The sequence below is a fragment of the Pavona decussata genome, unplaced genomic scaffold (genome assembly GCF_977016875.1).
Source record: "Pavona decussata unplaced genomic scaffold, jaPavDecu1.1 SCAFFOLD_138, whole genome shotgun sequence".
In the NCBI taxonomy this organism is placed as follows: Eukaryota; Metazoa; Cnidaria; class Anthozoa; order Scleractinia; family Agariciidae; genus Pavona; species Pavona decussata.
Window position 1 is genome coordinate 232,919 of NW_028145551.1, and position 124,582 is coordinate 357,500.

Genomic DNA, 124,582 nt, shown 5'->3' on the forward strand with positions numbered 1-124,582 from the left:
TTTTCTGGGTCGAAGCCGTGACCCTTTTGTGAGTTTCAAAAACAAACCGCAGCTGTTAAGATTTTCGTCAAATTCCGCTACAAATCGTTCTTGAAGTCTTTTCTATAATCAACAAGACGGTAAACGTTCAGTAAATTTGTTTTCAAACTCGTGGTACCGTAGCTTGTTCCTTCTGGGTTGTTCGCGTCATCAAAAACTCGTCACGACGGAAACCCTTTAAATTCAAGTGACCGTAAGTGCGTTTTTACAAATAAACAAGTTTGTGCCATATAATAAACTACTTACTAACCTAGCTTGCTCGAGCCGTAATGGGGAATATTGGCGCTCGGTCGTTTTTGTACGGACCTCGCTGCGCTCGGTCCGTACTGCCAATTATAAAATTGGCGCAAAAACATGACGCGCTCTTCAGTTAATTTATTTCCCGCGTAAATCGTATTTCGCATAATTATGCCATTCCGCACGCCATTCCACATACCATTCCACCAACTCTTTCCTCCTTTTACCCTCACCGAAATAGTTCGCGGGCAAAAATACAGGGAAATGTATAGAAAGTTCAAAACGCGACTGGACGCTTTCTGTCACAGCTACATCCGTCCAATATTTTTCTTAAAATCCTTTTCCTAGAGCCAAAAGTTTCCAATTCATGAATTTTTCAGAAGCGATGTTTTATGAAAATTATTTGACATCGGATTTCCATACAAACACTGTTATTTCAAGCCTGTTTGCCTACCCGTCAAAATGGCGTCGAAAACCGTGATAAGGCCTATTTAAGCTGATTGTTATTTACCGTGGCCGCTTTCACACTCAAGAAAATCTTTTAAGTAAATTTCTCTTCATCGAATTTTCGCTTACCTCCAAGAAAAACGCTGTATCCGCTGTATCATGGTACATGTTCACCACAAAAAAAAAATATTATAAGTGGTCCTTGAACAGTGTCAGAAGCTTTGTAAACTCAAATGAAAAGAAATAAACAACACCATCCAACGTCGCATGTTTATTCACAGAAGTAAAATTTTGATCTATGCTCGCCGAACCCATTTAGAGCCGTGCTGCCATGCTTACATGACAGTTTTTGAGCCAATCAGGAACCGTCATTTTGAGACGACAATATCGCAAAATAACGTCGTCTCAGCGCTATGGGAAGATCCCCCAGGATCGCGATAATGCTGTATGTTAAAACTGCTCAACTGTTTCATTAAGCTGAACTTCTTCTCTAACATGAAAATGTTCTTAGAGCACCGGGACGAAAACATGAAAATGATTTCTCCAAGGAAGAATTAAACTATAATCATTTGTTAGCAATTTTTCTAAAATACGCGGGAGGAACTTGAAAAAATTAGCCAATTCTTTCAAGTTGCAATCCATTTTCCATCTTAGCCATCCGCAGTCAGAGATGAATGATACTCAGAGTTTCTGTGCACTCATTCGTAGTAGGGTTATTAACAAAACTGAACATTTTTATGCATACATCCATACAAATAATTTTGACTACTCAAATGGGCACTAAAAATAGGTGGCACTGCCTCTTTTACTTGGTAACGTTGAGCTTGAGCACATGTGACGATGGGTTTTTCCTGCTCGAGCGCACAAGAGAGACAATTTAGACTTCAACGGCGACATGACAATGTATCGGGGGAATTAGCTTGAGAGCACTCGCTCGCTAGCAAAGACAGAGCTCGTCAAAACTCTTAGGTACAGGGATCTAGCCAACTGGAACTCGACGAACAGCAGAGAATAGACAATCTTCTTCACTCCAGCATAGGTTTATTCAGCAGTGCGTTATTAACCGATGTACAAAATAATGTACGCCTGTTGCTTATACAGCTAGAGAGTTCAAAGAGGTAAAGCACTTTCTTTTGTTTACGTGGCTTGCATGTTGTAATCGCACGAGGATACAACAGACAAAAGTTACTTTCACGTGCGTTTAATTTTTAAGGGTTCCATATTAAACAAACGATACTGAACTTTGACAAAGGCTGAGGACTCGCGTGATCGAGCAAAGTACATGAGCCACGTATATTTATGTATACCCTTACACGTGTACAGGCCAGATGTTGAACTAGAATAAATTAAAATAAAATCTCTTTTGTTTGAAAACCCTATGCTGGTTTGAAATGAAAGCGAATGATTATAAGTGAAAAGCACATTAGATAAACAGCTAAATATGCGTCATCAAAAGCGCAAACAAGTAAAATATCGAGCGGTAACTACTACATTTGGTGATGCGACTGAGGACATTCACTACTTGCCGGTCACGATACAAGTTGATTAAATATTCCTTTCAAACATAAGAGCTATTGTTTACACTAACTGATTAAATATTCAAAGCCAATGAAGCGTGCAAACCAAACATCTCGTATCAGAGACTCGTCTTATCAGATTTCGAATAAAAAGCTTATTCTGACTAAAATAAATGTGAAATGCGAAATCGCTCCTAACACACAGACCAAACGAATCACACAAGACGCTAACGTCCAACCACTGTGTAAAAAATGAAACCTGTCTATGGCAAACTTAAAATACAGAGATGTAATAAATTTGGAAGGAGAAAGAGTTAACCAATTTCCAAGGTTGTCACACCAAACCACTTATCAAAACAAGCTTTAGGAAGGAACCCTGCGGTTGTCATGTAGACACAATCAAAACTTCTCTTTCCTTGAAGCCTTGAAGCCAACTGTTTGCCCTTCTCTGTGAAGCTGTCAATGCACACAGCTGGAGCTGGTTCCTCTTCTTGAAGCTCTTCAAAAATTGCTTTCAATAACTTCTCTGCGATTGTCACCGAATCTGCGAACAGTGGACCTATCCTGAAGCCATCCTCTTTGACAAAAGTTGGTCTTGCAACAACATAACCCACCACTGAGCCTTCACCGTCAGTGGCCACACGTGCTTGACTGCGTGGCACACGAAGCCATTTGGACAAGAAAGCGTGACGTGGATATCCGAATGTGTGGCTATCATAGGCAAACAACGCCCCTTGATCCACTTGGTCAAGGCTCTGGATATTTACAGGTGATTTCTCCGATATTTCAGACAAACAGCTGATGGCAGTAGGGACATCAAAGTCGAAGCGTGCCCCATGACAATGACTCTGATAGCCTTTCTTCTGGTACATTTTTTCGCGGTGTAACAATGAATAACCAGCCAAGGTATGGGTCGGCTTTGCTCTTTCTATCGCGGCGTCAAAAATCGCCATTCCATATCCTTTGCCTCTGTACTCTTTCCTCACCATATACATTCCAACAAATCCAAAGTTATCACCATATTTCGTTATTACAACGCAGCATATAGGTTTACCGTTCAGTTCACCGACCAGCGTTCCAGATGGATCACACGCCAGAAAACATTCGGCGTCTTTCAAACCCGGCCGCCACTTCTCCTCTACCATCCATTTTACGACGATGGACTCAAACTCTGCTTCTGTCTCAATAAGGCGAATGCTGAAGCCTTCCATGAAGCTATAAAAAAGTTATATTTCAAGCGGAGAAGAGGTATATGTCATTATTAAATTTTCAACCTCGGATATTGTGTTTCTAGAGTTCTAATTGGCTCACTAAATCTCGGTTGTCAGCTCTTATAACCCACCCATCAATTTCGGCGCGATTTTATTGGCAACTTTACGTCACGTGGTGCAAATTAACAGTGCCCTCCTATTATTTCCATTAAAAAGAAACAAAGCCGGCGGAAAAAAGCCAGCTGAAGAGTTTCACCTTTTCATCTTTATTATTTTACATGGAAGAAAAACAGACTCGTTTTGTAGATGTCCAGTCATGTCTACAGCAAAAAAAAGAAAAAAACTGGTCGCAAATGCTGTTCCCGAAAGTACAAAAATGTCAACAAAACATGCTGTCAACGTTTTTGAAGGTGTAGAAAGTTACGAGTAGACTTTCAGATTTAGTCCTACGCAAACTGAGTCAGTTTGCCAAGTTTTGGTCCTTGTTTACGTCAATCGCGCGCATCCGCCATCAGATCAGCATTGGCTTTTTTACGAGCGGTTTTCGCGCGATGTAAAAATTAATGGAAGGGTTATAAAATAAATAAACCCCTTTCTGCCTTGCTGGTATGTCGGCTGATAATGTCCTTGGCTGAGAGATTGTCCTCAAAATTTCATATTTGCCCTCGAAGCTTCGCTTCTCGGCCAAATATTCATTTTTCGGACAATCTCCATGACGCCATTTTGGACGGTCAGCCTTGATTTACGCATGCTCAATACATTGACATAATGTATGTAAATGTTCGAATTCGATTCAACACGACAGAAATGCGACGTTTGAATCGGTGCCGCATTTCTGCCGGATAATGCGACAAGACCAGTCCAACGTACGGCAGAAATTCGGCAGCTGATTCAGACGTCGAATTTCTGTCGAATTTAATTAGTTTAATTGAATTCGACACGGCAGAAATTCGACGTATGAACCGGGCCTTAGCAAAATTTTATGGTAATTAGGATCACATTTCCAAACAACGGTTACGGTAGTGATTTTCTTTGTTTTCTCTTGATGAATTATTAATGAGTTTGAGAAGTAATATATCAAACACGAGAAGGTGTGTTTCATCAGATATCCAAACACTGAGAAGGAGGTTGTAAAAACGAGGCGCAGCCGAGTTTTTTTAAACGACTTCGAGCTGTTTGGATATCTGATGAAACACACTTTCGAGTGTTTGATATGGCTTCTCAAATGATCAATAATTCTTGGAGAAATACAAGGCTAAAGTTGGCAAAATTTTAAGGTAATTAAGATCACATATCCAAACCACGGTCACGGTAGTGATTTTCTTTGTTTTCTCTTGATGAATTATTAATGAGTTTGAGAATACTATTTCAAAGCGTATCCTTGTGAGGAAGGGCACAAAGATTAATGCTTGCTTGAAAAAATATGATAAAGCTGATTAATTAAGATAATGGTATATGCATGCAGGGAATTGGCCAGTTTTATGCAGTTAATAAATATAAAATTAAACACACAGAGTAAATGTCTCAAGACGATTTGATTGTTCCGTGACAAACGTAACAAAGATGTTATATCAGTCATCCATGAGTTAGTAGGAATTGTTAGAATCCATTTAGTCATTCAAGAATGTAATTGCTCGGACAGTTCTATTTTTTCTCCGCCTTTGCTTAGCTGACCTTCAAGCTCTGGGCAGATGTACCGCACGGTTGCCGCATAAACGACTGCCACCCTCCCCTTCTCTACAAAGTAGGAATGAAGACAAGCATCTGCTTGCTGTCTTGTCAAGAAATAACCTCTTCCTACTTCAGCTCTTGTTGGAAAGGACATGCCCCAGTCATCCTTAAGGCGTTTTTGGAGACGCTCTGAGCCATTTCCAGTTATTTTTAGAAGATAGTACATTTCCCCGGGATAGCTACAATTGTGTTCTTAATCAGAAGATCCTTTATTGAAAACAGATTCTCTGCTGCTTCGGACCTTGTCGCTCTGTTTCGTTGTTGGCTTTCAGTCTACAGTTGTACTGTCTTCCAAGCAGAAACATAATCGGCATTCACGTAGTCCTGGTACTGCTCACTAATGCAGTTTTCGCAATAGCACGACAATAGGCGCGTCTGTATAATGCACGAATTCTGTCCAGAAAGACGGAACACTGTATCGCGCGGTTTCCTCTGATTTCTTTGAAGTATCGTCCGCGACGATTTCTGTTGATTTTGTCTGGGAAGCAAAAAATTCGTCTTTTAAGTTGCACATTTTCGGACTGGTAGCGTGAAGGAGCGAGAGTTTTAAGGTTATTTTACGCAAAATTATAAAGATCTTCTGCCTTTTGGATGACCTCTTGCCTCTTGATAACTGCCATTTCTGCCTTATGTTTTAAATTGGCCCCTGCGCCATCTTGTAAATCTTTAGTTGTGACGTTTCAAAGTTATTGCGAATCGTTCTGTAGCCAAAGTCTGAGTTGGAAAACGAAACATCCCCATGCAGTGTCGACTCTTGTATTACGTAGAACAGCCATCAGTCCACTCGTGCATAAGGACATCCTTACAAGTGGTTGATAAGGAAAGAGATCTAGGAGAGGTTGTTTCAGCCTGTGATACCCTTTGTTGGGAGGAACATATACGAGGAATGATTGGAATAGCAAAACAAATGACATCATGGATCATTAGGAATGTAGCATCCAGGAAACCAGAAGTGTTAATACCATTTACAAAGCATATTTGAGACCCCATTTGGAATATGCAGTGCAGGTGTGATACAACCGCGAGACATGGAAATTAGGGTATCATAATGGAAATTGAGGACTGCCAAAGACAGTTTACTAGGATAATTGAAGGCATGAGCCTACTCCCTTATCGTCAAAGGTTACAGCGTCTCAGATTAACAACGTTACTGGAACGTCAAATGCGTGGTGACTTGATCGAGTCTTTCAAAATTAGGAACGGCTTTGTGAACTACGGTCACAATATGTTTGGGAAGAATACAGCTTATCAAACTCGTAATCTTAAAGTCACTTCGCATCACCCTTTAAGATCAGCGCATGACTTCTTTAATAATAGTTACTAAATATTGGAACCAGTTACCATTGTTTGTGCGATGCTCAACAAGTATCAACGCCTTTAAGGCCGGTCTTGATCATTTTAAGTTATCTAAGCCTGATTCACCTAATGGACTCTGAGAACTATCGGAACAAATTTGTAATAGAATAAGCGATAAAAGTGAACACGTAAATTACTTATTGGCTAATCGCGATGATGCCATGCGGCAAAATATTTTGTTTTCATGCTGTTGCTTTCTTGATTTTTTTTATATAGCTTGCTAGATCTTCTAAGCTTACTCTGAGATATTTTTATTTCTTACCATGCGATTGCGATAATTTTGTAAATAGTTTTTTTTAATAGATATCCTGAATGTGATGTAATAGTTATCTTATCTTATCTTATCTTATCTTATCTTATCTTATCTTATCTTATCTTATCTATTAATAACACATTATTTTTAAAGCACTCTATACAAGGAATATCTAACTATTAAAGTTACTAACTAGAAATTAGAAAATAATAACTGACAAAAAAGTGCAATGACAAGGTCAGAGGAAATCAAAAATAAGCAATACGAAGCGAACACGTTTTCAGTTCAGATTTAAATTGGTTTAGGTTACGGCAGATCTAATTTCATATAGAACAGAATTCCACAGTTTAGGCGCAGCAACGCTCAATACACGGTCACCAAACGAGACGTTGTTTGTACGTGGAACTTTTAGTAACAACTAATTAAGGCAGGTTTTCACTACGACATAAGCATAAGCATAAAGATAAGCAAGTGAGAACACTAGCTACATAAGCATATTAAAGGACAAACGCACGCGCGGAAAACCATTTCTTGACGGGATATCAGCTCCCCTCAATGTTAAGCAAGATGGCAGACGAAACGGTTGACTGTCTTCTGCTTGTGCTTGTGCTTACGTAGCACGTGTTCTCACTTGATAGAACGGGTTTATGGTTCTGCTTCTGCCCGAGTAAAAACCAGGCTTAAGAGGAGCGTAGAGATCGCATAGGGACATATCTGTCATAGACTGCAAAACAGTCGTATTTTTTGCGTTGGTTTGTCGTAGGAGTACGCGCGGTCTTCGATCGAAAGGTCTGGACCGAGTGTGAAAACGGAGAGTAAGACTGGGGAGAGACGCCTCACACGCCCTGCGGGCGTGTGAGGCTCGCGCTCGCGCTTCGCGCGCGCGAATCCACGCTTACGGCGCTTCGCGCCTTTGTAAGAGAAAAAATGACTGTTTTGCAGTCTATATCTGTCAAGAACATCGGTAGTCAGTTAGGGACCCACAAGAGACGTAACGCATTGGATCAATTGGAACTTAAAATAAATTCACATAGCCAGCTCCTAACATGGAAACTGACGCGCTCAAGAAGGTCGAGATTGTTTTTGTTTTTGTTGTTGTTGTTTTTATTCTTATTGGCTAAGATTGTTGCGGGAGTGCTTTGCTGACCAGTCACAGGGTTTCAAAACTTCATTAATAATTCATAAGCCCATTGACCCATCAAATGGTCGCTAAAACATCACGTGCAGTGGTTTTAAAACCCAATAAAACCTCCTTTTTATTAGTATCTAATTCCAACATTCACAAAAGCATCATCGTTATGAATTCTCTTGACACGCTTTTCCAGGAATGTTTTTGAAGCCGTTCAAAAAACTCGAAGCACATGTTTTATCGGGTCTGAAACCACTCGGCTGCGCCTCGTGGTTTTAAATCCCGATAAAACACTGCTACGCGTGTTGTAAACATTAGATAGTGAGGCAAATGTTTTTGCAGCAGGGTGATAAGGTAAATTAATTTATCAACCGCCAAAAATTTTCCCACGGTGGAGATGTTTGTCGAATTGTTTTAAGGAAACAAGGGCAGTTTTAGCAGGGCTGAAAGTTGATTTTTTATATTTCGAGCGTATAAATGGGATAATCAACACAGTTGATAATAAATAATAATAATAATAATAATAATAATAATAATAATAATAATAATAATAATAATAATAATAAATTTAAATTTATACCGCGCAGTTTCTATAAAAATATTCAACTGCGCCTCTTTTACAATAAATATTAAATTAAAAATAAAATAGAAGTTCAAAATTACAATTCTAAAATTCCATAAATAAATAAAATAATTCATCAATAATGCAAATTAATGCAGTAATCAAGTGAAGGGCAAGCGCAAGCGAATTTCATGTTTTCTTTTTATGCTAAAAAAGCCGGATCTTAAGTGATACCTCATTTTAAAATAGCAAACATTCAATTTTATCGTGAAATGATTTTTTAATAAAAATATATATACATTTATTTATTACATTTGTCTACAAAATAGGTTTTAAAAATGTCCATAACGAGCATATAAAATATAAAATTCTTTCTTTTAAAATGAAATACAAAACTATTTCACAGTTCAGTCTTCTAAGAGCTGAAATTGGCACCACGATTCTCACTCCGTCCACGAAAACAGGGATTTCTTCTCCCCCTACGATCAAAATTGAAACAAAAATAATTAAATGATACAACAAACTAAAGTGTGAAATTTTAAATGTGTACAAGATTGCATCAAGAGAAGAAAGATGACTCTTTCACGTCTGAAATTAGCATTTTCGTGCTTGATTTTATATCCCCTCGGGGTATCCGTCCGGTTAGTGCGGGGAGGGGGGGGGGTTGCAAAGTGGGAGTCCCGGGAGTACACAACACAAGGACAGGCCCTGTTGATGGAGGAATCAGTGACTTTCACCAGGCCGTGGGAATATGATTTCATCAACAGAATCTAAAGATTGAAGCACCCGGCAAATGATAATAAACGTTAAGATGAACAATGGAAAGTTAAAAGTATTTGCTGTGCGAGTAAAGAGGTTAAAAGGGAATTTAAGTAGTGATGATAGCAACGCCAAAGAAAAATCCATGTTGTTTGAACATCTAAACTGGCAGGAGCTTAAGTTAAGAAAAAGAATAAAACATTCACCGTCATTTGCGCACGTGCTCAACAAAACCTTGAATCTGGATATTTTACGTTGTTGTTTTCCAGAGGAAGGCAAAGAAATCTACCCAAGTATATAACGCACGCCCTAGGCGGTTTTTTTTTGTTGTTTTGTCTCATTGAACGTTTTTTTTGTGGCGTTGTCGTTGGCGTCGCCGTCGCCGTCGTCGTTGCTTAAGTTCCCTATGTAAGTCAATAGGCATATAACAGCAGGAGTATGTAATACCTCCGCCATATTAGCACCCGTCATCCGTGCTTTTCGTCTTTGGCGAATAACACATAGTACGGTTCCAATAACCACCAACACGCTCACAGTCGCGATCGCCACAAATGCTCCCATGCCAGCTGAGAGCGTGGCTGGCTTGGAACGGTCTAGCATGGCGTGGTGATCTATAAAAAAACAAAGAGAAGATTTAACCTTTCATTTGAGTAGGTGACAGTTAATGCTTCAAAATATTCATGGGATTTGCTGGAATTTTTATTCCATTTGTTGAAACAACCAAAAGACTAAAACGACAATATACAACATAGAAGAAAAAACAAAAACTAAAATCGAAAGCAAAGCAAAATAAATACGGGAAGTAAAGGAGAGGAAGAGTAGCTGCAGGGAGCAGGGATGGCACAGTGGTGAGAAGTAACAGTAAAGGAATACTAGCATATCTCGAACTGTCTTGGTTCCTCTATTTGTGTATTAAGGGTAATTTTCTAATCTTATTACATTACGATCTTTTCCTAGATACGCATTTGTACGAAAAAATGGCTGTCAAAATCTTGCCATGAAAACATCAAGTCACGTGACTTATCTATTATTGTATCAAATTGTTGCAAGATAAATTTTTGGAAAAGTCACAAAGTTGGTAGTGTTTGTATGTTTAAAAGGAGTTATGAGCAATTGGAAATCAACGCGGAAACTTGGGGTGGTGGGCTGATTGGGGATAACGGCACGGGAAGCGTGATGTGGTGGAGGAGGGGGGGGGGGGAGGACAGACTTAAGAACTGAATAAATTCGGTTCACCTACCAACACATGTTTTGTTGTCTCTTATCAGCAAGTAGCCTTTCAGACAGAAACAGTTGTAGCCTCCATTGGTGTTATTACACAGTTGCGAACAGCCATGGCCAATCTCTGTACACTCATCAATGTCTACATGACAAATCAATCAGTCAATCAATCAATCAATCAATCAATCAATCAATCAATCAATCAATCAATCAATCAGTCGATCAAGCGCGTTCCAATGCAGCATAGTCAACCAAACCAAAGTAATTACTCTGGTCAAGAACATAAGTGGCAAACAGCGCAATGAAACAATCAGAATTCGAAGCAAATACATGTAACCGGTGCCAAGCGCGGGAAAACACGTGCAAGCAAGTCATGAGTGGTTTTGGTTTTACTTCTGGTTGGTTTAGAAAGTGAAGCGAGTTTTGCTAACCAATCACAGAGAGTGAATTACTTTCAACACACAATTGAAAACCGTCATAATAACAACAGCCAAGTGCGATGACAAAAAACATATGTACAAGTAATTCTAATATGAAACGAAGCTAAATCGTGGAATATCACGTATTGTTAAATACTGGATCAGTGTATAAGTCCAGGGAATTGATTGGCTTAGCGGCCATGGTATACGAGTCATTACACCATGCCCGAGAAATAACGACCATTAAATTGTCTTCTTGTTGTTCTGCCAAGCGAAATCAGCAAGATCTAGCAATATTTCTTGATTGTTTTTAATAAAGCAATTAGTCCTCTCACGCTTGTTGGATATGAGATGATAAAAGCCGACTCCGCGCCACGCACCTCGTTGGCTATCTATCATCTCATATCCAACTTGCGTTTGTGGAATAATTGCTAATTATACACAATAACTGTCACGTGTGTCGCGCTCGTCAACAACAACAAGAACAATACCTTATCATGATTACGTACCTATACATGTCTTGAGGTCAGCCATTAGTCTATATCCTGATTTACAGCTACATGTAAAGCTGCCTGCAGTGTTATGACAAATATGGTCACACACATGGCTTCCCACAATGCACTCATCTACATCTAAAATTAAAAAATATTAATAATAAAAAATAAAGACAAAATTGAATTTAAACAGGTCATGGTAGACACGTGTACCAATCAATAGGCTGCGTGTAGAGGTAGACCTATTACAAGCCTCACAATCTTGCAACGTTTCTTGTTATTAGACTCTTTCGTTGTCCCTTTTAATATTGACATATCTTCCGAGAAAGATATGTCATAATTAAGGCACTTCACCTAACTAGAAGTACACGTGGAGTATCAAGTACTTGATTGAAAACATACTGATACAATGGAACCTCGATTTAAAGGGGCGGTATCATGGGCGGATATCATGATTTTGGGCAAAAATTCACTAAATTTATACTTTGAACACTGTGTTAATTAATTTCTAAATCGCTAATTTGAAGAAATATTAATAGTGATTCTACTGAGACGAAAGGTTGAACCAAAATATAGTACAACCGATTTTTAGTGCGTTACGACAGCAAAAATTGAAAACGTCGGCCCGACGTTTTGAAATTTGAACCCATTTTTATTTTGGTCATCTGCCGGCGAAAATATCCGTGGATAGTTTCTTTGCATTCTGATAGTCTTTTAATGGAATTTTGGTCATTATATCTTGGTTGCTATCAACTGAATAGCGTCTTTTCGATTTTCAATGTGTTACTAAAAATAGCGTGATACTGTCCCTTTAAGGAATCTCACTATAACGAACGATATTCTCGAGCCCGGCCCTTTAAAATGTATGGAACAGAACCTTGACATAACGAACACTCGCTAACACGAACGAATTGCCCTAGTCCCTTTGCACTTCGTTATATCGAGGTTCCACTGTAGTAACGTGAAAAAAAAAAGTGAAAGGAGAATCAAAAGCCTCTGAACTGATTCAGTAATTCACGAAAATGCTGTCAAAGTACCTTGGCAAGCCTTCCTGTCTTTTTCCAGCATGTACCCAGAATGACACTCGCACCTAAAGCTGCCTTGGGTGTTGACACAGACCTGCTGACAATCATCACTGCGGGCTCTGCACTCATCAAAATCTAACAGAGAAGTAATAAATAAATGCAGATTTTAAATATTTCAAAAGCGCTTTAAATCGATGGCAAAATCACAATCGCAGCCATCACTCTAACCGATCATGTTAGACGTAACAACTTAATTAACCAATCAGAACTCGAAGCAAGGTTTACGTAGCACTTTACCTTACACTACAGATTTAATTCTCTGAACCATCATTTCTGTCCTTAGTGCTAGCGGCACAACATTCATTTACAAAAAAAAAACGCGTCAAGTATTACGAGCGATGACAGGACGCTGTTTGCATTTGAATGAATATTAAGGCGAAGTCACCTCGACCTTCGTTCTCAGACAAACTACAGCAAACAAATTGCCTTTCAAGAAGGCTTGCTAACGGTCACATAGTTTTAGCTTTGGTTAACTACAACCGGTATCACTGAATCTTCTATTGACAACTTTTTTCAAGGACAGTTTTCACTTGTTAGTGTTTAAATGGTTGAGAAGTTTTCGTGAATTTGTTCGAAAGCTGGAGCGCCACTTTTTGAGCATGGAGGTTTGTCAAACAAGAAGAACTTGTTCGCGTTCGAGTAGCCTTCATGAGCTAGCTTTACTGAAGCAGGTCAATTTACTAACCCGGCATTTCGTCTTAATACAGATGCATTTTAATTTAGCACAGTTTATGATTAAACAGGAAAAGCAGATCTCAGCAATGGCTACTGAAATCCAAAAAGAAAATTGGGGGTAACATGTATTTTTTCAGAGATAATTAGTATGGCATTTTGCTTTATTATCCGTCTAAGAAATGTGTGGCTGTCCAGAATTTTATTTTTGGATTTCAATAGCCGTCCCTAAGAACCTCTTTCCCCGTCAAACGCGTGAAAATACCATTGACTTAAGCCTGGTTTTCACTACGACAAGCAGAAGCAGAAGCAGAAGCAGAAGCATAAACGCCGTTTTATCAAGTGAGAACACGTGCTACAGAAGCATAAGCACAAGAAGAACTTAAGCTTATGTTACCTTATGTTTCCGTTTTCACCAGTGAGAACAGGGACGACATAAGCGCAAGCGCAAGCACAAGGCGGTCAACCGTTTCGTCCGCCATCTTGCTTAACATTGAGGGGGGCTGGTATCGAGAATCCCGTCAAGAAATGGCTTTCTGCGCGTGTGTCTGTCCTTATGCATCTATGTAGCTAGTGTCCTCACTTGCTTATCTTTATGTTTATGCTTATGCTTATGTCCTAGTGAAAACCAGCCTTTGTTAAGGCAATGTCCTTAAGAGATCAGTGTTTCTCAGACCATCCAGAGATGCGCAGAAAAGTATGCGCAGTGGCAAAAGAAGGCACCGTTTTTAACAAGTCTAGCTACTGCTACTAACCTTTCACTGTAAGAGCTGCTGCAGCAGTGGCGCTGCCTGCGGGATTTGACGCCACACAGCGGTACAACCCCTGATCGGTGAAATTCACGTGACGTATCACCAAGGACCCACTTGGTAAGATCCTGAACCTGTCCTCAGAGGGGATGGGACGGTCCCCGTTTGGTCCTGACGCCCATGCGATGTGAGGGGGTGGGTGACCTCGAGCCTTGCAGTAAAATATTCCGGATTCTCCCTGAGTTGCGGTGAGATCCTTGGGTGCTTGTGTTATTGTTGTAGGAACTGGTCGATTAAAATAAAAATATATTAAAAATATAAATATATATCTTAATCCTCCAGCCTTGGTCGCCTCAGTCAAAATACGAGACACCGAGTAAAGACCTTGAGAACAAATTGTGTAAGCAGTGTTTCTAAAGGAGGTTTTAGTCAAGAGCCGTTAAAATCTCACGCGTAATTATCAGTAACTGCGGTTGTAGGAACGTTGTTCGTTTTTATTCTTGTCCCTTTTTTTTATTATAAAAATGTCAGTCAAAAGAAGCCGCGTATTAATAAGAGCAATGTTCCCTACATTTTCCACCCATTCCGGGTTTCACAATGCAATCCAAAATCTAGAAAATTAAAACTGCCATGAACATTTTCTGTGATACAATGTTAACATGAAGAGCCACAACATGCATCTCAATTTCATTAGTAACGTCACAAGTGTATCACAATAATTAACTAATATCCTTTATGTGATCCGTAAAAGATGTCACGTGTTCATCCTTACTTTCCAGTCCCGCCACGGGTGGGTGATCTTCGTCTTTTTTGGATCCCATCTCGGTGACATCTGAAAATCATAAAATCATACATTAAGTGATTAAACATTTTAAACTGAAGGAAAAAATCTGAAGACAACACCTGGACGGATTTCAGTGTTACTAGATGTACTGTAGTATGGATTCAAAAATAGACTTTGATCTGATTTCATTGCTGCTACATTTCTTTTTTTTTTTTTTGCGGGGGAGGGGGGGGGGGGTTGAAGGATTTAGGGAGGCTGGGTTATTCTAGAAATTGCCGATGAGGGGGCCCTTTTGGAGATTTTAGGGGGTCTTTTTTTTTTCACAAAAGGGGGCCCGAGATAGTTGACCATCTCATACAAACAAATTACCAATGTAGTCGCGTTGTAATAATTAACAACATTTGGAGATACAAAACGTTTTCTAAATTGCTCCAGTAATACCACGAATTCGAAGACAAAGTACAACATTTCGAGGCCTATAGTGACACCAACTGCGCGGAAAATCGATTTAACTGTTGAACCTCTTTGTAATAGGAAGGTAGGCCTCCCTAGGGAAATTTGTACACCATGATTGAAACAGCGATGCAACGTGTTATGTTATGTTTAAAAAACGAGCAGGAGTGTTTTATCGGGTTTAAAATCATGAGGCGGAGCCGAGTGGCTTTTGACCCCATGAAACACGTGCTGCGAGTTTTTTGAACGGCTTCGAAAACATTCCTGGAAAAGCGTGTGTCAATAGAGTACATAAGCAATTATGCTTTTGTGAACGTCGGAAATAAGTATACGAGATAAACACCGCATACTAATGAGGAGGAGGTTCATTGATATAAAGTCACTGCACGTGATGTTTTATCGACCATTTGATAGGTCAGTGGGCTTATGAATTATAAATAATGGTAATTCTACAATGGCGCAGTTCTAGAAATGAACCCTGTTTTAAAGAAGAAACAATACCGCTCTTAAAGTTACCAGTGATATTTTCGTGACAGCAACTACTAACCTATACAATGGCGTTTATCGGATGCGAGTTGATAGCCTTCATCGCACGAACATTTATAACTGCCAATAGTGTTATGGCAAGTATGGGAGCAGCTGTGTAGCCCAAATAAACACTCGTTCAGGTCTGAAATAAATTCGGAAAAATAAATATCTGAGCAATAATCGGCAACCTTTGAAATAAGCACAATTTTAGTCTACCTGGCCGAAAACGTTTTCACCTATAGCTACCAGTTGGATAAGTAAAGCAACATGTTTACTATGGGGTGAAATATTTTTCTTTTATATAATCATCGATCTCTCATCAGAAATAGCATGAAGCGGTGTTTATTTTTCTGAGGAGATTCGGAGTCCATCTAAGACACCAGCCAGGGTGTTTCATTTTCCTTCTTAAACAGACCGGTAAACAAAGAGAGAACGAAGAAATAAAATTGCCGAAATTAGTCAGTACTAACGAGGCTTTCAAATCTCGCCAGGTCTGATATTCTTTTTGTATATAGATTTGTGAGCAATAAACCATATTCCAAAACGGCTGCTATTTAAATTAGAATTCTTTTGTTCGCGTTCAAACTAGTCTTTAAGCTCAAAAATCAAAAGAATGCTTTACCTTGAAGGAGGCAAGAACGGCTAATTTGAATGCAAACAAAAGAATAGTAAAATGGACGCCATTTTGGAATAAGGTTTATGAATAAGTTAATTAGCAGCAAGCTATAAAGTCTAAAGTCGTAGTTACCGTCACAGTGTTTGCGGTCTTTGTTAAGCATAAATCCATTGTGGCAGGTGCACCGGAAGCTACCGTCATGATTAACACAGTAATGCTCACAGCCATGCGTGCTGTCACTGCATTCGTTACGGTCTGCATAGAAATGTGAATTAATTATAATTAATTACAATTAATCAAGAATGTGTTTATAGGCCATTTCCGAGCTGCTTTGAACCTCATTATAAAAGTGAGGCTAATCTATTTATAGTATGAAAGTTAGTTTTCATTCAAATCTAATTTTCATATGAAAAGCCTTGCACTTAGCCTCGCTTTCATAATGAGGTTCACAGCAACTTAGAAATGGCCTATTCCTTTACGCCAATGAATTTTAAATATTTAGTGGGTTTTTCATGTTGGCAGCGCACTTAGCTATCTCAAGCTAGTTTATAGGCACTCCAGTCAAAATATGGGAAACAAATAATCAGATGAAACATTACAGGAGCCAGACCAGCTGGCCAAGCTCTCGAATCTCTTTATGATGGCCAAATTACCTTATCACCTAAGTCGATAAAACGACATATTCAGTTGACGGATGAGTTAAGCCCCATCCACACCAACAAAACATGTTTAAGGACGGTGCCTACTAATAGCGAAGTATTTTCGCGCAGTTTATCACTATGTGGGAAAAGCAGATCTGAGTAGCGGCTATTGAAATCCAAAAAGAAAATTGGGGGTAACCACGCATTTTTTAGAGATAACTAAGCAACAAATATTCTAAAAAGCAGCAAAGTACAAAGCAATGTATGGCGCTTTTTTCCAAATTAAAGCTTTATTATCTCTGAAAAATGCAAGGTTACCCCCAATTTTCTTTTTGGATACCAAAATCACTTGCTAAGTTCTGCTTTCTCCGCATAGTTTTAAAGCGCACAAAAATATCCCTGTATTAGTATGCATCACCCATAGGAAACCCGAGTATCTCGAGATGCGCAGAACGTATGCGCAGTAACAATAGTAGGCACCGTCCTTAATTAACCCAGGTTTAACAAAATGAAAATTGGTAACAGAAAGCTCAACCATTGGCTTTGACATAGAATTCAAGTAAACTTTAACTTATGCTTTCATTTGTGCTAAATTTGTAGTCAACAAAAATCCAAAAGCAGCTTTTATGAAGGAAACAATTTTAAACTGTGTTTACCTAAACAGCTTTTAAACGTGCTTAAGCCTTGGTGTGAATGGGGCATTAGACAGAGCGGGACTCGACCACCGGAACTCCGGATTCTTGCGTCCCTAATGTTATCTGTTTGTTGGATTTTTGTAACAACCACAAATTAACGATCCAAAACAAACGTAAATTTTTTTTGCGGTGATTCCCTCGAAATAAAGATTGCCGTGAAATTTCTTGGCAAACTTTCTGCGCTGATGCGCAATGCTATTCAAAGGAATCACCTTAAGTGGTTTGGTTCATACCTTCACAACGTCTTCCATCTGACGCCAAAGTGTAACCATGGTGACACATACAGCGGTGTCCTCCATCTGGGAGATTCACACAGTAGTGGTGGCAGCCATATCTCCTTGCAGGGCACCTCTCTTTTCCTTGAAAAAAGTTGGGAATTGAAAAGGCCCTTTGAGCTATCATTTAATTGCCGTTTCCGAAGTTCATAGAGGGACTCGATCGTTCAAGTTCCCTCATATGAAGAAATGAACCCCATCGCCAGAAAGATCACATAAAAATTAGCAAGTTTGCCAAGTTTGGTTACGTTTTATTGCGTAGTAACTAGGCTGTGACCTGTCAAAGGTCTCCCAAATTCCATACAGATGACTCTAATTCTGAAATGGCGTCTCCCAAATCCATAGAGTCTCTAATTTTTTCCGATTTTTGAAAAGTCTTCTACGTGGTTGCAATCTAACGACAGAACCTCAAACTTGGAAAACTGACTAATTTTAATGTGGTCTATCTTGTGACGGACTTCAGTTTCTGATTGAATAAAAATTTAAATCTAGTCCACAGTCCCTTTATCAATTTTGCAACGGGCAATAAAGTTCCCAACCAGATAACAGTCTGGGGCCACCTTACATAAAGGCGATAATATAGTTCAGTAACTTTCTAAGCGTTTACAGACGCTTAAATTCCCTAACGTTTTTAGTTCTTCTTTTACCTTTTTGTTTACATACAGTAGTGCATACTCTATATGAAAAACGTTTCACAACAATCAAGACCAAGTATCGCACACTATCTTGCATCTGCTTAGAAGAGCAAGGACATTTTCGAGCAATTACGTATTAAAACACGTAAAATGACATAAACAAGACTTTATTCTAGCAAGTAAGCCTAGCAAACGTTTATGAGGAACAACAAATGAATAAAATACATATAAAATACATTCTTTGGAATCCCCTTTCATATGAGTAAAGAGCCACTCAACAAGAACACAAATATGTCTTTTTTAAACAAATAAATAAATAAATAAATAAATAAATAAATTAATTAATTAATTAATTAATCAATTCAAAACCTTACCTTTGTGATGCTGATTGTAGTGTTTGTGCAACGTTTGTTTAAGGTGATGATAATGCCGCACATTGTTTGATTCCGCGTTTTCATCCGAATGACTTCCATGATTTTTGTCGTCACTGGAAGGGCCTGAGGGAAACAAAATTGCATCGTTGGAACATTAACGCAATGCCTCAATTATCGGTTAAGATGAAATAAATGAAATAAAGAATTTAAAATACTGCTGAATCCACTGCTCTGAAATTAGTTGACGAAAATAAACTTTCCATTTGTGAAATTGTTTAAGCAATGTTTAAAAATGAGCAGGAGTGTTTTATCGGGTTTAAAACCACAAGGCGCAGACGAGTGGTTTTAGACCCGATAAAACACGTGCTGCAAGTTTTTTTGAACGGCTTCAAAAACATTCCTGGAAAAGCGTGTGTCAATAGAGTTTATAACAATTATGCTTTTGTGAATGTTGGAAATTAGCATATGAGAAAAACACCCCATAATAACGAGGAGTGTTTTATCAGCTGATAAAATACCGCATACTAATAAGGAGGAGGTTTATCGATATAAAGTCACTGCACGTGATGTATTATCGACCATTTGATAGGTCAATGGGCTTATGAATCATTAATGAGTTTTGAAAGTACTCAATTTCTACTCCTTATAACAGATAAGAATATAAAAGAATATATATATAGAATCATGGCCTAGTTTACTCACCGTGTGTAGACGTCGTTGTTGGAGTCACTGTAGTTGATATCACTGGTTTGGTGGTTTCCAGTCTCTTTGTGGTCGGCTCGGTTGGTCGCTGAGAAACTGTAATGACAACGCAAATGAGAATATTTCTCTCTCGAAATCTTAAAGTTATCAGAAATATTCTGACATTAAGTTGCTCCCTTAGTACGCTTTCCATTTATTCATCTTAACGACTGTTTGTGTCATTAATAAGATGTGAAATCTCGCAGAGCTGGCTTTGTCAATCCTTCAGCATGGTGCATAAGATTTTCAAAGTAGAGAAAGCAAATTCAAAATGTTAACTGATAAAGCGGGGGCAAATGGAGGCAGAATAGCGAGAAACTCTTCAAATGCAGTGAATTAAGATGTAACTTTAAAAAAGCTAAGTTCTGAATTTTGAGATAATGCGCCATCAACGCCACACTCTATAAGACATGCGTGGAAACTGCTTACCATGTATAACGTCCTTGTTCTTCAATCTGACAACATAAGCCATCGCAGTCGCAACAGAGAGGTGACTGGCCTCTATAAGCTGACACGTGTCCTTGTTGTAGCATCTCACTGTGTAACACCGCTGACCTTCACTATAAGCCAGGTCACATGACTGATCCTCGCAACATAATTCTACGCACCGACTTATGTCTGGCACCAGACCCTTCTCCGTGAACACCCCTGAGTCTTGTCCCCCCTTCAACTGCACGTTGTAAAACGTTTTGTCTTTCTCACAGATAGTGCTGTGTTTGTAGTTCACGCTTTCATCTGGAGTAACTTCAGGCATTGCTACTGGCTCAGCACTAACGTTTCCAAGCTTTTCCACGCTCGCTTCCGCGGCGCTACTAAACATAGCCAAACCACCTCTTTTGATGTAAGAAATCACCGCCTTTACCGCCGTGTTTTCAATTGGTCGCGTTCGACAGAGATCCCGACTGAAGCAGCTTACAGTATAACAGGTATCTTGTATGACATAAGCCACATGACATGTCGGAGATAAACAGCACTTCTCAATGCACAACTGAATATCGCCCACGTTTGGAAACTGAGCAACTTCGCCTGCTCCCATTCCTCCATTCAGTATGACCTTGTTGACTGTTAGTCCTTGGGAGCAGTCGGTTGGGGGCCTGGACGTAGCCATATGACTAGCATCCACGCGGGGGACCCCCAGCATATTACTAAGGGGTTGCGCAGTCGCAGGAGATTGTGTGGGTTTTACTTCACCAAGAAGGTCCTCCAGTGAAGGTTCTGTTGTTTTCGGAGCTTGCGTGGTCTTTGCTTGAGCTGTAAGGAGAAAACAAAAACATATTATTGAACGTTTGAATAATTCAACAATTGTTCTTAGGACACTTTGCTTCTATTAGACTCGAATGTTACTTCTCGTCGGTTACCTAATACTCAATCTTTCAGTAATTTTGGCTTAAATATTTTTGTTGAGTGCTTTCTTATTGTTATGCCACGTCTTCTTAACACAGCATTTCCGTTACAAAGATAATTTGAAAATTTAACGAGCAAGGTGTTTATGTTTGAGCAGAGACATATTGTACAGTTTTGATCAAAGCAACGTAAACCCATGTGACATTGCCCATTTAAACAAATAGATCGACAAATAATCATATTTTACAATTGTTAAAACCAGTAACATAAAAAAAATATTTCTGTTAAGCATACCTTTGAACACTTTCCTGTACATATATATCATCTTCAGAGAGAAATTCTTCAACCGGGCAGGCCTGACACTACAAAGCTCTGCAGCGGAGCATTCCAACGCAAAGCAAGTATCTCCCATAAGAATGGCCACATCGCATGTTCTCACATCACAGCATCTCCGCGCACAATCAGCCATATCTGTAAACTCTGCTAGCCGCGTAAAGTTTCCCGCACGAAGCCCGCCTACCAGAGTCACGTGATGATAAAGTTTGCTGTGGGTACAGGTTGATCTTGCAGGCTCTGACGTTGTGCTTGGAGGTGCTTTAGTAGTTAACAGCATGTTCATAAAGTTAAATGCCGTATCTTTGTCATCCTCCGTATAAAAAGCTTTAGCATCAGGGTCAATAAGGACTTGGCTTGCTGGGGCAGTCGATAAATTCTTGATTTCTTGGGCAAGATGAGGACGAGGTGTCGATTCTAAAAATGAAATACAAGTGGGGTGATCAGTGTTGCAGTTTTTTTTGTTTAGAACCTCAGTTTTACTATCGTACTGGCGACTATTTGTTTATTTACCGAATTGATCAAAAGCAAGAAGAACGTCAATTATGTTTTAAGTCGTAATACTCTGATGTTGTCATTCAAAGTTTATTTTCTTTTAGCCTTGAATGGGAAAACACTGTTTGAAGATATTTCGAACCAACAAGAGAAAAAACAACTTTCACACGTTCCTCGTAATCAATATAACCCTTTGTCTTCCTTAATACAAAAGACTACTTACCAGCTTGTTTGTGTCGATCAACAAAACCAATAACAGGACTGTTCTCGGACGGGTTCTTAATAAACGTCTTGCATTCCTCCTTGTCGTTGCAACTAATGGCGAAGCAGTTATCCTCCACCATATATGCCACAGAACAATCCTTAATCCCACAGCAAATCTCCATACACTCTTCAATAGCACCAACGGGTCCCTTATCAGTAAAATTTCCTGCGCCTAATCCACCTACGAGATCCCTGTTTCTGTACACGTTCCCCAGCTTACATATGGAGTTAACGTTTGAGTTGGTTGTCTTGGCTACTGTGGGAGGCATAGCGGTGGTTTTAGTTGCCACACTTGTTGGCCGTTTGTTGGGCTTCGCCGTCGATTGTGTAGTTGTTGCTGTTATTTCTGTGGCTTTAGTCGTTGTTGATGGTGTAGTTTGCGATTCCTTTGAGGTGTGCGGCAGAGGCCTAGCAGCACTGACCGCAGCCGTCGCTGTGCCAAGTCTAGCTTTCGTGGGTTCTCCTACCTGATCCATGAAATCTAAAGTGGTGTTGGGTGTCTTCAGAAGAGGCATGTTCGTTAAGTGAGTCTTAGCTTCCGAAAACCAAACGGAGTCGGTGTTTACTCCTGAAAATCTGTCCGAGGAAGGACCTTCCGTGTAACTCTTAGTGTAAACAGAATTTGAATCTGGTTGAAGATGAGTATTTCCACCCATGCTCTCCAGGTATCGATCGATCTCTCCCTCAGGCAGTGCGCGTCTGTACACGTAAATCTCATCAAGATTTCCAAGCAAAATCCTGCGTCCTGAGTGTGAACCAAAACCTGCCTTAGCCCCCCAGTCAAGGGATAGCAAACCACTTCCATGCCCCTCCCCTACTAAGTCACCGTTGACAAACACTCTCGCCACGTGATTTCTTGAATCGTACGTGCCAACCACGTGATACCACACGTTGGGCTGTAGTATTGGCGAAGTCCTAACATTGAAGACCTCCTTGGCGTATTCGTTTCTATGAAACCATCTTATACGCCCATTGTAGACTTCAAAGTGGTACTGTCCTTTCCTGTGGATTGAGTGACCGCCAATTGTGTCAAACAGGGAGTGCACTCCACCAGTCCTCCAGAGTTTTACCCACAATGCAATGGTAACTGCCTCCTGAGGTTTCTCTCTGAAGTGCTCACCGTCGAGAAGAACATCGCCACCATTGAGTTTAATAGCGGCACCTCGTTTGCCTGGTCTGGCTATTTCAGTACCTGGAACGAGACAATAAATATAAAGGTCAGCCGTAAGTTCTGTATGAAGGCCAGGACAAATCTTCCCTAAAGGAATTAGAAAAACAATTCGTTCCAAAGCGATCGGATTTACGAGCCTTTGTATCGTATCGTCGCACTCTATAATCTATGATTACTGCTAGTTTTAGAGATTATGTTTCTTATTTACCAGTATCCGAGTGCCACACGTTTGTCAATGACATTTGTCACTGGCACGTGTCAACCACAAGAAATAATGTCGCTATTCTATTCTATTCTATTCTATTCTATTCTATTCTATTCTATTCTATTATTATTATTATTATTATTATTATTATTATTATTATTATTACATATTTCTTGCAAATAACTAGGTAATCCAGCCACATGGCTGCGGTGTTGTAATAAATCAAATATTCTATTCTATTCTATCAAATTTAAATAGCATATTTTGCAGGATATCCCTAAAAAACTACCGATACTCCTTCACAAACTTAGGTGGACAGTCAAATGTGGAATTCAAGACAACAACAAGTAAACTGTAACCGGTTTTAACTTTGGGCTACTTTTTCATTTTGAAAACGTCTAATGGGGAGTTGAATTTGGATATTTACCAAAAATCAGTTTTAAGAAGGACCATTCAAGAAATTTTAATAAAAGGCAGTGGTACAGATTAGGTGAGACAGGCTATTGTCGTTTTCACGATCTAATACGTATCGGTCTAATCCATTTTTTTTGGGCTTTCTTGTGTATACTTGTTGATAAAAACCATTTCTTAATCTTAATTACCTCTCGTTAATCTTGCATCGTTGTTTAGTCCAGATCCATCCACGGCCACAGAACCAATCACGTGATCAAATCCAAGGTAGAGCGAGAGATAACGGATGTGGTCCCCTGTCACATCATCCATGCTTCCACCCAGAGGACTAAGAGGGAGTGGGGTGGGGGTCGGAGAAGGTACATCCTCGTCCTCTACCATATCTGTAGTAAAAAAAATAAAATTATTATGAATATACTATATTTAATCCCGTTAAGTGTTTACAACACAAGCTGTTCGTGGGCCGAGCATTGGAACATTTGAAACAGATATTTCAGATTGAGTACGAGTTATTGAAAATTTATACAACTTTACGGGAAAATCTGAACAGATCTTTACATCGCCCACATAACGGAAGCGTTGTTCATGTTATATCACTGTAAGGGGACGCATGCGATGCTGGATTCTCAGCTATCTGCTAAAATTTAAACCATTTCTCAGCTCTCAGTTAATTATGCCTGGTCTCAGTTAACGTTTACTTCTCACGTAATTATTACGTTTTTTATCAGTTATCAGTGAATCCCATGCAGACCTTCTACTCTACATGCATAGCAAATACGTTTTAGGAGACTGCGATAGTTTCCTTGTATCCTTGTGCAAATTCTCAAACTAAGGTTTTACACTGTAATGTGCAATCAGTGGAGAAAACAGTATTATAGAAGTTTTTATTCGAATTCTATTCTATTCAAAGCCACTATAGTTTTAATTGTTAAGTGAAGAGCAATGTATCTCACCTTGACGACTAACAAAGGATATCTGATACTCTCCACCTTCCTCAACTGTACACGTATCTCCACCTTTGCATCGTACCGTATAACATTTCTTTTTCTTTAGCATCACAAAATCACAAGCTGGTTCATCACAGCACAGATCAAGACACTCAGCCATATTATCCACGCCAGCCACTTGAAGCAGCATGCCTGCATTCCAGCCGTCACGAAGCTTAACGTCATAGAAGAACATTCCTTGAGCACAGAAGCGCTTTGTGCTTGGTGAACTGTATGTGGGTCGGAAGGAATCTTGCCTGTATGACAGGAACATGTCACTCGCTGTTAATCTGGTTGGTAGCAGTAGTGCAGTAGGTTTTTGGGTAGTTGGAGGGTTTGTTGGCCGCTCCTCCAAATCTTGCATCTCTGTGGAAATTATAGAATAGGAATGTATCATTTGTGTCATTAAAAAGGCACTCTTTGTCCAACGAAATAAATTTAGTGAGTTATATGAGATGACCATAAGTGCCGGCTCTTTAACCCGGATTCTGTAATATGAAACACGTAGAGGCGCTATTCATTCAAGAAAAATATTCGGTTGGAAATTCTGGAAACTTTCCGTGTCAAATTGAGAGGTTTTTTTCCAGCGTTTCAAACTTGCATTCTCGATGGCAGATGAGAAATTTGCGTAATGGCGCAATGATGGTGCGCGAAGACAACAAAGAGGAAATGGAAAAAGCCTGTACAAATAGAACGGTAATTTCCGTTCTGACTTGTTGGAGGTGTAACTGCACTAAAGTTTAGTCCTAACAGGTGTTGTTGTGGATGATATTTTCAAGTCACAGCAGATGGTGTGAAAACATTCTCAGATATATGTCGGAGAACATTATGAAATGCTATCACGAGTAAAACTCAAGAAAGTGGCTTTCGAGGATCAAGAAAAATAGACGGACCAGTGTAGATTGTTTAAGTTAATTAGGTTACCGTGTTTATCTTTGAAATATTTTCGAAGAAAGCGTGCGTACGACGTTGACTTCGTAACGTTTTGCGGCACAACTCTCGACATATATATTTACATCCTCGTCTTTTTCACAGCAAAACGCTCTTCCTTCATGAAATTTTCAAATAAAAATGACTCAAGTTTTGTAATAAGGGTATATCACTTCAAAAGGAGTGTCATCTCATTTATCCCAGATTTAGTTGGGGCAAAAGATCACGTGAAGCATTTTGACCAACCGGAAACAAAAGACAACATCTGATGGATGATAATTAATGACATTAGAACTGTGTCGTTTGAGGAACTACTTACTTCCGTCGAGGATAGACTTGCCGTTTCTTGTGACGTAGTAAACACTGGGCATGTCACCTCTGTACGGGACCGCTGCCACAGGCTCACATAGTTTATTGTTAAAGCAGTCCACAGCATAGCAGCTATCGCGAGTCATAAAAACAAGGTCACACGACTCGATTTCGCAACAAAGCTTCAAGCAACTTGTACTACCCTTTACTTGCCCCAGGTCTATGAAGAGTCCTGCGTTCATTCCACCTTTTAACTCACTGTTGAAGTAAAACATCCCTTGCTGGCAGTTTGGTTGTTCATGTAAGGTGATCGTGGGTGGAACACCAGCTACCCCAAGCTTTTTGCTAAGGGTTGCAATAGGTGGTATATCAAGTGTTGGCTTAAATGAACTTGATACCACGGTGGGGCGCGTAGTGGGTATAGTAGTTGGTGTTTTTGTTGTAGCAATTGTGGATGGTTTTTTCGTTGGAGTAGGACGCGTTGTAGCTTTTGTCAAAGATTTCGTGGTGGCAGTAGTTTGAGTTGTGGAAGGTGCAGTTGGCTTACGTCGATCCTTGGAAATTGTAGCGTTTGGATGCAGCAACAGCATGGAATCTTCGACCATTTGCTCAGGAATGAGGCCATCATAACTTCCTTCGTTCAAAGGGATAGTTCCACCTATAAACAAATGCAAGTATAATACATCACCGCAAGGAAGGAACAATTTAAGGGAACCTCCACTCTGACAATAAACTTTGACGTTACATTGTTGGAAACGTCTACATTCTAAATTTTAGTTTGAAAAGTAGAAATAGCATTCAAGTGTGCTAAAAACTAGGTAAAATGAGTAACATCTAAACCTGAAGAAGCCTGGTTTGGCCAGCCGAAATATTGTTTTAAAATTTATTACGTTGTGTCAGCTTTGCAGTAGTCTTTGGACTTCTCATCGTAAAATTATCGTCTATTTTCGCTTTTAAATTTCCCGCAATCCACCATTTTGTATTTTGTGATGTCATACGGTTGCCGCTGTTGTCAGTGAGCGGAAGATCTTTTGTGTGAAACAATTGAGCAACCGTATTACGTCATGAAATCCAACATGGCAGCGCCCGGGAAATTTAAAAGCGAAAATAAGAGATAATCAAATCCTGTTTTGTCTGATACAGAAATATTATTTCCATGTTTTCCAACAAAATGTAAAATAAGATTGTTGTTTCAACAATTTATCGTTAACTTATTTCAACAGTGGAGGTTTCCTTTAAAAAATTGATAACAATGCGGTTATAGCATTGACGAAAAACTAATGGTAATCAAACTCGTTGATAAAAACAAAAAACAGTTGGACCTGCATTCAAAGGTCAAAAGTCACTAGTGCTTTCGTGGGCATATCAATACAATAAAAAGTCCATTATCGATGTTTAAACAACTGCCATTCTAAATGAAGTAACATAATTTAAATGACTCCTTTTCATTATTGGTGCTACGAGAATAGCTAGATAGTAAAATGATACACTAAGTTTTATACCTGCCCCAGGATTGCATTCTTCCAACAAATCAGCAAGGTCTGAGGCCGCAAGCGCGTGGTTATACATGTACAACTCATCAATAAGCCCTCGGATGCCTTCGGGAATTCCGACACCAACTTCGCCATCCCAGTTCTGCGACAGCAACCCGTACCCGTCTTTTTCATCCAGAACAGCTCCATTCAGAACGATTTTGCTTTTGTTGATATGCGAGTCATAGGTTGCACCGACGTGCACCCAATCAAGCGAGTCCACCGTCTGCCTCGTTTCCATACTGAAAATCACGTGCCCAAGGTCGTCAACGTGCGACCAATAAATGACACCATCGGCGACTTGCAAATGATACTTGGCTCCAGACCCCATCGTTTTGAACAAAGTGGCAGTTCCGGAAACTGAGTCGAGCTTCAACCATAAAGCGATGGTGATGCCCTCACGTGGTCGGTTATTGAACCTGGTGAAAATGAGGTGTCCACCGCGCATGCTTAAAGCAGAGCCACATTTGAATTCAGTGACAGAGAGGCCTACTTCCGGACTGAGGACGGCGTTGTTGTTATGGCCGGAGGTGTCAAGGGCTGTGCGATTTTCAATGTTTTCAAAACCAATGTGAAGCACCAGATATGCAATGTTACCTTTAGTACACAAAATAGTGAAGTTTCAGTTAAGTAACTTGTAGCTAGCTAATCCTGGGGCTTTTCAGCATTCAATACCGAGATAATTCTAGAGGATAACGAAAACGGATGGATAAGATAAGAAACCTTTATTTCAATAGGGTAACTCCTTCAGTTTTTCTACAAGATAAAAACTGCTATCCGTAGAGGCCCTTTATAATAAACTAAATTGAGTGGAAATAATAATGATAATTAAGTACAAATAAATATAGCTATAAAATGTCATATAAAGTAAAAAACTAAAAATCTAAATGTAATTAAAAATTCTGATCGAAAATTACACAGCCATGATAAAAAAGGCTTTTTTCGTACATTCTAATTTTACTGGCGGGAGTCTAAGTTTATCACTGCTCCTTGTCCTTCTGAGAGAGTTGAAACAAGTTACTTTGACTGGTACTGTAACACGGTCACTGCTCTGATACAACCTCCAGCTCCTTTAATCAAAAGCATCGAAATAGCTTGGGTGTCCATTAATTCTTAAGAGTGAAGGGATTACAAAAGAGTTACTTAAATGAACTTCTAACATTCACCTGCTCTCAATTGTCCTCGCCAAAGTTGCGTCAAAGAAAGTAAGAACTACTGCAATAATTTTTGCTCAATGCTTATTTATCTATGTTACATTCAAGAGCTTTATACAAACGTGCCAAAAATTCGTCGTTACCTGATGTTTTTAATGTTAACCGATTGTTCATGCAGCTTTTCCGGGAAGCATAACAGTGCAAGAGGCCTTAAAGATCTCTTACAATGTTATGCTAACCGGTTAAACTGGTAATGCCACAATCATCCGGGAATTCCAGTTGGGAATATAGTTTCAGGAAAACCCTGCAATATTTCTAACTAAAAACCCTCCAAAAAGCTGTCTTTTCTAATATGAAGGAAACTCACTTAAAAAAATAAACTAAGAATTACTAAAAATATATTTGATGGTCTTCACAACAAAAACAGCTAAAAAAAAATAAGTGCGTTTTTTGGAAGAATTCAAAAACGGATTTGTGATCTCCGATCATTCGGATCATGGTGCATCAAAGGAACTGACGAATCTATGTCCAGAGTGGATTCGTCGGTTCCTCTGATGCACCGAATGATCTGAGATCACAAATCCATTTTTGGATTCTCCCAAAACAACGCACCTATAGTCTACAGTTACCTGTTATGGTGTAGATATACGAAAAGATAAGTAAAGGAAATAGCCCACACAAAAGCAAAGGTCATTGAACATATCTCATACAGGCCGATAGTCAACCTTCGTAATTAACTTCTACGATACAATTCAACACCTTTATTTAAAGGGGGAGGCGTAATAGCCTATTACAGTTTTCAAGCTTACAGCCCTCAGAATAAGAGTGCAGAAATAATACGAAATACAATATAAAATGCGACTCGGTTGTACTGTATACTCCAGTCATAAACAACACAACAGAAAAACGACACAGCTTGTGACAACTTTGCAGATATTTGCAACAGAAATTTTGAGAAAGATGTGGCATTTAGAATGAACAAATAAAACAAAAACTAGTCTCCTACAGAAATCGAACTTATAACCTTCCGTGCATTGGTAGGATACTCTAACTGCTGAGAGCTGAGGAGAGACTCGTGGGGAACTAAGTCACTAAGGCACGGTGCCTTTCAATACCGAGGTATTTTTGCGCGGTTTAAGACTAAGCGGGAAAGGCAGATCTTAGCAGGGGCTATTGTAATCCGAAAAGAAAACTGGGGCTATCCACGCATTTTTCAGAGGTAATTACCCAACACTAAACTGATGTTAAAAAGCTTCAAATTACATAACAATGTATAACATTTTTACCCAAATTAAAGCTTAATTATCTCTGAAAAATGGGTAGTTACGACAATTTTTTCTAGCTTTTAATAACCCTTATTAAGATGTGCTTTTCCCGCGTAGTTATAAACCGCGCAAAAATATCTTTATAGAAACCGTCCCGAAAAGCCCAGAACGTATTGCGCAATAGCATATGGGGCCACCAACTATTTTCGTATCTTTGTTGTTGTTGTTATTGACTCTTTGTAAGACAAAATACCATAACCCAGATTTGACCTTCTTTCTATATGTAGTGAAATTATCATTTGGCTGTGAGTTTGAAATTTCATTTCTTTACTATCTTTAATTATTCCACTGTTACGTCATATCACCAAGTTAGGCAAGAGAACGCGCAAAATATAAGACCGTAATACACTGTAGTGTCCCGGTTTAACCGGTTTACAACAGCGCGAATACGGACAGACACTTCACTGACTTTCTGTGTTGTTTACGTCATTCCCACGCGCTATAAACTGATGGACAGATAATGCCAGAAAAGAGAAGCCAAAAATAACAAACTTTTTTGTAGTGGAACAATAAATCTCTTATTAGATGGTTTTACATATAATATGGGTGGACATTTTGCTCATTGCTTTTATATTTCCTCGCCCCTTCGGGGCTCGAAAAAATACTACGCCACTCGCAAAATATACGCGCGTATTATATGTAAAACCATCGAATAAGATATATTTATTGAGCACTCCTACCTTCAGTTGTAGCTGGGATAGTAAGCTTTTTCTTCCCCTTTTCTGTAATTGGTCTCGTCGTCTTCAAATGGCTTTTGGGTCTTGACCGGCTCTTAGACCTAAACAGCTGTCGTATGTCCTCAAGTCCCGGTCGCTCGGGATTTGGCCCGCGGGATGGGTCATTCCCTTGTGAGATGTTCTGTGTCTGGAGTAGGGATTTCTGTCTTTGAGATGTAGATGGCTGTGTTGTATCTTCAGCCGTAGACACAGGCGGCAAATTCCCGGTTATGTCATCTAGACTGACCACTTCCGGGGGCAAATCGTCTCCATCTTCATTATTTAATTTATTTAACTTTCTTTCCAAGCCACCTGGTGTTTTTAAGCCAAGGTATGTGCTCTGGTTGTCGTTAAGAAGTGGCATGGAATCCTCTGATTTTTGAGTCTGCTTTGGAGCAGTGACACGTCTGCTGGGCTTACGCTTTTCTCCTCTAATCTCCGCGGTTACTTCCTTAACAGCGCTGTCCGCCACATTGTCAATAAGCTGCTGTAAAGCATTCCGCCATTTATGTTTCCTCCCTTTGGTAGAAACATTACCACTTACTGCGGATCCGTTGGTTTTCAATAGCGGCGCAATAACCGGGTGTTTAGCTTCAATTTCAGCAACAATCTTGTCAATGAACGACTGGTTGACGGTGGGATGTTTCGAAACTAAGTTATTCGCCAAAACAGCGTCATTTTTGTTGGAGTCGCTGAACACTTTATTAGGCTTTGACGTCTTTCTTTGTGCGTCTTCATGGTAATATGGATCTTTGTGATGGTTCCGAAGATTGTGACGCACATTATCTAAGACAGAAATTGAAACAAAAACAAATGTTAATTGATCTTCAGCTATTATATTCGCTGCCGAGGTTAATTTTATTTATATTGCGATACGATATACGACTAGATACAGTGCCGGTACTATAATATGAACTACCGTAAAATAAAATAAGAACATACTGGGGGAATGTGAAATAAATGTGATGCTATGTTATGTGGGGAAATGTTGTGGAACTGGCGACTGTTTTCCCAATTTTGTTTCACGAACAAAACAACAGACTACTTACAAAGAAGGGCATGAGCGGATATCTGAATTGAGTTTACAATAAACATGTCTTCGTCTTGACAAACAGCATGTTCATTCTATCTTACTGTACACCCTTAATTCACTTTTTTGAAAGACTCTGTAAAATTACCGTGACAGATGTTCAGCTGATCAAATCCCTTAAATTCGTCTCTTCTCAAACCTCGAATTTCACGTTCGATTTATCTCTTTCACCTTGCAAGCAATTAAAATTTTAGAGCTACAGAAAATAGATTTACCGTACACGTTCACCTGTTTCGGATACCTTGCTTTTCTTTGCCGTTAATTGTTTAACTATTATATCAGACAAAAGATGACGGGTACATACCAGTAATGTGGACTTGTGGCTTACGCTGTGCGTCCCCGATACTGCTATTCAGCGGACGTGTATTCCCAACAGAAGAACCCAGGCTTATCGGTTTCGATATTTTACTGGAACTTGTGGGGATGAACGACCTTTGACGCTGTCTTTCTGCCTCACGAGACGTCACTTCAGATTTCTTCTGAGAATTACTTTGCTGACGGTACATTTTCTTCATTTTCTTATAGATCTGCTTCATCTCCCTCAAGACCGATTCCTCCTCTTTTTTCTTTCTTCGCTGGTGCTTTTTCTCTATCCTTGATCGAGTTCTCTTTCGGTCAAACTTTCTTCCTTTCTTCCAATCTCCCGAAGCGAAAGTACGCTGACCTTTCTTTTTCCTGTAACTATTCTTTCCTTTAACCGATGCTTGCTTTGTCCCTCTCTTGTATAACTCCTGCACACGGCTGTAAATGGTTTTGATATAATCCATGAGGTTGCGACTTGCAGGTTCCCCAGATCCTTCAACTTTATCTGTTACGTATTGCTTCACAACTGTAATTGTCTTGTGACTAGGCTTCCCAAAAGAAATTGTAGGGCTAGGCTTCGAAATAGACATGGCAGGGGTAGACATTCGAGAAGACATAGGAGGCTTGGGTATACGTTCCTCATTCCGCCTTGAGTAATTAGTGACTGCGTTCTTCCCAGCAGTTGCATTACTTCTTTGAGAGTGTTGCTCGATTAGATCCTGCAAACGATTGTAAATTGTGTTGATTCTGTCAAATATTGCGTCTAAGTCAGGTTTTTTGTGGCGAGACTTTCTGTCCTCTCCACGGAGGGAAGTGATACTTTCATGGTGATAACCAGAGCTAGGATAGATGTCTTCGGATGTTTTCACAACAGCGATTTGTTCACTTTCCTTAATATCATTTGAACGAGTTGATTCTAGACTATGACCGCTTGGGACCAACTTGTGCCTATGTGTATAGTCATTTTTAATGGTGCTTTGCTCAGGGTGTGATTTCTCAAACTTTGTGTCCATTTGAGCAAATTCTGACAGCGTAGGTTCGGATTTAGACGTGGTAAAACGAGGTTCGGGCTCTTTAGTGTGTTTGATTGCAGTATTTTGGACTATATCTCCTTTACGGCCTGATAATTCATCGAAGGGGCGCTCATGTTGCTGTTCTTTTTGAAACTCATCTTCGTTTACATCTTTGCTCTCTCTTTGCTTATAAAATTCAAAATGCACCTTAGCTGTGGGAGCTATTTGCTCATGAAAATTCTTCATTTGATCTTTGTTCTCACTGCTCGAGCTAACCCATAGCTTTCCTTCTGGCAAGTCTGCGTCAGTTTGGTTTTCAAAGTTAATTTCATCTCCGTGTTTAAACTTCTTTTCCTTTCTCTCCTTCTGCGTTTCCAACAGGAAATCCGGCTTTGGGGTAGGAGACATCTGTTCGTGAAAATTTTTCATTTGATCTTTGTTCTCACTGCTCGAGCTAACCCATAGCTTTCCTTCTGGCAAGTCTGCGTCAATTTGGTTTTCAAAGTCAATTTCATCTGCGTGTTTCAACTTCTTTTTCTTCCTCTCCCTCCGCGTTTCCAACAGGATATCCGGCTTTGGTGTAGGAGACATCTGTTCGTGAAAATTTTTCATTTGATCTTTGTTCTCACTGCTCGAGCTAACCCATAGTTTTCCTTCTGGCAAGTCTCCGTCAATTTGGTTTTCAAAGTCAATTTCATCTCCGTGTTTAAACTTCTTTTTCTTCCTCTCCTTCCGAGTTTCCAACAGGAAATCCGGCTTTGGCGTAGGAGACATTTGCTCGTGAAAGCTTTTCATGTCGTCGACGTTTTTATTTCCCGAAACGCTTTGCTTGTCAAATTGAAATGTATCTTTCCTTTCACTTTCATGAGGGATTGCCATATCATCTTTGTTTTTGTTTCCAGAGTTAACCCAAACTGGTTCTTCTGGCTTCTTTCCTGTTTTGTTGGTTAGTTTCAGGTTCATAATTTCACCTAACTCCAGACTATCTTTGTCTGGTTCAGGCTGTCCATACTTATTTTCGAAACCTTCATCAACTCCAACTTTCTTGTGCTTTCCCGATTCCTTCGGATGCCCAGATGCACTACCCGCAGTATAAATAACACGTTCTTCTATAGCATGTTCGTCTGTTGGCCTCCAATGGTTCGAATGGTTCTTCTTTGAAAAGGTATGTTGCTCCCTCAGTCTTTTCTTTTTTGGTAGCGCCTTTCTCGTTGAGTTTACATGATGTGCCTTTTCATGTATTTTTCCATGGAATCTTTGAATGCTGTGTTCCTGTATGTTATGCTCATCTGTTGGAGGGTGCCAAGGGGGCCTGTCTGTATCTACAAGAACCACTCTCTTACTTGCGTTGGAATCTATAGCAGACCCTGCATCATTGTAACCTAATCTGCTCTTTCTTTCCTTTATTTTATTTGAAATCCTTTTTCTCTTTATTTTCCTCAATGGTGGCTTACGTTTGCTTTTCTGGACGTCCCCAGCTGCAGAACCCGAAGGCGATTTCTTCTTTGTGCGACCTGGCTTGTCCTTTGTAGCCTTAAGAGAGCGAATTTCTCCTTCAAGATATTTATTCTCTTCTGTGATGTTAAACAGTTTCTTTATCACGATGTCCATCTTTTCATCCGTTGGGTTAACAGTGTGTTTTTTTGTTGCATTGCCTTTAAGTATTAGTTTGTGTTGTTTGCTCTTCAAATGCGCATCTGTGGTGCGAAGAACAGTTTTATTAGATGAATAGTTACCGACGCTATGCTTCTGATCTTCCAAAGTGGCGTTTGCCGTCGATTTAATAACATTGCGAGCTGTAAGTTTGTTGTCTGGAATCACCACAAATTCTTCGTCTATTGTCTGAGTGATGTTCTTCAGTTCAGCGAAGTCTTTCTTGTAAGAATTCCGGTTTGTCTTGTTCGCTCGAACCTCTTTATAATGAACCACATTCACTGGTTGTTTATCGACAGAATAAAAACCAGAAAGAGTTGAATTGAAGTCAGACGGCTTTATCACTGGACTGGAATTGTTCTTAATAAAATAAACAACCTTGGGGTCAAACCTTGATTTCCTCGCTGGGACGATCTCACAAGCATAGCCGCTTGAGCACATCACTGTGTAGCAGTTATTAAGAAACATAAAAATTAAGTCACAACCAAGTTGTTGGCAGCAAAAGTCAACGCATTGCTTGGTAGAGTTTACTTTTCCACGCGACGTGAAATTTCCAGCGTGGTATCCCATTCTGAGGGTGACTTCCTTATACTCATCGGAGTGTGCACAAGTTTTATTTTTTGTCTTAGTGGATTTCATTTTAGTTTGTGTTTCATCTTCGATCGCCTCCAGCACCGCGTTAATTGGTGGCAATGTTGTTGCAGGCTTGGTGGTCGGTTTTGAATGATGGCGGTAAACATGAATGACTGTCGGGTTGAAATTTGGCAGCATCGAGGGCGTTGAACCACAGAGGTATTCGTCAAAACATTTAACAAGGAAACAGCGATTGAAAGCATAAAATGCTACATCGCAATCGTTGGCCTTGCAGCATAACTCGGTGCAGATAGACGATCCGTTAACCTTTCCAGCGTCAGTGAATTTTCCTGCGTGAAGACCTCCTCTGAGAGTCACGTTGTGTTCAGTTACAGAAGAAATACAGCCTGAATGGATTTTCTGTGGTGAAATGGGCGTTTCAGCCATTTGCAACAAACTGCTATCTCTATTTGGTGCGGGTCTTTTCATAGTTATTGTGTGACTTGGTATCGTAGACTCATGTGATGGACTAACAAATGACGAGAATAATAGGCTAGTTTTGTTATTAGCAACTTCTGGTGCTAACAGTTCCGGTTGCTGTGGTGACAGCTTGGGGGGAGGTGCCATGGGTTTCATAGTGGGGGAAGGTTTAATGTTCGGTTTCGCTGCAGTTTCTTTCACTTTATCTTCGCCCAAATTTCGTGTAACACGAGAAATCATCGGATTAAAGTTAGTGGCCAAAGCGGGTGTGCTATCGCACATGCGTGGATTAGAACTCGAGCACGTGACCAGGAAACAGTGGTGGAGTACCATAAAGGCTAGATCGCATATTGGACTTGAACAACAATGTTGAGAGCAACTCTTCATATCGTTCACTTTACCAACCTCATGGAACAGTCCTGAAGAGAGTCCTCCCCGCAAAGTTTGGTTGTACTCGACTTGGTCTGTTTTGCAGCTTGAATCTTCCTGAACAGGCGCTTGGGTTGGCAATAAAGGAACAGTGGATTTTGTGCTGAGGAGTTTATTGTGATGACGCAATGGGCTTTTTACGTGGTGCGGTTTGGGTTTTCTTGTGGCAAGTGGTCCCGAACTTGTTGCATGAGTCATCCTTTGTCTACGCGTTGGCTTTTCATTTCTTTTTAGACTCTCAGAATTTACAGATTCAGCATTATGTGACAAAGTTAATCTGCTTTTATCTCCATCATCATTAAAAAGACGCTCCACTTTAGAAGCAAAACTATTTTTACTGTTTGTGGTATTCTGCGACTTGTGAGTGCCTGTGTTTTTCTTTCTTGGCGCAGTTGGCTGATTCTGCTGATTTACTGCAGTTGTCGGTGTAGGCGTGGAGGATTTTCCGTCCAATTTAGGGGCTAATGTGTGTGCTTCAGTCGACGTATTCTTCATGCCAGTTGCTTCTGGCCTAACAAGGGCCTTCTTAGGCTTCATGAGGCGGAACAGCTGCTCTAAGTCGCTATGTGACAATTTCCTATTCCTTTTCTTATCCAATTTACTTTTGAAGCGTTGTATTTTAGCGGCTTTAGATGATGCAGTTCTCGTGTGCTTTAGGTCAGTTACTTTTATGTTGCCATGATGTTTCTTTATTGGCTTTCTTGCTTTCTTTTTCTTTAGCTCTGGTGCTACCGTCACGTGCTTGATCTTGTGGTGCGTTGCTTGGTTACCAGGCTTATTTTTACCTTTTTTGCTTTTCATTTTGTAATGTCTTTTGTTATTATGGTGTGATTGCGTCGCATTGTTCTTGCGATCTAACAATTTCTTGGTTTTTATACTATGTCTACTACTGTTATCAAAAGATTTTACTAGCGCGGGGAGGGTCGAAGACGGTGTAATATGATCAGCTTTAACTACGCTTTGAGGATGTTCAACTGTTTCTTGCTCGTCCATAAATGACATAAGTTGCGAAACGTTGGTCCGTCGCACATGCGCAACACGTGGCCTGAACATACTATTTCTCGCTTGAACTGTCTGACATCCTTTTTTGGTATAGCACGTGACAAGGTAGCACCGCTCCTTAAGCATGAAAGCCACATCACACCTGTCAGAGTCACAGCACTTGCGGATGCACTCGCCCATGTTTTCAACCCTCCCCTGGTCCCGGAAATAACCCGATCGGATACCGTTGCGTAGCGTAACATTGTAAGAGATCGGGCTGTCGAGACAAGAGAAGGGTTGATTGATTGAGTGTCGAGGGAGGTCTTCTAAAGTCCTTGTTAGCCCAGATGAAAATCCTGACAATACTCCCCCCTTTGTTGTTGATTTGTTATGTTCAGTATGAGCTGATGAGTTTGTGTTTAGACTGAACATTGGCGACGGCATTAAGCTCGATTTGTGGATGGATGATGCCAATATTGATGGTGTAGCATAGTGGTGGTGGTGTGAAAACGAGGCACCGACGGTTTGATTTCTAATTTGTTGAAGTTTAAGAATCTTGCTTTGATTTAGAGAAAGTACAGCAGAACTCCAGACTCCTAACTTCAAGATGCTACTGTTCAGCATCACTTGTCTATTTGCTGTCGCTGGAGAGGGACTTAACAAGTCCGCGAGCTGCTCCGAGTCAAATCTGCCAATTACATCAGCGACGGTAGATTTATTCTCTGTTTGCGAGGTGTTACTCTCATCTCCTTCTCCCATAGCTGGAAGCGCCGCATCGAGTAGGGAGATCGTCTTTGTTGATTTATGGGTAAACAAACGCGTGGAATTCACACTAGAAATCTTGTTAACATAAACAATTTTTGATCTGTATTTTGAGGTCTTAGCAGGTACACTCTCACAGAGCTGTTTGTTGTGACATCTGACAGTAAAACAGTTTTCCAACAGCATCAGCGCAAGGTCGCAATGATTTTCTCCACAACACAAGTCGATACACTGTTGTATATTCACGACTTTTCCATTGTCCTTGAAATGACCCGCGTTTAACCCACCACGGAGCGTCACGTTATGTTTTTGTTCGCTGCTCGTACAATTATGACGCGATTCTAATGGAAGTGTAAACACTTTGGAAAACAGCCACTGCGATGGCGAAGGTTTTATCTCCAATGAGTTTGGCAGGCTTACCGTCCTGGTAGTAACAATCGATGGTAAATAACTGTCCGTAGCTTGAAGAAAACTCAATTTTTTTCCTGTTATTGAAGTATTAAGGCGTGTCCTCTCCGCGCTTGACCCAGAAGGCGAAGGTTTCGCACTGTTTTCCAAAATATTAGTAAAATTATCTTGATCTCGTCGCACACGAGAAATGAAAGCAATTCTAGGTGTGAATGTCAAGTTTTTTGCTGGAACAGGATCGCACAAATGCTCGTTATAACACGCGATTGTATAACATCTTGTTAACAACATAAACGCCAAACTACAGAATTGCCAACGGCAACAGTGCTCAATACATTTTCGCATATTTTGCACGGTCCCTTGGTCTTTAAAAACCCCCGTGTTGATTCCTCCTCGCATGGTTGCATTGTAATAAACAACTGTACTTTGGCATATTTCATCTTCTGAAAAAGCTCCACTAGTTTCTAATTCTTTCCCAAGGAAGGTGACATTTCTGGTCCTTTTAGCCCATTCTAAGCTCGATAGGGGCGAATTTCCTATCAGTGAAGATGGCGTAATTGTCTTATCAAGTAGATGACGCGTGCTTTCTGGACGTGTTGACATACCTATTGTTTGAATCAATCCAACTAATTCCTGTTTGTTTTCTTTGACTGGCTCAATCGTAGATTTGATTAACGCCCCAGGAACAGGTACAGCGGGTGGTACAGTTGGTGACCTTAAATTCATGCGAGGACCAATGAAATGCCTAGTTAATGTCAAGTGTTTGTTATCTGTTATCGTCTCCTGTATAAAACTCAATTGGCTGAATAGAGCCAAAGTCCTACTTGAGAGGTGTCCAACAGTTGTCGCTAAACTCTCAAAATCGCTTTCAATTTTGAATTTTGGCGATGACGGTTGAACCAACCTGGCCAGAAGATCTCGTACGACAGCAGTCTCATCTCTAGAGACATGCACCAGCTCAGTGAAGTAGTCGGCGTTTCGCGCAGGAATACTTTCACAAAGGCGGGAACTAAAGCACGTGACTAGAAAGCATCTCTTCATTATCATAAAGGCCACGTCACATTTGATTACACTGCAACAATGATCAGCACACTGCTCAATGTTTGAGACTAAACCGGCATCCAGGAATGAGCCAGCGTTCACTCCTCCGCGTAAAGTTACCTCTTTTTCCAAGTTACCATGACGACAGTTGTCATGGAGACGAGCCATGCTGGTTTTGCTTTCCGTTATGAGTTCAGTTGATGCAGAAAATAAGGGAGTACTACCTTGAGTTTTCGCAATTGTGTCGATATGAGTGACAGATATAATAGGCGAACTTAAATTTCTTCCAACATAGGCCAGCTGTGGTTGAAAGATTAAACTACGTGCTGGAATACTCTTACATGAAGTTTTATTGTAACAAATCACTGAAAAACAGCGGTTCAAAAGCATAAAGGCGACACTGCAGTTGGCCCTGCCGCAACAAAGTTCAATGCATCTTTCCATACTTTTAACAGTTCCTTCATCTTTGAAATGTCCACTATTGATTCCCCCACGAAGAGTTACATTTTGCCGAGTAATGGAAGCCTTACAAAGGAACTTGTCTTTGACATTTTCAGGTTTTGGTGTCTTTTTAGTTGCACTGTTGTCTCCTGGATCTCTAGGAAAGAGGCCCATTGTAAACATCCCGGATCTTGTACTTGGAAACAATTTGTTCTGTTTGAAGCTGGAGTCGAAAGGCCTTGTTACTGTCTGGCTTTTTCCTTCGGTTGGGAGTGGCACCTTTTTCTGCATGTATATAACTCTGGGTCTGAATGTGAGAGTCTTGGCAGGAACGCTATCACAAAGTGTTCTGCTCTTACAAGTGACCAGAAAACATCGATTCAAAAGCAAAAATGCCGCATCACATGTTTTGGAGAGACAACATTGACTGATACATTCAGCATCATTACTCACTGTTCCAAAATCTCTTAAAACACCAGCGTGTACCCCGCCTCTCAATGTTGAATTAACGTGTACTGGAGAATGTTTGCATAAAGCCGCCTTGTGTATTCCAGTGATGTTTAAAGATAGTTCACGCAAGGGTTGCATCGCTAGTGACATGTCCAATCCTTTTGATGCAATCAATTTGGACGAAAATTTGGTTGCCGTTACAAATGCAGACGTTAGCGTTGTGACGGATGGCTTGACCGTTTCTCCAGGAATGATGGTTATTCGAAGAGGAGTGTTCAGAACACTTAGGAAAAGAGAACTTGACTCAAAGCTTCTTTCAGTAGCGGAACTAAGATTATGGAAAACAGATGATGGTGCTCTGACACCATCATCATGAGGATTTCTGTTCTTTTGAGTGAGGATGTCTTTGATGCTTTTAAGCAGCTGTGCAAAATATCCAAACATACCACTTTTCTCGCCGTTAGCAGCCATTTCTGCTGAGCTTGTTTGCAGTTCTTTTGCTGTATATTGGCGACTTAATTTAATGGTTTGACTACTATCTCTTGTAACTGGTGCACTTTCTTTCCACATCGAGTGCGAATCGAAATGTTTGACGGATGCCATCGATGGGACCCGGGTTCTGGACAACGGAGGTGTCGAAATCTTGCTGTGTATTGTACTCGAAAGCTTAACTACATCTGACGGGGTTGGGTTATTTACACGCATGGTTTCAGGACGTGGAAGAGGTGATGGATGTCCATCAAGGCCCGCATATGGTAACAAAGCTTGAAACTGTATGTTGTGAGACGTTCTGGATGGCGACGCTCGCAGACCATCGTTACGGATGGAGAGGCTTTGATGTCTTCGGGACCTGCCAAGTGTAGTTGTTGTTGTAGGGCTCAAGTATTTAGGTGTGAGCTGTGGCATGCGTTGATTGTCAGCGCTGGCCAACAACGTAAATGAATCTGTAGTCTGGAGGTTCCCTGTTGTTGCTGCTTTGCCAGATTTCACTTTATCATTCAAAACTGCCCTTCTTGCACCCACAGATACTTTGGCGAGCGAAGAATCAGTAGAGGCGCTTGAAATCCTTTTCGAATTGCCAATCGAGGGTAGGCGTGGTGACATCTCGTGAAGAGGTCTGATTTGCTCTAGTAACGCTCCTGATATCGGTGTTGAGTCTGAAATAGTATCATGTGATAAATACTGAGGCATACGTTTTAATGGCTGAAGTTCTTTGATTTCTTCTAAGAAACCACCAGCGAAAGGCTTAAATTCGGGTATTTCCACACGCTTGTGTTTCTCGCTAGCCATGGATAGATGACCCACTACAATTTCTTTACTAGTAAGGTCCTTTTTAGTGACTGACGGTGGATAAGCCGTTGACGCTGTAGTGTAATGCAGAGTGCTCTTCGGCGTCCTAAAGATGCTTGTTCCAGACGAACTTATTGCGTCAACATTCGTGGATGTTTCCTTGCGCAAAAGGATTCGTCTGATATCACTGAGAAGTTCGTTTACTTTCATGTAATTGGCTGTTGATCTCGATACATTCGATATAAGCTTTTGGATGGAATGATTAAGCGTCTGTATGAGAGGTATTTTAGGAAAGTTGTCACTCAGTTCTTTCATAATCCTGTTCACGTGAAGATTTTCCTCGGTATTAAGAGAATCATTTTGTTTGCGTGAAATGTTCTGTTTCCCTGAGTCTACGAGTTTTCTACTTGTTGCAATTTCTTGTGTCGTCATTTCCATATTTGACAGAGAGCCTTGAAGGGACTGAAGAAGATCCTCTGCTTTCCTTAAGGAAGACGATGTTTGGTTCTGTTTCCACTGAAGCAAGGAGAGTTCCTGTTCAATAGAGTTCAACTTACTATCTTTGTGAGTTCCATTTGAAGACACTGGAAACTGCAGCAATGACTCAAAATTCAGAATCGCATTGCTTTTCGTAAATGACACTGAGGATTCCGTCTTTCTCTGTGAACAAGGAGGTGACACTGGCGTTACCTGACTGCTCAAAAGTGAGGGACTCGCCATCAGCGAAGGCGTGCTTTTTTCATTTGATCTTGTGTAATATCGGGGAGGACTGTTCATAATTTTGCTAAATGTGAGCATCTCTAACATATACGAAACCGAATTCGTATTTTTCGATGACGGAAGCTGCTTTTGAATACTTTTTGTCTTCGTTGGTTGAGTAATAATTCGTGTTGGAGTAACTATAATGTTATTGGCATCATTAAAAGAGGATGGTGATGCACGCAAACTAAAAAGCGAATGAGCTGTTCTCGTTGGCAATGCATTGCTGGAGGATGTTAGGAAATGCGTTGGTAATGGTAATGGTTCACTTGGAAATCCAGCCAAAGGTGAAGTGGATGTAGTTTTCAATCCTTGAACTGTAGATACTGCTAGTAAGACTCTCGTGGTCCTCGACATGGTAAGTGTGTAGTGTGCCACCAGTACCTCGGGGGTGGCATTTCCAGAAAATGAAATTTTATGGACACTTTCGTCTAGGGTGGAAGTTATGATATTTATACTCTTCCCAGAAGTTATACTAAAGGTGGGAAAGAACATACGGTCCACTGAATCACTCTCGCTCATGCCTCCAGAGCTGTTTGCTAAAGGCCAAGTTGAGGGGGATCCATTGTATAAGACCTTGGCTACCGCTACATTCTTGCTACCTGGATTGTCTCTAACCTTGCTTAGTTGCACAGTTGTATTTTCGCCAGAAGAATAATGAAGAGATGTACTTAACAAGCTTCTAAGGGGAGGCGCAGAGCTTGGGTTTAGTGCTTTTCTTGTGAGAGAATTATAATTTTTTAAGTATGAACCAACTGTTATGTTTAGTGCAGTCCAGGTGGATTCGTCAAAAACTGATGATTTCAGTGGAATGTCTCCCCTTTTATTCTCCTTAAAGGGATCGCCTCCTTGTACTTTTATGTGAGTTGTTTTCTCCAGAGTTAACACAGACTCTGTTAATACAAGGTTCTTTGAAATTGCATGGCTGCTTTCTTTATTTGACAAATTCGCAGACGATAATTTCTTCATATCCTCAGTTTGAAGATAAGGCATTGCTGTTGGGCGTAGAAGAGGAGTTGACGTAATTTTTGATATGGCAGAGTGAGATACTGTCATATTTGATGCTTTTAAGCTCGACGAAGGTTTTACTTTGATAGGCGTATTAAGAGGTAATGGTACGTTTCCGTCCGAGTACTTATTGGCCAAATTATATGCTCTTGTCATAGAATTCAAACTGAGAGGCGAATGGGTTGAAGAAGCACCATCTGATTCTATTTGGATTGTGTTGGTGGTTTGATGCTCACGCCTTTCTTTTTCCACTACAGTACTGTAACCAGAAGTTGGAGGGCTGACTGAAATTCTCGGCGACGAACCATTTAATGACTCTGCAAAGCTAATCATAGACTTGACCAGTAATGAGTTCATTGGAGCTGTAGCTGCCGTCTCCGCTATGTCACTGAGCTGACGAGGGATGATTGATGAAGTTTTGGAATCAATCACTACCATTGCGAGGTTTGAGTGAGTTGTAGGTGTTTTGTTTTTGAGTCCGTCTTCTACGTTAGTGATCTCAGATGGATTCCAAGTCTTGAGAGTTCTATTGGATGTGTTTAAATGTGACGTTGCAAGTGAGGACGAAACATTTGATAAACCCTGTGTCTGGATGATGAATGTTGAACCATTTATATTGCTAAGCGATTTTGACTCCCTTTCCATAGTAGGGATTAGATATGATGGTTCCAAGGTTTTCTTAGGAGTTACACTTCCAAGTACTGGTGTAGGTTGCTTCAGAGGGGGGAAGACATTAGAGGATTCCAATACAGGGTTCGAGGTTGTTACAACATAACTAGTACCAGCGTTTGATGTCATTTCTTGACTAGTACGAAGGACACTTGATGATTTCAGTTTATGTGACGCTTCTTTATTATTCGTATTGCTTAATGACGGATTAAGCCCAGGCCGAACAGGGAAGATGTAAGATGATTCCGACAATGTATTTGTTTTATCTTTAACAATCACGCCGTGGACAGATGGTGAAATTTCATGCTGAATAGAGAAAGTGTTTGTTGATTCCAGCGTAGGAGTTGTGCTTGATGAAGCATTTACAATACCAGATGAAGTTAAATGGAGGTTCAGCGAGACTAAGTGAAGAGATTTCTGCGATACCTCAGTGTGGGTTCTAGTAATGTTTCCATTATTTCCTTTGCCCTTAGCGCGTTCCAACTGAGATCTGCGAATTGCTGCTCCATCCTCATCAGATGTAACATTGAGGTTATCATTATTTTGATACTTGTCGAGTAGCTCCTTTGGAATCATCTTCAGGAAATATTCGACTTCAACCTTGTTCCTCGCTAAATAAACTACAGTAGGTTTATAGAACTCTGACTTCGCTGCAACAGTTTGGCAATCAAGTTCATTAGAGCATGACACCAGATGACATCTGGATCCCAACATGAAGACTGCGTTACATACAGTCGTTTCGCAACATAACACAACGCATTCATCAATGCCGGTTACTATACCGACTGACTTGAAATCACCAGCGTGCTTTCCAAGCTTAAACCGGACGTCACGCAGTACGGGGCTGCGAATGCACGACCCTTGTTTGACGACTACATCTGTCATCGGCAAATGTTTCTCATCTTTGGGTTTGTTGTTCCCTGTTCTATTAGCGTTTATCTTTGATGTTTCAGTGTGACTGATGAGCTGTTTTATTAGTTCTGTTTCGTCCTTACTGCGCGCCACATAGGCAACCTTCATGCTTTCCCTCACTTCCCTACCTTTAGCAGGAATAGCCTCACAGCCTCTCTTGTTAAAACACGCTACAATATAACAGGTCTCATTTACCAAGAATGCCACGTTACATTCCGGTGTTTTGCAGCACATTTCCACGCACTCCTCCACGCCTTCAACTTTTCCCTCATTCTTTACATCTCCAGCCTCAAGCCCACCACGCAATGTCGAGTTGTTAAAAACGAAGGTGTGAGTGCAGGCATAAGATCGTTTTCTGTTCCGATTTTTCCTTTCCTTCAGTAAGCTGTAATCACTCATGAAGGAATAGTCCTCAGATGAGAAGATGGATGAGCTATTTTTATTTTTATCACCCCCGAAACTCGCCATCGAAAACATAGACGAGCCCACTTGATTTCTGAAAGTGTCCCAAGGCTTAACATAACTGAGAGATTGCCTCGTCACCTCACTTTTTCTGCTGGAAGAAAAAGGCTTGCTTGAGATACGTTTGCCAGGTAATAACTGCAACATTGGTGTCACAGAGATTGCGTGCCATACGTTTTTTCCCATATTTGCTGTATCCACTTGACTTCTTACAGTAGTAGAGGAAATTCGGCTAGCCCCGCTGCTTAAGCTACTAATCACATTTGACATGGATGACGCTTTAGAAGAAACTGTCCTAGACAGTGAGAAACTTGTAATAAGGCCTCCATGCTGCGATGACACGCGTGATGGTATATCGTGCTTCTTGACGTTCAAATTGTAGACGATATTTTTACTGTTTGTATTAAAATTCGTTCGTGTGGGGTGGATGTAATGAGACCCAGTATAGTCAAGTGCCATGACATGTGAGTTACTTTCGCTGGTACTGTTCTTCACATTCAAAATCGTGGATTGGTTTTGACCTTTGATAGCATTTCGGACATCTCTCATGAATGTTGAGTGACTGACATGCTCTTTGGATTCGGTGAGCAACCGTATTTGTGCCTTCTTAAAAGGCGAGAGGAGATGGCCCAGATTTTTACGGACGCCTACAAATTTGTTTATCATAAAAGCTTTCTTTGAACCCGTAAACTTGCAGCCTCTCGTCTTGAAACAAATTAGATTATAGCAGTACTGATCAATAAACATTGCAGCTCCGCACCCGTGATAATCACAGCAAGCCTCGGTGCATTTTTTCATGTCTTTGATGTCGGGCAATCGAAGGAATTTTCCACTCTTCCATCCTCCAGTTATATTCACGTTCGTCTGTTCATCGGTGATATCACAGTGCCCTCCTAAGATGCTCTTTGTAAACTGGGTCATTGAATCAGAGCCTATATCACCAGAAGTGGGGCTTATGCTTCTATTTTGAGCTCGAGCTACAAATGCGATAGCCGTCGTAAAGTCCACCTGCTTTGCTTTCATTGTTTTGCAATCTCTCTTATTGGCACATGCAACTGAGTAACAATTCTCGCCAATCATGAAAGCTGCATTGCAGGAGCTGCTGCAACATTCCTTTATACAAGCGCTCACGTTCTTTACTTCACTACGCAATGTGAAGTTCCCGGCTTTTAAACCTCTCTGAAATGTATATCCACGTTGGATACCACCTGATTGAATACAACTTATATGACCTGTAGCCGGGAAAGGGACGTTTTCAAAAAAGCTGTTGTTCTTTAACGCCATAAACGTTTTTAATTTCGTCGTTCTTGCATTTAATGGAAGACAGCCGCTCTTGTCTTCAGCGCACTTAACGGAATAACAATTGTTTTCAACCATGAAAGCAACATCACAGTTTTGTGAATTACAGCATTTATCGACACAAGACGAAAATTCATTTACAATTCCGTGGTCTGTAAAGTTGCCCGCATTTATTCCTCCCTTAAGGGTAACGCCTTTGAGAACACCACTCACAAGAGGGCATGTCTGTTGTGCTTTGATCTTAGCTATCCCCTTTGGTTCTGGCTGGGAATGTTTCTTGGAAAGAGTCTTGCGAAAGTATACTATCGATGTGTTAACTTTCTGTGACTTTGATGGGATTGCGTGACAGGCTTTGTCGCTGACACAATCAATTGTAAAACAGTTATTGAGTATCATAAACGCTGCATCGCAAACCTTTTTGGAGCAGCAAATGTTGGAGCAGGCTTGAATACTGTCCACCGTGCCGTAATCTGTGTAGTTGCCGGCGCTCATTCCAGCAAGAAATGTCATATTCTTTAGAACTGTTATGTTCTTTGCGCAGTTTTTAATCGTGAAGTTGCTGTCGTATACCAGTGAAGAAGCGGTTGGATGACTAGTGGTACTGTACGGCAACCGAAGCATTCTGTCTTTCAGGTACACCACACGGGTATTGATCACAGTTGTATCAACAGGCAGGACTTCACAGGTTTTCTGACTGTAACACTGTATGGAGTAACACGTGTTTCCAACCATAAACGCTACGTGACAAGAAAGAAGATCATAACATAGTTCCACACACGTTTCCATAGTTTCAACTTTGCCGCGTTCAGTAAAAACACCAGCTTCTAGTCCACCGCGAAACGTAACATAGGTGAATTCTTTACTACGCTCAGCATGACTGGAAAGTGTCTTGTTTCGCACGGGTTCATGATGGAAAGAATGCCTGGTCTCAACAACACTTAAATGACTATTCAGTTTACTGGCAGTGAAAAATGGAATCACTCTGGAATTAGCTGAAGGCAACACAGTCCGTAACGTACTGAGTTGGACAAACCCAGTTTCAATTTTCCGGGTGGTGGCTGCCGATAATCTTCCATGGCTTTGCAGTGTCATCATTTCTCTTGACAGATGAGATGAAGTGGGCGAGATTAAGTGTGGTCTTGTTGCCGTGGTTTTGCTTACTTCTAAGAAAGCCGAGACTTTTGTAGATGTTGCGCTAATGGCCTGAAAATGCGTGCTCACGTTTCCATTCCTTGAAACTATTGTCGTAAAAGAGTTCCCCTTTACGTAATTTCGTTTAGTTTGAATCATAGCCTCTAGTTTAGTAAATCTCTTTAGCAAAAGTTCTATGAGCTTGTTGTGTTTATTGTCAACCCTAGTTAACTTCTCTGGTCGCTCTATTTTAGACCTTTCAATGACAGTGCTGTTCGGGTCTCTCCTCTTTAACTGCAATGCTGCGAGAACTGATGATATTCTCTTCAGCTTTGACGAAATGCCTTCAAGTTTCAAATCGACGTGTTTGGATATTTCACTCGAGCCATCACCTCTGTCCATTGTTTCATTGAAAGGTAACGACAAGTTAGCTGAAGTCCTGAGATGATTATTTGTTTCACGCAACACAAGTCTCTGTAGATGACCTAACATGCTTTCAAGTCGAGCAACGGAATGCACCAACCCTGTTTCATTCTTCAAAAGCTCTCCAATGTGTCGAAGGGCAAGATGAAAGACAGGGCTGGAGACAATTCCACTTGCAAGAGCGCGAACGACCTTTTGTTTTTCCTTTACTTTACCCAGAGTTTCCTCAAGAGTCCTTTGAAGAGGTTTTGAAGTTATATCCACAGAATCAGTTATGAATGTACCAGCAGTCGAATGCTGGAATGCATCAAGACCACCACGGACGGAGGAAGCGCTTGTGATTTCTTTCTTGAAAGCTAGTGACTTTACCGGGGTTCCGTACGATGCATTTACGGACACATTAACTGCGTCAGAGGAATGCAATGAGTCTGAAGGATCCAAAGTTACTGCGCTAAGGCTAACAGCTATACTCTGTGTCTTTGCAATACTGAGTTGTCTCCCGGATGGAGCGCTTGTGTTTCCTGACCCAGTGGATGAAATTGGTATTAACTCTGTTTGCCAGATACGAGATACTGAAGTACCTTGCTTTGAGGATTCTGTTAAATTGTTCTTAACTTTCTGTGATGCTGCCATAGAATCTGGAACATTCGCTGACGGCGTTAAATCGACTCTGTGTTGTTGTGCAAGTTCGACTAGAGTAGCATTTCCTGCTAGTTTAATAATGAAGTCTTTGCTTTCTATACTATTAAGTGGTTTCGACGTTAAGATGACGCTGCTTACGGATAATTGTAGTTGTTTAGACACTGTCAATATTACAGGAGTCCTAGTACCATGGCCATGCGAGATATACAGAGATGAGGTTTTTCGAGGTTGGTATGACTTTGTAATCATTATGGTCTGGTTAACCAGTAGATTGGGCGTTGGTTCTGTTTTCCATTTTCGGGAAGATAACAGTGAATCAGCTGTTGTATGATGTGAAGTACTCGTTGAGGCAGGTTCTACTCTCGTGGCTTTTAAAGCTAAAGATAAATATTGATGAGTGGAAGTTGGTTCCAAACTCGAGCTGTTTCGATTTAAAGGTGTCAAAGAAAGTATTGTTGCCCTTTCTACCATGGAAGTTGCACTAACCTGGGGTGAGGATGACGTCGGAAAGGAACTTAAAACTGGCAGCCGTGGTGTATCAGTTGTGGGTGTTTTAAGTAATTCGTTCTGTTTAAACGTAGGCGCTTGCTTTGTAGCAGGCGAGGGCTCTTCTTTATCAATTGATCTTACGGTGTCTTTCACGTTCATCACAAGAAACGATCTTTTACTTTCATGAACTGAAATGTTTATCTTTGATGCCGTAAAAGGAAAGTCAAAGCTCTGGATTGGTATATTACTATGTGTTGGTGTTGGGTTGGGCAGAGATTTGGCACCAACCAGTTGGACATTATTGTACTCCTGCTCAGCGTCAGGTTTGTTTGTGTGGACAAATGGATTCGTTGAATGTGGCACGCTTGTAGAAACGCCTGATAAACTGACTAGCTCGACAATCCTTGATGTTACCATGGGAATTTCATCTCGCTCCTGTTGTATCTTGGAAGGCATATAGGAAGGTTTCAAGGTGGCATGCACTGAACCAGAGAGATCAACAGCGACAGTTGAAAAATGGGTTTGGGTGGGTGAGAAATTTATTAGACTAGCAAGCTTTTCTAGTCTAGGTGTCATGGTGGGGCTTTCCTGGAATCTCACTTGTTTGTCAGAAGGACTACTCAGCTGAGATTTCTGTTCGGAGAATGGATGCACCACATCAGAGTTTGTGACGTGAATAAGTCGTTGTACGCCTTTAAGAGAGACAAAGCTCAGGGTAGTAAGCCCGTCTAGATTTGTTGTCTTTACAACGCCCCCATCCAATTCCACTTGTGTTCTAAATGGATCACTTAACAGTGTATTCTGGCCAGAAGAAGTAGCGGCTGTTAAATGCATGAAAATTGGGCTTTCGGTATCATGGTAGAAAGTTGAAAAATGTATCTCTTTTAGGGAGATGTCCGAGACGCTATGAAGCCCTTGAGGTCTTGGTGTCAAGGAAGGGATCTGATCTCCTTCTATTTGAATGCTTGATGGGCTATTCGACTGTGCATTCTGTTTAGTAAACGGTATGATGGTCGAGTTGGTGTAATTCATCACAGGGGTGACGCTAGCATCCACAAAGGAAAGCGATGATTGTTTATCACTGGAGGTAATGTCAGACGAGCTTGCAATTTCGCCAACTGCTGATGTGATCGAATATAATTCTTCTCGTTCCTCCTGCATCTGCTCGTTCGCACTCAGTTCAGAGGAGGTTACGATGGTTGGATGTCCCACTCTTAGATACGCTGTAGTGGCAAACGCACTGGAAGAAGACATCACCTTTGATGAGACGTCCCTCGAACTAGCGAGTGTGTCTTGACTTGATGTGACAACTGAGACACTACTTTCCTCTTTTATCAAGGAAGGCCTGCCAGACTCTACATTCTCACTACGGTTATCAGTATGGCCAAAGGAGGCGGATGAATGTGTCTTTTTGGGAAGGGCATCTGACAAGCTAAAGAACCCCTCTAACTTTGGCGTGATGACAGGGATCTGATCTCGTTGCCATTGTCTTTTGCTCTGCTGTGCATTTTGTTCAGAGGAGGCAGAAACGGTTGCAGGCTTCATAGCAGTGCTGTATACAGCATCCAATGAAGTTGGAAAATCTGTCACGCTTCTAGCAATGTCTGATATTTTAGGAAGTCCGTCTAGTCTTGGTGTAACGGTGGGTATCTGACCAGGTTCCATAATCGGTTCAGGATTTATGTTGTCGGTATCTTTAGCGTTCAAATGCACCGTTGGTGACGATGCTTCTATGGTAACAGAAGACGTCCTCCACTGATAAGCATTCTTGGCTTGAGAAGGCACATCCTCGCTAGTTTCAAGTATCACGTTTGTGAGCCCACGGTCACTAAGCTTTTCGATCGTCGAGATGCCCATCGGAGGAGTTTCACTTAAAGTTTCGGTTGTTTGCATGTCAGTATACCTAACCAAGCCGCTGTTAGTCAAATCGCTTGTGGCTTTCACCGGTATGCCACTGTTCGGGGTATCTCTTGTTGACAACGACAGGCTTGAAGCAAAGTCCTCCAAAACAGATGCTGTGGCCTCTGATATTCGTTTCTCTTCGCTCTCCACTACTGCAAGCAACAGTAACAACAACAACGACTTTATACACTTAAACACACATTTACAGGACACACTTCAAATCCCGCAGGTGGCTTTTAAGCTATTCGAGGTGGGCTCAATTCAAGGAAGAAAACGATCTTGCAACAAAAGAATGAAAAACAAAAAAACAAAACAAAAAAAAACAGACAGATAATTCTAGAAGCTATCTAGCGTTTGATTGTCCTGATCTTGTTGTGTAGTGTAGACGATAACGGCGCGGTAAAAACCCGAACGAAAACAAATACCGTTACCTAAACTTAGACCTCAAAGCTCTTGATTCAATCTGGGAGACTCTACTGACTTCGAGAAGCAATTTGTGGTGTGGCTTATAGGCAGCATAGGCAAATAGCAAATAGTGAAAGGGTCTGCGTTTTTCTTTTCCTGCTTCTTCACGTGCACTCGTTGGTGTTTCCAAAGGGGATAACAGCGATAGAGCTGGACATTGGCGTAGACTAAGACAATGTACATGTTATTTGGAGTATAAGCTTACCTGACTTGGCATTTAAGCTTGAAGACATCTCTGTGAATGTCGCTGGTTCGGTTGACACTTTTTTGACTGAGCTTCCTGGCAACATATCTGTTCCATATGGACCGGGATCCGGTTTAAGTGTCTTTGAGGAAACAACAGAAGCAACGACGAATTCCAGACTGGAAGAGGCCATCACAGAACCCTCACTGACGGTTCGTGAAATTCTTTTCGAGCTATCGGTGCTTGTGACTCCAGGTACCAAGAGTGATGATATAATTTGAAGTTTTTCTGTCGTTAAATTTAAACTAGGGGTATGCCTTATGGCCTCAATTCTCGACTCAAGCAATATTATTTCTTTCAACTTTGGGGTTTCAAGAGATACACTAGAGCCTAATATGATCGGCAAAGACGAATCATGTGCAGCGACTGGGCCTGCTTCAATGGTATATGACTGTACTCGCATCGTGTTCGTTAAGGGAGTTGACAAAGTTATTTTCGAAGATCCCAAAGTTTGTGATTGTAATCTCAAGCTGCCAGGCAAGTCACCAGGCTCTTTTTCAGGTATCTTTGAGGCAGTGGAAGAGAGCAAGTTGTTTGATGTAACAGGGCTTGCTTGAACTCTTGCTGTCGACAGCTTCTCTAATTCCTGCAACTGCAACTGAAAGCTGGTAAGACTGCTACCTTCAGTTAAAATGCTGTCAGTTTGTGACGAAGGGGTACTGAAGCCTTCCAAATGTTTGGAACTTTCTTGCTGCATCTCAAAGCTTGATATCACACTTGTGTCAACTGCCAAGGTCTTGGTCTCTGAGATTAGTATCGCCATTTTCGTTTTATTCGAAACTCGTGACAGGAGCTCCGTTTTCTTAACAGTCGCGTTACTTCCCGGGTGAATAAGCGTTGTCGTTCTTCCAAGGCCAGATCCAGAATCATTCAAAGTCAACAATGGCTGCGACATCAAAACGTATTGGGGAGTTGTCTCGTTTGCAAAGATGTCTGTTTCCGTTTCGTTAGACACTAGTACAGTATCATTGGAAGTCATTTCCTCGTCAGCTTTACTGTTATTTGCTATGTCAACAAATCCACTGCCGTTTGAATGAATGTTTCGCACCTTGACTGAGCTCAATGGGAAGAAGCTACCCATAGTGAAAGTGACATTTTCTGTGTCGCTGTTAATGGAAGACCGGTGCTTTCTTGACACAAAGTCCGTTTTGCTCCTGTATGACTTGATCTCTGCTAAAACAAACAATTGAATGACACAAGGTATTAATGTGTTTTGACTTCAACGAAAGGCTTGGAAAATTACTTCTTCGTGGCGGTGTCTGTTTTTCAGCATTTTCAAAACAAAATGTGCGACTTTCTGGAAGTGGATATGATCTTCCTGAAGACTAGATGTATGGGTCTCCTGTAACCGTATTTTTCTTTAACCTTCCAAAAAGTACTTTTACATCGTATCTTCGGCAGCTTAAAACTCCGGTAAGATAAGAACATATCTGGTGAATGAGCCTCTTAACTTGGTTTGAGTACGCAACACGAAAAAGGAACATCTTGATCTTTATAATAAACTAAGTACTTATTTCATCTTCAATTAAATTACGACATTTAATAGGCTTCTAACTACAAACGTATGGGACATAATATGTTAATGTCTTTCTTTCTTCTGAACCGTTTCTATTTCGGAAAGTCTAAGAGTTAGTAGAATAAAGTAAACAAACGATTCATTTGGCGATTTAATCAAGGAATAATCATAAAAACGGCCTGCTCTTACTGGACTGAAATTGAAGACAGTTTTAAAATTAAGGCAGATTTGAATGTTACAGTTCCTTACCAATGTTCCTACGTTTTCCATGCTTTATCTTGTACGCTATCTGGGGATGGTATTCAGAGGAACGTGACGGTACTGCGTCACACAACATTTCATTGTTACAGGACACGAGAAAGCAATTGTCTTTCAACATCAGAGCCACATCACACACTTTATGCCTGCAGCATTCTTTTATACAAGTCTCCATGTCCTGGACTTCCATTAAATACTTGAACTTGCCAGAGTGCGATCCACCGCGCAAGACAACTTCATGAAGCACTTGACTGAAGTCACAAACTTCGGTAGCTATACGTTCTGAAGCATTCTCCGGTTCAATCAAATCTTTTAGCACGGCCAACGAGCGCGAATAGTTTGACAGATATTGATGGGGGCATTTTCGGTTGCCATGACAATTCAGGGAATAACAGGTGCCGTTTTCCTCCAAAGCAACTTCACACCCTTCAGTCTGACAGCAAAACTTTGCACAATCGCCCAAATCACGCGCTGCAGAGTGCACTGTGAAAGATCCATCCTGAACTTTGTACTTTGGCTCGCTGATATCATCCAACACACAACGGAGGCTGTTACTGAGGACGCCAGTATTTGGCAAGTGAACATTGAAGCCTTCCAGTGACTGTTCTTGAAAAGGACGAATGTAAGCCACGAGTGGATGGTACTTATACGCAAAATGCGCTTTAACGCTGGTGCATTTTTCTTTGCTGAAGCATTGGACGGCATAACAGATCTTAATAACCACGAAGGCTAAATTGCATTTAGACAAACTGCAGCATGCTGCGACACACTCATTTATACTTGTGGCGTTATCTTGTCTGGTAAATACACCGGCATAATAACCTCCCCTCAAGGTAACCCCATTTACTACTTCAGCATGGCTGCAAATTTCTTTTTCTTTTCGATTTTGTTCTTGGGAGTAATCTTTCTCTACGAGCTTCACTGAATTACCAGTATGGAAGCTGTTCGTTAAATTACTATACAAACTGCTTGCATCGGCGAATGTCCTTTTGAAGTTTGAATTATAAGCATGAATTTTGTCTTCGGTTTGCGGAGAAAATCCCTGAATGATAACTGAATTGTTACTGTCTTCCACTGTATTAAAGCTTGAATTTTCCAGCTGTTTGTGCTCTGGTTTGAAGTTGGTTTTCACTTCAACGTAATCCGACGGGCTGTCATCTAGAACATGTTCTGTCAGCTCGAGTTCAGTGTCACTATCAGAATTGATTTTGTCAAGGGATGTCTTCACATTTAAAATTGATGCTTTGGATGGATTTATGTTACGTGGGGACGCTTCTTCTCCCGTGGTGATTGTTGAATTACCATCGTTGCTGGCTTCAGGTGATCCTGCTTTAAAGTTGGAGTTAGTGGAATGTTTTTCTTCTGGATTGAAGTATTGCCACCAGAATTCTGAGCCGTTGGTTTTTACTTCTACGAAATCAGACGAATCCCCTTCTAATAAATTCCTTGGCGCCTCTGGTTCAGGATTTCTTTCCGTAGTAAAGTTCGCGGTGGATGTTTCTTCCTTTATAAATGGTACTCTGGTAGGGTTTATGTCTGGAGGGAAGGCATCATTCATTGAGGGCATTGGTGAACTTAACACAGCGCTTGAACTCATTCGTTCATTATAATTCGATGACTCAGTAACTGGGTAAGATGCTGTACTCGACTGGGTGCTCATGTTCCACTGAGGGATTGACAGACTCGCTAGACCATCTTGTGCCAAATATCCTGGTTTCTCTTCAAGTTGAACTCGATGTTTTTCCACAAAAACCATTCTCGGGTTGAACTTTGAACCATGGAATGGAAAAGTTCGACAGGTTTTGTTACTATGACAACGTACAAAAAAGCAATCCTGGGATATCATAAAAGCAACGTCGCAAAGTCCAGACTCGCAGCACCATTGAGCGCATTCCCGGATGCCATCGGAAAGTCCTTGATTGGTAAATACCCCAGCTTGTCGCCCGAGTCGAAAGGATACATTGTGAAATGTTTTGCTGAAAATACAAGCCGACTGGTCAAGGTGAGCCATGCCTGACTGATGTTCTGAGGGCCTGTGACCGTACACTGTTCCATTCTTGCTATCCCTAGCTTGTTCCCCGTTAGTCTGATTCATGTTCAAGTGAGAACTTTCAGGTGTATCTGTTTCCTTTGACAGGATAATTCTACTTCTATTAGATTTAGCTTGAAGTTCGTTTATGATCGTCAAATTTACATAGGTAATAATGGGCATGAAAGTATCTACATTTCTGGCAGGGACGGCATCACACAAATCATCGCTGCTACAGTCCACGAGAAAACATCTATCCAAAACCATGAATGTCACGTCACAGCCTTTGCTTGCGCAGCAGCGGGTCACGCAATCCTCCTCAGATGATACTATTCCGACGAAGGTGAAATTTCCTGCTTTGAAACCCCCTCGCAGAGTCACATTATAATATGTGTCACTAGTGGTACAGTTTTCTGGCTTAAAGCTTCCATTTTTCACTTTTGTTGAACTTTGGGTTGTAACGTTTTTGGCTGCCTCGTTAGATTCAGGATATGACAAAGCTAGCGCTTGACCTGTGTCATAGTCTATGCCACTCCCAAAAGTGGTAGAGCTAGCCATACCAGACTCACTGCTTCCACTCTGTTCATCTATCTGCCTGAATGTTTGAGAATTCTCCTCTGAACTTGGAGCCGAAGGAACTTGTTTGTAATAAACTGGTTCACCATGAGACAAACTGCTTCGGTCGCTTAAGTGCACTTTAATTTGAAGCGTAGTACTACCAAACATACCAGACTCGCTTCCAATGTTTTCTTCTTCCTCTTGCACTGATCCAGAATTCTCACCAGAAGGCGTACTCTCTTCTGATAACGGTTTGTAATAATCGGGTTCTCCATGAAGCTGACTATTCTTTCCGCTTAAATCAACCTTCATGTCTACTGATCCTGTCTTACCAAACGCCGTTCGTTTGCCACCTCCGCCTTCCTTTTCGTTCTCTAGGGAATGATTCTCGATTTCTTTGTAATCTAACGAAAGGCCATTGCGGAAAGCACTGGCTGGCGACACAGCCATTGACTTGGAAACCTTAACATGGATATCTAAGTGGTTTCTGGTCGTTGTCAGATTGGGCTTTTCATGAACAGAGGATGGCAGATGAGCTTTAAACATCTCCTTTTGAGGTTCTTCTTCACCTCTTGTCATTCCTCGTGTTAAGACATCTGATTCTTTCCCACTCTGTGTCGCATTGTGTCCAGCAGCCAGGTTAATCTTTATCTCCTCATTTGAAGATGGTGTATTTTTCAAGTTATGAGCGTTATTAAGAGAAACCTCTATTGTCTCATGCTTCATTTCTTCATTGCCACTTCCATTTATTTTGATTTCCAAGAAACCGGATTCTTTTGCTTTTGACGTTAACTTTTCCTCGTCATTAAAATCAATGTGAAGGTTTTGATGTTTCCATAGTTCTGAGCTGTTTTGTATTCCGGGACTACCTTTATAGTGGTCTACTTCCTCGGTATCGCTGCTTGAATTAGCAGACATTTCTTCGACTTTACTCTGCGTATCATGAATAGACATTGGTTGCTTGCTCGGATGTTTTGAGCCAAGATTACCATTACCATAGGTTACAGTTGCTATGGCTATGCTATTCTGTGACATGGCTTTTCTCGAGTAAACTGTACTTAGTGTAGTACTGCCGTTGATGCGACTGGAGGCTGTTATGGTAAGACTACTTTGCTGGATGGGTTTTTCTATAGATGCGTCTTTAACTGTGCCACTACTGTTATTCTGGAAGTTGTGGAGCCCAGCAAGCTGAGAGGCGTGCTTGTTGAAGCGCCTGGTCACAAAGACGGCTTCTGTTGAGTACTTGTGTTGATGATAAGGGATACTCTGACACACCAACTCACTCGCACAGTGTACTGTATAGCAGGATTGGCCTAACATAAAGGCAATATCACAGTCCGGATCACGGCAACACACTTCTAGACAAGTCTTTATGTCAAACAGTTCCCCAATATATGTAAAATTCCCTGTTTTTAACCCGCGGCGCAGTCCGACATTATGTTCTATAGAGGAGTGTGGGCATAAGCTGCGGCTGTCTGTGAGTCCAGGGTGTTTGTGTACGGAGGATTTTCGTTCTTGATAAGTCGGTGAATGCGGCTGATACTCTACGTCTTTTTCGCTTAAGTCTACAGAAGGCTCCTTGGCATCATGAGATCTAGTTTTGGTATGCTTTTGGGAGACGTCTTTGCTTAAGTGTAACTTTCCATCCGTGAAAGAAACACTTGAAGGGAACTGAGAACCATTCGCTGCGGTTAACAGATGTTTGTTAGGTAAATTTTGTTCTTGTTGGTAAATTGCGCGCATCTTATTCTCTTCTGTCAACTTCGTATCCTTACGTGATTCTGTATTCGTCAGAATGGTTTTATCGCTACCAGTCACGCTTTCCTCTTGATATTTCTGTTGCTTCTGTGCAGTGGGACGCGATTTGACGTGACTTGTCACGCTTTCCTCTCGGTGCTCAACTGAAGTTATCTTATCATTCGGTATCCGTTGCTTATGCGAGGACGGACGTGACTCGGCGTTAACAGTAGTACTTTTTTCCTCTTCACTTGAGCCTCTCCATATGTGTGCAATGCGAGGTTGGTATTTTCTGACGTGCTGCGCCCGCACACTGCGACACAAGTTCTTGTGATAGCAAATGACTGAATAGCAATCTTCCCTAACCATAAATGCTAAATCACACTGATGATTCGCACAACACTTTTTAATACATGCCCGCATGTTATCAACCTTTCCGTGCCCAACAAAATGACCGGCGTGAATTCCTCCCAGAAGTGTCACGCCATAATGTGACGGACCGTGACTGCAAAGTGAGATCATTTTGATCACGGGCGTCACGACTTGTACATCAGGAACTCTTACTTGCAGCTTGTGCACCGTGAATGGTTTTCTTCCTTTTGAAGGTGTAACTGCTTTGAAGACTTTTTCTCCCCGAACAAGAATTTTTTCACCAGCCGAAATCAAACGACGGCCAATTTTTACAGCATTTCTGTCTCTTTGGCTTTGTGTCTCGCTCACACTATGAATCTGTACCATGTTTAAGCCGGTTTGTATAGTTGCTTTTCCAATATCGATCAAATATCTCGACACGTCAAGAGCACGTTTTCTGTGAATAACCGACAAGTTAAGCAGCGTGTCCAGCCGATTGAACTCACTGAAAGTAAAGGTGCTTTCGCTTTGTTTCTGTGGTCGATTCTGTGATTTTTCTTCCCTTTCAGACATTTCATACACCTTGTAAGGAAACTTTGCACTTGTCTCATTCCAGTGGCCGTTGTTACGCTCCTCTGATTGGTAAATTTGCTTCCCACCAAGACCTTTGATATCGTGATCTCCAGACTTCCCGTCATGCGCTCCGGGAGGAGCCTGGTGCTGGTGTAGCGTAACATTGTAAGAGACTGCTCCCGGAGGATGATGGGAAGAGTGTAGTTTGGTGGAGTCATCCAAAACAACTGCAGAAGGTAAAAGAAAAGAAAAAATCTCAAGTTAAGTTATGTTTCAGAGTAGCAAGCAAATTTCTTCTTTCCTTAGCATGCAGGGAATAGGAGCATTATAACTCACCCTGGACAAGATGCTTTTCAATCTCAGTGATACCTCCAACATTTTGCTAAATTTTTCTCATAACTCTTGAATACCTATTTATGCGTTTCAATCTTGTTATTGTGAACGCACGATTACCTGACATCTTGTTTTATAGATTACGGCACCGAGCCGCTCAGTGACAAAATCATGATATAAATCAATATCAACAAGAAGATATAACTCAATCTAAATAAAGGAAGTGATCAAAACTATTATACTCGAACAGGGCCTACCAAACCACAAATTAGATGGTGATCGATGGTGGCACCCCTCTTCATCAACCTCAAAAGATGGTGTCGTTCCTGCATAGCCACACCTCTATCCAGCAGCAAAACATGACAATGAGATTCAAACCTCACTTTACTTTTCTTGTTCATCTAGCAATTCTGACCCTTGCTAGCTGAATATTTCTGTGTCAACTCAAATTTTAAAGCCAATAAAACTTTGTCGGTAATGTTAATGAGATAGATGGTGTCTTCTATAACTCCCCTACTCCAGATAAGGTGGGCCCTCTTTTAACAAACTTGTGATGACCAGTTTCCTAAACATTCTTACCTTTTTGCCTGATGACGTGTGCTATTTTGGGTTTGAACTGAAGAGGCTTTACCGGTACCGTCCGGCAAAACTTTCCAACGCACGCCAAAGAATAGCAATTGCGCTCCAGCATCAGCGCCATTTTGCAGGACAATTGCCTGCAGCATAAACGAAGACATTCAGTCATGTCCTTGACTTCTCCTTGATCGGTGAAGTTTCCCGCCTTTCGACCATACAGCAAGGAGTAATTGTAGAACACGTGGCTATACTGGCACGCGTGTGGTTTGACGTCAACGTGATGGCCTTCGGTGGTGGCTCTGGCCACGGTTTTCGCACCTAGCGACACAGAATTCAAAGCAGAGGCCACTTATTAAAAAATTTTGAATCAAAGTGTCAAACAAGTTATGTATCAGAGGTAGAGTTTTGAGATATGAAACAGGCAGCAAGGAATGTTCGTACTAAGTGCCGGAATCAGCCATATTTTCACATAGAATCACTGTAATGATCTGTTATACGTAAGGAATAACGCAAGTAAACTTGCAAAAGCAACAGGTAAGCCGTACTATCTGGAAATATGGTTTGCCGGCGAGGATTCGAACCTCGGTCTCCTGCATTCAAGACAGACGTGATAACCGCTACACTACAGGCGAAACCACGGTAGAAGCGGGCGGAATAGCTTTAATAGCTTATTCTTATTCCATCACTAAGATCACGGGGTCGCTCACTCAACATGGAGAGTCTGATTTCACTTAGGATCGACTTACAGCGATCTGAATATTCAAATTAATACGTAACATGAAGCAGACAGAAGGAATCTTTGTACTTAGTGAATCAACCATATTTTCACATAGTACGTTATACCTTGCTTTTACACCCTAACTTACTTTGCTCCTTTCATATAGATTTTTTTCAGATTTTTTTATTCATGCACTATTTCAAAAGTTTACTACAAAAGGAAATTACAATATATCACAAAAGTAACATACAGACAACATTAAATTACATTGATGTCAAAGGTAAAATGTGCGCAGTGACCAAAGGAGCTTAGGCTTTCGAGTTGGTCACTGCTACGTGCAGCTAACTGGCGTATAACGTGCAACTAACAGTAAAATATAACAATATAACAGGTCATTACAGTAGTCCTATGTGAAAATACGACTGATTTACTAAGTATGAATATTCCTTGCTGTCTGTTTTATGTGAAATGCCAATGCGAGGTCCTTACACGCCTATCCCAAGTTTATAAATGGCATGTCTCTTCAATAAAAATATGACGAAAATTCTTAGCGTCAAAGAAATTAGTACAAATATATCTTTAGCCTTCTATGACTACCAATATTACTCACGATCACTAAGCAAAAGCTTATCCTTCTAGAGCGTTTACCTTGTTCATTAAGAGAAACACTCTGCATCTGTGCTACCCAAGTTGTGAAAGAAATTGTTGTTGAATTCGGCGAAGAAACACTCGGGGAGACACGACGAGTACTGGATTCACCAAGCTCGGCCAACATTGTCATTAATTCCTGGTGGCGAGAATTGACTTCATGTCGATGAGAAGTGGTTATCGGGGGCGACGGTAAATAACTAACATGTCGCCCTGACTTGACGACGTCTTGGGAAGATAACAGTTGAGATAAACCTGAAAGTTCTGACGTGTCATCTGTGCTGTGCGAGGAAAGCAAAGACGAAGAAGATGCCGCTTTTGAAGACTTGTTGAAGACTGTTGGAAGCTCTCTAGACGTTCCTGGAAACTCCGGTAGAGATTTTCTGGATCCAGACGGATTTGTCGTAAACGAAGCCTTCGTTGCTCGGAACACATTTGTTCCATGGCTAACTGAACTCGATATAACATTACTTTTCTTCGCCCCTGTGTAAAAACCAAATAACGAATCATTTGCTGGGTACAATTAACAATATGGCTTGGTGTCTCTTCGATACCTCCAGGTTCTATGCGTGTCGTGGGAGTATATGGTGTACAAGAAAAAATCCAAACTCTTAGCACAGTATTGCAAAAAATAAAATACAGCAAAATAGCCGTCATTTGTTCTTTCAAGTTCTTTTTTTTATTTCGCTATAATTTCACCTCGAATTCCACTCATCGGTCAACAATCGTTTGACCTACTTTCTCCGACCTTATTTATTTTATTTAGCTTTGTCATGCCAAACAAATTAGGAACAGAGACAGTGAAAAAATGGCTGAAGACGTACTGCAGCTCAGGTCACTTAAAGTGGCCCCCTCTGACTACGAAATATAGAAATAAAATAGATTAAATCAACAAGATGGGGAAAGGAGGGGGGGGGGGGGGGAGGGCATTCCAGTCCACGGGCACATTTTTATTTCAAATAATAGACTTCCAAGTCCGCACATAGTCCTGGTCGTATACAGTCTCAAGGGCATTACGTAATTATAAGAAAGTTCTCGCAGGTAGACAAGGAAACGAAGCTGTTAGGTAATAGATCTTAAGAGCATTCGAGATTGGGGATGATGTCACAAGGGGGGAGCGTTGAGAAGTAACAGTTTTCTGGGGAACAAACGTAGCCTCGTTGTTACTAGACTTGCCTCAAGTCGTTTTCTTATGAAAACGGACTTTGAGAAAGTCTACGTGATTACTCGAGGTTCTAGTAATTCTTCCTGAGTTTCGTCATAACTGGAAATTGGTCATTATCTATGTAAACCACACTGCTAATGGCCTTGAAAAAGGAGACAACATCAAGGAGTTATTTTGCCACTCTGAAGAGAACACAGGGCGCCCCTTCTGGGATACCAGTAAAGATTTAAGTGTTATTGTTTATGGTTATTTTGAATAAAGAAATATTCGATATGGCCGAACAAAAGCCCGGGTTAAGTAAATATTTAATACGAGTTTACAAAGGCAAAATTCCATTTATAGCCTTACTGCAGACAAAAAACAAATACATCTATGCAAAAGGATTAGAGAGAATTTCAACTCATTCTATTAAACCTGGGATACACAAGAAATAAGTGTTTATTTACGAGGTATATCCCTTACGGAAGTCAGTAATGAGCGAAGCAAAATTTCAAAATATTTTTCTTAAATATTGCATATGAAATCACAAAGTAATTGGTTGAAAATGTGATATGCCTACAAGTGTAAAGATAACGATATTACAAAAAGTGTTCCATTTCAACAAGATGAAAAATAATGCGTAGCAACCAACCTTAAAATCCAAGATGTAATACCAATCTTCATTTTAGGTACTGTTTGAAGCGCTTTGGCATTGGTCCGATATAAATTTAAACGGGTTTAGAAATTTCGAGAAAAAGCGGTGAAGCGACCAAAGTCGTTTCACCCGAAATTCAGGACACGTAGAGTTGTAACCTTAAATTCGTCTGAAGTACCGTATAACAGCCCTGAACTGAACCACATCATTGAGTCGTGCATTTTTAACACCAATTTTCGCGACGTTGCGTTAAGAAATATTTGAAAAACTACCGGTGCCCCATTGATGATCGCTGACCGATGAAGTATAAGCAAACTAAACAGACAATGAACACCAGCGGTGATTTACGACATAGACCAATGAACGATTGACAGGATTTCAAAATAGTTTCCTTAGAACATGTTACCGGCAAGCTCTCTAATTGCCCCAAATCTCAAGATATCAATTCTCCTGCTACGTGTCCATATGTTAGTTTTACCATTTGCTCGGAGAATTTGGTAGTTTATCAGAACAATATCCGCTATATGGACTCTATCCGTGTTGAAAACAATGAGGGAATTTCTTTTCTTTTCTTTTTTAGCTGGAAGAATTCTTTTGACCACTTTAGGTGTTTATTTTGTTTATTTTCAAAGCAATTTTGTTAAGGTAAAGAAAATCGTGAAGCTCTGTGTTTAAAATAAACGAAAATATTTAGAGGAGTATTTTTTTCAACCCTGACATATCCGCACGTATGCCTTGGGGGATCATGTGTTTCCTAAGGCTACATTACATGAAATAGGGTCACTAACTCAATCGAATTAATCATTTAAACTTTAAACTGAAAGGATTAACCGACACTGAAAGGGAAAATCGCCGAAAAAAAAATTCGGTTCTTTGCTTTTCTCACGAGAATAACAAGGCTGAACTTTAAACTTTGAAATACAATCAGCAACCCTTCATTGCATAAAAGTCAAGTATTGGGGCGTGTAATATCTAATTCTCATTTTCTAAACTCTGTTGAAGAAACCCCCTAGCGTGGCTATTCAAATATAAGCTATTGAGACGCAGTCAGCTTCTTGATATGTATCCGATTCTTAAGTTTTCCCACGAAGTTTTTTTAAAGAAAAAAAGTTGGTATTGTGGTGCTCTTACAAGTAGAAACAGTAACAGCCTACCTTTCTCAAATTGACCTCTTTTCCTCAAGAAGGCCACCTGCACAATGTCTGAACTAACATCACCGGCTTTCATTTGCCCAGGTTCACACATCTCACTATTGTCACACGTGATCACAAAGCAATGCAAACTGCGCATGTACGCGACGTCGCCACCCACGTCACAACTCAGGTGAATACAAGTGCGCATGTCCGGAACAGGTCCCAGCCCGACGGCTGTGCCGCTTGGAGGAGAAACATCGTGAGATATTTGACTTTCTTGGCAATATTTCACGTCGTCTATTTGTTCTACGGTTTCTCTCGAGTCTGTGGTTTGATTAGTGTCTACAGATTGATTAAAATCACTAAAGGGGAGTGTTTCCGTTCTTAAATGAGACATCGAAGAACTGATCTGTTCACCGCGCGATTTTTTGGACTTTACATTTCTGGGGTTGACTTGTGTTGAAGGCACCACCTTAACTGTCGAGTTCAAAATCGCATTTGTAAATGTTTTTGACCTGTCTCCCAATAACAAAAAGTTGCTGTTATGGAGAGAAACGTTTCTTTTCAAAGTGTTCTGAGTGCTTGGCAAGACATTTGAAGTTACAGCACGCGTACCAAGTTCCGAATGCCTGGGACTCGTGTAAAGTTGGACTCTCAGTGTCACTTTTGGGATTAATAGAGTTGAAGAATGTTTGAGCGCATGTGTTACTTCTGAAGATCGCGCGACTGATTGTGTTGCTAAGCTCCAGTGTTTTAGTGAAGAGCGTGACTTAACTGGAGTTATCTTGTCTACCGCACCCTTCAAACGAAGGGGTGACGGGGCCGAAGTTGTTTCAAGGCGCCTCCCCTTCTGAGGATTGCGTGACACAGCTAAGGAAGGCTTCTGTTTAAACGCTTTGTTGGAATTTGCTGAAATAGCTACGGTAGTCTTTTGTGCAACACTCTCAAGGGAATAGGGTGTGGGTGCTGGTGTCGGTTTACTCCTTTCGCTTTTCAGAAGGTTCAGTGACACTGTTGGTACCGTCTTTTCAGTCTTTGAAGCATTGCGTGACGCTGCGTGTGCGGTTATTCTCTTGCCAGGCTTGTGAGGTTTGATTGCTCTTGCATCTGCTTCGGCTTTGAGAATGAAGTCTGAAGGGTGATGTGCCTTTTGCGAAGGAGCTGTACAACAATACAATTAAGAAAAGTCAGACGCCTGAAACTATCATCTAGTTGACACTAAAATTTAATTGATTCACATTAAATAAGTAAAGCAACAGGTGTGTGTCTTTTGAATCTTACTCGATCTGAAAAATCAATTCCCCTAATCAGAAATCATCTCCTGGTATAATGAAAGGCCATTCACTGCACAAAATTTAGCACCAACATCCACAAGTTACAAAGTAGTCAAACATGCAACTGGCAAATCAGAAATTTCCACTGTCAATTTTAGCTCGTTCCTCAAATTCTAGAGTCTTTTTTTTGTCTTAAGTGTCCATTTTTAACCACAAGCCTCTTGTAATTTTTTCGGTAGTGAAACTGTACTCGGAAACATGCACCGGACATGCACATGCACATCTAAATTCCGGTTTCCATTTTCCTCCGGAGAACTTGTATAAGAAAGTTAATGTAACAAAAGTCATTCAAAAAGAGTTTTAAACCACTTACCACTATTCGCAATTCTGTGGACGCTTGTGGCGTAAGAAAGCTGAAGAACGAACTTGCTGTCTTTCGCCGGTATCCATTGGCACTGCGTCTGGTTGTTACAGTGAACAGAAAAGCACCGTTTTCCCGCCATAAACGCCGCGTCACACTTGTGCGATCGACAGCACAACCTTTGACACACGGACATAGTGCCCAGGTCCCCATGATCCACGAATGTTCCGGACTGGTAACCATTAGCAAGAGTGGCGTTGAATACAATGGCGCTGTGTTGACACTTGTTAACACGGGGTCGAGGCCATACATGATCTGGGAGAGAGAGCAAAAATGAACGCACAAGCTGAATAGCAACTTTTTTTTGGTCTTTCTATTAAGGTTAGTAATATCAAAAACTCGTAGCTAGTATTCTCCTTCATACGAAAGACGCTAACTGCTATATTTCGCTCAGCGGTTGAAAATAAACCGGAACAAAACAAATACTATCTCTTGCTTCTCATTTTCTCTATTGAGAAATTAGTCAAAAAAGAGCCGCTTCTAGCATCGGAAAGGATATATTTTTCGCCTTTATTTCAAGGCTAACAAAAATATAAAGGGGAAGTATCATGGAGTTTTTGGTATCTTTTGTTAAAAATGATGAAATAAGACCTTCAATCAGCTGCCAAACAATTCTAGAATGACGACAGGAAAGAAGTCAACTCAATTCTTGAAAGGAATCTGTTTGTGATCTTTGCTAGTGAAATTTGGAAGCGAAAATGCGAGAACTTGAAAAACATTAGCCTAGCATTTGTCAAGTTTCAATCCATACCGGCCTACTCTGTCTCTGGCCAGAGGCACTAATCGACGGTTTTATTGAACTGGGGTGATAATTTATAACAAACTTGACAATTATTTCGTTGTTTCTGCTGACAGACAAACATTTTTCGGTTTTTGAAATGACAGTAAATTGCCGTGATACTTCCCCTTTAAACACCAATCAAGAAAAAGAAAAGTTCTTGCCTGCGCACAGAAATTAAGTAAAGGGATTTTTTTCCGTACCCTACAAAATAAAATGACCCATAACTTGTCTAGGCGCCAATCTCGCTCTTTTTTTTTTTTTTTTCATACTTTTTGTATTTCTGTTCAGCTTCAATAAACCAGTGTTAGTGTACTTAGATATATCGAAACTATTTCGTATTTTTTCCGACAGCTTAAAAAAGTAATATAGTGGTGTTTACTAAAATGCAGTATTTATAAAATGGCGTGCATTTGAGGGGGATGGGGCGGGTTCAACTACGAAAATCAGTATACCATTACTTGACACCAGAGCTTGTAGCCTTCTAACTCTTTCAAAGTGAGAGTAACTTAAGGTAAAAACGACTTCTCAGCCTGAGCATTTTTCGCAAGACTGACAGTTCACGCTACAAGCCGCTTCACTGGAGCAATTGAAACAATTGTCAAGCCAACCGCAGCTATATCAATATTAACAAATTTTCACCGAATTCCAAATAAATATCTGTAAACATTCACTGAAGCGTACTCAAGGTTATTGCTATTGACCCACGGGGGAAGGTGATCATGGCAAAGCAAAGTCAACTGAAACGACGCGTAACTGATTCCGCACGCTGAAAATTTTTCTTCGCACTGATGAACTGCCCTTGAGCTTCGCGCAAAAAAATTCTACATTAGAATTAGTAATTTTACGCTTATTTGTGAAAAGCTAAAACACTGATATTTTTTGTGTTGGGAAATCAAAAACGTCTAGTATTATTTTAAGGACAATTTATCGAAATTCATTCATTTTTTATCCAGTGAAGATGTCTATAATTTCGGTTACAAATATGTGACAAGATGGTATATACTTCCAGATCGTCGTTGCGCGGAACTGACGCACATTAAAAACAGCGAACTCGGATCCGCCTACGATACATTGCTTAACTCGAGATAGCACTACCTTTTGAAGGTGTGAATAAAATCCTCTAGCGTGGGTACTTAACTGTGGTACTGTTTATCATGCTCTAACTTTTACGTCTGTAGCTGAAATCATAGTACAGTATGTGACCATTCAAATGAAAGCTACTGAGCAGTACTTTCCTGTGGTGCTGTTTATTATGCTGTACAAGGTGGTTCTAATTTTTGAGTCTGTAAATGAAATCCTAAAGTGTGACCATTCAAATGAAAGCTACTGAGCAGTACTTTCCTGTGGTGCTGTTTATTATGCTGTACAAGGTGGTTCTAAGTTTTGAGTCTGTGGATCAAATCCTAAAGTATGACCATTCAAATGAAAGCTACTGAGCAGTACTTTTCTGCGGTGCTGCTTACTATGCTGTAAAAGGTAGTTTTAATTTTTGAGTGTGTGTATGGAATCCTAATGTCTGACCATTCAAATGAAAGCTACTGAGCAGTACTGTTCTGTGGTGCTGTTTATTATGCTGCCTTTGTGACTTTAACGTTTGAGGCCGATGCAAAAATCCTCGAGTGTGTGGCGATTCAAATGAAAGCCGTTGACCCTTATTCCTGTGTGGTACAGTTAGTTTTTTCTTTTCAATATTTTCAAAGACGGTTGCAAATTTTGGATCTCTTTCCCGTTTCCACCTCAAGTGCTTCTAAAAGCAAAAGGGTTATAATGTCCGGAGTCCAGGGCTGCTCCACTTTATGAAGCTTTCATGATCATACATTTAGAAGGAAAGTAGCCGCAACAAATCAATTCTTGTCTTAAACGGAATTGTATGTCAAACGTTCTTATTTTTTTCTTTTTGCGGCGCTTGTTTCATTCCACTTCGGTTAGATCATAAGTGCCTCCGGGACCGCGTCATTCTTCTTTCAAACAAGAAAACGAAATCTTTTCCACAAATGGCGGCGAAGACATCGACAACAATAAAACTTTTCGAAATCCAAGAGCAACCTACCTTGTATTAATTAAACACCGGCTGCCATATTACAGACCTACTTGTCTTTGACCGTTAGAATACAGATAAGACCTGTTTAGCTTGCGCCACCGTGCATTACGAAGCTCGGTAGTAAAGAAATCATAGATCTAAAGATCAAATCAGTTCCTACCTTGCTGAGTACCTTTTCTTGCAGCTAATAAGTTTGTTTCACCTTCGTAACGCGAGCGCAAACTGATGCTTCGAGATTTTCGATACAAACATGACCGATTACCACAAGAGGCGCCAAAGCAATTTCCTTGTGATACAACAGAATGCTTACACCATGTTAGACCACAACAGCGCGATAAACAGCCATGGAGAGTTGTAAATGAGCTAAGAAAACGCCGGGATCCATGTCTGAGTTTTCCATGTTCATAGATCCCAGAGATAAATGCGTAAGTTATGTTTTTGCCATCCCCCTCGCAGGTGTGTGTCGATCCCGAGTAGTCAAAACTTGCGAAGGTACCTGCAGGATGAAAAGTGCTTTTAGGAAAGCATAAAAACTAACAATCACACGCTTTTCTCCTTGTCAAAAGGTACAAAATACATACCAGCGAAGAGAAGAAGTCCTAGAGTAAGAAATGTCAAGGTTATGTTGTCTTTTATGGTTGGAATGTGAACCGTATGCATTTCTTCATGGTGAATGCTATTCGACGACCACCATAAAATTTAGTGAACTGAAAACAATCGCTCTGCTGGGAAGCGAAAGGCGGGAGTCATTTCACCCGCCTAATTAGCGGATTACTGTTGCGTCTAGATTTTTGTTAAGATTTCCTCGGAGTTAACAAGCGTAAAACTTTCGACCGGCCGTTCAGTGTGGAAAATCAATGGTGTGTGGAAGATTACATTACGTCATGTGGAAACAGGTCTTGTAGCTTTGGTTTAGTTTTGGATGTGGACAAATTTAAACATCAGATCACAACCCAGAAAGGCTCTATCCTCATGTGGGATAAACCAAAACTGGCAAACAATTTGACTGAGTCTTGTGTTCTTTACTGTAACCAAGGCAAATTACCAAGAAACGACGCACGGAACACTAAACCTGTCAAGATTTGATCTTTTGTTGCGAATGTTTGTTTTGCCATTTCTGGACTTCGTTTGTGACTCTCTGCCACCTTACAACAAGAAACCAATTATTCGCGGATCAATTGAAACTATGAAAAATTAATGCAGGTACAAGCAAGAGTGTGAAAGGTTTTGACAAGCTAAATGTTTGGATGGAAGTGATGCGTTTAAATAAGGAAATGACTTATCTGTGGCCCTAAATCAGTGCAATTAGTCAAGAAATAACGAAAAATAACACTGTCAGATGTACCGAACTTGGTATCTTCCCAGCTAGGCTAAATTTGCCACAGATAACAGTTCAGTATTGACTCTCCAATTTCTTAACTGGAGAGCAAATTCAACACAAATTTGTCGGGCAAATGTCCCGTAAAAGCATAATTACATTTCGCTTCGAAAAACCGGCAAACTGCTCCGCCTAGCAAGCCCTTGCCAGAAACGCAAGGGAAAGTCTTGAGCCGAGGTTTCCATGTGTGTGCTTCCCTCCGGCATTAAGGCATGATTAATCACACACCTTGCGGCCAAATTATCCAGGAGAAGAATAATATTAACTTCATTACAGTGCTGTCTCTTTTCGCAAAGCCTAACAGAAGTGACCCACTAACTGAAAGGGGGTGGGGAGGGACTATTACGCGGTCGAGCAGACCCGTTTGTGTTAGAAGAAAAACGTATTCCAGGATTTTAATTTGACTAGCAACGTTTTGAGTTTATCGAAATGAAGGAAAAACCAGTGGGTGCTTAAGAGGGGACAGGGAACGCATGGAGGGGCAGGGGTCAAGACAGGTTGGCGTTTCCGCTTACTTGCACTCTTCACATCCGGCACTTCACCCCTTTCTTTGCATTCTTCGCCTCTTTGCACTTTTGTTATTGAAAAATTGATATCAAACAGTATCGCACAATATGACAATTTCTTTGTAATTTCTCTTTCTTTCTTTCTTTCTTTCTACCACCCCTCAATGTCGTCTCTCGCCCATTTTTTCACTCCCTCCAATTTACATTTCCCGTTTCCATCTTTTGCTTCCAATCTCCCTCCTTATGCTTGGTCCGCACCGGGCTTTTTAACGCAATGTGGCGGCCAAGTTGAAGTCTCAATATTCCAAGAAAACGTATAAACCATGAAGGAACTTGTGTTAAAGAAAAACGAAGAAAAATCTTCGTCTTGACTGGCTGAGATTTTTGGATTTACATGTAAGATTTTTTCCCTCCAGGTGTGTGGCAAACCGTAACTTAGTTTTTCTTGGCGTCCAGAAACTGACAATACCCTAATTAGACTTTTTAACACCCTTTCAAAAATTGGAACATTTTTACTGACGCAGTCGGCTGTGAACTCGGACATTGCTTAGTGGATTGGAACGTTCAAAAGCCGAGCGGGACACAGAGGCAAAAAGCACTCATCGTTGTAGAAACATCAGTTTGATGCGGCTCGGCTCTCCAAACCCTGACTATACCTCATACCAAATCAGTAAATTTTCGGTATCGTTTTGTAGACCTGGCGTGCGTTTCTCAAAACTCCCGAGAACTTTTCGGGCCCGAAAACATTTCGGGGCGCTTTTCGGGTGTTTTTCTCGGGTCCCGAAAAGTGTTTCTCAAAACACCCGAAAGTGTCCCGAATTGTCTCCCGATATTTTCGGGAATCTTTTCGTGTTAGAGCTGGAAAGATTATTTTAGAACACAGTTTTTTTTATGGTAAAACTTTAATTTTTTCCAGCTAAAAACTGTAACTGTATTTGTAAAATAAATTTACGTGTAAATGCTGTTCCTAAAAACAGATTTCAGCGCAGATACTACTGAGCTAACTAGTTCACAACGTGAAGACTTTGGTTTCTATTTTAATCATGACCTTTCAAATTGACCGTTGTTGCAGTTCGTCAATGTTTCCATATACCTGTCAAACCGTCAAGACTTGTCAAAGTTTCCATGATACTATTGGCTATTCGTTTGAATGAACTGAAAACGTTGCTCACAAATCCCCCAAAAATAAAAACAAGTCAAGGGATGTTTTGGTTTTGAGCAAGTTTTAGCGTCCTCGGACACCGCATTACCATGAACTCGAAATTTCGAGGTGGAGGCTGATAATTATACAAGAAATAAGTTGTACTGCAAGAAAATGGCTTATCACATTTGCAGCTTAGCGTTGTCCGATAAAAGTTTTCCAGAATCAGACAAGGTGGGTATCTTTCATGTTTTTTTAGTTGCTGTTTTTGATTTTCTTTTACGAAGTTGTTGTACAACCTGTTTGGCGAATACTTTTTCTACATTACCTGAGGATGAAATGATAAATTAAGAGATACCTTAGTCTAGATATAAGTCACTGAGGATAAATTTCAGCAGCCTGTGTCTTTTAAGCTAGCGCTTACTTACCATGCACCATGGATGCATGCACAAACGGGGAGTGGTAATGAGTCCTTCGGTTGCGGTCGTGATTAAGGCGATCGAGATGTTCTAAGTCAACACAAAACTTAGGCCAACGTTGTCCACTGTATGAAGACTTATATCCTTAGTGAAAGCTTTCTATTTTACAATAAAATAAGCTTAAGTTGAGCTTTAATAATTCTTAAAGCACGAAATCGAGCGCCATGAATCCGGTTACAGTTTTCGCAATCTCGGCGAGTAAATAGGCCAATTTCAGTTTGAAAACATTTGACTACATTTGTAGGTTTGAAGTTGAGCTTCCTCTCAACCGATTTACGTTAAAAGAGACAGAATTAATTGTCCGTTATACACTTAAAATATAAAATTTAACCACACTATCAAACTCGGCAATATGTGAACTGCTGAGGAAACTATCAAACTGTCTTTTTTTGGTCTATAATCTCTCAAAAATCAAGTTTTTTAAGTACGAATTTCACTTCTTTTGCCTTGTCGGTCGTCATTCTTTGAAAGTTCAACTTAAAATACCTGATTTGTAAGAGTTACCTTCGTAAATTTACTGGAATCAACAAAATCTTTAAGTTCATCTATACGAAGTTTTTGCGCGCACTATTAAACGCATGTAAACCTATGAGATTTTCAGAAATTTTCTCTCGGTTTTTAAACATTTTTAGCTTGAGTCTAACCCAGTATCTGTCAATTAACTCAAACTCTCGTTTTGGATAACTTTTTCCTTGATAATAGTAACGCAATACAACCATTCAACTGAAAAAAGCATTCCCGAAAACGCATTTCGGGAGCTTTCTAGCACCCGTAAATTATCGGGGAAAATTACGTGACTTTTCTCGGGCCCGAAAATTTCGTGTGCTTTGAGAAACACCAGAGAGCGTTTTCGGGAGCTTTACGGGGAGCTTTTCGGCCCCGAGAAGTTCTCGGGAGTTTTGAGAAACGCACGCCTGGCCTCTAAAATCCGTACCCATTTTCAGACCTTGAATGGTTAAAATCTATCACTTTTTCCTTTCCGAACATGCCTTTACAGCTTCTATAGTAGTGTACCCCTGAGGGGGGGAAAATAGACCCTTCTCCAAAATGGCAGCAGCAGATTTGAATGAATTAAAATTGAACTGAATGAAAAACTGATACCAGCACTGGAAAGAGCACCTTTACTTCAGTAACCTTGCAAAGTTTCAGCATATTAGGTGTTATATCAGCTTAAGAAATGTAAGATGAAATTTGACAAATTTGCAGACGTTTGTATGAACGTCTGTAAATTTTTCATTTTTCAACTTTAATAATTACATTTTCTCAGCTGACATTACACCTGACATACTGAAACTTTGCAGGGTTACTATAAATGTAAAAGTACGCTTTCTAGTGCTGGTATACGTTTTTAATTTTACTCGCTTATTTGAATTTTCGGCCGCCATTTTGGAGAAGGGTCTATTGAAATTGGAAATTTCATCAGTGCGCGAAGCGCACGCATTGAAATTATAATTTCACGAGCAAACCGAAATAAGATATAATAGCGTATTCTCCCCATTCAAGCCATTTCAAAGTCAAATCGAGGCTATAGAGCCTCGCTTCCGTGCTCTCCCCTTTCATTCTCCAAAATCGGTGAGCGCAAGGGAGCGGAAGAAGACGAGTTGAGACGTAGGATAGGAAACAAAATAACTTTATTGTTATGTAGTAACCGCTTTGCACGTGAAAAACGAATGCACTACATTGATAATAAACAATGAAGTGATAAACGCAACAATTATGGAGTACAAACGTGTGCTCAAACATTCCCAAAGAGTGGAATATCGTAACTATCAAAAAATGCATGACATACAGCTTGAATATGAAAAACTACAACATTGATCAAGTCACTGTAAGTCTCCATTAGGCCTCTTCCAAGGGTCTTGACTGTCACTACACATCCCAGTTGTGCTTAGCACCTGGAAGGAGGAAGCAAACCGAAATAAGATTTTGTCTCTTAAATCCCTTATAGGGAACATAAATGGGTGGGACAGGGTGGGACGCTATTATATCTTATTTCGGTTTGCTCGTGAAATTATAATTTCAATGCGTGCGCTTCGCGCACTGATGAAATTTCCAATTTCACTTCACAAACCTCAATAAGATATAATAGCGTATGTTCAAAGCACCTAACCTTCCTGGAGCACCGTGGCCTGGAAGGCATCCTGTCCTGTCCCCTCAGAGACAATATCCCTTAAATAGTGTCTTCTGAAAGTGGACTCTTTCTTCCACTTTGCCATGTTCATTATCTCCTGACATGAGAGCCCTTTAGCTTTGGCCTTAGAGGTTGAAGCACCTCTGGTTGAATGAGCTCGAAACTCAGAGGTGTCAACCCCTGATTCTTTCATCATTTGTACTAACCACCCAGCAATTGTACAAGGAACTACCTCCTTATGTGGCTTGATATAGCTCAACAGTAGCTGATTTTTATTGCAATCAGAGCGCCATCCTTTAGTGCGTTCTAAATAACAATTTATGGTTGAGACAGCACATAAGTCAGGGTTAGTGTCAAAGGCAGTGAATGTCAACTTAAGGGGACACTGACCTTTCTTCCTAGATTTTGTTAACCGACCAAGCTCAAAGACTATGCAGCTCTCTTTTACTGTCATGTATCTTAAATCAAGAGCCCGAAGGTCAGAGGATCTGCCTGCTGAAGCAAGAGCAAGCAGCATACTCAGCTTAAGGGTCAACTGTTTGTCCGAAAGGTTGGCATCACATCCTAGAGTGCAAATAAGATCTAGCACCCTATCAACATCCCACATCACCACATACCTTGGTTGTGGTGGCCTGGCATTGAAACATGCGTTCAATACTTTGCAAACCAACTCATGTTGCCCAGCCTTACAGCCTTCAATGGGCTTGTGAAATGCTGAGATTGCTGAGCGGTGGTTATTAAATTGTACGATAGCATCTGCCTTTGTTAAACATTTCTGTGAGGTAATCAGCTATAGAGGCCACAGTGGAGCAAAATGGATCAATTTCTCTCTGATGACACCAGCCACACCACTGTGACCAGGCGCTATTGTAAGCGCTCGTAGTTCCCTTGCGCCAGGAGTGGGAGCTGAGTAACTCGGCAGTTTGCTCTGAAACTCCTTTTGCAAGGATGTTTTGCCTGAAACCATCCAAGCCGCTAGTTGTAAGCTTCCTTGTAGAACAAGGGGGTGTGGCTGTTGACTGGGAGACATAAGGATGTTCTCGAGAGGGAGGAGCAGAACTGGCTGTCTGCAATACATTTCTAGTAGAACTGGGTACCATGCTTGTGTATGCCAAGTTGGTGTTATCATAACTATTGTTGCCAGGTCTTTCCTGATCTTTGCCAGACAACGGCAAATCATTGAGAAAGGTGGAAAGCTGTAACCTTTCAGTTTCGACCAAGGAATCTGAAAGGCATCTGTTGCCTGGGCAAATGGGTCTGGAAACCAACTGACATAGTTCATCAGTTGAGCATTGAGACGGTCGGCAAACAGGTCTATCTCTAGGGGCCCCCAGAGTTGGTCTAGCGCCTGGAATATGCTGGGATTCAGTTTCCAACTGCTCGAGTCCCAGAAGTGCCTGGACTCCCAGTCTGCCTCGTGATTGTATTTTCCAGGAAGATATTCTGCTGTCAGTGTAATTTGTTTGGTCAGAGCATAACCCCATAATTCCTGGGCTATCCCTACCAATACCGAGGATCGTGTACCCCCCATTTTCAATACATAAGCCACTGCTGTCCTGTTGTCCATTCTCAGGTGGACATGCAACTGCCTTTCTTTGGCAGTGAAAGCTCTCACAGCAAACAATGCTGCTTTCAACTCCAATGCATTGATATGAAGGGTGTTTGATTCCTGCTGAGACCAAAGTCCCCTTGTGCGAACCCCTTGGCAGACTGCTCCCCAGCCCTGCAGTGATGCATCTGTCGTTATTACCAGGTCGGGGGCTGGAGTAATTATTGACGGACCATTCCAGGTGGAAATCTGATCCACCCACCATTGAAGGTCGTTCTGACAATTCTGGTTGAGTGATACCATTGTCTCGTAACTCTTTCCTGCTAGCAGACCTTTCACTTGCAACATTTGCAAGGGTCGGTAATGCAAGGGTGCAGGGAGAACAGCCTGCATTGACGAAGTCAGTTTCCCAATTACGTTGGCTAGGGTTCTGACGGAGGCAGTTTTTTCCCGAATCAGGTCTCTGCAAGACTGGATGAGTTGATTCATTTTTTCCTTTGGCAATGATAAGTTCATTTCCATTGAATTTATCACAAAGCCTAGGCACTCCATGCAATGTGAAGGATCTAACACTGATTTCTTCCAGTTGATTACAAAACCCAAATTCTGAAGTAACCAGAGGGTTGAGTCCCTGTCCCGCAATATTCCCCCCCGAGTCTGATTGAACACAATGATATCGTCTAGATAGACAATCATCCTCAGGCCAAACCTGCGTAACAGGGCCACCACTGGTTTCAACAGCTTTGTGAAGTAAAGAGGGGCAGGAGCTAGACCAAAAGGGAGGCAAGTGAACTGATACCGTGTGCCCCCCCAAATGAACCTCAGGAAAGGCTGATGCTGCTGGCTCATGGGTACACAAAAGTAAGCATCTTTGAGATCTATCTTGATCATGAAATCCTTTTCCTGAATTATATGTTTGAGGAGGTGCAATCCCTCCATTTTGAAGTGTTGATACACTATGTGGGAATTCAACCTCTTGAGGTTGATCACTGGTCTGCTCCCCCCGTCTTTCTTTGGAACCAGAAATATTGGACTGATAAACTCCCCTTTCATTGGAGAGACCACCTGAATCGCCCCTTTTTGCGACATCGCTGCAATTTCCTGCTCTATGTTTTCTTCCTCTGACTGATTGTGAGATATATGAGGGGGCATATTTGTCTGGAGTGGAGTTTGTTGAAAGGGAATCACCACACCAGTGACTATTTGTAAAATGTACTGATCTTGTGTCAGTAATCTCCAATTGGTTTGAAAAAACTGGAGTCTCCCTGCCAATGGCAGAGACCTGCTTAAAACTGATGTGTCCAACCCTAGTTTTCTTAGAGCTGGTTGGATGTCTGTTGGGACTATCTGTAATGACGTCTCCAGAATTTCTTTTGCAATCTGGGGCTTGTCTTTTTGATTCAGGTGCTCTCTTTTTGACCCTGAATTTAACTGACTTGCCTTTTGGATATCCTTTGTAGTTAGAGCTCTTTCCTCGGAAGGAGACAGACTTGCCCCCACCTCTGCTCTGAAATGAGGGCCCATGACGAAAGGGCTGAGAGCTTCTGGAATCTTGCCTAGAATACCTTTTGCCTCAGTAGACCTGAGGGGACGGCCAGGAAGTGGAACCAGTAATATGGTGTGAAATCTCCTTTGTAGATTTCCTAATCTTTGTTGCTGTACGGAGAGCCTTGTAGAACTTTTTCCCAAACAAAGTCTTATGAGACTTGGTTAATGAAGTCCCGTGTTTAGTAAGAAGTTTTTAGGCTTTCTTCATGTCCCCTGTGAGGCGAAAGAGGACTGCCAGCCTATGTGTATAAGAAAAGCTTACTTTTGCCTGTCCCAGAAGAGAGACAGACTGTTCCACCAGCCTAAGGCAGTCAAATAAATCGAGATCTTCACTGGATTCCCCAGTGCGAACTTTTTCTGAAGTAAGCCATAATTTCCCAAGTGGTCCCATGACATTAGTGAGTCGGGACTGAACCTTGGATAGATTGTTGTCACTTTCACGACCATATGACTTTCCGAGAGACTCAAATATCTCGTCCAAATAATCATCGACTGCTGGGGTTTTGAGACAATCGATACTGGGTACTGGGTTGGAATCCAGGACTGTCTCATGAATGGATTTGTCTTTTACATAAGTAGTGAATTTGTCATTCACGTATTTCACCATGCCCTTTGTCAAGTCAAGCTTGTGACAGGCTTTGGTTTCCGTGTCAAAACGCACGTATTCATCACCCTCGTGCTTCGGCGGGGTGTTGTTACTAGTATCTCGCTCAGCCAGTTTTTGACGTTTCTTGTGAGCCGTGTGTCTATATCCGACTTGCTGGAGTCACTGTCTTCACTCGATGAAGAGCCAGACTCACTGGAACTACTAGAACTGCTTGAGGACTCCTGACTTTGCCTCCGTGAAGCAGGTAACTGAGAGCCTTTCGACCGTTCCGTTGAAGGCGTGGAACTAACCCTCTTATCTGGGGTGATTGCCTCATCTGAAACCGCAGTAGAAATCTCTTCGTTATCCGCCATCTGTATATTAGCTTTTCCAAGCAGGATGGCTGAATTTGCGAAGGATTCGAGCAATTTTTGAAGCCGACGAGCAGCGGGAAGCGAACTAGCGCGAAGCCATTTTGGAGAATGAAAGGGGAGAACACGGAAGCGAGGCTCTATAGCCTCGATTTGACTTTGAAATGGCTTGAATTGGCGGGAAAACGGGGAGAATACGCTATTATATCTTATTGAGGTTTGTGAAGTGAAATCCAAAACCGAGATGGTAAGCTCCGTTATTTACAAGCTACTTAAATGTTTGATGGAAGACAGCTTCCCTGTTTCTCACGAGCTTAGAGAAGCTTGTAAACTACAAGAACGAGATCAACACGAAGGAACAGATAAAACACCCCTTGTTTCCCCATGTTATGTCACACTTTCCACGCGAATTAGAGAAACGAAACAGAGCATGGTCACGCCACCGACAATTCTGTCTGCGAAGTGACAGAAAAGGCGAAAGAAGACACAGATTTCGCAGGCTACTACAAACCTTTTAATACTCGTAAACATTCGCTCTAGTCTCTGGATTCATCGCTTTAAGTGCTCGGTTTTTCCCCGAAATCAGAGAGCCTGTAATCACGCAGAATCACTACATGCTACACTGCTATGGTTGAACTGGGTTGAAACACTGATTTTTCGCAGGTCGCTGCGTACTTTGCGTGCAGCATTAAATCAACAATCATTAAAAGAACTTAGAGGCGTACTTTACCGCTATCTGAAGATGACGACTTCCTCTTTATCAGCGCCTAATCATGTCGCTCCGATCCACTTTTCTCGTTGAATCAGTGGAATTTCGAGAATTTTAGAATCCCCAGGCTTTACGAGTTTACCACCAACACCAGGTTACATAGTATCGCGCGCTTTTTTCCGTCACACAACTCATCCACGAATATTCACGACTGTGTGTACCCTTTTAGCGATCAAGCCCATGGCTCGGTATTAAATCAGCTTATGTAAGCTCGAAATTTTGTCTTTCAAGGAACTAAAACTACGATTGAACGCTGGCTAAAGCAAATGGCTGATAGTGAGGACATCACGGATTTGGTTGAACAATTCATGGCGGTTACAGGAGCTGAGGATTCAGTAGCAATGTGTTATCTGCATCAATCTGGCTGGAATTTACAGGTGATATTTTTTTATTTTAATTCTGGAGCTTTTTAGAAAACAGAAGTAAGCTTGGTTTTAGCTTGAATAAAGACCAAAGACGCTTACACAGTGGCTCACAGTAAGATTTCGGCATGTTACTAGAAATACGTGACTCGCAAAACCTCGCGAAGCTAGGGCTGGGTGAACAGATGATTCGAAGTGATGTTGTCTTCTGTCTTTGCTCTGTGGTTTCCTGATGTCTCCTTCTTCTTCGCTGCTTGCGCTGAGTTTCGTTGTTTAATCTCCCTCGGTGAATCTGTCCCTTGTGCGTCCTCCTGTGGTTCATTAATTTGCATCACAATTAGCTCGTGTTTCACCAATAGTAAACTTCTCACTGTTCGATGAATAAACACGTTCAGTCCTCAATGATAATGAATAAACATGAGTTGCATCTGACGCCAGCCTGTCTTCCAACCTGTTGCTGCCTAGCAACCTTCCCTTTGTCTGACGTCATTCAAACTTCGTTTTTACTGTTGCCAGGCAACAGCACAGACACCTTTAAAGATATATATAAAATATTTTTTGCTCGAATTTGCGCGGCTTAGCTCTGCTCAGGCCTTCGGCCAGACAAATTCATTAACCTCGCTTCGCGAGGAATAATGAAGGTTAATGCTGTGGTTCAATTTTATATATCCTTGGTTTGATTTTATTTTCCATTGTTTCAAACTCATTAAGAAAAAATCAAGAACAATGGAAAATTACATTTAAACCAAGGATCAATTTGAGCCACAACATATACATTTTCCAATGAAAACTATAACTATGCGGATTCACTTTTACGAAGAACACATGAAATGTGGTGTTAATTAAATGATGCTTCCTCTTTTTCCTACAATTTGCTTCCTTGATGCACAAAGTCCACACAGCTGACAAAAACTGTTTTGTTATTATTTCTTTAATAAATGCTACTTACTTATCATTTCTGCTACAAATTGTGTTTAATTACAAATGAGTGCACATGTTTAGCTGATTTCTTTATTGCCTGCTGACTTTCAGTCTGCAATGAACAATTTTTTTGACTCAAGTGGGAGTGAACAGCAAGGAAATCGGAATAACCCAATAATGGTTAGTAATTAAATCATCTGTTGTTGAACTTAAATTTGAATCTGCCATCGAATGGGGGAATATTCATTTACGGTGTGATTACTATTACTGGGGTCACTTAAAACTGGCCAATCAGATCATATTATGATATGAACAGTGAATAATTCCAAAATTTTGGTTTTTAACTGTTGTTTTCTGTCTACTCGTGTTTGGTTCAGTCTGCTAATTGGTTGAAATTCATTGTACTTGTCCTGCAATCTGATTGTCCAGTTTTGTTTAAGTGACCCCGGTAACAGTAGCCGGTAACAAGGCGTTATCTTTTTGTTTTCATTTTACCTTTGATATCTTGAACTGGTGGTGAAGAAGCAATAGTCAATCATTAACAAAAACAGTATTTTTCTTTATTATATATGTATCAATGGTACCCACTAAGACATTTATTGCTGGTTTAAGAGTTTTCACTTTGACATCTGATCATCTTAATTATCTTGAACCCCTCAACTGGTCCTCTCAATTTTGAAGATACATTGTGACAGAAAAGTTATTCATTATTAACCCTTTAACTTCTAATATCACAGAACAAATCCATACTTTTCTTATAAAAGTACTGGGCAAAAGTTATTGATTAAATATCAAGAAAATTCACCTTGGGTGATCATATCCTTAATTCTCATGACCTCAGGGGGTAAATGAGTATCAGGATATTACAAGGAGAAATTTGATGCTGATCACTGTTAGGGCTTAAAGGACTTACAGCAATTCCCCAAAGTTGTTTGATGAAGTACAAAAAGTTGAAAGGATTGTGTTTGCAAGCTTGACTACATGTTCAATGTGATGCATATATATTGATAATGTAATGTATTTGTTTGTTAATAAAGATGCATTCATTAAAAAAAATAAAATATTTAATAATAAAAAAGGGGGAACTGGTACATAAAATACGGTGTTCCAGATAACTTTCAAAGTCAGGAAGTTAATTATGGAGAATTTTAAGGGGCCAATAGGTGTGGTTCTCTCCAAAATTTTTTAAGTTTACTTTTTGTCAGGTCAGGCAGCCATGTTTGACCTGAGATCCCTCTCACCTGGAACACTGAAAATACCACGTAAAAGAATTAATTATCTTTAAGTTTAGTTTGTTGTTACAAATTGCAATAATATTAAGGTTACTGTATAGGTGTCTCGCGTTTAAGCGATGTAACGCGTCCAGTTTAAACTGTAGATACATAAACCCCCATATCAAATTAAAGCTTATAGAGCTGACTATCAAACTATACCAAGAATTTTGAAATAAATGAATTGTTGAATTTTTAACACTTCTTTCTCGAATCAATTTTTTCACTTAAAGGGCATTTGTTTATTTTTGCATTTGTTGGCATTTTTTCTTGGTATAGTTTGATAACCAGCTCTATAAGCTCTAATTTGATATAGGGGTTTAGGTATCTACAGTTTAAACCGGACGTGCTACATTGCTTGGACGCAAGACACCTCTAAAGGTATACTCTTTTCTCAGGTTTCTGATAATGATGCATCACCTTCATCTACTGAAGGGTTGTCAAGCAGGTAAGAAGGAATAACTGCACTCTGGTTTGTCAGTATTAAGCCCTTGGGTTGGATCTTATGTAAATGTGATGAAAGTGGTTGATCAAAATTGTTAAAAACAAAAACAACAACAACAACAAATAAATAAATAAATAAAATAAAAAATTTATGGGCACCAGCATCTCATGTAGTACCAATTGAAATTAAATCAGTTAATCAACAAATAGTTCCATACCTAAGAAAATTGAAGAGCCGTGACCAGGATTCATGATGATTAAAAATTTTATCGGTTGAAGACAACAGGACGGTTGTGGAATGCTCATACCTTTTCAATTTTTAACCAGTCTGCAGAACATTTCAAAAACTTTTGAGTCCCATGCCTGTGATATATTTTTGTGCACAATACCTTGAAAGCTACTGTCATAACTGTAATGATGGTCATTATTTTTAGATTTTAACACTTTTGTCAAGGAAATCCTAAACCACGTCATAATGTACATGAACTGTTTACTTGCCTTCACAATTTCGTTCCCTGAGTGTCACTGTTGAATCCATGCCAGGATGAAATCCTATGTGAAAAAAGTATTTTATAGCTCTACCTCAAAAGGGTGCTTTCTGGACAAATTGTTTTTCAATCACTATCAAGAGAGAATAATTAAGGGTCAGTGGGGCTGATTTATCCAGACCACTGTTTTTTCTTTGGAGATTGTGATGTTTGTTTTGTTTTTGATGTAATTGTTTGTTCATTTATTGTTTTGTTTTGTCTTGTTTCTATGCTTTTTTGCAATTGAACTGTTTGTTATTTTTCTAAACAGCAATGAACCAGAGCAAATAAATCCAAACTTGACTGTTTTGTCGTGGAATGTTGATGGTTTGGATGAGAGAAACATCTTGGAAAGGACCAGGAAGATTTGCCACACCATCAACTTACGGAAGCCAGATGTAGTGTTCCTACAAGAGGTTATCCCACAAACTTTGGCCATATATCAGGCAAAATGCCCAGGGTAAGTAAGAATATTCACAGCCTGCCTCTTTTTTCCTCATGTGATAGGTTCTGAAGTAGTCGAGTTCCCATCTTGAGTGACACAGTAATAAAAGTGAAATCGTGGCAGAGTGTAACATAACAATTATTACTAAGGGAGGTGAAGATTAGAGTTGACTATGTTTGGGGTACTCTCAAGCTTTCCAGATTTATATTTTACTCTTAGCAATCAGGTTGTCATGAAGAAGAAAAAGAGACTGAATCCTTTGGGCATGTACAATCTGCGAGCCAGCGAGGCATGCGAGGCAGATGTGCGAGGCACTCAGGTTAGCCTAAAAAGCACTCTGGTTAGCCTAAATAGCACTCAGGTTAGCTTAAATAGCTCCCTGGTTAGCTTAACGGTTAGCAGTTTATGTTGGGGGTTGTTCATGCCTCGCATGCCTCGCTTGTTTTGTTCATGCCTCGCACGCCTCGCACGTCTGCCTCGCATGCCTCGCTGGCTTGCATATTGTATACACTAGAATCATTTTGGGTTAAATGGATGCAGTCTAAACAATTCTGTCGTCCATATTAATTTTATGGTGAGTTGCAAATGAGTTGGACTGAATAATTGTAATTGTAATTTGGCAAATCTCATGATTTGACATTTAATAATTATGTAGAAGCCCTCACCTTTAGCTTGTGTTGGGTTGAATGATGTCAACAAAAAAATTTTGCATGCCCCAGGTACATACAGCTGTAAACTCCATGCATGAACAATGTGCATGAATAATTTTAAAACATCAACTCAATTGTGTCAATGTAAGATGTCAGCAAAGGGGATCGTTGCTTTGTTAACAGCAGTTGCAGCGAAAGGCTGCAATGTTCGTTCCAATCTCGTATCCAGGGTCCTCAGGCTCTTTTGCCAGCAGTTGGTCACCAGGAGAGACTCAAGAGAATTAGAAAAAATAACATTTTTTTTTTGTTGGCTAGCTGCCCCACAACAGCTTGCATTGTTTGTCACTCTATAGAAATCCTGTGGTAATAAAATCCAGTACCTTAGAGTCTCTCCTGGAGACTAACTGCTGGCCAAAGAGCCTGAGGTCTATGGATACAAGATTGTGTTAGTTCTACAGTAACTGAACTATCAAGCCAACTGGAGGCTGAGTTCAAGAATATTATCATTATTAGTCTAAAACTAAATTCACTTTTATTTGAAGATACTCGTGTAAGTATGGACCAGCACATGCTTACTTCAACATTATGCTTCTCAAGAACTCTTCAATCAAACCAACAGGCGACTTTCAATGCACACATTTTCAGTCAAGTCAAATGGGGCGTCACTTGCTATGTCAGCCAGCAGTGTTTAAAGACAAGACAGAAATAATTCTAATGACGTCACACCTTGAGAGCACAGTCAAATGTAAAGCAGAGAGAACGAGACAGCTACAGCAAGTCCTAGCAAGCATGGCTGAGAAGCCGGTACAAGCCACTGTTATATTTGGTGGTGATACTAACCTTAGAGACAAAGAAGTGTCCTCAATTGGAGGTTTACCAGATGGGATAGTGGATGCATGGGAACAATGTGGGAGACCTAAAGATGCGGAGTTTACTTGGGACACAAGACTTAATGACAATCTTGACTGGCCGTACCCCAACAGGTCTAGAATAAGGTTTGATATATTGTTTGTGAGATCTGCTGAAGGGGAACATGCACTGAGTGCAAGTCAGTTTGAGCTTGTAGGGATGGAAAGACTACCAGGGTGTCATCGGTTTGCCAGTGATCATTGGGGTGTGTGGTGCGAGTTTACACAACCAACAGATGATTAAAACTGCAGCACATGTTGCTGGTGACATTAGTGGTGGGAATTTTGTAGTGCCATAAAATATTCATACCTCACCCAGCATGTTCTCCAAGACCCCCACCCCACCCCTCTGGAAATTCCAATTTAGCGTTATACATTGTCCAGAAGGGATTAAAAAATTCCAGTGGTGTGGGGTGGGGATAGGATGTTTTCCCAGCCGAGTCAACTTCAGCGAGCATTTATATGAGAAAAAAACTGACCCCTTTGCCCGAGCCAACAGCACTCGTGCATGCCCTGATTGTCTCGGCTTGACGGACTTGTCCCGGCTAGGCGAGCCAAAGCGTTTATATGGAAAAAAGTTGGCCCGGCTGGGAGGGTAACCCTACCATCAAAAAAGGGTGACCCAGCTAGGTGGGTCACCCTTCCAGCCAAGCGAACTTTGTTTCTCATGTAAACAGTTTGCCAAGTTTTGTAAGGAAGTGTAGGAAAAATTGGCTCGCCTAGGGTAGCTTGGGTATGCGTGAGACCCTTCTACCTGGAACAACTTTTCTCCATATTGACAGGGCCTAAGGGCATTTCCAATACTAGCTGGCCAGACTTGATTCGTAAAGGGAGTGTACCAAGTGGCCAGCCAGTTCTGACAAATGGAAAGTGCCCTTTATTTTCTTAAAGATCCCAAGATGGCTTTGTAAAAAATTTATACTGCAAGACCTAGAAACTAGCATAGACTAAAATTTTGCAAGAGGTAGGTTTTTGAAAGATCATTCACAAACCCCAAGATTATGTCATGACTGCCCAACCAACCCAAAAGGAAAGGTACAGCTTGACAACAGTAATTTTATGACTTCTTCTGGCGATTTTCACTGTCTGTCGAAATGTAGCCAATCCTGTTCAAGAGCCTTTTTTTTCTTTTGTTCTGGTGCCAACAGTGAGCTGAAAAACTGTGGGGTGGGGACAAAATTTTCATGTCATAATATTTACATCATGTTTGTACAATTTACATTCTTTGTAACGGATGTGTACAACTTCACGTAAATTTGCACATTTATTATTACTAATTTTGCTTATAAAAGATACTAAGCACTCTAGCGTTGTTGTTTTGGTCTTGGTTAGTTAGTTGACAAAATTGTTTATTAGAAAAAATTATTATTGCCATCATTTAAGGTAGCTTTTTTTTATAATAACAAAAGTTGGATCAGTAAGGCTGTTACCCAAGAAAAATTTCAAGGAGCCCTAAAGGCCCAAAGCCTAGAAGTTAGGAGCCCAACATGTGAAGTTTTAGGTGCTGCTGCAAAAAAATACAGCATTTTCTTGGGTGCCTCAGGCTACCGGGCTCCCTTGTAATGTTCTTTTTCGTCTTTATATCAGTTATCTGCAAAATCTGAGGTGTTTATGATAAAGTACATACGGTACTCAAGGCTGTTACCTATTAAAGAAAAATTTCAAGGAGCCCTCAACGCCAAAAGCGGAAAAGTTAGGAGCCCAACATGTGAAGTGTTAGGTGCTGCTGCAAAAAATTTAGTTGCCCAGAACATTTTGTTTGGTACCCCAGGCTACTGAGCTCCGGTTAGGCAACAGCCTTGGTAGTCTCGTCTATGGTAACTACTAACTAACATTAAAGATGGAACTCAGCAACTGCAAATATTAAAAATAATTTGTCAAAACATTTTATTAAATGTTCAATGGTATCATGTACATCTGTGTTGTGTTAGATTCCTTGAATAAACAACTTTCTTGCTTAAACTATGAATTAAACTATGTAAGTATCAAATACAATAACTACAGTGTATTGACTTAAGAGTAGTGACCAATAATAATAATTATTAAATTAGTTGTTATTGTTTGGCTGATAAATTATGAAAATCCATTTTACATGTAGCCCTAATATCAACATAATTATATTTCTCCTCACTGTTCTTCATACATTTCTTTTGCTACTGGGTGGGAGAATTTTGTCTGAACATCAAGAAAATTTTACCTCTGTTGATCATGTTCTTTATTCTCATGACCTAAATAGTTGATAAGATGGGAACAATGTAAGGAGAAAATAGATGTCAGTCACTATTGGGGCTTAAATGGTTGAACTACTGTCAAACGAAGGTCACAATCATTTCTAAACATATACTGAACATGCTTTATTGCTTGAGTAAACAACCTAGTACACATGCATGTACATGAAAGTCAGGCAAAACCTATACCTAAATTGAAATGAAAATTAAAATTACCTACTTGCACCCTCTCTCCTAGTCCTCAAATTCTTTCAACTGACACCAAAAACCACATGAAACAAACCAGCTCATTTGGTATGAACCATGCTACTGCATTTGATGTCAGTGAAGGGTGTCCAACACAAACATGATTAACTTATTTCACCCAGAAACAGTGGTGTACACAATAACTACAACACTGCACTGGACATTGATTTAAACCAGTCTAATTTTAAACAGTGGTCACTTCAGACAAACCACACTTGAGAGTGGAGAGACCCAAATGCATGACTTTAAAAACAATAATAACCATGCATGCAACATCTGTTTAACAATTAAGGGTGCTTTCGATTGACCCTATTCCAGAATAGGAATACATACAATGATTCATTGAAGAAATCCCTCATAAGAGGTTTTTGGAGTCACTGGAGTACAAAATCTCTCTTAAATAATCATGTGTCAGTGTAAGTTTGCAGAAATGTCTTCCCAAATCTACCTAAATAAGAAATCTTAGAGCTTATTCTTATTCCGGAATACGGTCAATTGAACGTGACTTTAGTGTACAAACTGTGCTTGTTCAATAAATTATTATACATATAATTAATTCTAATCAATTAATTCTCCTTTGTACTCACAATGAAAGTGACTTAATCAAAGTTATGGGTTGCTGTCTTGTTTAACCTGATGTGAACAATCACAACTGCAGGTATCACCACCAAATCAGTTTCCTTTGGTTAGTTAGTTAGTAGTAGTTTATTGGAATCCCTCTCGCAGCCTAAAAGGCTGAATTACAAGGATGGTCAGTTACAATAGTACAAGACACTACGGTATAAAGACATTCAGATAAATAATTATATAAATATGATTAAAACACAAAAAACAGAGAAAACATAACAGAGAAAAGGATTACAACTGGTCTTGATACTTAATGGTGCAGAAATCTGCGAACCGCTTTGTCTTGGGGACAAAGCACACAGGAACACGTTGGTGTGTTGAACTCATTGTGCTGGTGCAGTCACCAGCACAATGAGTGCAGTAATAATTGCCCATTGCAGTAAATTGAATTAAAATTTATACAATCGTGTACATTGCAAATTAAAAACCATGAACACTTCAATTTATAACTCAATTTTTTTTATATATATATGCCAAATTCTGAGCTAGCAGCATCAAATCAAAACTGGCCCCAGATGTTTTTTTCTTGTTTTTCCTGAAATTGAGCCACAAAGCCATGATCATGAGCCACAGAATTTTGTCTGATGAAAAAAAAAAGACAAGCCTCTGTCTGGGTACATCAGAAAAATTTGGAATGTATTAAACTTGTAAACTGACGTGTCAAGGAACCATTTGGCTATCGTCATTTGTTTTCTCTTTCAAACTATAATAATTATCATATATTGGGCACTCTGTGGTGAGAGTCACACAGTACAATGTACTTTAGCCTTGTTAAACTAAAGCCTCAAGTTTGGATGACAAGATCAAAATCAAGTAACTACAACGTATGTGCTCACCTCCACAACAAGATTTGGAAAAAAAACATGTATGAATGTGCCCCCCCCCCCCCCCCCTAATGACATTTCGTATGCAACAGCCCTAACTTTGACAAACTACATCACTTTGCTACAAGTTGATCTTGTGAGGAAGACATTACGCTTTCATCTGATAACTATGTGGTATTTCTCAGAGCAATAACATAATTATTGCAGTCTCAAATAATTAGTTCAAAATCAATGAATCCTTCATGGTGCTGATGCGGTGGAACTAAAATAGAGCATTTTCTTTTATAATGGTGCAAGCTTCAAAATTGCCGGTAGCTAATTATTAAATGCTAATTAATAACAGTTTCACGGTCTTTACATAATATTAAACTTACCCTAACCATTTCATGTCAATAGTATCCTAATTAATGTACATGTGCTCATGCATGTGTGATGTTTCCACTGAGAAGGGGACAGAGAGCGAGTGCTGAACCTTCTGTGTAGCTGGTAATGAATGATTAAGTTTTCCTACTCTAATGGAGCAACTGCATTATTGCTGAAACATTTAACAACAGAAAAGTAAAGTGGTGCAAACTGGTTGTTTAAGTCAAATTGTAAGCAGAGAGTCTGACCTGATGACCTGGAAAACATAAGGTAAAAAAGAAAAAAATAATAAGCAAACTACACAACAGCATCCCTCTCCCAGGCTATATGAAAGGAGTATCTGGTCAACTTACACAAGTTTTCAGAAAAAAAAAAGGGTGGGTACTCATCAAAAAGAAACCAATTATTAGCAGATCAATTGAAACTATGAAAAATTATAAATGCAAGTACAAGCAAGAGTGTGAAGGGTTTTGACAAGCTAAATGTTTGGTTGGAAGTGATGCGTTTAAATAAGGGAATGACTTATCTGTGCCCCTAAATCAGTGCAATTAGTCAAGAAATTAATAACGAAAAATAACACTGTCAGATGTACCGAAACGTAAAATGCCATGGTATCTTCCAGGCAAGGATACATTTGCCATATATAACAGTTCAGGACTGACTCTCGTAATTCTTAACTGGAACACAAATTTAACACAAATTTGTCGGGCAAATGCCCCGTAAGAGCATAATTACATTTTGCTTCAAAAAACCGACAAACTGCTCCGCCTAGCAAGCCCTTGCCAGAAACACCAGGAAAATCTTGGGCCGAAGTGTATATGTGTGTGCTTCCCTCTGGCATTAAGGTATGATTAATCACACCTTGCGGCCAAATTATCCAGGAGAAGAATAATATTAACTTCATTACAGTGCTGTCTCTTTTCGCAAAGCCTAACAGAAGTGACCCACTAACTCGGGGGGGGGGGGGGGGGGTGGGGAGAAACTATTACGTGGTCAAGCAGACCCGTTTGCTTTAGAAGAAAAACGTATTCCAGGATTTTAATTTGACTAGCAACGTTTTGAGTTTATTGAAATGAAGGAAAAAGCAGTAGGTGCTTAAGAGGGGGCAGGGAACGCATGGAGGGGCAGGAGTGTAGACAGGTTGGCATTTCCGCTTACTCTCACTCTTCACATCCGGTCCTTCACCCCTTTCTTTGCGTGCTTCACCTCTTTGCACTTTTTTTATTGAAAAATCGATATCACACAATATCGCACAATATGAAAATTTCCTTGTAATTTCTCTTTCTAGGGAGACGTCTCGCCCTTTTCCTGTACCCACATTTACAGTTTACAATAAACAAGTCCAATATGCACTTATACATCAGTACCAAAGGTTGACAAATAAACAACAAAGTTACTGAATAGTTAGCGGTTTTACATGCTTTGCTTTATAAAACTTTTCCCTGGAAAAAATGGGAAATGACATTTCCAAGACCCTAAAAGTAAAAACTTTTTGGGGGAGCTGCCCCTACATCCCTCTATAGGCTCACGCCTTCGGCGCTCATTTCACTACCCCCTTCCGTGAGTACCTAAACGGGAGCTTTGGATGAGTTAAATTTGAGCTTTAGGAAAAACTGATACCAGCAAAGGAAAGAGCACCTTTACTTTGGTAACCATACAAAGTTTAAGTATATTAGGCGTTATATCAGCTTAGGAAATGTAAGATGAAATTTGACAAGTTTGCAGACGTTTGTATGACCGGGGGTATACGTCATACCAGTCAAACAAACGTCTGTAAATTTTTCATTTTTTAACTTACATTTTCTCAGCTGATATTACACCTAATATGCTGAACCTTTGCAGGGTTACTAATGTAAATGTGCTCTTTCTAGTGCTGGTCTACGTTTTTAATTTTAACTTATTTGAATTTTCAGATGCCTTTTTGGAGAAATCCAAACCGAGATGGTAAGCTCCGTTATTTACAAGCTACTTTAAAAATGTTTGATAGAAGATAGCTTCCCTGTTTGTCACGAGCTAAGAGAAGCTTGTAAACTACAAGAAAGAGATCAACACAAAGAAACAGATAAAACATCATTAATTTGTTTCTCCATGTTATGTCACGCTTTCCACGCGAATTAGAGAAACGAAACAGAGCATGGTCACGCCACCGAAAATTCTGTCTGCGAAGTGACAGAAAAGGTGAAAGAAGACACCGCTTTCGCAGGCTACTACAAACCTTTTAAATATTCGTAAACATTCGCTCTAGTCTCTGGATTCATCGCTTAAGTGCTCGATTTTCCCCAAAATCAGAGAGCTTGTAATCGCGCAGAATCACTACATGTTTCATCGTCTGAAACACTAATTTTTCGCAGGTCGCTGCTTTGCCTGCAGCATTTAATTTACAATCATTAAAAGAACTTAGAAACGTACTTTACCTCTATTTGAAGATGACGACTTCCTCTTTATCAGCGCCTATTGAATCATATCGCTCCGATCAACCTTTCTCGATCGGTGATTTCCCATTCTCGGAAATTTTCCTGCCACCAAGGCCAGGTTACATATGCTGTAGTTTTTTCCGTCACACGTACAACTCTAGCCGTCCTTAGGGGTATATACTCCATGGGAGAATGCCATGGTTCCACCGGTAGATATAATATATTATTGCGTTCGACGAAGGAGAACGCAAGCCTAATTTCGTCCTGTGTCTTTCGAGATGGTGTGCCTGTGTACGGCTATGCAGAATTTTTCGAGATTGCTGTAAGGACACCCAAATGGCGCCCCCGCTTGAGTTTTGCAGGGGCATGTGTCGGCCGGGAAACTGGTGCGAACTTATGACGACATCTGACCTCGTTTTCGTGCTGGAGCCATCTTTTTAGTCTCGTTTTCGTATAAGAGTCGCCCCCTCGTTTTCGCGCTTTTGACTAAATTTGCATACATCGGGAAAGTTTTACATTCAGTGTACGGGATCACATTTCAACTGCAATGTTCATCAATATTCACTGGATGGAAATATCTCTACAGAATCTTTTCCCTTTCTTCCAGAAATCTTTTTTGTGAAAGATTGCATTGAAGAAATTACACGTTTTGTGGCCGCGGTAAAATAATTTTCCGTGGGAAATAAATTCATCGAACACGACAGCGCTGCACGCCGCCTGTTGTAGATTTCGACGTGTCAGAAATAGATTTCAACTGCAAACTAGCCTGTGGAACTACGACAAGACCATGCTCATCAAAATCGTTGCTATGTTCAGAAACCTTTTAATCTCCTCATTTGATGCTACAATACGGGTAAAGAGGGCTTTTCACCCAGCCCAGGTGCGCGAGGTTTTGCGAGTCACGTATTACGTTACTATAAAATCAAAATACAAAAATATCTGAAATATACACACATCAGAAACTGACATCAGGCCCCGGTTGTTTAAAGAGCGGATTATTTTATCCAGTGGATAATTCGCAATCCAGCGGATAAAATCTATTGGTTGGAGAACATTTTATCCACTGGATAGAGTTATCCGCTCTTTGAATATAAACCTTGGCCCTGAGATGTCTTTCAAAACTGTATGCAAATTAGCTCGCTTCAGTTCGACATTTTTACGGCTTTATAGTTGCGTATAAAGTTTCGCGGCATTTTGGTAAAATACCTTTTGAGTAGAAGACCAAAATAGTATGCTGGCCTGTAAGTTTCGTTTTTCTCAAAGATTATAAGCGTTATTCCGAAAATGATGTGCATTATTTTAAAGTTCGACGGTGTCACGCAACAGGCGGACCGAAAATACTTTCCATTTTTTTTTTTTTAAAGTTCAACAACGTAGCCGCTGAAATTTTAAACTCAGCTTCGTTTATTGCAAATATTTCACCTTGGTAGTTACACATTACGTACAGATATAAAAGGACGAAAGAACTACCTAAAAAAAGTCACGCAGCAGGCCGTACAATCGCACAACTTAGGGCTGTCGAACGCACTCTTTAATCTTTGATTACTACTAGTAATATATTCCATACTATAAACACCTTTACAGGACTATACACATATAGGAGAATGCCATGGATGCACCGGTATAATATATTACACACCTTTAAAGGGCTATACACACCTATAGAGAGATATACACACCTTTACAGGGCTATACACACCTACACAGCGCTATACAGGGCTACACACACCTATAAAGAGATATACACACCTTTACAGGGCTAAACACACCTACACAGCGCTATACACACCTATAAAGAGATATACACACCTTTACAGGGCTATACACACCTACACAGCGCTTTTCAGGGCTATACACATCTATAAAGAGATATACACACCTTTACAGGGCTATACACACCTATACAGCGCTATACACAGCTATACAGGGTTATACACACCTATAAAGAGATATACACACCTTTATAGGGCTATACACACCTATACAGCGCTATACACAGCTATACAGGGTTATACACACCTATAAAGAGATATACACACCTTTACAGGGCTATGCACACCTATAGAGCGCTATACACAGCTATACAGGGTTATACACACCTATAAAGAGATATACACACCTTTACAGGGCTATACACACCCATACAGCGCTATACAGGGCTATACACACCTATAAAGAGATATACACACCTTTACAGGGCTATACACACCCATACAGCGCTATACAGGGCTATACACACCTATAAAGAGATATACACACCTTTACAGGGCTAAACACACTTTTACAGGGCTATACACACCTATAAAGAGATATACACATCTTTACAGAGCTATGCACACCAATACAGCGCTATACAGGGCTATGCACACCTATAAAGTGATATACACACCTTTCCAGAGCTATACACACCTATACAGCGCTATACACAGCTATACAGGGCTCTACCCATCTATAAAGAGATATACACACCTTTACAGGGCTAAAGACACTTTTACAGGGCTATATACACCTATAAAGAGATACACAGCTATACAGTGCTATACAGAGCTATACAAGGCTATACACAGCCATACAGTGCAATACACAGCTACACAGGACCATACACAGCTATACAGGGCTATACGTACCTTTACCGGGCTTTACACACCTATACAGTGCTATACACACCTATACAGACCTATACAAGGCTATATACAGCTATACAGAGCTATACACAGCTATAGAGAGCTATACACAGCTACACAGAGCTATACACAGTGTCGTGTACCCAGTCAGCGGACACGGGGTGTTGTGCACTGGAGATCGGGAAGTGTCAACCACAGTATAAAATTCAACAGCACAAGTTGACTCAACAGCATTTAATACGATCACCAACTCGTCTGAATTATTGTACACATGCGGTGAAAACTTAAAGGGGAAATTGCAATGTACAAGATTAAAAAGGGGGCCGAGACTAATTACAAAAGAAGCAAAATTGAAAGGAAAACGAAAACTGAATACAATAAGCTGAAACTTACGTCTGTTCCTGACTAATGGGCTAAAGAAAGTCCAACGTTACGTAACTCCGAAAAAGATAAAACTGCTCTGAAACTCCGATGTTGCTCCATAGATCTCCTAACTCCAACTCCACAAAAACTTAAGGGGCGTTCTCTGATATTAGGATACAATTGACGTGTACAGTTGTAAAACCAATTAGAAAACAGGAATGGCTACATTGGCTAGCAACGTAATTGAATGAAACTGTGAACAATAGTACATGAAAATAGGGGCGTAAAAACTCGATAAATGAAACAGAACAAAAACGTATCTTATATAAATCAAAACAAAACTAAGCTTAATTACGTAATTAAGTTCTCTTTGATTAAATGTTCATTGTTCATCACACTCCTCGCCCAAGGATTCTTATCCTTGCTACTCATATTGTCTTGGCGTTTACTGCTGGTCCGGATCAGCTGTGTCGGTCAGGAGTAGAAGTAGCTAAGGTATTCTAAGGTAGGTTTTCCTTTCTCCATCTCTGACCACGTTTACTTTGACTTTCCTCACTCTACCGTCGTTGCTCCTCAGGACTTCGGACACTCGTCCCAGTGGCCAATCGTTACGGTGTTGTGATTCGTCTCGCACAAGAACAATATCTCCTACGTACAGGTCTCGCCGCGTCTCCGCCCACTTTTGCCGCGGCTGTAGGCTCTGCAAGTACTTTCTCCTCCACCTAGTCCAAAATTGTTCCGCAAGGAACCGGACTCGTCTCCATCGACGGTGAGCGTAGATATCTGTGCGCATGAACTGGCCTGGAGGGGGTCCGGCTGGGCGTGTCTTCATAGTGAGTAACATCGCAGGGGACAGGGGCTGCGGGTCATCGACGTCAGACAGCAGCACTGCTATCTGCCTGGCGTTTACAATGGCCACCACTTCGGCCATCAGTGTCACCAGCAATTTGTGTGTAAGCTGACTCTGACCTAACTCAGTGAGCATGGCATCCAATACACGGCGAATCGTATTAATCTGCCTCTCCCAAACACCGCCAAAATGTGACGCATGGGGAGGGTTAAACTCCCACTCGCAACCGCTCTCTGTTGTGAACTTCTCTTCTCTCTTCTCATCTAACTCGGATGCTGCTGCGTCAAGCTCTGTCTTAGCTCCAATGAAATTTGTACCCCGATCGCATCTGAGGAGTTTAGCATGGCCTCGTAATGTGAAGAGCCTCCTCAATGCACAGATAGAGGCACTAGAGTTCATAGCTTCTAAGACTTCGATCTGAATGGCTTTGCTGCTCTGGCACGTGAACACTAGGCCCCAATGCTTGGCGCTTACTCCTCCTCCTCTAGTCTTACGTGTTTGCACCGCCCAGGGGCCAAAGACATCAAATCCTACATTAGTAAAGGGGGGACAGACTTCGGTTCTATCTGACGGGAGGTCGGCCATACGCTGTTCTAGGTGTGGTCCTCTCAGTTATCTTCTTACATAGGACACAAGCTCCGATGACCTTCGTGACTACGTCATGGCCGCCAATAAGCCAGAAACCTGCTTGTCTAATTGCACCTCCTGTGATCTGTCTCCCTGGTGGTGTACTTCATGATGATAGAGTTTAGCTATTAGCTGTGAGACATAGGGACACTTCGGTAGTACGATTGGGTGTTTTTTCATTATACTCCATCTGTGCTCTTCTTAATCTGCCTCCGACGCGGAGGATCCCGTGGCTGTTTAGAAACGGATCGAGACGGTACAGCTGCGAGCCTTCTTGGCGCTACTTTGGATTTCTCTCGGTAGCTCGGGTTCTTTCCTCGCCTTGCTTAACAACCCACTGAACGCTTCTCTCTGCGTGCTGCTGATTATGACAGGCAGGGCCTGATCCCATTCCTCGACGGGGGTCTGAGTTTGCCTTGTGTATTACGCGCTCTACTCCTGAGGTTAACTCTTTCTGCTTTAACGTCTCTCCGGTGTTTGAACTCTCTGACAACGACAATTAGGTTAGCGACTGTTCGCTGCAGAGACTTAAGTGACGAAAATTTCTTGAACCTCTCAGCTCCAAGGTCTGGTTCTTCCTCTTCGTGCGTATTTACACTGGCGCTGAACACTGCTTTTCGGACTTCAGGGTCGCTTGCGACGAGCGCCAACATTTCATCAATTGTGGGAGTTCTCTTCATTTGCGTAGGAATTCCGGGCCTAATAGCCAGTTCATCTCCATTAGCTTGCTTGAGGGGACTCGGCGTGTTGCTAGGTCTGCTGGGTTCAAATCAGTCTCCACATATCTCCACTGTTCCGGGGTAGACATGCTCCTAATCAGCTCGACTCGATTGGCTACGTACACATAGAACCGTCGACTCTCGTTGGTTATGTAGCCAAGTACCACTTTTGAATCGGTGTAGTATATCACGTCAGAGATCTTCAGATCGATTTCTTTTATAACTCTCTGGGCTGCTTGAACAGCTAGGACCGCTCCGCACAGTTCTAGACGCGGTTTACTCGTCAGATTTAACGGGGCGACTCTTGTTTGGCCGTAGACGAGAGCCATAGACACCTCGTTTGCTTCATTGAACTGGCGAAGGTAGACTGCGGCTCCAATAGCGTCCTGGCTTGTGTCGGAAAAGGCGTGTAACTCCGCTCTAGTTACGCTGCCGAAATCTTTAGGGCGGTAACAGCGAGGCACGGAAAGGTTCTGCAACTCTATGACAGAGCCTCTTTAACATGTCCACCGATTTATCATCGCAGTAGGGAGGGGGTCGTCCCAGGCTAGGGGGGTATTGTTCTCCTTTGTCCGTTCTCCCATATGGACAAGCTGCTGCAGTATTTTTCACCCTTCGACCATAACAGGTACTGCAAAGCCGAGCGGGTCGTACACGGAGTTGACGATGGACAATACTCCTCTCCTTGTGAACGGCTTCTCCGGCAAATTAAAGAGACCTTAAAGGTAAAGGCCGTAGGTAGCGACTGCGGGACTGGGTCCATTGCCAAATAAGTGTACATTCATCTGATATTTTATAATGGGCTTTGACGGATCGTTACCTTTGAACCATAGGAAACGAAGGAAGTCTCTATAGGATGGATCAACATAGAATGAATGGAACATTTGCTCGATGTCACACATTACTGCTATATTCTCCTTGCGAAAGCGCATGAGGACACCAATGAGGTTATTCATCAGGTCAGGGCCTGGTAAAAGTTCAATGAAATTCCTTCAAACTCGCAACTGGAATCAAATACGACGCGAATGGTGCGCTGTGTAATCTGATAAGTTGACAAAATGTGTAGAGGCGCGGATAATTTAACTAACAGACATTGTGATAAAAAGTTGCATGCAAGTGGCGATACTTTCGTTCAACAATGACCCACGAACGCTCTATTAACCTGACGATACTTAAAACAGTTATAAAGCTAAGAGAGAACAGACAGACCTTCTCTTCTTGACATTGCCAATGAATTTTCCGATCACAACCGTAACGGAAAGCGAAATTTCAAATTTTTTAAACGATATGATATTCCACATGCAGTAAATATCCGCCACTCCACTGGGTTTCTGCAGGTGAGGGTATTATTGGTAGTGGTCCTGAGTTATAAGTTAGTTGTATAGTCATATTTTTTTTCTGTCTTAAGCTATTTTGGTTTAGCACCTCAATGCTCATGGTTGGTCGTTCCTCTTCGTTCAAAGCCTTAGCAGGATAGGCTGCTAAAATTGGCTAGAACACAGCTCATTGGTTCCCACCCAGATTTCATTTAAATTTTTGCACTTTCCGGTTGTATTAGTACTTGCTTGGTTAAGCATTAAGAGTACCTAAAGTACTACCTACGTGGTGCAGGGACCTCAACTAGTGCAAGAACCTTTAGTAATACAACCGCTATAGCTCTTTATAGTCCTGTATAGCTGCGTATACCGCTGTATAGCTATATATAGCACTGTATAACTGCGTATAGCCCTGCATAGCTGTGTATAGCACTGTATAGGTGTATATAGCACTGTATAGCTGCATATATAGCGCTGTATAGCTGTGTATAGCACTGTATAGGTGATCATAGTTCTGTATAGCTGTGTATAGCTGTGTATAGCTCTCTCTATATAGCTGTGTATAACTGTGTATAGCTCTCTATAGCTGTCTATAGCTCTGTATAGCTGTGTATAGCCTTGTATAGGTCTGTATAGGTGTGTATAGCACTGTATAGGTGTGTAAAGCCCGGTAAAGGTATGTATAGCCCTGTATAGCTGTGTATGGTCCTGTGTAGCTGTGTATTGCACTGTATAGCTGTGCATAGCCATGTATAGGAGTGTATAACCCTGTAAAGGTGTGTATAGTCCTTTAAAGGTGTGTATAGCGCTGAGTAGCTGTGTATAGCGCTGTATAGGTGTGTTCATCTCTGTTTAGGTGTTTATAGCCCTGTAAAGGTGTGTATAGCCCTGTATAGCGCTGTATAGGTGTGTATAGCCCTGTAAAGGTGTGTATATCTCTTTATAGGTGTGTATAGCCCTGTATAGCGCTGTATAGGAGTGTATAGCCCTGTAAATGTGTGTATATCTCTTTATAGGTGTGTATAGCCCTGTAAAGGTGTGTATATCTCTTTATAGGTGTGTATAGCCCTGTATAGCTGTGTATAGCGCTGTATAGGTCTGTATAGCTCTGTAAAGGTGTGTATAGCCCTGTATAGCGCTGTATAGGTGTGTATGGCTCTGTAAAGGTGTGTATATCACTTTATAGGTGTGCATAGCCCTGTATACTGCTGTATTGGTGTATATAGCCCTGTAAAGGTGTGTATATCTCTTTATAGGTGTGTATAGCCCTGTATAGCGCTGTATGGGTGTGTATAGCCCTGTAAAGGTGTGTATATCTCTTTATAGGTGTGTATAGCCCTGTAAAAGTGTGTATAGCCCGGTAAAGGTGTGTATAGCCCGGTAAAGGTGTGTATATCTCTTTATAGGTGTGTATAGCCCTGCATAGCTGTGTATAGCGCTGTATAGGTGTGTATAGCCCTGTAAAGGTGTGTATATCTCTTTATAGGTGTGTATAGCCCTTTATAGCGCTGTATGGGCGTGTATAGCCCTGTAAAGGTGTGTATATCTCTTTATAGGTGTGTATAGCCCTGTATAGCGCTGTATAGGTGTGTATAGCCCTGTACAGGTGTGTATATCTCTTTATAGATGTGTATAGCCCTGTATAGCGCTGTGTAGGTGTGTATAGCCCTGTAAAGGTGCGTATATCTCTTTATAGATGTGTATAGCCCTGTATAGCGCTGTGTAGGTGTGTATAGCCCTGTAAAGGTGCGTATATCTCTTTATAGGTGTGTATAGCCCTGTAAAACTGTGTATATCTCTTTAAAGGTGTGTATAGCCCTGTATAGCGCTGTATGGGTGTGTATAGCCCTGTAAAGGTGTGTATATCTCTCTATAGGTGTGTATAGCCCTTTAAAGGTGTGTAATATATTATACCGGTGCATCCATGGCATTCTCCTATATGTGTATAGTCCTGTAAAGGTGTTTATAGTATGGAATATATTATAATATATTATATCTACCGGTGGAACCATGGCATTCTCCCATGGAGTATATACCTCCTTAGGGGTTCGTCACTCGTTTCCTTCCCCACGTGTTCGTGGGGAAGGAAACGAGTGACGAACCCCTAAGGACGTCTGCGTGGGAGGCTAGTACAACTCATACAAGCGAGAAGCACCACCACGAAGATTGGCGACTGTGTGTCCCTTTAGCGATCAAGCCCATGGTTCGGTATTAAATCAGCTTATATAAGCTCGAAATTTTGTCTTTCAAAGAACTAAAACTACCATTTGAACGCTGACTAAAGCAAATGGCCGACAGTGAGGACGTCACTGATTTGGTTGAACAATTCACGGCGGTTACAGTAGCCGAAGATTCAGTAGCAATGTGTTATCTGCATCAATCTGGCTCGAATTTACAGGTAATATTTTAATTTTGGGGCTTTTTCTAAAACAAAAGTAAGCTTGCTTTAAGCTTGAATAAAGACTAAATATACTTACACAGTGGTTTACAGTAAGATTTCAACGCTGCAGGTTAATGTTGCGATTCAATTTTATACAAGTTAAGCCCTGGTCAAACGGCGCATGATAGTCGATGATAGTTGATGATAGTCAAAACTATCATCCACTATTATTAACTATCAAACGGCTCAAAGAATCTCGTGATAGCTGACGATAGTTTACCGTGAGCCTTTAGTGTCAGCCACTGCCGAGTGTCAACATCGCAAACGAAACTTCGCAGGGATGAAGTTTTCGCGGCGAAAGAAAGCAGCTGCCTGCTTCGTTTTCCTTCAGTTGTTTGGAAGAAGTAACTGAAAGTTAATCTTGAGCGCGCTGGTGGAGAAAACAGCTGACGAAGAACTATCATCAACTATCATGCGTGTGGTCAAACGGGAAAAACTATCGTCAACTATCATGAAGAATTAGAACACGCTTAAAGTGAATGATAGTCGATGATAGCACATGATGTTTACATCGGCGAAACTGGCCGCACGCTAGGGCAACGCTTCGGTAAACACCTACGCAGCATGCCGGGCTTTCCCGTCGCAAAGCATTTTAATCCAAATGGCCACACTATCCCAAGACGCAAAAGTCCGTCGAATTATGCTCTGCGATGGAAACAAGCAACGAAAGCGTCAGGAGATGCGCCTTATTTTCAGACTAGGCACCAGTCAGCCGCGCAGACTGTTCACTTTTCTAGCGCTTTGGGTCCGGAAACTGAGGAGTGAATTAAAATGAGCGAAACACAAAATTCGCTTTAACTTGTAGCTTTCAAAAGGTGATTCAGACAGTGGCATTTACAGGTCATGAAAAATTCAAGAATTCCTTTATTTCAAAACTCTTGGTATGGTTTGATAGCCAGCTCTATATTATAAGCTTTATTTGATGTAGGGGTTTAGGTATCTACAGTTTAAACCAGACATGCTACATTGCTTGGATGCGAGACACCTTTAAAGGTATACATGTACTAATGTTAAAAATTTTGCTCTGTCCTCAGGTTTCTGATAATGATGCATCACCTTCATCTGCTGAAGGGTTTTCAAGCAGGTAAGAAGGAATAGCTGCACTCTGGTTTGTCAGTATTAAGCCCTTGGGTTGGATCTTATGTAAGCTTAAAGGTGATGGAAGTGGTTGAGCAAAATTATTAAAAACAAAAACAGCAACAACTACAACAAAAAAAAAAAATGATAAAATTAAAATTCAAGGGCACCAGCATCTCATGTTGTTGGCATGGCTCAAATCCCCGTTAAGAGGTAATACCAAATTAAATCAGTTAATCATCAAATAGTTCCACACCTAAGAAAATTGAAGAAACGTAACTAGGATTCGTGATAAGTAAAAATTTTATCAGTTGGAGACAACAGGATGGTTGTTGAATGCTCATACCTTTTCAATTTTTAACCAGAGCATGTTTTAAAAAAAAATTTAGTTCCATACCTGTGCTATATTTTTGTGCACAATACCTTGAAAGCCACTGTCATAACTATAATTACGATCATTTGTGAAGGAGATCCTAAACCATGTCATAATGTATTGTTCACTCCCCTTCACAATTTCGTTCCCTGAGTGTCACTGTTGAATCCATGCCAGGATGAAATCCTTATGTGAAAAAAGTGTGTTATAGCTAATTTAGCTCTACCTTAAAAGAGTGCTTTCTGGACAAATTGTTTTTCAATAACTACTGTATCAAGGTGAAGAGAACAGTCAGTGGGGCTAATTTATCCAGACCACTGTTTTGTCCTGGGAGATTGTGATGTTTGTTTGTTTATTGTTTTGTTTTGTCTTGTTTTTGTACTTTTTTGCAATTGAACTGTTTGTAATTTTCTAAACAGCAGTGAGCCAGAGCAAATAAACCCAAACTTGACTGTTTTGTCATGGAATGTTGATGGTTTGGATGAGAGAAATATAGAGGAAAGGACCAGGCAGATTTGCGACACCATCAACTTACGGAAGCCAGATGTGGTGTTCCTACAAGAGGTTATCAAGGAAACTTTGGAAATATATCAGTCAAAATGCCCAGGGTAAGTAAGTTCACAGCCTGCTTCCTTTAATTTTTTTCCCCATGTGAATTAGATACTGATTGGAATTAGTTGATTTCCCATATGGTATAATGATGGTAATGTAAAATCGTAGCAGAGTGTGAGGTCCCTAAGGGAGATGAAGAGTAGAGAGTTGACTAGGTTTGGGGTGCTCTTGAGCTCCCCAGATTTTGCTCTAAGCAATCAGGTGACTATGAAGAAAAATTAAAAATAATAAGATCTTGACTGATGATCGAACCATTTCAGGTAAATGGATACAGTCTGAACAATTCTCTCTTCCATATTTTTACATAAAGAGTTGAAAATGAGATGGACTGAATAATAATTATTGTAATTTTGACAAAATCTCATGATTTGGTACATTATATGTAAAAGTCGATCCCACCTTTAGCTTTTGTTGGGTTGAATGATGTCAGCAGATGAATTTAGCATGCCCCAGGTACTCTGTGCACGAATGCCAACTCAAAACAATATATTTTATAAACAATTATCAATTGCATTTGTAAGATATGAGCAAAAGGGATCTTTGCATTGTTACTAACTGAACTATTGAGCCGACCGGAAGCTGAGTTCAAGGATATATTCAACAAGCTTTCAGCATTTCTGTGCACTTTCAACAATGTTGAAAGACCTGTTCAAACCCCCCAACATTTGGTTCAACAAAGTGTTGAACGCCTGTTGAAGCGAATGATGAAACCATAATTAAACAGGTCTAAAAACTAATTCCACTTTTTTTAAAGATACTCATGTACGTTTGGACCAGTACAATGGTACTTCAACATTATGCTTCTCAAGAACTCATCAATCAAACCAACAGGCGACTTTCAATGCACACATTTTCGGTCAAGTAAAATGGAGCGCCACTTGCTATGTCAGCCAGCAGTGTTTAAAGACAAGACAAAAATAATCATAATGACGTCACACCTTGAGAGCAAAGCCGATGGTAAAGCAGAGAGAATAAGACAGCTAGAGCAGGTCCTAGCAAGCATGGCTGAGCAGCCGGTACAAGCCACTGTTATATTTGGTGGTGATACTAACCTTAGAGATAGCGAGGTGTCATCAATTGGAGGTTTACCAGATGGGATAGTGGATGCATGGGAACAATGTGGAAGACCTGAAGATGCCGAGTTTACTTGGGACATAACACTTAATGACAATCTTGACTGGCCGTACCCCAACTGGCCCAGAAAAAGGTTTGATAGATTATTTGTGAGACCTGCTGTAGGGGAACATGCACTGAATGCAAGTCAGTTTGAGCTTGTTGGGATGGAAATGCTACCAGGGTGTCATCGGTTTGCCAGTGACCATTGGGGTGTGTGGTGCGAGTTTACACAGTCAACCTACAGGTGATTAGAACTGCAACACATGTTGCTGGTAACATAAGTGGTGGTGATTTTGTAGTTCCAGAAAGTATTCATACCTCACCAACAGAAGGCATGTTCTCTAAGACCTCCTTCCCACCCCTCTGGAAATTCCAAGTTAGTGTCAGACTCTGTCCAGTGGGATGGGGTGGGGATAGAATGTTTCCTGGAACTGCAAAATGGCACATAATAATAATTCAAGAAACAGAAAGACCGAAACAGTCTTCTTTGATCCTAAGGGTATCTTAGGGCGCTTTCCATATTTTGTCAGAACTGGCCGCCAGACTTGATCCCCAGATGGCTTTGTAAAAAATTACACTTCAAGACCTAGAAACAAACATAACTAAAATTTGCAAGATGTGGGTTTTTGAAAGATCATTCATAAACCACAAGATTATGTCATGAATAAGGACCTCCCAACCAATCCAAAAGGCAAGGTGCAGCTTGTGAGCAAAATTTTGTGATGTTTCTGGGCATTTTCACTGTCTGTCGAAATGTAGCCAGTCCTGTTCAAGAGCCTTTTTTTTCCTTTTGTTCTGGCACCAACAGTGAGCTGAAAAAACTTTGTGGTGGGGGCAAAATTTTCATGTCATAACATTTACATCATGTTTGAATAATTTACATTCTTTGTAATGGATTTGTACACATGTACAACTTCACATAAATTTGCATATTTATAATAATTATTACTAATTTTGCTTGTAAAAGATACTGAGCCCTCTGGCATTCAGATTGTTGTTTTGGGCCTAGTTAGTTTGTTGAAAATTCTTGCCAAACGTAGCCCTCAAGGCCAAAAGCATAGAAGTTAGAAGCCCCACATGAGAAGTGTCAGGTACTGTTGTCAAAAGTTTAGGTGCCCAGGGCATTTTCTTGGGTGCCTCAGGCTACCAGGCTCCTGTTAGGAAACAGCCTTGGTAGCTAGTCTCCTCTATGGTAACTACTAACATTAAAAATGGAACTCAGCAACTGCAAATATTAAAAACAATTTGTCAAAACAATTTATTAATGTTCAACGGTATCATGTACATCTGTGTTGTGTTAGATTCCTTGAATAAACAACTTTCTTGCTTAAACTATGAAAGTATCAAATACAGTCCTACAGTGTATTGACTTAAGAGTGACCAATAATAATAATTATTAAATTAGTTATTATTGTTTGGCTGATAATTTATGAAAATTCCTTTTACATGTAGCCCTAATATCAACATATATTTTCTCCTCACTGTTCTTCGTACATTTCTTTTGCTACTAGTTGGGAGAATTTGTTTGAACATCAAGAAAATGTTACAGTACCTCTGTTAATAATTTTCTTTATTCTCTTTACCTAAATAGTTGATAAGGTGGGAACAATGTATGGAGAAAATAGATGCCAGTCTCTATTGGGGCTTAAAGGGTTGAACTACAGTCAAAAGAAGGTCACAATCATTTCTAAACAAATACTCAACATACTTTATTGCTTGAGTGGACAGCCTACACATGTACATGAAACTCAGGCATAACCTATACCCAAATTGAAATGAAAATTAAAATTACCTAGTCTTACACCCTCTCTCCTCAAGATCTGTTGAAACTGACACCGAAAACCACAGGAAAAAAACCGGCTCATTTGGTATGAACCTTGCCACTGCATTTGATGTCAGTGATGGGTGTCCAACACAAACACAATTAACTTATTTACCACACCTGGAAACAGTGTTGTGCACAGCACGCAGTCAACTCTCGCCTTGTGGACACCTAGCTATTAATGACACCTCGACAATACGCACAGCAGCTAAATCCCCGGCAAAAATGGAGTACAGACATTTGACTGAAATAAATTGCCGATATTACGGACTTTTGCTATTAAGCCAATACGGACACTAACTCATGTTCCTGAGATGTCCTCAATAAAGGGAGTTGGCTGTAACTGCAACACTGCACTGGACATTGAGATTAAACCAGTGCAAAAGCAACAGTCACTTCATACAAATCCAATTGGGAGTGGAGAGACCCAAATGCATGACTTTAAAAACAATAATAACCATGCATGTGACACCCGTTTAACAATTAAACTGTGCTTGTTCAATAAATTATTATACATAAAAATTATAATATTATTAATTCTCCTTTTTACTCACAATGAAAGTGACTGAATCAAAGTTCTGGCCTGGGTTGCTGTGTTGTTCAAACTGACAGGAAAAATCACAACTGCAGGTATCACCACAAAATCAGTTTTCTTTGGTGCAGTCACCAGCACAATGAGTGCAGTAGTAATTGCCCATTGCAGTAAATTGGATTAAAATTTATACAATCGTGTTGTTGCAAATTAAAAACCACGAACACGTCAATTTACATGTATAACTCTCAATTTTTTATATATATGCCAAATTCTGAGCTACAGTGTAGCAGCATCAAATCAAAACTTGCCCCAAAAGGTTTCTTTCTTGTTTCTCCTGCAATGAAATTGAGCCACAAAGCCATGATAGTGAGCAACAGAATTTTGACTAATGGAAAAGAAGGCAAGCCTCTGCCTGGGTACATCAGAAAAATTCGGGATGTATTAAACTTGTAAACTGACGTGTCAAGGAACCATTTGGCTATTGTCATTTGTTTTCTCTTTCAAACTGTAATAATTATCATATATTAGGCATTCTGTAGTGAGAGTCACACAGTACAATGTACTTTAGCCTTGTTAAACTAAAGCCTCAAGTTTGGATGACAAGATCAAAATCAAGTATCTACAACGTATGTGGTCACCTCCACAACAAGATTTGGAAAAAAAAAACTACATGTATGAATGTGCCCCCCCCCCCCCCCATGACATTTCGTATGCAACAGCTCTAACTTTGACAAACTTCATCACTTTGCTACAAGTTGATCTTGTGAGGAAGACAGTAAGCTTTGATCTGATAACTTTAATTAAAATGTAATAGTTCTATGTGGTATTTCTCAGAGCAATAACATTATAATTGCAGTCTCAAATAATTATTACAAATCAATGAATCCTTCATGGTGCTGATGCTGTGGAACTAAAATAGTCGAGCATTTTCTTTTCTAATGGTTAAGCTTCTAACTAATAACAGTTATTTTCACGGTCTTTGCATAATATTAAACTTGCCCTAACCATTTCATGTTAATAGTATCCTAATTAATGTACATGTACATGTGCTCATGCATGTGTGATGTTTCCACTGAGAAGAGGACACTAGAGTGAGTGCTGAGCATCCTGTGTAGCTGGTAATGAAAGTTTTCCTAGTCTAATGGAGCAACTGCATTATTGCTGAAACTTTTGACAACAGAAAAGTAAAGTGGTGGAAACTGGTTGTTTAAGTCAAATTGTGAGCAGAGAGTCTGACCTGATGACCTGGAAAACATAAGGTAAAAAAGAAAAAAAATAAGCAAACTACACAACAGCGTCCCTCTCCCCTACATGTATATGGAAGGAGTAGCAACTCACACAAGTTTTCAGAAAACAAGGGGTGGGCACTAATCTCAAGCCTGTTAATACCATAAGACAACAGCTGGTACACCCCAAGGATCCCATACCCATGGAAAAGAAATGCAGAGTTGTCTATAAAATCCAGTGCGGGGATTGTGAAGAGGTTTATGTCGGGGAGACGGCAAGACACTTTGGGGTCAGATTTAGAGAACATGTCAACAGTACAAGATGGTCAAAGACTGCAGTGGGTGACCACCTAAGGAACACGAGGCACGCGCTCGATCTTTCTTCCTCTTCAATTGTTGTAAGGGAGAACGACACCTTCAAAAGAAGAATTAGAGAGGCTATTGAAATTCATTGCCAGGCTCTGACATTGAATCGCAACGTTGGATATGAGTTCCTGGCGATCTACTGGGACGTTTTGTCACGTGATATTTTTTCACCTTAATCATGTGACAAAAACGTCCTACACCACTTGACAAACATTCCATGAGGGGATCAAATAAAGCTTGCGCTTGAACTAAAAAAAAAAATTTTTCGATCCTTTTTCTTTGATACACAATAAATATTATAGTTATGAATCAGCTCCATTGCTGTCATGTAACAGTTCATTTGACATTAATAAAAATAATATTTTTGACAGGAAATTTGCAATTCACCTGTGAGCGGTTTTAAATTAGAACTAAAATGAGGGCATACCCTGTCCAGTTTCTGTGACATAAAATGCTACATTTTTAGTCTCCCCAATTAGCAGGGCTATTAAGATTTGACACTCAAATAAAGTTGTTATTTTATATGTACACCATGAATAGGTGCTAGTCTTTTGCAAAGCTGTCCCAGCACTAAATGGTCGGAGGCCTCTTTATGAATGACTCAAGTGATGGTTCCCAATTGAAGGGGTGCTTGGAAAAAGGCCCCAAGTGACATCTGATAAATTGCTAGATTCTCCTTCAAAAAATTGCCTTGTATTCGCTTGTGAAACAAGGAGAATTTGACTGAACATCAAAAGTCACTAAGAGCCTTATTCCGTGTACGCCTTCTATTATTCATGTTGTTGGTGAGTCAGTAAAATTTCTTGTAATGTTTACAGAAAGAACAAGCCAGAGGTTAGGTTTCTTAGCTTTGTACCTGTATGTTGTGCTCACACTGTAATGAAGCCAAGTCAATTGATTATGGCGATGACGTCGTCCAGTACTGCGGACTTCAAATTCCTTGAAAAGGAGTTTGAAAAATTATAAATCAATAAATAAATATTTATTTACATAATACAAAAAAAAAAGGCCATGATAGACAGAGTTAGATGTATACCACATGAAGTGTGTGGTCTGTACAGTACATGTATATTAAGGTAACCAAAGCAGTTGTCTTAGTAAAATTCTTGGGATATGTAAAGCATGCTTGTAGAATTTGGCTAAATGAATTTTAAAAATCAAATTATTTGATGGAAAATATCTTTACAAAGGAAAACGTTTTTGGTAATTGCCAGCCATAAACGTTTGAGAGTCACATCTAAAATAGTAGCAAATATACTGTAGGTCTCTTAATTTGTCTGAGAATTATTTTTACAAACATTCCTACAGAGATGGGCAATTTTTACTAGTCTTCATACAAACAAAATAAACATCTACAAAATTTCCCAAATTAATAATTATTTTAAAGGTCTGTGAGTGTGTATGGGTTGACATCTACACTGTACTTACCATGTGAAAAACTTGCTCCATGATTGGTGGAGGAGGAACCCTGGCTCTTCTGCCTCTTGTCTGAATATGGCCCTCAACTGTTGGCTTTTTACTGACAACAACAATGACCTGAATAACGAAAGACACGATAGAAAAGTAAATAACTAAAAGGAACATTTCTTCTAGCCTACTCCTTCCTTACATGTAACTTTCTCTGTGGCTTCTTCCCTCCATTCCTTCTACAAAAGATTGTATTTTTAACAAAAATTGTGCAGTATAATACAACCAAATTTCTGACTGAAATGTGCAACTAATTTTCCATTCTGGTGTGTGTGAAAAATAATACCTCACCGATGCCTAACCAGTAAACCTAGTCAAAGTTTGTCTCTAAACAATTTAGCCATTTCTCTTAATACAATTCATTGTTTAAAATGTTTTCCAGGCCTACGTGTAAGTACTTGTTGAATGCTTTGCAAACCCTTGGGCATGCCATGTACATGTATGCCAAACATGTAAGGATTGTGAAGGACATGTTCTGAAAGCAACTAAAATATTTCCAGTAAAAGAGTACATTGTAAAGTTACTGTATTAAAAACAATGTTCTTGGCAGTTCTACAGGTGAATAATATAATAATAATAATAATAATAATAATAATAATAATAATAATAATAATAATAATAATAGTAATAATAATAATAATAATAATAATAATAATAATAATAATAATAACAATAACAATAACAATCTTTTATTAGGAAGCTCCATCACTAAGAGTGGTTTACATAGAGGTCCTAAAACTAGATATATAAATTATATAATGAGACAACTAGAAATTATAAAATATAGAGCTAAAATTGAAATATAATAATAATAACATTTTTTAATAATAATAATAATAATAATAATAATAATAATAATAATAATAATAATTAAATGATAATAATAATAATAATAAAGTTCTACAGGTGAATTGAAAGTCAGGGGCTGATCACCAAACCTTGTCTCCAGACACTCTGTAGTGTCCAACAGATACGGATGGATTTCCCCCTCCAGGCTTGAGTTTTAGTCTTGGAATAGCAGTAACAGGCTCATCTGCACTGGTGTGTACTACAACAGTCCCATCAGTGAAGAATCTCATGTAGCGGTAGTACTCCACCAGATGAAACGGCCGGTAGTACAAGTCTAGATTCCTCTCTCCTGGTCTTACGTATGATGTTTTGCTTATGTAAACTCCTGTGGATTATCAAGTTTATTCAAAAATTCAAAAAATTTAGCGAAAAAGAGAGACTGGCCCGCACGTAGCGAGAGCTAATCTAGGCGGGCCGGACTTACAACTGTTTAAGGATAAAATTAATATTATTATTAACAGTTATTGCAATCAAAGACAGAACAAATAGAATTTAGGGGAGGTAAAGAAATCCCGAGTAAAGTTAACGAAAAACAAAAATTAATGAGTTGCAACTAATTGGCGAGACCTACAGTGTACTATAATAGTGTACTATAACAGGTGATAGCCATTTCTTTTAGGAAGTGATAAATCTCGACTTACATCCAAAGTGGATTGTCTACTTTCGAATGCATTGTTGTACGGCAAAATAAAATATATCATCATACATCAGGATAACAGACTCTTCGCATGGTTCCCAAGAGGTTCTGAAGCCTAGTAAATAGTTTTCCTGAATGTAAAACAATTCATCTCTTCTCGTTTGAAGCCAGCTTACATGAGTAATGAAGCTGAAGTAAGAGATTAGTGAGCATTCAAGCCACAAAAGAACCTTTAAGGCATCCAACCACACCTTGTTTACAAGATCCGATCGTGGTGCGATTTTCTCGGATAAGCAGTACTGTTGGCCAGCGGATCTATCCAAATGAATTTTGGGAAACAATATGGCGTCGACATTTACGAAGGATCACTTATCGAAGTTTGTTTTAGTGTTTTTTCGATAATTTTTTCGCCACGCGTATGGATTATCAGGTGCCATTTTTACGCATCATCTTTTACTACTTTCCACTGTTTTTTTGGGCCTCGAGAGTGCGTTCCCAAGAACGCGTTCTAGCGTTCTCTTAGCGTTCCAGTAACACGTTCCCTGTTAGGTTTCTTTTGTCCGGACTGTAATTTTTAGCTTCCCTTAGCGTTCCCTTTGCGTTCCCTAAGCATTCCCTGAGCGTTCCACTTTGCGTTCCCTAATTTTCCAGTAACGCGTTCCCTGTCAGGTTTCTTCTGTCCGGTACTGTACAAGCCAACTGGGAGCTGGCCCCAGTTGTTCAAAGGCCAGATAACTTTATCTGCTGGATAAGGCACTATCGGGGCCTAAAATATACTTCACGTTAAACGTTGTCCAAGGTTTTCGTACACTCCTAAACTAGACTGTGGTTAGAGTGTGCATATTTGCTGTACACAACGAAACACTGAAATCTTTGCACAGATTGAAACTGTCGGATAGTGACTTATCCACTGGATAAAGTTATCTGGCGTTTGAACAACTGGGGCCTGGTCATTATATGTGAATTTGTAAAATACCCGTTGAGGTGAGGTGATGGAAGTGGAATTTAATTAAGAAATACATTTACATTTTATTAATAGTATTATTATATTTGAACTGTGGATGAATGAAAAAGTGTATGACCATTGCAGTTGTGAATATTAAGTAGTTGCCAAAAGAACTTAGCCTCAAAAAAATTCAGGCTTTATCCACAGTTCAAATATAATTATACAATGAATAGCCTCACCTCAACAGGTATAAATAATTATTATTACTTATTTCACAAAATGACCAGTTCCCACTTGGCTTGACAGGAGATGAAGCCACAAAGAGAAAAAAAAAACATACCAACAAACAAAAGATGTGGACGGTTTATGTACATCAGTCTCCAAGAGCCATTCCACTGTGCAGGGCTCCCGCAATTAACACCCCACAGCCTTGAAAGAAATAAAAAATAAACCATGATCTTAGGTGAGTACACGCTAAGCCATTTTTGTCTACTTCATGCACGAGGACTACAGATGATGTTCACTGTGATCTATGGCAAAATAATCCTCAAATATAATTGGCTCAACTGTCATTGCCTATTTTTGATACATATAGAGCTGTAGTCCACAAATCAAATGTGCACTGCATGCTGTTACTGTCCTTGAAAACTAAAGTTTCTAAGTTTTGTAACTGCAATAATTTAGCTTCCTGTTTATTTACATGTAGAGCTGTCCTACTGGTCAACAATTTCTACACTAGGCTGCACCTCATTGACTGTGTTTGTTGTTCTTAGAAAGACTGGCTTCATACAGTGTATTCTGAGTGCACTCAGGATGGGTTGCAATATTTATGCATGAACATGTACATGTACCTTTGACAAGCAAGTTTCCAAATCTCTGGATCTCTGGCACAGGCATAAAATCCTTTACAAACCTAAAAGTGATTTATGCAAAATAAAGAATGATATTAATATTATTGCTCCCAGTTACCAAAATTTCACTTGGTGAAAAGTTTGATACTGCACATCATTCTCACAAATTTATGCATAGAAGTTATTTAAAATACCTTTCTGGGTCAACTAAGAAGACATTATACTGAAATGTATATAATGATAAATTATGTCAACATGGCAATCATTTTCGTGTATACTATGTAATGTACAGTACCGCTCGAAACTATGGGACCATTTACCGCGAATTTGCCTCGGTCGATTCGCGGTTCTGATCTGCGGTTTCACCTAGGCAAAACCTCGTCTAACCGCAATAAAAACCTCGGTTTCACCTAGGTTTTTTTCGGTTGACTTAAGCCGCGGTGAAAGGCAGGACGCGGTTGGGTTTGAATAGGTTATTGTTCACTTTGTTTTCATGTTCTTCGAGGACAATAAGCGAACTGTCGGGTTTTAGGTGTGATAAATTTCACGGAAGCGCACTCGCTCTCAAGGGAAATAATCAAAGCGCTCTGTGAGCGAACTCGTGAATTGAACTGGTAAATGTAATAATATTTCAGATTATGCCAAAAATTATTTGCTTAACGTGCAAGACAATTCATTAAACTTCACTCGCACAATTCCTTTCGATACGCGAAGCAACGCAAACTGCAAAGGTCAGTGAAAGCTCGAATGCTAGTCGACGAAAGAAGAGAGCGCTTCCAGGTCTTTTTGAAGGAATTACAATGGAACTAGTTGGGCATAAGTGAAAAGGCACTACTACTCCCGTTGTGGCTGAATAACAAACTGCAAGCGTCCAGGTTTCCTACCAAGAATCGCCGTAAATTAACTTACCATAATTTTTTTTCCGCGTTGTGTTGTTGCGGAATGAAACTTGATACACGTGAAGGAATTTGGTTGCCTAGCACGGGACTAAAATCTTCCCGCTGTTTTCATCATGGCACGGTCCTTTCTACGTCCAAACGACGGCTTCTCTCAACATTTTAAAACATCGGAAGGGGCTTTTCACTTTTGCTAAAGTTGCTGTTTTCGTTTTATCCAAAGTAAATATTAATAGAAATACGTTAAGCGTTGCGGTAATTTTCCGCGTTTGTGTTTGCTCCAAGTGAATCGATCTTGTCGCTCACACTCGATACCGAATCAAATCTATTAGGAAGTTTTAGTTATTTTGAATCCGGATTACATTGGCAATACATTTGGAGGGATTTTCACTTTGTTTTTCTCCGCGTCCGTACTGAAATCCGATTGCATATTTTGAATTGAGCGTCGCTATTTCGATTGAACTTTGTTGCGCACTTTACATCAGCAGGAAGGGTTATCAGGAGGTTTATCAAACGAATAGAATATCTTTCTTGACTGTGTGGCGTAAACAGCAAGAATTAAACTGAAAGTATGTTTTTTGCTCTGTGATCATTGCCTGTAGCGTGACAACAACTGAACATGTCCCAAATGCAGAAAAAAAACGTTCGTCAGTGACTGCCAAACGAATTGTTATCGGTCGTTCGGTTTCCGATTCGGTGAGTCTTTACAAATTCTTTTGTTTGAGGGCTTCTTTTGGATGAATGGTGAGATAATGTTTGACAATACCCTGACAATAGTAATTAGTCATTATTGTATTTTTACCAAGGCATTGCCGCGTCTAATTTCCCACGGCTTTCGGTTGCTTTCGTCTTTGCCGCGGTTGCGGTTTTCGTCCCACCGCGGTGAATTCGCGGCAATCACGTTCGGCAAAGACGAGGTTTTACCGCGTGCAAATGGTCCCATAGTTTCGAGCGGTACTGTATTTTTTCAGAGACAAGGTGCAAATTATGTGCGTGAAAGGCGTGCTCCTTTGGTGAAATCCAAACATGGGCAAGGACATAATGGAGTTTTCTTTTTTAAGGATAACTTTTGTGATTTTCATTTAGGAACACCAAAATATCAAGAAAATAATTATTTTGTATTACGATGTACATCAAAAGTCACGCAACTACTCTGACTTGTGAATTTGGCATACAGTGTACTATTAGCTTAAAGTAACTTAATGTGCAATAATCTGGATACTGTTTGGAAAGTAGTATCTTTTAATTACATGTAATCTGTTTGTGATTACTACTTAGCACCTTTTGGTAGATCAAGTTTAAATTGTATGACTGTGAAGTACATACGGTACTCTTTATGGTCAAAAGGTTACAAGAATAGTGGTCAAAACACTGATCCCTCTTTAAAACTTCTTCCGGTACATTATTTTCTTCGAAGCTAACCAAAACCATTTCCTAAAACTTAAGCCTGCAACTGCATTCATTTTCTAAACTGGCATGAACTATCTGAGTGACCATTGTCATGATCCCTTCTCAATGGAATCCCTGGATCTTGAAAAACAAAAACCCATAAAATCTTGTTTTGGGTTGTTCTCAAATCCTCCCCCCAGATGCATTCAAGGGGTTTGTAATTTTCTTTTTAATTTACGACTTTCCCAAACAAATGGAATTTATCCATTTTGGGATTTAGATTTTGACCAAAGAGACACACTGTACTGTATAGTATGTAGTAGGTGGACAAGTACATTATTTGCTATTTTCTACATCTGAACAACATTCACAGCCTTGGTCGTTGCCAAACTTTGCTTGCCATTACCCTTGCTAGTTGATCCAGTGATTTCATGTCCAACTCCATAGAGACCACCCACTTAAAAATATACATAATAAGTTCCAGAGGAATGGCTGAGATGTGAGTCATCTGGAAAAAAAAATATGAGTAAATAAAAAAAAAAATTAAAATAAATATAATTTCATTATTGATTAAAATCATCCTACTGGGCTTATAGTATCTTTACCCATATTTAATACCTTCTGTTGCTGTTATAAATGGCTCTCGCATATTGATAGCCGGTTGTCAGCTCTTATGCCCGGAAAATGGACAGTGAAATACTGTCGCCAAATGCTTAGAGTTTGAAAATGACTAATGAAAAGACTAATAATCAACCGTTTCCATTGTTTTTATTGCAATGGGCCTGCTTAGTTACTTAACAATTTATCCTGCGAAATTCACTTTTTTTTTCTTTTAGAGAAGCTAATAAAATAAAAAATAAAATAACATGGATAGCAGACTTCCTTTAATGACTGATTACTTTAAATTGTACACTGTACTTGTGGAGCTGGATTCTCTAAAGCCTAAAGTGTACATATGACAGAATTTTTGTTGTTGTTGTTTATTTGTTTGATCTAATCTTTATGTTGTTCTTGTGTGAAAATGGAAAAAAAATCCCTATCAATATTTCTTCCTTGCATTTGAGGAATATAAAGGTTCAAATTTCACTTCTGGGTGGTTGGGTATGATACCATGCACGATGGGAGACTGGGGATAGTAGAGCTGTGATGTCAATACAGGAATGCTAGTCTTGTGATTTCTCTATTCCTCAGTTGTTTTTCATGTGCAGAGGAAAAAAATGTGTTGACGAAACTATCAATGGGGTTGAATAGAGAAACCGCCAAACTATAAAGAGTTCCTGTATTGACATCACAGACATCTGTTTAATAGTTTTTCCACCCGTCATTTTGGCTTCAATAGAAAAGAACACTGACTCACTTGCCTCTAGATTTCTCTATTATGATTATTGTTATTTACTGTTGCATTGTAATTGGTCAGGAATTCAGTTGTGGGCTGCAAATGACTAGAATAAACTATTATATCATTATAATTATAATTATAATTGTAATTATATTATTATTATTATTATTATTATTATTATTATTATTATTATTGTTATTATTATTATATATAAAGATTTTACTGTTTTTTGTTTTTATTTTTATTTTTATTTTTATTTTTATTTTTATTATTATTATTATTATTATTAATACTATTATTAGTATTAGCATTATTATTATAATTATTGTTATTATTACTATTATTATTATTATTATTATTATTATTATTATTATTATTATTATTATTATTATTATTACAGTATTGTATGTCTACACATTATCCATTTATAACCTACCCTAGTCTCAAAGTGTGGCTGACAAATTCCAGTAACAGAAAGAGAATTGAACCTGTTGGTCAAGTCTGCTAAATAAGAAATGCTACAAAAAAAAAAAAAAACAGAGATGCAGTCAGCAAATGATGTTATGTTTTAAGTGCAATTGCTCAGTAATTTTCCAGATAGAGAGATTTGACAGTTAAGAAAATTAAATTGATCATAATATGTTTTAGACATGGCAAATAACTGGCAAAGGTCTTGTCAATGGATAATGTTTGGGACTAAATTAAATACATGTAATGCCTTGAAACCCATTACCAGAGAAAAATGCAATGAACATAATAAAGTGTACGTGATGAGTACTTACTCAAGTGGTTCCTGGGATACCTGGATGCTTGTATCATCAACACCATCTTCATCTTCTACAAATAAGTAACAAAAATTGACTCACTAGGTCACGTTGAAAATGATAAATAAATGCTTTATCAATTGAAAATGATTTTTAATTTACCTACATGCACATGTACAGTGTACATGCATGAATTTATATTATTTTGGAATGGTTCGACAGACAGTAGCAGCTCATTTAAGTGCTGTGTTAGAGATCAACACAAATAGCAGACAGCAAGTGAGGACCATCTTCCTTTGCTGTAAAGGGCAGGGATTGTCTTTTTTCTTTTTTTAAGGCAGATTGAAGGTCATATGAAAAAATCTAAGAGCTTTTGCACCCAAAAATATCAGACCTAAAATCACCACTTTGGAGACTTTTACACTAGCCTTTTCAGTTGTACATGTATGACCTGACTCACAACACATCACCCATGGCACAACTTGGTAGAGCATCTGACCAGTAATATGTAAGGCTGTCAGAAATCACACATACCTGGTAAAAAATTATTGGTAAAATCTGTGATTCTTGACTCAATGTCTGGAACAAGCTGAACAGCTTGCCGATAAAAGTGAATAGCTGCAAAGCAAGAAAATTAAACACAACACTGATCGTGATACAGTACACTGTGCAGTACTTGCCAAAATTCTGAAATAAAAAGGGGGTAATTTTTCTTTTTTCATGCCAGAATGGAAATAATAAAAACATGCCTCCCTGTCCCTCATTTCAATAAGTTGTAGGGCATCAGCCAGACTTTTTACCCAACTAGACAATCTACCGTATCAGTATGTACACACAATGGCCAATGTTGTTTTTTTCTTTTACTACTGTGCTCAGGGCTCCTTGTGAATTAGAACAGACGGTGTACAGTGTATGTGGAAATAAAGAAACTTGAAACTTGGTGTCAATGTTCAAGAACTTTGGGGGGTCAATAGGTGTGGGTCTCTCCAAATCTTCTTACATTTACCATTTATTCCCCAAGATCAGGAAGCTAGGTTTCTTGGGCTTTGACCTGAGACCATTCTCTTGCCTTGAAGACTGACCATGATGTCTTTTTAAGTCTACATTGTACAATGTACTTGTATGTCTGTCTGTTTGTTTGTCTTGGGATGGACTTTTATTATCAATGATTTTAGTGGCAACTGTCAGGAACAGAATACGGCTGGTTGCTAGCGACTGTAAATGTTTTTCTAGCAGTATAAGATATATAGGCTTCCGACTCAAAAATAAGTTCTTTTACAAAAATACAGTGAAGTCAACTTCAATTATAAATTTAGACAGTCAGAGACATTTAACTGTCTTTTGTTTCTTATAATTACACCCTACCATGGTTTTTACCTTCATAAAGATTTCGACTCCTCTCAGCAGATACGCCCTGAAGGAACAACTGCGTGGCCTGTTAAATAACAAAATATGCAAAATTCAACCTCAACACATACTGTATTTTGTGCCACTAATGGTGATGGATCAGAGAATTAACCTACAACCATAGTTCAAGTAAATGGGAGACTGCACAAGGCAAAGGAAAAACATTTCACCTCACAAGGAATTGAACTCATGACCTCCAGATTTGATCACCGTTGCTCTACCAGCTGAGCTACGAGGACACCAGGGGCAAGCTGTGGGCAATTATGGTGGCATCAGGCAATGCACAAATGTGAAGGGTACAAATGAATGTTGTGTCGTTTGCACTAACGACACAAATGATGGATCAGAGAATCAATTCTACAGTGTACGTTGGAGTACAAAGTGAACCCCAATTGAACCCCAAATTGGAATTGTTAGTTATTTTATTGCAGTTAGTTTTCATGCTTGACTTTGGTCGATGACCTGCATTTCAGACCAACAAGAGACTGACACATTAACTTGATGACTATCACATGTGATAAATTATACACTATTAATAATAAAAAAATATACATGTATGAGTACCTTTTCCTCCAGCGTTTGTGCTGCATTAACAGAATTCTTTGTCGTCAAAAGCAATGGAGATCCGTCGCGGCTTGTATGAGGTGGTGACTCTGTTGTACATGTAGGTGAATTTCGAGATGAGCCACCTTCAGTTACTGTCCGTCTGATCTCTTCATGCCATTCACGTCGAAATGACGCAAGCTCCTCTTCTAGTTTTCGGTCATCCTGCAAACAGTTGTTGTCGCAATTTTATTGTTGATTAGCGTTTCTTGGTTAGGTGTTCTTAAGAGCAGAATATTCATGTCACTTTTACCGACAATCCCAACATAATTTTTCCCTTGTAAGAGGCCGCAAATTTTCTTGAACAAATTTGAAAATATAAGTGTACTGATGTCATTGTTGCTTTTGTTTTTCTCTCTTAGTTATTACAAGTTCCTCAATCAAACTGGATTCTTTGGAATGTCCCAACTCATTATTATTTATTCACACCAGCACCTCTCTACAAGAACAGAAACCTCTATTTGAAGGTGGCCTTCAACAACACAAGACTTTATTGTACTTGACCTTAAGCTGAAAAACTGGTTTATATACTCGCTATGAATAATCTTATAACTGATCATAACTAGGCTGTCAGAAAAGAGTTATAACTGTACGTATAAGGCTTACTTAGAGAAGAACGATGCCTGCTGTTTCTATCTAGTCGAACTTTTAGTATCGACTGTTTTGTAAAATAATTAAATGACCTAATTCGACAAGTAAAGTATCAAATGCTTTTTCGAAAACTAGTTCGACACAGCGATGTTTGACACCATCACTTGTCTACACGTTCGTCAAATCAAGCAAACTGCACACCTCCGATAAGCTTACAGATAGTTGAAAACTGCAGAAAGTACCACAAATATGACCAAATGCTTGCAGGAAGATGCAAGCTTTACAGTTTATTTGGTCGTAATCGCATGGCCAATTTTACATCTGCTCTTACCGCCATCTTATAGTGATATCGTGACGCCGCAGCACATGATATGTTCCCGTTTGCCCATAGCAGGATAGAAGCAAACCGATTTGCAGTTTGATGTGCTCCGTCCGACCGCCATGTTTGTTGTAACTATCTCTACTTGTGGTGCAACATTTCATAGAACAAGCCTTATGATTGGCAGAAAGAATAAGCCAATCAATTTAGACAATGGAACTAGGCGCAAAGAATGGGAAGATAAAATGTGAGCAAGATTTTCCCGATAGTCCTATAATTTGTGGATAGAGTAGAAACATAATTATGTCAAATTTAAGTATGGAATTGTGCGGAAAACTTTCCAAAAGCCTTGGTTGGAGTACATTTGCTCCACTGGATAGCGACTTATCCAGTGGATAAAGTTATCCGCTCTTTGAACAACTGGGGCCTGGTGATGAGAAAATAAGAGAAAATAACCAATCAGAAAGAAGATGAAGGAAAGGCAGTGATTTCGAAAAAAGAAAAACACAGTTCCTCCGCAGAAATAGATCAGCTGAGAAAACGTTTGAAAAATATTACGGTAAGTTGGCTAGAATTAGATTATATGAGCTTACATTCCATGACCTTTAAAGGGGGACAAGAACATAGCTTTCTTAGGGCTGGTTTTCACTGGCGACGGAGTCGGAAGCGGAGTCGTAAGAGCGCTTATGACCTAGTGGAAATCAAGAATTGGAGCCGTAAGCGGAGTCATAAGCGCGACGGAATCGGAGTCAGAGGAATCAGAACGTTTCCATTTTCTTCCGACTCCGCTTACGACTCCGTCGCTTACGTTCCGCTTAAGCAAAGCTGTTTTCACTAGATCATAAGCTCTACGCTTCTGATTACGACTCCGACTCCGACTCCGTCGCTAGTGAAAACTGTCGAATTTAAAGTGTCAAATACATCCATTTCAAGTAGATACGAGTTACGCGCGCCTTCTCTCCCCCAGTCTTTTCTCGTTTATTTCTCCTCGCTCCAGTCTCGCTGCGCCATGAGCAGGCCATCTCAACTAACCAGAAAGGGACTGATTGCAGTCTAGCGCGTCTTTTAACATGTTAATATAACAATAAAGAAAACAAATGAAAATAATTTGAACAAAATGCTCCCCGTCTATGATGATAAATCTGATGATGCTGAAAACATTATATATGACGCGGCAGCGTCTTTCCCTCCCATGTGGGACACATTTTCTTAAACGTGCACGAGGCACAGCCTCGTTTTGGTGTGAAGCTTGTTTTCGTCCTTTAGCGTCATAAAATTACTGTCTTCGTTCTCTCTCTACTCTGACAGAAGTCTTGAGCTCGTGGATTTCTTGACATCTTTTAGGTTGATGCCGATTACTTCAAGGATTTTCTTAACAATGAAGGTCTACATGAAACAAATTTATGCAAGGCTGGACTGCGTAGAAAACTTAACACGACAGCGACATGATAGAGACCAAACCGAGAATCAACAGAATGCGGCAACCGTGGACAGCTGTTTCGAGCTGGTTGGCTCTCGTCAGAACGCTGTAGCACAGCAAAAAGCAATCTCGTACCCAGAGTCTTCAGGCTTTTTGGTCAGCGGGGCAACGCCGGGAAGACTCTGGGGACATCGAATTTTATTACCGCAGGATTTTCTGCGGTAAAACAATGGAAACCGTTACGGAACAGCGAATCAAAAAAATTGAATTTTTTCGATGTCCCCAGAGTCTTCCCGGCGTTGCCCCGCTGACCAAAAAGCCTGAAGACTCTGGGTACGAGATTGAGCAAAAAGTAGAACACCAACGCGAGTCGAGTGTTCTACCAAATGCACGTGGTAGCCGGTTTCGGATGGTCCCAAATCCGTCCCCCGGGGGGGGGGGTACTCCAAAAAAATTTGGGTAGGGGTGTGCGGCCCGCTTCCCAAAACCCTTACCCTATTTATGACTAAAGTTTTGGACCGTAGATCTTTTTAGATCCGATATGCTGTACCTTTTAACATGGTTTGGCCATGTACCTGTGAAGGAAAGTTTTGCTTTTCTCATTTAACTTGACGACAGCGACATGATATTTCAGTTCTTTTGTTCATTGTTCGTAGTCACGCGCTATGACGTGGACGGATGCCTGAATTTGGGACCATCCGAAATCGGCTACCACGTGCATTTGGTAGAACACTCGACTCGCGTTGGTGTTCTACTTTTTGCTGTGCTACACCGTGCTGACGAGAGCCAACCAGCTCGAAACAGCTGTCCACGGTTGCCGCATTCTGTTGATTCTCGGTTTGGTCTCTATCATGTCGCTGTCGTGTTAAGTTTTCTACGCAGTCCAGCCTTGCATAAATTTGATTCATTTATATTTTTGGCTAATTAGATCTTTTACAGATCCTGCGTATACCTGCAGCATTTTCGTTGTGCGGTTCCTTGCTTATAGTTTGCTTCTACATGAAAGCCGTTTTCACGCCGCTTAAATCGGTTCAACCGAAATATCTCGTTCGCGTTTCAAGCAATACAAAAACCCTATGCTCATTACACAAGTCAATGTTTTGGAGTGTTTTGTAAATTTTTGGATGATTTGTGGGTATATTTGGGAGGAGATAGTTTTTCTCAAAATAGTTGTAAAATTAAGAGAAATAAGAAATATTGAAGATTTAGTGAAGTTTTAAAATTAGAATGTGTAGTTAATAATTAATAGACGGATACCAAGTTAGTCCACTAGCAACCTGGGGTGCTCTTGCGTGGGTATCGACTGTCTGTTAGTGTTCCAAAAATCATTTTCTTTTTTCTACCCCTTCCTTAAACCTCTGAAAATTCCATCCAAATTCATGTACCTTCACCTTAAGCGGCCAGTTTTCGCTCATACAAACGCTAAATTTGTTACCAACACTTATCAGCACTGAGACACACGTACCATCCCCGTGGTATGGCCAATGACGTACGCATGCGCACAACCATATCACCCGGGCAGTGGCAGCCATGGACAGCTGTTTCGCCCTTATTGGGGCTCATCAGCATGGCATAGCCGTCGGGTCAAGAAGCTACCACTTGCCTACGGTGGAGCTGGCGCTTAAAGGAGTGCTGTGCACTCGCCTCGGCAGTAAAGAGTCTCGATGCGCGGGTTTACTCCCGCTTCTTGACCCGACGGCTATGCCATGCTGATGAGCTGATGATGCTGGTGATATGGTTGTGCGCATGCGTACGGTATTGGCCATACCACGGGGATGGTACGTGTGTCTCAGTGCTGATAAGTGTTGTTTACAATTTATTTTGAGCACACAGGTCTGTAAGTGATCCCATCCCCATACGCATTGCCGTGGGAGAACTGTTTTGCGGTTCCCAACCAACAGCTACCACTTGCCTACGGTGGAGGTGGCGCTTAAAGCAGTGCTATGCACTCGCCTCGGCAGTAAAGGGTCTCAATGCGCGGGTGTACTCCCGCTTCTTGACCCGACGGCTATGCCATAGTGATGAGCCCCAATAAGGGCGAAACAGCTGTCCATGGCTGCCACTGCTCGAGTGATATGGTTGTGCGCATGCGTACGGTATTGGCCATACCACGGGGATGGTACGTGTGTCTCAGTGCTGATAAGTGTTGCTGTATTAGTTACCTGTATTAGGCGCGCGGCCACCCTGTAGCAGTGCGATGTTTGTCTTTCTTTGTTATTTTTATCCTTGAATGGAAACTAAGTCATGTTATTTTATGCGGTATTTTATTGTGTTTAAAATGCGATCCATCATCACGATAACGAAATAACATGTAAGCAACTCTACTACTCGGCCTTTTAGTTAGTTAGTGCTTTTCAGATGTCTGCAATGTGCAGTACCATAACATACCATACAGTACTATATCACGAACGCTAAAACACAAAGTTTGTTTTGAATATGCTTCACTCTTTAGCTAGAAATTCCTCTTTAATTAGCTTGTTCTTCAGCCATGTGATGGAGAATGAATCGCCTTAGCTTCAAAGATCACTGTCAGATGCTACAGAACATGCAGAACAACTACGGGCGTTTGCACAGTACTATGGATAACTCCAGTTCGCACATAACTACTATGAAATGACGGAATGAGATATTTTGTTGTGAACTGTAAGTCATAGAAATACATATATACCGTAGAAGAGTAGCCGGAGGACAATTTATTGCACAGGGCTTTTACACAATGTTACCAATATTATACCGTTAAGTCACAAGTTGGCACTGAACTTTGTTTAAAGTATTGATCACTTGAATTAGTGTTGATTGTCCTACTGCTTCCTTGCATGAAATGTTTTAGTATGGTACGCCATTAAAATTGACATTACACCACGCCCAGTGAGTATTTTTAGTGCCACCTCAGTGTATTAAGCGGCCACTTCGTCAAGTCCCGAGGGTGACCGTTAAATACAGGTTCGATTGTACAAGGACAATTATAAGGTCTTATAATGTTCATATGATTGCTTTCTTTAATATGTGTTTCTTCAGTGTTTCTTACGCGTTTTGCCGTTTCGTTTCTCTCGGAATATGGCTTCTTTGGCAACCGGCAACATAAGAGTTGCGATCAGAGTTCGTCCGTTGCTTAAAAGGTTTTATGATCACGCTTATAAATTATCCTGCTCTTGAACGCTGCCAGAGTGAGAAAACGACGTTTCAACGTTTGTTTTGAAATTATAAGTAAGTTTTATTTGTGAACAGAGCTGAGAGCAAGGTTGTTACCTTAGAAACTGCATACATGTATTCGAGGAATCCAAAGCTCATGATGATCTGATCAAACGCTCTGGCTCAGCTTGGCTACTGGAGACTGTGGCAGCCTACACGTACATGTAATTAATCAATTAACCCATATATATACACCGTATTCACAAATGGCCGCCAACCTGGGACGAGCGCGCGGCCAAACATGGAATCGAGGCGTTTTAGGATAAATATTTGTTTTCGTGCAAACTTTGGCCAA

General features: G+C 40.3%; 5 protein-coding genes and 2 long non-coding RNA genes across 11 annotated transcripts; 2 read left to right on the forward strand and 5 right to left on the reverse strand.

Annotated features, from left to right (window-relative positions):
- Nucleotides 1–8,742: 8,742 nt before the first annotated feature.
- On the reverse strand, nucleotides 8,743–59,366 carry LOC146467086 (uncharacterized). Of its 4 annotated transcripts, none has more exons than XM_085126347.1 (23): nucleotides 53,883–59,366; nucleotides 52,079–53,287; nucleotides 32,193–51,560; nucleotides 30,763–31,584; nucleotides 27,574–28,200; nucleotides 26,082–26,729; nucleotides 24,800–25,198; nucleotides 24,038–24,229; nucleotides 22,019–23,251; nucleotides 21,262–21,717; nucleotides 20,053–20,874; nucleotides 19,585–19,680; nucleotides 18,883–19,005; nucleotides 17,832–17,957; nucleotides 16,395–16,517; nucleotides 15,666–15,788; nucleotides 14,654–14,713; nucleotides 13,888–14,166; nucleotides 12,413–12,535; nucleotides 11,391–11,513; nucleotides 10,482–10,604; nucleotides 9,689–9,852; nucleotides 8,743–8,961 (listed from the first exon to the last, which is right to left on the reverse strand). In XM_085126347.1, exons 1-23 carry the CDS (start codon nucleotides 59,137–59,139, stop codon nucleotides 8,926–8,928), a joined length of 32,532 nt encoding a protein of 10,843 aa, XP_084982473.1. In that variant the 5' UTR covers nucleotides 59,140–59,366; the 3' UTR covers nucleotides 8,743–8,925. The 4 variants fall into 4 exon arrangements, with proteins under 4 accessions (XP_084982473.1, XP_084982475.1, XP_084982474.1 ...); XM_085126349.1 differs by having other exon boundaries at nucleotides 24,800–25,114; nucleotides 52,079–53,290; XM_085126348.1 differs by having other exon boundaries at nucleotides 17,832–17,951; nucleotides 52,079–53,290.
- A 671-nt stretch (nucleotides 59,367–60,037) lies between these two features.
- LOC146467087 (uncharacterized) lies at nucleotides 60,038–70,729 on the reverse strand. Its single transcript, XM_085126373.1, has 6 exons — nucleotides 69,445–70,729; nucleotides 69,024–69,359; nucleotides 65,994–66,296; nucleotides 64,368–65,507; nucleotides 61,415–61,897; nucleotides 60,038–60,366 (listed from the first exon to the last, which is right to left on the reverse strand). The coding sequence occupies exons 1-6, from the start codon at nucleotides 69,521–69,523 to the stop codon at nucleotides 60,038–60,040; spliced, it is 2,670 nt and encodes an 889-aa protein (XP_084982499.1). The 5' UTR covers nucleotides 69,524–70,729.
- Nucleotides 70,730–79,452: 8,723 nt separating this feature from the next.
- On the forward strand, nucleotides 79,453–104,695 carry LOC146467088 (tyrosyl-DNA phosphodiesterase 2-like). 2 transcript variants are annotated; one of them, XR_014867854.1, is made up of 6 exons: nucleotides 79,453–79,698; nucleotides 80,716–80,784; nucleotides 82,274–82,323; nucleotides 83,118–83,306; nucleotides 84,484–85,252; nucleotides 104,067–104,695. XR_014867854.1 is itself a non-coding variant. In XM_085126352.1 (5 exons), exons 1-5 carry the CDS (start codon nucleotides 79,588–79,590, stop codon nucleotides 85,091–85,093), a joined length of 1,029 nt encoding a protein of 342 aa, XP_084982478.1. In that variant the 5' UTR covers nucleotides 79,453–79,587; the 3' UTR covers nucleotides 85,094–86,811. The 2 variants fall into 2 exon arrangements, 1 of the variants encoding a protein (XP_084982478.1); XM_085126352.1 differs by lacking the exon at nucleotides 104,067–104,695 and having other exon boundaries at nucleotides 84,484–86,811.
- On the reverse strand, nucleotides 86,713–106,964 carry LOC146467089 (uncharacterized). The gene is made up of 2 exons (XR_014867856.1): nucleotides 105,163–106,964; nucleotides 86,713–87,005 (listed from the first exon to the last, which is right to left on the reverse strand). It is a non-coding gene; the product is annotated as an uncharacterized LOC146467089 (long non-coding RNA).
- LOC146467090 (uncharacterized) lies at nucleotides 88,283–91,631 on the reverse strand. Its single transcript, XR_014867857.1, has 2 exons — nucleotides 91,552–91,631; nucleotides 88,283–89,393 (listed from the first exon to the last, which is right to left on the reverse strand). It is a non-coding gene; the product is annotated as an uncharacterized LOC146467090 (long non-coding RNA).
- LOC146467091 (tyrosyl-DNA phosphodiesterase 2-like) lies at nucleotides 100,207–104,074 on the forward strand. Its single transcript, XM_085126353.1, has 4 exons — nucleotides 100,207–100,448; nucleotides 101,525–101,574; nucleotides 102,360–102,548; nucleotides 103,307–104,074. Exons 1-4 carry the CDS (start codon nucleotides 100,338–100,340, stop codon nucleotides 103,914–103,916), a joined length of 960 nt encoding a protein of 319 aa, XP_084982479.1. The 5' UTR covers nucleotides 100,207–100,337; the 3' UTR covers nucleotides 103,917–104,074.
- A 42-nt stretch (nucleotides 106,965–107,006) lies between the features above and the next one.
- LOC146467092 (F-box only protein 9-like) lies at nucleotides 107,007–119,826 on the reverse strand. The gene is made up of 13 exons (XM_085126355.1): nucleotides 119,688–119,826; nucleotides 118,727–118,930; nucleotides 118,133–118,190; nucleotides 117,290–117,373; nucleotides 116,774–116,828; nucleotides 116,428–116,509; nucleotides 115,059–115,160; nucleotides 112,368–112,429; nucleotides 111,857–111,945; nucleotides 110,023–110,258; nucleotides 109,046–109,153; nucleotides 108,474–108,556; nucleotides 107,007–107,270 (listed from the first exon to the last, which is right to left on the reverse strand). Exons 1-13 carry the CDS (start codon nucleotides 119,691–119,693, stop codon nucleotides 107,159–107,161), a joined length of 1,281 nt encoding a protein of 426 aa, XP_084982481.1. The 5' UTR covers nucleotides 119,694–119,826; the 3' UTR covers nucleotides 107,007–107,158.
- Nucleotides 119,827–124,582: the final 4,756 nt, after the last annotated feature.

What these genes read in the sequence shown, in the direction of transcription:
- LOC146467086 (XM_085126346.1), bottom strand. Translation starts at nt 59,139, where the DNA reads ATGTCTGAAAGGGAAGAAAAATCACAGAATCGACCACAGAAACAAAGC. An exon ending in GCCACAAGTCCACATTACTG is followed by an intron (nt 31,585 to 32,192) that starts GTATGTACCCGT and finishes TTTCTGTCTTAG; the next exon opens with ATAATGTGCGTCACAATCTT. An exon ending in AGACAGGAAGGCTTGCCAAG is followed by an intron (nt 11,514 to 12,412) that starts GTACTTTGACAG and finishes TTTTAATTTTAG; the next exon opens with ATGTAGATGAGTGCATTGTG.
- LOC146467087 (XM_085126373.1), bottom strand. Translation starts at nt 69,523, where the DNA reads ATGCATACGGTTCACATTCCAACCATAAAAGACAACATAACCTTGACA. An exon ending in AGGACTTCTTCTCTTCGCTG is followed by an intron (nt 69,360 to 69,444) that starts GTATGTATTTTG and finishes TTCATCCTGCAG; the next exon opens with GTACCTTCGCAAGTTTTGAC. An exon ending in CCACAGAATTGCGAATAGTG is followed by an intron (nt 65,508 to 65,993) that starts GTAAGTGGTTTA and finishes ATTGTTGTACAG; the next exon opens with CTCCTTCGCAAAAGGCACAT.
- LOC146467088 (XM_085126352.1), top strand. Translation starts at nt 79,588, where the DNA reads ATGGCTGATAGTGAGGACATCACGGATTTGGTTGAACAATTCATGGCG. An exon ending in ACTGAAGGGTTGTCAAGCAG is followed by an intron (nt 82,324 to 83,117) that starts GTAAGAAGGAAT and finishes TTTTCTAAACAG; the next exon opens with CAATGAACCAGAGCAAATAA. An exon ending in TATCAGGCAAAATGCCCAGG is followed by an intron (nt 83,307 to 84,483) that starts GTAAGTAAGAAT and finishes TTTTATTTGAAG; the next exon opens with ATACTCGTGTAAGTATGGAC.
- LOC146467091 (XM_085126353.1), top strand. Translation starts at nt 100,338, where the DNA reads ATGGCCGACAGTGAGGACGTCACTGATTTGGTTGAACAATTCACGGCG. An exon ending in AATCTGGCTCGAATTTACAG is followed by an intron (nt 100,449 to 101,524) that starts GTAATATTTTAA and finishes CTCTGTCCTCAG; the next exon opens with GTTTCTGATAATGATGCATC. An exon ending in TATCAGTCAAAATGCCCAGG is followed by an intron (nt 102,549 to 103,306) that starts GTAAGTAAGTTC and finishes CTTTTTTTAAAG; the next exon opens with ATACTCATGTACGTTTGGAC.
- LOC146467092 (XM_085126355.1), bottom strand. An exon ending in TACCAATAATTTTTTACCAG is followed by an intron (nt 116,829 to 117,289) that starts GTATGTGTGATT and finishes ACTTATTTGTAG; the next exon opens with AAGATGAAGATGGTGTTGAT. An exon ending in GTATCCCAGGAACCACTTGA is followed by an intron (nt 116,510 to 116,773) that starts GTAAGTACTCAT and finishes TTTTTTTTGTAG; the next exon opens with CATTTCTTATTTAGCAGACT.